The sequence below is a fragment of the Aulonocara stuartgranti genome (assembly GCF_965226115.1).
Source record: "Aulonocara stuartgranti genome assembly, chromosome: 17".
Lineage (NCBI taxonomy): Eukaryota > Metazoa > Chordata > Actinopteri > Cichliformes > Cichlidae > Aulonocara > Aulonocara stuartgranti.
In genome coordinates, this window is record NC_138953.1 from 14,701,471 (window position 1) to 14,845,649 (window position 144,179).

The following is a 144,179-nucleotide window of genomic DNA, read 5'->3' on the forward strand; positions in this document are numbered from 1 at the left end:
AGCTCCAAAACGGTGGTTCGGTGTTATGTAGTGAGAGAGGTTCAATATTGGTAATTTCACAAATTAAGAATGATCACAAAATGTGATTCCAGTTTTAACATACGCCTACTAACAAACAAGCAACAGAAATGCACAGGCTGTTCAGAAGCTTGCTTGCACGATGTGTCCTCCAGCTGTTATGATAATGGAGCCAAAGACCATGTAGAATGAAAACGGATAGCTTAGGAATCGTAGCAGTGTGTTTCAGGCTGTGATACAGTGCGTGTGTAACCCCTGGTCAGCTTCTCTTTCCAGCGCTGTGTGAATAAAACTCTCTGGACTCGAAGTGGGTAGAGCTCAGGCGTGATTTATTCCCCTGCAATAACATGGGACATGAATAACCATGGGTTTCAGCAACAGGATTCCGCCCAAACACAGCGAAAGCTTCATTGCTACTAACTATAGGCTTATGATCGTATAGTGGAACTCTTAGTTTTCCCAAATAAATAAAAACAAATATTTATTGAAAAATAAAATGGCAACAATACTTATCACGGAAAATAAAATAGAAACATTACTGCGTTGTGGTTTAGATAACAAAAGAAAAATTAATTCACTTAAATGCACATTCATGTAAATATAAATAAACCAAAGCCAAAATTCCCTTTTACGTACAATAGTAAATGGAACAATGCTGCCATCTACTGGGCAAACTTAATAAGCAATACGTCTTAAACAGAATTAGCCTGCAGCTCAACCATATACATGTTTCAAAGTACACATACCTGCAATAACATGGGACATGAATAACCATGGGTTTCAGCAACAGGATTCCGCCCAAACTATTGAGAGAAGTTTCAAAATTATTAGACACGACAGCCTCCTCTAGCTGTTAGCCGCTAGCTCCACGTGTCCATTTTTCTTACCGTCTAATCTATTAACTGCAAAACACGGTCATAAACCTGAAATCTACTCAAATACTACCGTATGGGCAGTTCATGCAGTTAGTGCACTGTCATATTAGCTTCAATGAGGATTTTCAAATATGTTTTAAACTCATGCTCTGTGAGAGCGGACGGAGAGGAACTTACCACAGCGAAAGCTTCATTGCTACTAACGATAGGCTTAGGGCAGGGGTGCCCAATCCCGGTCCTCGAGAGCTACCGTCCTGCAGCTTTTAGATGCATCCCTACTCCAACACAGCTGAATCAAATGGTTTGATTACCTCTTCAGCATGCCATCGTGTTTGGCAAAGGCCTGATAACAAGTCATTCATTTGATTCAGCTGTGTTGGAGTAGGGATGCATCTAAAAGCTGCAGGACGGTAGCTCTCGAGGACCGGGATTGGGCACCCCTGGCTTAGGGGGTAGCCCGTTTACCAGTAGCAGACTTCCGCTGCGGATTTTCAAAATAAAAGTTCCAAAATAAACCCATGGTTGCGATCCCAAGTTTAACAGGAATTTAACAACAACAAAACCATATCCATTCTTTTACATCGTTACACGTGTTATCATTGTCTTTGTGTCTTACCCAAGTTTAGTCCATTTGCAACTTGGAAATAAATTTTAAGATTTCTGATATTTCCCTTTTTGTTTCCGCCTTAAAGTGGATACATGAGTTCAACTGACACTTTTCACATGTGGAGGAAAATACATTTATAACTGATATGAAGAGAGGACACTGATAATACACAGACAGATAAAACAGAGATGAAAGCACAGACCAACCCTCCTCCAAGTATCTGCTTATTTTGTTGCTGCTGGTCAGCAGCAGCAGGAGCCACCAACCACCTACAGGCAAAGTAGCACATTTAAAGGAAAAGCTGACAATGACTCCTGGTGGTGACCAGGAGTCATGTTTTCAGTTTTTCTTCTAATGATGTTTTTTTGGATTGAATTTAGAAAATATATTTGGTTTTTATAGTTATCTTGAACAAAACAGAAATCATCACATTGTTTGGAGCAATTTTCCCAAAAAGATTTTTATGAAAACACACATGGAGAAAATAAAAACATTAAAAAGTATAATTTAACAAATAAACACTTGGGTCAGTGACTGAAAAGTAATGATAAAGTTTAAGATGTTACTATTTCAAAATAAAATCTCCACCACAATCAAACATTACAGTGAAGTGAATACATTTGAAGAAAGACTGAAGTAGCTGTAACCTGTGACACAAAGGTGTACATTTGATAGTATGCAAGAAATCAAAACCTTTGCCTGTTATACTAAAAGTACAAAATGTAATTGTGAATAAAGAAAAAATGTTCCCAGATCATTTTCACTTCACTAAAATGTTTCAGCTTAAATGAACTTCTGCATTTGCTGTGTATATGATTGAGTTACAGACCACTGGGCACAAATGTTTGATGGGTCCTAGCTCCTTACATGACTACTGCTTTCTTACACTGTCAATCCAAATACTGACGTCATTACTCTGGTCCAATCATCTTCACGCTTGCCTTCTTTGAGCCAATTAGCCTCTGCTTTGCATGGTTTAAATTGGTGCTCTCCACCATTCTTCCTTTCAGACTCCTCCCCATTGCTATCTCAGACACAGAGGAGTTCTGTCCTACCTCAATGAAAATACAAACTTCCTCGATCTAAATGACACAAAGTAAAGTTTGGGAGGGTTTAGGCTCCCAGTGAGCAGAGGGTAATTCAATATAAATCCATCTACTTACCAAGTTTACACTGGGACATGTGTCTTTTTTTATTCTGTTTTTTGTAACAGTGGTGATTTGAGTGTAAAAAAATATGAATTAATGAAATTTAGTTTAAGGTGGGACACAAAGATCATGTAGTGACTTAGCCATTCATGGAGATGCAACAATGTACAGTGTTGTGAAAAAGTACTTGTCCCCTTCTTTTCCTCATTTTTTGTGATTTTGTCACAAAAATGACACGAGTAAGTACAAAATGTAGTTTTTTATGTTGATGGTTGATGATGATTTAATTTATTAAGGGAAAAAAGCTATCCAAACCTAACTGGCCATGTGTGAAAAAGTAATTGCCAGTGCCATCCTTGGCATAAAGAACTGCAATTAAGTGTGATAACCAGTAATGAGTCTTTCACATGGCTGTGGAGGAATTTTGGCCCACTCATTGAAGAATTGTTTTAATTTAACCACAATGGAGTGTTTTTGAGCATGAATGTCCTGTTTAAGGTCATGCCAAATCCTCTCAATCAGATTCAAGTCCAGATTGTGACTAGACCACTCCAAGACCTTTGTTTTGTTGTTTTAGCTATTCAGTGGGAAGTTTGCTGTTGTGTTTTGGATCATTGACCTGCTTCCTAAGCTGTGTGTACTTGAGCTTCAGAGCACGAATTGTTGGCCACACAGTCCTTCAGGATTTTCTGGTATAGAGCAAAATTCATGGTGTGGCACTGTTTTTTACTTCAAGTCATGTTTCTCTATTTCTATTGCTTTATGCTATTATGCGTTTTAAACTAAACTACAGTGTAGTTTAACTAAACTAAACTACACTGTAGTTTAGTTTAGTTAAGGTTAAACTAAACTAAACTTTAGCCCATCCTGGAAGACGGCAACAACCAGTTTACTGCCAACACTTACTTATCACTCATGCTTTCGCTTATGTCCAGATCTGTCCTGCTTCCACGGCATCTCCACACCAGACTAGCAGCTATTTATAAACACAATATTCTCAAAACATTTTGGGAATTTTTACTTTTACACAAAGTGATCACTAAAAATCTTAGTGTTTTAATTACCAACAGTTTAACTTCAGTGTAATCAACCAAAATCAGTTACTGCAGAGTGGTGGGGCTGCTTTCAAGGGCTCCCTTAATCACACGGATTTGCCACATATTTGTTTTGGATTTTTTTTTAACATTTATTTTTATCCCAAATGCCCCACTGACACAGCCCTCAAGAGATCTGTGGTTCCTCCCGGGACTGCGTCAGGGGGCTTTTGCTTGTTAGGGAAAGGTGTGAAAGGGAGAGTGGCTAAACTGCTGGTGCAGAGTATCAGTGCATAATCTGGTTAAAATGACAGATTAAGGTTTAAAGAGATCTCTATCTATACAGTAGTATTCACAGTTGATTTTATGTACAGTAACTACATTATTGGTTACATTGTGCTGCAAAGGAAGCAACAGCATTATTATTAAAAGGTGTTTCCTTCATTCTGTTGTTGACATTTTTATCAGGCAAGTTTTTCCAGCAGGCGATGGTGGAAAGAACGAAGGCGTGCCAAGATCTCCTCCAGAGTGGAAGGAGGAGTCAAAATACACAGCCTGAGAGAGAAGAAAAAAGAAACACACCAACACAACATTAACATATACTACCTTGAAAAAGAACAGTCACATGAAAACTACTTACATTTTTAATGTGTTTAGATCACCAAGCATTTAACCTTTGGAATAGTGCCTGCATTTGCTCGATTTTACCAATTTTAAATATATACAACGAAACTAAATAGAGCCCTACATTTCATAAAGTTACAAATAAAGGATCCAGATTTTGTGCTAATTATTAGAACCTAATTATTAGTATCTGATTAACTAGTACTTATATAGCATTTCTTGCACTTGCTCTAACTGAGCACTAGAAGCACTTTATTACAAGACATGTTTCCCTATTCACACACATTCATATAATGCTTTAATCTGTACTAAAGTGTTAGCCAGTAAGCGTGGCTTCACAGAAAGATCTGTGAAACTGGTTTATTTTATTATATGTCTTTGTGTTGTTTCTGTGCTGCTAACCAACCAGGCTAGCAATAGCTGACAACTCTGTAATATGGCCACTTCTGGCTTTAAAAAACAACAACAACACAGTTAGGGACTTGAATGTTAACATTGAGGCTTCAGAAACCAAAGAGTGACAGTTCGTGGGTTAACTTAATCTTTTACATACAGTTTGCTATTTAAGATTTTTCAAAAACCTCTTTAAATAATGCGGTAGGAATGAGAATGCAATTCCAATAAAATTAAGCAATTAGCAATCAAAAAAGACCCAAGTAAAAATGTTAATGAGATAATGGTCAGCACAACAGCATCAGCAAACTGTTTATTTTGTCTACAAATCATTCTCTACATTTTTTCACAAAATCACACATTTAGGGGACTAAGGGCTAATTAAAGATCTGACTAGAAACATAAAATAAAATTTTACCTGATGTGATAGTTTTTATCTTCCTGTCCATTCTCACAACCTGCCCCCACACAAATACCCTCTTCTCTCAGCAACCTCTGACAGTAAAGCACATCCGCCTTCACTTCCAGCCTCTGAAATTAAAGACAGTAAAACATTGTATCAATTTATGATTTTCACTGTTACATAAAAATGCAAGCAATTAAATGCTGGATTTTTAATGTTAACAATTTTTTTTACTCATATATACTGCTCAAAAAATGAAGGGAACACTTGAAAAATCCTAACTTTTCCTGACTGAAATCCTTACTTTTGGTAAGATTATAAATCTCGCTCATCCAAGTTGTGGGAGACGAAAAAATGCTTCTCCCGCTAAATTGATTCTTTCATTCACCCAAGTGACAGAAGAAGTGACTTGGGTGAGATCCAAGTGAAGAGAGACCTTTTTTTCTTCAGCGTGCATTTATGTTCCCAAACTGGGAAGTCTAATGTGATGTGGGGCAGTTTATAAGTTAATATAAACTGCAGTGGGCTTTTATTTTGACATTATTTTAATCTTAAAAGCAAAGCTGTAAAAACATACTGGATTAAATTTTACCCCTGAAATTTAAAAAAGTAGGAATGTAAAGTTCCCTGAAATCGAATTAAAAAAAAAAACAGGCACACAATCAGAATAACATCCATATTTTTATCTTTGAAATCTCACCTTAGCCTCCTCTACGATGTGAGGTGGCAAGTGTACCCGGGGATAAAGAAAGAGTCCTGCCATTGATGGCTGACAGCTCATCCCTTCTACTCTATTCAGAAACTCACACGCCCGTTTAGCATTCTGGGAAAGAGTATCCTCAATATGATGAATCTCCTTTAAGAATAAAATAAATATTACTGTAGGCTGGGGAGCTCCTTGAAAAACACTCATTTACTCAACTGCAGTTTTATTCAACATATTGTATCTCATATCCTCTTGGATGCTATGGCTCACTGGGTCATGCTGACGCTGCACCAATGCTGTAAATATTCACAAGACTTTGGATTCACCTAACAGAGTATATCAGGGAAAGGAACAATCCCCCTGCCAGTTTAACAGTTCAAGTGTTATGGTAATGGTAAATGGCCTGCATTTGTATAGCGCTTTTCTAGTCCATAGGACCCCAAAGCGCTTTACACTACATTCGGTCATCCACCCATTCACACACACATTCACACACTGGCGATAGCAAGCTACATTGTAGCCACAGTTGCCCTGGGGCGCACTGACAGAGGCGAGGCTGCCGGACACTGGCGCCACCGGGCCCTCTGACCACCACCAGTAGGCAAACACGGGGTTAGTATCTTGCCCAAGGATATTTGGCATGCAGCCAGGGTGCAGCCTGGGATCGAACTACCGACCTTCTGATTAGTGGCTGACCTGCTCTGCCACCTGAGCTACAGCCACCCTCAAACACCCTTATTGGGATGTTTACATGCCTACATGCATTGAGTTGCTGCTATGTGATTGGCTGATTAGATATTTGCATTAATAGCTGAGTCGGTGTACCTTATAAAGCATCTGCTAAATGTACCATGACAACATGTAATGTGGATGCTGCGGCTTATGATGATAAACCAACAGCAAATCTAATTTCTCTGCAGTTTCCTTTAGTTTTGTGAATGTGTTTATCCTTGTTAAGCTCCTTATTGCATTTTTCCTACAGCATAACTGTTTTGTCTCCATGATTACACTTTAATACAATGCATTTACCAGAGATCCTTTTTGATTAAATAAAGACGTTACCATAGGACAGTCCCCTTACCTGTGTGTATGAGTTATAGGAAGAATCTTCAGGTCTAGGTGGATTAACACTAAGTTCCAGTGCCAGCTGTGGTAACACTGAAGCGCTGGAAATGACAGTTAAGTACTTTTTCACTGCTGGGTCAATGTTGATTACCTCCATATACCCTCCTCTCAGACCACCCCTAAACAAAGCAAATGCAGAGTTTAATAAACAGCATTGATTAACACTGATGAATGCTCTATCATTCAGGAAAGGAAATTCCAAAAGGTTAATTGTATTGATCTGGACATTGTATTTTCAGAGGCAGAGAAAACGCTTCTCGAACTCATTCCAGTGACTCCTTCAGTCACTCAAACCAGTGACTGACTAGGATGAGTGACAGAATCAACTTTGTAGGGTGTTCTTATATTCCCATCAGCAGTCGATTTGTATATTAAAAATGGACCCTATCGAGATGTCAACCACTTTTATGCTCTGAAGCTTTAAGAAAAAGTCAATTTTAGAGTTATTATATTTGAAGGCAAAAGTGATCATATTTAGACATGAGTGTTCATTTATCAACTAACAGTAGCAAGCTTGGTTAGAAAGTCCATAAACTGTACAAGTACATAGATATCTGTGAAATAGAGCTAACTAATAAGGACATTGGGATAATAGGGACAATGACTAACACATGTTGAGGTTAGACATTGATCATTGAATGACACTCACTCTCCTATGTGGGCTGTGGAAATTGAATGGAAAGACACCAGCTCCATTGTCTCAGCATACATTTTACCCATCTCAGACAGCACTTTCTTGTAGGAAATAAATTCTTTGTCCTGGCCGTACACACTATCCTGGTGCACCTAGACAGTACAAGTGAACATCAAAAGAAAAAGTGAAAAGTGAAAACCTGCACAACTCCTCCAAAGGGCAAGGGCTAAACTAAAACAATGAGGTTTTATGATATTTGAATTACTACGTGCTGACCTTGAGCTGCTTTTATAATAGCCCACTGCTTTCTGACCTTGGAACTATGATCTTGAAGGATTACATACTAAAATTGTGTATTTTATTGTCTTTACCCATATGGTTGGAGAAGAATTTGCTTATGTGTGATTTTCTGAAACATTATAGCATCATTGTGGTAATAAAAACTGTTGTATAGCTCTCTCCATGCCCTTTTTAATATGACATATTACTTAACATGGTTTCTTGAAGTCAACCTTGGATGCTAACAATGAAAGTTTGAAGACAATCAGTTCCCTCATCTGCAAATGGTTACTGGACTTCCTGACCAACCGCCCCCAACATGTCCGGCTGGATAACCACTGCTCATCTACCATCACAATGAACACCGGTGTACCACAAGGCTGTGTGATGAGCCCTTTCCTCTACTCCCTCTTCACCCACGACTGCAGACCTGCTGATGGTTCCAACACCATCATTAAGTTTGCAGATGACACCACGGTGATTGGCCTCATCAGTGACAACGATGAGGCCGCCTACAGGGAGGAGGTGGATCGTCTGGCTGAGTGGTGCGACACAAACAACCTGCTGCTTAACACCGAGAAGACCAAGGAGCTCATCGTGGACTACAGGAGGAATGCTGACCCACATCCACCCATCCACATTAAGGGGACGGCTGTGGAGCGTGTGAGCAGCTTCAAGTTCCTGGGAGTCCACATCTCCGAGGATCTCACCTGGACGACCAACTGCTCCAAGCTGGTCAAGAAGGCTCACCAGCGCCTCTTCTTCTTGAGGACTCTGAGGAAGAACCACCTGTCCTCAGACATCCTGGTGAACTTCTATCGTTGCACCATCGAGAGCATCCTGACCAACTGTATAACAGTCTGGTACGGGAACTGCTCTGCCTCGGACCGGAAGGCGTTGCAGAGGGTCGTGAAAACTGCCCAGCGCATCGCCGGAGCACCACTTCCTGCCATAAAAGACATCTACAGGAAGCGGTGTCTGAAAAGGGCTGGGAAAATCATCAGAGACCCCAGTCACCCATCACATGGACTCTTCACCCTCCTGCCCTCTGGGAGGCGCTACAGGAGCCTCCGGACTAAGACCACCAGGTACCGGAACAGCTTCTTCCCCACAGCTGTCAGACTCCTGAACTCTGCCTCCTGACATCTGACCCACGTTAACTCATGGACTGAACATACACACACACACACACACAATGGACAACTGTACCCTCAAACACACAATAATAACATGGAGTGAACCACCACTCACAACCACCAGCACTTTATATAGCCTCTGTAGGAATTATATCTCACTTATCTTAACTGCACTACTGTATAGCTCTGTGTAAACAATCATTCTGTACATACGATAATTTTTAACCCTACAACTGTTTACAACTTGCATAGTTCCCATTTCTGTATAGCTGTATATCTCAGATTCCTGTAAAGTTATTTATTTCATATTCTGTATAGTTTTTCATATTTATATCCTGTCCATATCCTGTCCATAGCTTGTACTCACTACAGCCTGTACATACTTATAGTTATAGAATATTCACAACATACTTCATACCGTGTACATTATAACATAATAGACCCATTTCTGTAATATACTTACATATCTATATTATTGCTAATATATATTGTAATATATCTATATCACTAAGCACTTCTGGATGGATGCAAACTGCATTTCGTTGCCCTGTACCTGTGCATGTGCAATGACAATAAAGTTGAATTCTATTCTATTCTATTCTATTCTAAAGAAAATTGTGGGTAATATAAGTTTGTTTTGTTTTTTTTACATATTTTTATATTTGGTTTCACTTGATTTTCACAAACATTAAGTCAGCTCGAGCTGTTACTGGTAGCTACCATCACACAAACTTTGTACATGATATTTTGAAAACTGTGGAGGTTAGACTGCTAACAAACAGGCAGGCAAAAACAGCCAGACTGATGATGTACTCTTTCTCTTTGAGGGGAGAGTAAACGTTATGCTTGTGGTCACCTCTTCAGCCAGTATGATGAGGCCATTGGTAGCAGCAAAGTGAATCACCTTCTCAATAGTTTCTCTGTCTTGCACGTAACCTACCAGGGGAAAAGTCACATTATTGAATGAGCTTCTATGAAGTAGCTGTAAACCACAAATCCACATGTGCAGTGCAAACAGCTAGAAAGAGACTCACATTTTAGTTTTTATTTAACTCTTAGGCTTTAAGACAGTTGACCTCTTAGCATGATATAGTTTTAAAAAGAGGACGAGGATTCTCTTAACGTATACACGAATATAGAATAGATCAAAAGCTGTGCAGGATGTACCAACAATGGGCTGCTCACCTGTAGGTTTTCCTGGGTTGCTGATGTATATGGCTTTGGGCTCACAGTGGACTCTTCCAGCCTCTAAAGCTCTATGCAGCTCATCCAGGTTTACAGCCCAGCCTTGTTCTTCAAAAAGACGGTATGGAACCAGTGCCAGCCCAGTCATGTCCAGCAGCATGGGCAGAGTATGTGGACAGGGCATGGGGGTCAGCACACCTGTCTGAGTTTTGCCCTCTCCGCTGGTAAGCAGGTTCAAAAACACCTATAGTGCAAAAATTATGTTGTTTTTGTCATAATAATAATAATAATAATAATAATAATAATAATAATAATAATAGATGAAAATAGTGGGTAGTTTTGTGCATGATCAAAAGATGTGGTTGCAGCAAAGTGGTGAATTCACAGTAAGGAATGGTGTGGGACTGATACACAGTGGCGGTGGTGCTCATGGTCAGTGTTCGGTTACATCAAGCATAGCAGAGATTAATTTTAATTTAAGCTGAAGAGAGTTGATTACAGCTTAGACTCATTCACTCAAGTCCTCCTTTATGCCAGTTATATACTATGATAAAGACACTGTTAGTGTAGGAAATAGAAATCAGTCTAAATAGCTGGGGGGTTTTTTGTTTTTCATTCACTGCTTGTATCCTAGATACAGATTCAAGCTAAGTACATTTGTATTCTCGTGTGCTGATATTTTTATATTAAGATACCAGCAGGTTCAGTTACCTTTGTATAAAAATAGATGGTAGAATTGTCCTTCAAGGAGCTACCTTTTACTTTCTTACTCTGAGTACATTTCAGAGTCTGCACTTGTTCGCTTCTGCAACTTCTTAAGTGAAGAAGTTGCAGAAGTACGTTAACTTTTACTGCATTTTACTTTTCCTTTTTCTTGGCTTTGCCAAGTGGTTACATTTCTGGTGGTTACAAGTTAAAGGAATGGTTGGCCTGCGTCTCACAATCAGGATTTAAAGTGTCTGTCAGAGTCCAGAGAATAAGAATGATTTGCTAAGAAACACACCACATCACTCACAGATTACATCTGGTGGAACACCTTTCCAAGAATTGGCCAATTTTTAAGCATTTCTTAAGTAACTAATTATACAAAGCAGAAAGATATAGCTTTATTTAAAAAAGAAAACAAAAAGAAACCTTCATTAAAATGTTCAGTATAAAGTGTCACACCGACAAACTCTTCTGTAATCCAGTAGTTAAGATAATGTCTTCTGGATGAGAAGGCACGCCACCATCTCGCCTTGTGATAAATTCAGAAATGCTTTTCTGGACTTGTGGTAAACCACCGGAGGTTGTGGAGTATGAACCTGTCACAGGCAAAGTGATTAGACTGGCCAGCAGAAGCATTTATACTCACTTTGTGCATTGCTTGCAGATATAATTGTTTTTTCTCACCCACACTCCCTCCAGAACACATGTCCAGAAGCTTCTGTGCCCTTTGCCTGACATCCAGAGGAAGGCTTTTTTCTTTGAGGAGCTCAGGGTACAGACACACTGCCATAACCTAAGAAAGCAATCAGAAAGTGATGTGCTCAGGTTGACAGAGAAGTGCAGGTAAAATTCACAGATGATACATAAAACACCAACCTGGCGAATAAATGAGATAGGTGGCATTCCTGCCTTGTGTGGATCACCTGAGCTGACATCAATCACACTCTTGAAGGGTTTTTTTACACTCTGGAAAAATACATCAGTGTTTATCAATATTGACCGTTTTTTAAATTGACAGCTAAATTCTATCTATGCCAATCATGTACTTATCTCTTTAACCCTTTGACATTTGGTTTTCCCTTGGCTAATTTAAACTATATAGAGATAGAGAATGAATTCAATATTAACCATATATGACATAACCATAGCTTATACTTGTGGTTAAAAATGTACACTCATCCTCATCCATTTCCTTGACGTGGAGGTCAAGGAAATGCTGGCCTTTTTTTTTTGAATAAGTAGAAGAATAAGAGAGCACAAGGGAAAAAATAGTCTGATCTGTGGCCTTAATATTTATTTGGTTTTCAGACATTTCATTTGTAGTAACTATCAAGTTACTATATATATATATATATATATATATATATATATATATATATATATATATATATATATATATACCACAGGTGGATATAATCCTTTGACAAAAGAGGATAAGCTGCAGATGTGTGGTTGACCAAATTGAATGACTACTATTTACTATTAAACTGCTAACAATGACTCATAATTTATACTGTCTCTCAACTTCTTTACAGCTGACTCACCTGTGCAATCTGCTCTGAGATGCATGCTGCTAGACCCTGCAGGTTCACTGGGGCTCGGATCCCACGCACCCTGGGATTCACGTCCTGCACAGTGCTCATCTCTCCTGATTCAACTGTCTAACTGATCAAGGTCCAGTGAGAGGCCTGGAAATACACTCAGGAGGCGGGTACTTTGTAATTAGAATACCCGCCTCCTGATGAGTCTGGTCTTTAAGAGAAGACGGTGTCAGATTATTCAGCACCTTTTAAATTCAGATTTAGAAAAGAGCAAATGAGGAGAAACTAATACGGAAGAAATATACTCTTTCCTTCAAAGTTGCTGCTGACTGGTACACTCCAGGCTAATCACAGTTTGCCAGTGGTAACGCAATAGTGTTATCTGATTATATCTGAAGTTTTTGTGCCTTAATTGTTAAACTGCCTTTAATATCTGAAATTGTCCATATGACTTTTTCAACTGTGACACTTTTTGTATAAATAAAGCTTAAAAATGAATTTTACATACTTGGATATCAGCATATGTTTGAATCGGAATCCTTTGTAGTTTTTCTGCAGTCTGTTCATTTTGTTCGCTTTTAAATGTTTACCAGAGAAGTCTACTATTCTTAGAACTTGAACTTGTTCGTTTAAGACTTTTCCTACTTTAAAAACAAAAGAAATGTTTTAACCTTGTGACAAGCAGCACAGTCTGGAGTTTAAATATAAAACTAACTGCTTGTTACTGACTGACATAATGGGCCTTAAGTTCAAAAGTATAATCATACAGCAAAATAAGATCTTTTATTATTCCTTGGTGTAATAACGTTTTAAAGAGTTAGTACAAGCAGATATTGTCATGCCTTTTTAAAAAACTGAGTATATTTTAATCTGGGAGTATTTCCTGTAATTATATCTATTGTCGCTCTATGAATTATGTTAACTTTGCAGCTTTCTTCTTGTTTGATGGCAGATACTCCCTTCACCCTGGCCAAAAAGCCTAAAATGACCAAAGAAAAGTGGGAAACAGCTAAACATGAGAGGTTTTTAGACAAAATTGGTGTTTTTTTTCCATTGATTAAGCACTTTTTCCAGCCAAGAGTGATACCATATATGCCCTATAGCTGCAGAAAAGGCTAACATTGTTATCTTTTTACAAAAAAAAACAGCTAAACATAAGAGGTTTTTGGACAAAGTGTGTGTTCTCCATTCTTTAAGCACCGGTTCGAGCACCAGTTCGAGCACCGTTTAAGCACCGGCACCATTTCAAAAGTACCGGTTTGTTACTGGTATTGAATAAAACCTAAACGATTCCCATCCCTAGTGCTCAGTGTGTCTGGTTTTGCTTCCCCTTGTCTCATTAGGTCTGATTCATCCCAGCTATCTTACCACCTGTTTCCATCCTCTCGTTGTCCTGCTTGTGTATTTAAGTCCCGTGTTCCTTCCTGTTAGCTGTTATGTTGTACCTTCACTATACTGTGTTTCTTCCCTCCGCATTCCCACTTAATTCCTAGTTGTCAGTTCCTCATTTATTTTGTAGTGTTTTAGTTTGAGTTTTTTAGTTTCAAGTTTTCTTTTTGTATTTGTAGTAAGTTATTTACAGCGAAATAAAAGCTGCTTCCTTTAGTTCATTCCTCTGTGTCCTGCGAGTCCTGCATTTGAATCCAATATCCTGCTTGCACACAAAACATGACATTAATCGTATGCTAATTGTTGCCTACCTACCGAGCTATGGTAAAGATAAGGTAAACACATTAGAAGAGCAAAGATGGAGGATGAGTGTTAGAAGGATGAGAAAATAAACTTTTTTCAGTAAAAGTTAATGTGGGAATCCCTGATAGGCAGAGACAAATGCAATCATATAGTAAAACAGACGCTGAAAATGGACCAGACTTCAGTCAAGACAACATCTGAGATCCATCCACAACACAAGGTTAATTAAGCTCCATTCTGTCCATGTAATCTTTCAGATATACCACGTGTTCATGTGTGTGTTTAAACATTCAACGATTACATTCCTTTTCAAGATAAATAAAGCACATAGAGACAACATGTTTCCATGCACCTCAATTTATTTAAGATTTCCACAACACATATGAATCAACGATAAGACCTAGACAGTTATAATTCATCTAAAAGCGTCACTCTTAGCTTTGTTCACATTAACTGGAAAACCAAAAAATCTGTTTTATTTGTTGTTGGATATCATCCACCTATGCTTTATTCAAATTTTTTATACAAGCCCAGATAAATGGTGTGGGTTGTATCATGAAGATCATAAAGAATGAAATTTCTGTACCACTTTGTTCGTGGCCCAGGTTAATAATGACTGACTCTAGTGTTGTAAGCTGACAGAGTGCTGGCTAACACTCTAACTTCTAAATAAAGTGCTCTGATTTGTAAAGCTGATATGATGGAGAAAAGGAAGGTTTTGCGTGTGAATGAGACCAGGAAAGAATGAGATGGACATCAATGATTTACTGTGGCACACAAAAAGGGAGCAGCTGAAAGAAGAAGAAGAAGAAGACGCTCACTACTGAGAATCATGAGCATCATGTCAAAACTTCAATATAGCCTATGTTGTTTTTGGCTAAATTCTTTACTGTTGGAACTGTTGCAAAGCAGATGTTACTATTGCAGAATGACACTGAAATCTTTCTAAAAAAAAATATTATTTTAGTTATACAGACAGTTATTTGAATTATCCTCTTGAGATACTTCACATAAATCTGACCAATCTCAAGTTTACACTTAGTTTAGGCCACCCTCCTCCACAGGGCACTATAAGCTGACTTCTTGCTTCTCTTTCTTTACACTTCTGTTGGGGTCACAGTGCCACCCATGAGACGGCAGTGAAAGGAGGTGAGGCGAGCTAGGACCTCTACCAGGGTGTAATGAGGAACAAGGATGCATAATCTGCGGGAGAGCACCACAAACAAGAGTCAACTTTTTGAAGCAATACAACATGCAGTACAAACCTCAAAAGGTTTTATGATTTCATATACTTTACCTCAAATGGAAGCTGTCAGTCATTTCCCCATGTTCACCTGCACCAGCTAATACACCCTCCTCTTCCAGTAATTTCTGACAGTACAGAACATCAGCTTTCAGCCCCAATAACTGAAAACAGAAGTGCATATAGGACAGTATGGCTTTCAACTTTTGTACCATCAGAATGATGTTTTTTTTTTTTTAATATTCACATTTTTTTCACAATCCCTCAATAGTCTGTTTTCAAGGTTAAGCCATGTAAGGAATAAAGATGGAATCAGGTTCAAGTAAGGATAATGGTTTGGCATTAATTTGTAATGGCTAAACTTAGTGGTTAGACTTGGTATTCCATTAACATTGATAATAGACTGATGGAGAAAGAAAGATGGAAGATTGTTGGAACATTTCCCACCTTGGCCTGCTCCTTAATCCCACATGGTAAGTGCAGGCGAGGAAAAACATAGATTCCTCCAAGCACTGGCTGACACCTTACCCCTGGCAGTTTATTTAGGAGCTCCTGAACCCATTGAGCATTATGGGACAGAGTAGCCAGGATGAAGAAGGTCTCCTTTGTGAACAGAACAACCAGTAATTAAAAGTAAGAGTGTAACAGAGGACAACTGTTGGCTTTTGCTGTTTCCTCACCTGCATGTATGTGTGATACGATGGGTCTCCAGATTGTGGCGGATTGACCATAAGATCCAAACCAAGCTGTCCTGTGACTGGAGTACTGATATCACAACACAATGTGTTATCAAAATAATAAATCACCTCTGGATCCATATTAACTACCTCCATGTATCCAGCCCTCAGACCACACCTAAGATGCAGACACAGATTATCTTAATTAATTTATCAATATAATGCATTTAAAATTTGAGAAATGTCTAAACTATTCATTTAAATGCATGTATGGTATAAGAAGGCATGAAAAGTGAAGCTTGAAAGTATATTTCAAAGTGTATTTAGCCTACATTAATTCTAATGATCAGTATGTGGTTGCATAAACAAGCTATGCTATAGAAGCCTAAAGCCCTTTTCACAAAGGATACGGCGCATACAGTGCTGCGCACAGAAACACATTCATTTCTATTGCTTGTGGTGCAGAATAATGGTTTACTGCTGCGTCAAGCAAAGTGCAGCGCAAGCATATCAGCAAAAGGTACTGACACATCCCGTGGTCAAAGTTCAAACCAGTTTAACTTTGACTGCTGCGCGTTGTTATGTAAATTTGTGCAACCAATAAAAAAGAAGCCCACAGTTGCACTAAGTTCTATGAGGTGCCGTAAGGGACATTATTACTGAAACGCTCTCACACACACTACTGAAACGCTCTCACACACACTACTGAAATTTTAGCTCTCACACACACTACTGAAACGCTCTCACACATACAACTGAAACGCTCTCACACACACTACTGAAACGCTCTCACACACACAACTGAAACGCTCTCACACACACTACTGAAACGCTCTCACACACACAACTGAAATTTTAGCTCTCACACACACTACTGAAACGCTCTCACACATACAACTGAAACGCTCTCACACACACTACTGAAACGCTCTCACACACACAACTGAAACGCTCTCACACATACAACTGAAACGCTCTCACACACACAACTGAAACGCTCTCACACATACAACTGAAACGCTCTCACACACACTACTGAAACGCTCTCACACACACAACTGAAACGCTCTCACACACACTACTGAAACGCTCTCACACACACAACTGAAACGCTCTCACACACACTACTGAAACGCTCTCACACACACTACTGAAATTTTAGCTCTCACACACACTACTGAAACGCTCTCACACACACTACTGAAACGCTCTCACACACACCACTGAAACCAGAGGCATTTCCGCTGAACAGGAAGTTGTTTCCTGACAAGGAAACTGATGGAAAAAGTGGTATATTTCAAAACACTACAAGGATGTCTACTCAGCAACCTGCTAGTACAGCAGTCCCCAACCTTTTTTGCGCCACGTAAATGATATAAAAATAAAAAAACGATAAATACCATGAAAACCATAAATAGAAATGTGTTCGAATTTTTGTGGAGGAATAAAACCCATTACATAGAAAGATCTCAGCTTGTGAAGGGATACAATAAAGGTGGTATCAAAACTCCAGAATTGGAATTTATGGTTGGCACCCTTAGAATTAAATGGTTAAAATCTTGTCTGTCACAGCCAGACTCTACTTAGCTCCACATCCCATGATTCTTGTTTAATAAAATAGTATACAGGATTAGACTTTATTTTGAAATGTGATTTTGCGGCAAATAAAATCCCCATAAAGATATCAAACTTTATAAAACAGACGTTGCATTTTTGGGAAAATGAGATTTACCCACAACTTCTCCTCATAATTCAACCTTATGGAATAATAGGGTAATAACACTTAATCAAAAATCAATTTTCAAGAGTGACTGGTTTGAACAAAAATATTATATTCATAACAGATTTGTTGGATGATAACGGTGTCATTCTAAGTTACACAGACTTTTCAGAAAAATATTGTCTAAACTGTTCTCAAAGAGAATATAACAAATTTTGTGAACTGGTCCCACTGCCTCTGCTTCATTTGATTAAAATTTTTATGATATACAATAATTTCTCATCAGTGCTCCCAAATTTATTGCTAGGGCAATGTCAGCTGTTTGATAAAAATGCAATAAGAAATTTGTTAGTAGTTTCTTCAAAGACAAAATATTTCATAGTTACAACAGAATGGTTACATGGCATGGTTCTAATTTAGTTATTTCATATACACTGGATAAAGCATACTAAAAATTTATGAAATAGCCTATTCTACCTAAAGTTAAAGAAACACTTTAAACAAAACTAATACTGTGGCAGAATTTCTAAAAAAAGAGATTTGGCTTTGAGGTGGATCAGTGTTCTTTTTGTACTGATGAAAATGAAACCCTAGAACATCTTTTTTTTTCTATGCCCTATCACACAATGTATTTGGTGCAACTTAAAAAATTGGATTTCCCTAAATATTAATGATGTGCCACTGTTTGAATTACATCATAATTTTTTTTATATGGATCATCTAGCATTGGATGTCTCAGACATTATTAACATCATCATACTTTTGAGTAAATATCATATCCATTGTGCTAAATGGAGGAACGCTAAGCCTTCTCTCCCTGGTTTTATTGATGATTTTAAGATATTTTTCTTTGCTAAAAAAGACAAAAAGCACATATGCCAAAAAAATAACCAGGATAATGCACGTCTCCCGCTATTCTAAATTTTGACTTATGCTGAGGCTAATATATTCGATTCAATTCAATTCGATTTGATTATGGGGGATTTTGACAGTCAGAAATATTATAATTCAGATCAGTACATTTACATATTTTTGTATTTAAAAAAAGGAAGCTGACACACGCAAGACTTTATCAAAGGTGTGAGCATCACAGCAGATGCCTTTGTGTCAAAGTAGCTGAAGATAAAACACATAAAAACATGAAGGTGGTTTTCCTGGCCTGGGATTTTATAAAAAAATATTCTGCAGTACATCAAAAACGAAAGAAAACCATTAATCAACATATGAACGTTACCTCTGACGTTACAGCGGTTTTATTAGAGACACGGCTAACGTTTTGCATTTTGCATAATTTTAAAAAGTTTAAATTTATTCAGTATTGAACGGCAGAAATTAGGTTTTCTTTTCGGAAGTATGTAAAATGAAAAAAAAAAAACAGCGGCCGACTGCGCTGTAAACAACAGTAGACTTGTGCCTAACAAGCAAGCGAATAATGCAGAAAACAGATTTTTAAACGGAAAACTGTTCTTGAAGTACAGAGAGAGAGAGAAAGAGAGAGAGAGGGCTGTGCATGACGTGCGATTTTATCGTGGTGGAAGCAAAACAGTGAGGGAATTCATGACGATGTTTATGTGAAGCGCAGTTTGGATCTTCTTTTGCTGCTGGTTCAGTCAATATTGTTTGGAGAGAGATCAAACTAACAGCTTTAGAATCGGCGCAAAAACGGCGTGAAAACAAAGCGCGGACCTGCCGACAGATCAGAGTCAGCGAGCTGTCGGCTTTCAGCCCCGACCGTGTCCATGCTGTCGGGTGAGAAAGGCGACATCTCACTGATTCTGATCCGCGGGTCCGCGCTGTGTGTTTACGTCTTTGTGCAGAAGCCGTGTACCTGCTCTGATTTACTGTCTTAGCTTTTTGGTGGTTGTTGAAATTTTGTGAGGTTTCACCAGAGATTCTGGCATTTCGGGCAAAATAAATTTATATTAAAAAATCGATTCAGGATTTTAATGAATCGATTTCACGTTATCCAAGCCAGAATTGATTTTAATCAATAAATCGATTATAAAAACCCACCCCTAACTAACAGGTTGCTGAGTAGACATCTGTGTAGTGGTTTGTTTGAAATCTAACACTTTTTCCTTCAGTTTCCTTGTCAAGAATTAACTTCCTGTTTAACTGAAATGCCTTCCTGTTCAACTGAAATGCCTTCCTGTTTAACTGAAATGCCTTCCTGTTCAACTGAAACGCCTTCCTGTTCAACTGAAACACCTTCCTGTTCAACTGAAATGCCTTCCTGTTCAACTGAAACACCTTCCTGTTCAACTGAAATGCCTTCCTGTTCAACTGAAATGCCTTCCTGTTCAACTGAAACACCTTCCTGTTCAACTGAAATGCCTTCCTGTTCAACTGAAATGACTTGGTTTTTCAGTTGTGTGTGTGAGAGCGTTTCAGTAGTGTGTGTGAGAGCGTTTCAGTTGTGTGTGTGAGAGCTAAAATTTCAGTAGTGTGTGTGAGAGCGTTTCAGTAGTGTGTGTGAGAGCGTTTCAGTAGTGTGTGTGAGAGCGTTTCAGTTGTGTGTGTGAGAGCGTTTCAGTAGTGTGTGTGAGAGCTAAAATTTCAGTAGTGTGTGTGAGAGCGTTTCAGTTGTGTGTGTGAGAGCGTTTCAGTAGTGTGTGTGAGAGCTAAAATTTCAGTAGTGTGTGTGAGAGCGTTTCAGTAGTGTGTGTGAGAGCGTTTCAGTAGTGTGTGTAAGAGCGTTTCAGTTGTGTGTGTGAGAGCTAAAATTTCAGTAGTGTGTGTGAGAGCGTTTCAGTAGTGTGTGTGAGAGCGTTTCAGTAGTGTGTGTGAGAGCGTTTCAGTTGTGTGTGTGAGAGCGTTTCAGTAATAATGTCCCTTACGGCACCTCATAAAGTTCAACCATAGGATGAAGAAAAAATTTTTGCGCATATTCGAGTTGGGTGAACTTTTTGACAGAAGTTAAGGTGCATAGTTTTTAAACTTCCAGAACTTCTTCTTTAAAGCTTTCTTCTTTGAGAGATACTTTTTTTTTCTTCACATTTGAACATAATACAACACAAACTCTCAAAGAGGACACAAAGTCACAGAGATACATGTTTTGAAATGACACGGAGCTGGGGCATCTAGTACATGTAGAACGGCCATAAACAAAACTGACATACAAGCAGAGCGCAGCGGCATTTTTAATAGATAAAAGGCAAATGGTTTGAACATGAATTAAGGCTGTAGATTGGGGAGAGCCTCAGGTGGGACTGGCGGAGGCTCTCAGGTAGGGCTGGGCCATATTATACCGTTCACGGTAATACCGGTATAATGTTAGGCAACGATAGGAAAATGAAATATCGCGATAGAATGGGAGTAAAACGCGCATGCGCAGTGCCTTTGTTTTCATACGCACATGGCCGATTGTTGAGTGAAACAGATGATCCAGAATTGGTTTGTAAAAATGGTGCAACTTCCGTGATGTGGAACTGGTTTGGTGTTTGTCCGTCAGATACACAACAAAGCACATTTTTTTGCAGAACATGCAAGCGGCCGTTGTTATTGTCGTATTTGTCGGACTAAGATGCTCTTAAATCTGGGAGTAATCTGGGTCCTAAACTCCGTATGCTTCAGGTCAAACAACACTGCAGCATCACTTAGAGTTAAAAACTGTCTAAATTCTTTCATCTTTAATAAAACGATCAGCATTGCTGCTTTACCAGGTGTAACTATGAAGTTTAACTTCCAGGCATCCATGAAAACAAAAGTTATTACATTTAACGGAGTTAGAAGTTAGCAGGAAGCTAGCGGAAGTTAGCTCGCTAGTTTCGCTAGTTACCTAAGCATGATATTGCATGTTCTGACTGAGAGATTTCTGAAAAAAATCAAACGTACACCTCTGCTATCACTTGCAACATAAATGAAGACAGGAAACTAAACAGCAGTGACGTTTGTAGGGTTACTGAAGTTGGGCTAGCTGGTATATAATGATGTGCTACGTGATCGCTAGCGACACAGCTATGTTAGCATAACATAAACAGTGAAGCTGGAGGACGAACACTAACACTTTTCCACTTATAAAAGTTAACGTGAAGGTTCTTCATGGTTAGAGACAAATGCAATCGCATGGCAGGATGCTGTAAACGGACCAAACTTCAGTCAGGAGAACAACTGAGATAATCCATCCACAATACGAGGTTAGTCATTAATATACTGCAACAACATGGGAATAGAGCAGCTGCCAGAGAATTCAACATTAATGAATCAATGGTACAGAAGTGGAGGAAGCAAGAAGAATGAGTTTAATAAAGTTTGATTTATCTGACTGCTTTGTTTCGCTTAATGTGCCTTATAATCCCGTGCACCTTATGGTCCGAAAAATGCGTACTGCACACTGCAGTTTAATGTTGCAAAGCACCTCTTTTTAACTTCAGTGGATATTATACATGGTTATGCTCAGGACATGTCAGCCCATTTCTAGTGGAAATGCCTTTTGGTTAAACTTTCAGCAAGCAATTTGCATTTGTACTGTTACATTTTTATAAAGCTTTAATGTACATAAAAACCAGCTTCTTGTTTAAGTGAATATAAATGGAAGGTTGTCTTTTTGCGCTAGTAATGTTGTGGAGTTGTATTTTGTCTCGCATCAATTATATCGTCGGTTATATCGTTATTGCAAATTTTCAAATATATATCGTGATAAATATTTTTGGCCATATCGCCCTGCTCTACTCTCAGGCCAGGCAGATCTCCGTGTACTAATGACAAGCTTGTATAGCAGAGTGTGTCAGATATAGATAGAGCCAAAGCAGACCCAGCAGACTTGCTGTGGTGCAAGTAGTGGTAGAATGGCCTGTTCTGGCTGGAACCAGGCTGGAACCAACTCCGGTGTTTCCTAGCATTTGCTACAATTGATTCATTTGCAACTTCAGCCAAATAGCCCAAACACTCACTAACCTAACATCTCCCAAAATTCCTTTTCAGTGGATGCCTCCACTCAAGAAGCCTTTGACACACTCTTCGGTTCAGCCTCCATCCCCATTAAGCCACATCCATCTCAGGTAAAATGCACCCATATGCCTTTTTCTCTCGCTGTCTCTTTCCCAAAAAACAATAGACAATGATGTTGGAGACATTGGCTAGAAGGAGTTGAGCACCCTTTTCTTTGCATGGACAGACCTTAGCCATGCCTTTTGCTCATCAAGCCATACAGATGCAATTTTTTCTGCACATGTCTGGAGGCCTCCACCCGAGCCGGAGGTTTCTGCACCTGCTGGTCCCATCACCTCCGCCGGTCCACAGTGGAGCATCGCTGGACTGGCAATATCTCAATTATAAAGTATAGAAAATTGACTGAGGCCTAAAATGATATTATTACAAATATCTTTTAAAAAAACTACATTTTTGCGCCTCCGGCTTCCAGTTGAGCTCCAATGCCACCACTGTCCATGCGGCCATCCACCAGAACTTTTGTCTAGGATCCTGTTGGAAATTGTTGTTGACAAACATAAGAGACAGAACTCACTCTCTAATGCAGGTACTGGATAAAGAGTGGAAGGAGATCAGCTGCACTGTTTCTGCAAGCTCTATATCCATTTCAAACAGGACTTTCTTATAGGAAATAAACTCTCTGTCCTTCCCATACACGCTGTCCTGGTACACCTGGAGTGCAGAGGAAAGAAACTGATAGATAAAGAAAACCTGACAAATGCATAATAAAAAGCCAATCTGAAAAGACAGCTCATGGTCACCTCATCAGCTAACAGTAGGACTCTCTCAGCTGCTGCGAACTGAATCACTTCCTCTATTGACTTCCTGTCCTGCACATGGCCTAGAAAGACAAAGGTAATATAAACAGTGATGAAAGAAGACTGTATCTCCATCTAATGTACAGTACAGTGCAATAGTTACACCATTTGGCACATCCTCTACAGTGAAAATAACAAATAGCAAAGTTTTACAGATTACAGTCTAAAGTAAAATGTCAGTCATATATATTTAACCTCTTTAATATTCTGGATATTTATAATTGAGCTATTAGTATATATTAGAGCTATTTCTAATATTTTGTAACTTTTTAATATATTGTATTATTGAATTTATTTCAGTCAGTTGCTGTCCAGCAACTGTAACCACATAATTTCCTTCGGGATTAATAAGGTGTGCTGATTCGGATTCTCATTTCACTTAGCTACTGTGTTTTACTTACCTGTGGGATTTCCCGGGTTGCTGATGTAAATGGCTCTGGGCTCACAGTACCCCCGAGCAGCCTTTAAAGCTTGATGCATGTTGTCCAGGTCTACAGCCCACCCTCTCTCCTCTGTCAGCTGGTACGGTACCAAGACTACCCCAGCCTCCTCCAGCACATTGTACAGCATGTGTGGGCAGGGCCCAGGTATCAGCACGCCTGTCCGAGTATTCCCCTCACCACTGGCCAGCAGTTTCACAGCAATCTTATAACAATAATCGAAAAAGCTATATGTTTTTCCTTTAGGGAGAGCAATCTTTTCTGTCACTTTTTGCTACAGGTTATTAAAAAATCAGGAATAAATGAAATAAAATAAATGTTTGAAGCAGAAAACAAAGTAAAACTGTTTCCCCTCGCAACTCCCTTTGCAACAATGAGAGATCACTCACACATTTAAGCTTTTCTTTACAACTAACTCAATAAACTATGTTTAAAGGCTAAATTAATACAATACACCTGGTTGTTTCAAAGATTCTAAAAATATGTTACATGTAGAAGTAAAAATGTTTAAGCTGTTGTTTGAGAATATTTTGGTTATTTTGGTTGAGGTTTTTACAATGTGTAAAGACTGGACATTATTATTAATACAAATCATATTATTTTTCAGTTAAGTGCAAAGATAAAATGTGAAAGCTAAACAACTACTACAGTTTGCTATAGCAGAAGATACATAAAAAAGTCATGGAAAGGATTTCCACGTCATCAAATTGCTTTATTTCAGCATTATGCAGGTCTGTTATTCCAACTTAATGTACTTGAGTTGGCTTATTAATTAATGATGAATCAACTTATTTACTGCAGTTGAGTCCAGCTTAATTTAATTGAGTTGATCCAAGCCACGCAAATTACATTAGTCCAGCAAAAGCACTTAATGCTGATAAAAAGTCATTTATGAACAATAAATAGCAATAGCATACACGTGGTGTGTGTATAATTTCCTGCCTCTTGTGACCCTAGTGATTTTCCTGTGGTTTGTAATGATTTTGTGATATTGCTAGTCCAGGCAACTAACCAGTCTTGCTAGCTTGCATTATGTCATCTCAACAAGAATAAATTTAGCAAGTGTTATGCTGATGAATTTGATGCAGATTGTATATGTTTCAACTATGTTCACTATAGAAACATCAAATTGTTTAGTTCAAATTACAACTTAGACTCTTTAAATGAAATAACTATCCAATTTTAGTTTTTTGAGCGATGGTAAACCCTAAAGATTTGTGGGTGTGTGGTCTGAGTGATAGGTGTGTTCACTCAGATAACTGCACTTTCCAGCTGTCTGTTTTTATGCTATTGTGTCCTTTCAAAGCATTTTAAAAAAGATAAAGTGGCTGATAAAGTTGGACATTGCATCTTGCTTAAAATGTGTTTTATTGTGTGGCCTCCCTTGATGTTAGACATGTTTAATTATGTAGTGCAGGGGTCCCCAACCCCCCGGGCATCGGACCGGTTCGTGAGTCGTTTGGTATAGGCTGGGACTGATCCACTGCCCTGCGACTTATAGGAATAGGTGGCTGAGATGAATGTCATATGTGCTGTTGATATTAGTTTACTTGTTTCTAGTTTTCACGGTGCTCCATGATTGTGAGAGGAATAAAAGAATTGTGGACATCAGTATGAAGCGTGGATTCTTTCGACCAGAGTAGATACATGTAGCATTTGTGTAACTAGAAATAGTACGAATAGTGTTCATAGTCATACCATTATAGCCCTTTGAGAGCCAGCAGAAATAAAGATGTTTTGGGCATATGAAGGAACTCCATCTCTTTTTGTGATGAACTCAGCGATGCTTTGCCTCACATGACGAAGACCAGAGGATGCAGTGTATGAACCTATCAAATTATAATTATTTAAGTATATTTCAATATACATGTGAGTTAAAATCCCAGACTCTCAAGTTTAAAATTCAGTTTGTACATGCAAATTTTTTAACCCTCACCCACACTTGCTCCGTCACAGGCCTCCAGGAGTTTCTGAGCTCTTATCTTGACATCCAGAGGAAAACATTTGTCTTCCAGCAGCTGAGGGTATATACACACTGCCAAGACCTGAGGAAGTAGGCCAGATTCAGAGAGGAGTTTGTAGACAAGACTTTTTGAACAAGGAAAGTGTTTTTAACACATTAAGAAGACAACATGGTTACAAATATAGGATATGTATGGTGCAAGAGTAATATAAAATGCAGGAATTAACAATAATCACTATACATTACATCCACTGCAGAAAGTAATGGACATAAATAAAGCACATGAAAATAAAATGGATAAATAAGATTACACTTAAAAAATCACAACTTATATGACAGATACACAAGTTTGACAGGAATGCTTACACAACACAAAAAGTTACACAACACAATTAATGAACACTAACCTGTCGAAGAAATGAAACATGTTGTAAATCAACTCTGTGGGGATCACCTGAGCTAACATCAATCACCTTCTTGAAGGGTTTCTGCGCCCCCTGCAGGACAACACATGTTTAGGACTCAATTCTCTAGACCCGAAACAGATTTTCTCATTTCTCGCAACATTTCTGAGGTTCTCAGCTCCCAAGTTAGCTAACAGTTTTAGAGAAACAACTCAGTTAAAACAATTAACTCATAAATGAAGAAGCAGTTTGAATGTTTATTACAGCTGAAAGTTTCTTTGATTTAATGAAAACCAGCCTGGTTAAAATATTTAGATTTTTAATCAAAATGGCAGTGGACCACAGAAGTGTGTTCCTCATCTTCAAATTTTCTTAACTCTTTAACCCTTAAGTAACCCCTGAAGTTCCTTTCTGAAGTGAGCCATTTCTGTCATATTTAACGCTTTTGGTTTAACTCTTTCACTGAGACTTCAACTTTGCTAGCTCTTCATTCCTCAAAGATTTTATCCAAGCAGCTCCGCTATGTTTGAAATTGCTGCAAACCTGTTGTGTGTGTGCTCTGTGAATATGCTTACATATATCAGGGGCAAATATGGGTTTAATATCTTGCCCAAAGACACTCAGTTAATCAGACTTGAAGAATCAGGGACTGATATTGTGTTTAATTAAAAATATTAAGTAGGTTGAACTCAATTTTTAACAATTTGTTATTAGAACTCAATTTAAGTAAGTTACCAGTACTTTTTATGCAAAAACGCTGATCAACTCAATTTATTTGAGTTGTCTTAACTTAGAAAAACTAAGTAAGCTGGAAATGTTGCTTCTCAGTGCGGAAGGCTGAAAGACGTGTTTTGAAAGTGCCACGCCACTACTGTCCCCCTCCCTAGCATGGATGTTAATGTTAGCTATGTTACAGTGGGGCAAAAAAGTATTTAGTCAGCCACCGATTGTGCAAGTTCCCCCACTTAAAATAATGACAGAGGTCAGTAATTTGCACCAGAGGTACACTTCAACTGTGAGAGACAGAACGTGAAAAAAAAAATCCATGAATTCACATGGTAGGATTTGTAAAGAATTTATTCGTAAATCAGGGTGGAAAATAAGTATTTGGTCACCTCAAACAAGGAAAATCTCTGGCTCTCACAGACCTGTAATGTCTTCTGTAAGAAGCTTTTCTGTCCCCCACTCGTTACCTGTATGAATGGCACCTGTTTGAACTCATCATCTGTATAAAAGACACCTGTCCACAGCCTCAAACAGTCAGACTCCAAACTCCGCCATGGCCAAGACCAAAGAGCTTTCGAAGGACACCAGGAAAAGTATTGTAGACCTGCACCAGACTGGGAAGAGTGAATCTACAATAGGCAAGCAGCTTGGTGTGAAAAAATCAACTGTGGGAGCAATCATCAGAAAATGGAAGACATACAAGACCACTGATAATCTCCCTCGATCTGGGGCTCCACGCAAGATCTCATCCCGTGGGGTCAAAATGATCATGAGAACGGTGAGCAAAGATCCCAGAACCACACGGGGGGACCTGGTGAATGACCTGCAGAGAGCTGGGACCAAAGTAACAAAGGTCACCATCAGTAACACACTACAACGGCAGGGAATCAAATCCCGCAGTGCCAGACGTGTTCCGCTGCTGAAGCCAGTGCATGTCCAGGCCCGTCTGAAGTTTGCCAGAGAGCACATGGATGATACAGCAGAGGATTGGGAGAATGTCATGTGGTCAGATGAAACCAAAGTATATCTTTTTGGTATAAACTCAACTCGTCGTGTTTGGAGGAAGAAGAATACTGAGTTGCATCCCAAGAACACCATACCTACTGTGAAGCATGGGGGTGGAAACATCATGCTATGGGGCTGTTTTTCTGCCAAGGGGACAGGACGACTGATCCGTGTTAAGGACAGAATGAATGGGGCCATGTATCGTGAGATTTTGAGCCAAAACCTCCTTCCATCAGTGAGAACTTTGAAGATGAAACGAGGCTGGGTCTTCCAACATGACAATGATCCAAAACACACCGCCCGGGCAACAAAGGAGTGGCTCCGTAAGAAGCATTTGAAAGTCCTGGAGTGGCCTAGCCAGTCTCCAGACCTCAACCCCATAGAAAATCTGTGGCGGGAGTTGAAAGTCCGTGTTGCTTGGCGACAGCCCCAAAACATCACTGCTCTCGAGAAGATCTGTATGGAGGACTGGGCCAAAATACCAGCTACTGTGTGTGCAAACCTGGTAAAGACCTATAGTAAACGTTTGACCTCTGTTATTGCCAACAAAGGTTATGTTACAAAGTATTGAGTTGTATTTTTGTTATTGACCAAATACTTATTTTCCACCCTGATTTACGAATAAATTCTTTACAAATCCTACCATGTGAATTCATGGATTTTTTTTTCACATTCTGTCTCTCACAGTTGAAGTGTACCTCTGGTGCAAATTACTGACCTCTGTCATCATTTTAGGTGGGGGAACTTGCACAATCGGTGGCTGACTAAATACTTTTTTGCCCCACTGTATATTGCTGCCTCTGTTCGGTGGTGTCGAGCCAAACGGACTTTAACGTGTGTTTGAACGAGCTGACGGTTCACTCGTTAAGCTGAAAGAAAGATGCTTTAATCACAGGAGTCACACATGTGTCCACTGAACCATCTGGGAACTCTTCTTGTTTCGTAATAACACAAATACTAAATCCTCCTTCTTTTGTGCTGTTTTGTAGCAGTGTATACACCTGAGACTGTCACCTGTCTGTCTGTGCTGCACTCTCTCTCTGTTTCTTTCTCTCTGTGTTGTGTAATAAAAGTATGAACATGTATTTATAAGTTACACTTGTGTTTGAATCCTGCAGCTTATCACACATTTGATTTCCATGTGTGACAACTGCAAGTGTCCAGAGTGATGACAGACTGAGGGACCCACTGCTGCACATCATCTGTGAGGCATTGCACTCACTGAAGGAATAACTGAAGGAACAACATTTGTCTCTTATATATGATACACCTATATATGCACTGTCAAAGATACTTGTCTTTGAGTGAAGATTTAAGGTGATAAGACATATAAATAACTGCAACTTGAATCTGTACTGAGGCTCAGTATTTGACACAGAGTTCATGTTCACTGCTGTAATAGCTAATAATGATTAATATAATAACTATAATAATATTGGCATATTATATTTACATTACCAAAGTGATATGACTTTAGTCTCATGAACAACATTAGCTAATTGTTATTTACTAACTAATCTTGAAATAACTGTTCAGTACAGAAATGAAGCCCAAAAATCATGTTTTACTGTCCTGTGGTCTCAGCCTCAGATACTTATCAAATCACACAAAGCTCTTGTAGAAACAAACAAACAAATGAACAAAATATGTTCTCCTTCATTTCTGTCAAGCAAAGTTGTATGACACATTTCCAGCGGTTAGTATCATGGTTGCTAGGCAACCTGGGAAGCGCGACGGAGACTAGACCGTCGCATACAGACAAACTTGCTGTTTAATTTGCAAATCGAGCTCAACACTGCCCCTAGCGTCCTGGAGCACTTCCGTTGTGTTTTGGAATTTGCATGTGTTTTTGAGTTTGCATGTGTTTTGGAGTTTGCATGTGTTTTGCATTTTGCAAGTGTTTTGGAGTTTGCAAGTGTTTTGGATTTTGCAAGTGTTTTGGAGTTTGTACGTGTTTTGGAGTTTGCAAGTGTTTTGGATTTTGCAAGTGTTTTGGAGTTTGTACGTGTTTTGGAGTTTGTGAGATTATAATATTATTTTATGCCATGTTATACCCCTAATTAAAGATTGTGAATTATTATGTAGTTTTAGTTTGCATTATTCTCCTGAATTAGAAGAAGGTGATAACTATTGCATTTGTTAAACTGATTTGCATTACATTAGATTGCTGATTTATTGTGAATGAATGATATTGTTTTATGATGCATTATACTAGAGATGGCACGATACCACTTTTTTATGTCCGATACCGATACCGATATCATAAATTTGGATATCTGCCGATACCGATATGAATCCGATAGTGTTTTTTAATCAACAAAACTGTTTTTTAAAATATCTTGCTGCATTTTGCAAGTCTGCAAGTTCATACTCAAGTTTAAAACAACAACTACACTAAAGCTATTCTGTTATACCTGTATACAAAAAAAATATTTCATAGTTCAGCAATACTGATCAATCTAATAAACTTAGACCTACACCATCCTCCCTATTCTGGTATTTTAAAGAGTACTTAGCGTAAATATTAAGCAACCTAACTAATAGGGTTCCAACTCCCAGCAACAACAAAAATAAATAAATAAAAAATAGGGAACCACCCCTCACGCTCCACCTCATGATGCTTAATCGACGTAATCAACCTTAATTTGATGCAGTGTGAAAAAAAATGCACAGAAATCAATTCTTTTTCAAGAAATATTAAATAGATTCAACATCTTTCTTCAACAAAATTGCAGACTGCACAGATGGTACCTTCCCAAAGTAAAAAGTACTATAGCTTACTAGGGTATATATATTAGACTTAATAGTCACTATATACAGTAATTGACTTCTATTCATTTTACATCAAATTAAAACTTTGGGTGTCAGATAATTATTTATTAAAAGCTAGACATTTTAAATGAGAATAAGAAAGAAAAGTATGTCTTTGTGCCCCCTTTTCCCAGTTAATGCCCTATCGGCCCCCCTGGCTAAACTTTGCTAGATCCGCCCCTGCACAGTTACCAGCCGTCAGCTACGTAGAAAAAGATCCTGGAGTAGAAAGTAAGATTAAATAAATTGTAACAACAGCTTATCAAGCTTAAACGTGCTGCTGTTGTTCAGCCGCTGGTTTCCTCTTTCTGGTGCAAAGTGGACCAAAAACAAACTAGAGACACGGACTCGCGACAGAAAAGCCGATCAGCTGATCATTTAAGCAGTTTCACGATTGAAGTAGCAGCCGGAGAGCGAGAGGCAGTCGCTCGTTAAGCTTAACGTGGGAATGCTTTACAAACATTCAGAGATGGACTTACACACCTGCTTTACTTCTCTCGGGGATAACTTTGTCGGAGATGAAATGCCAGGTTGCTAGCGAAGCTCCAAATGCTATCCAGATCACCGACAGGTCCCGCATGCCACAGCCGCTCTATCACGTGACGCATACTGCTCCGACTGCTAACGTTCTGAGGTGAGTTACGGTGTGTTGCAAGTTTTGTGAGGTGCTTTCGTGATATTTAATGGATCGGATTACATTTTTTATTTTTCTCCGATATCCGATCCAGTAATTTAGGTCAGTATCGGACCGATACCGATACGTAATATCGGATCGGTCCATCTCTACATTATACTGCTGAGTTATAAGAAATACTGTTCGCAGAAAGTCATCGCCTTATTTGTCTGATTAGAAGAGAACAGAACATACTGGAGTTTTCTGCCCCATCTCAGCAGGAGCAGATAAACAGGGAGCCAAGGTCGTAGCTTAGGCACTGTGTGAGAGAAAGCATGTGAATGTTTAGGCTTTTATGATAAGGTGGGGGCCACTAGAGGCTATAAGAGTTTGATCAATGCTCCACCATTTTGAGATCTGATGCTGTCTGCGTACGGTGTCCATCTCCCACGCGTGTGATCATTAAAATCATTGTTTGACTCAACCCGGCCGGACCAGTGTTGTTATTGTGGTTTTTCCTCTTGTGTCCATCCCCAATATTTGAATCCGTAACAAGTTTGCAAGTGTTTTGGATTTTTCATGTGTTTTGGAGTTTGCAAGTGTTTTGGAGTTTGCAAGTGTTTTGGAGTTTGTACGTGTTTTGGAGTTTGCAAGTGTTTTGGAGTTTGTACGTGTTTTGGAGTTTGCAAGTGTTTTGGAGTTTGTACGTGTTTTGGATTTTGCAAGTGTTTTGGAGTTCGCAAGTGTTTTGGAGTTTGTACATGTTTTGGATTTTGCAAGTGTTTTGGAGTTCGCAAGTGTTTTGGAGTTTGTACATGTTTTGGAGTTTGCATGTGTTTTGGAGTTCGCAAGTGTTTTGGAGTTTGTACATGTTTTGGAGTTTGCATGTGTTTTGGAGTTTGCAAGTGTTTTGGAGTTTGCAAGTGTTTTGGAGTTTGTATGTGTTTTGGAGTTTGCAAGTGTTTTGGAGTTTGTACGTGCTTTGTCTCTAGGGGCCACCGTAAGAATGTAACCAAACTGTTTATCATTGAGAAAGTGTGATGGAACATTAACATAGTGTTAGTTTTTAACCAGCTGTTGTTATTATTTAGCCAGTTTTTGTCTGTTGGAATCTTTCTCCTACAACAGAACATAGATGTGATGCTTCATATCTTGAATATGGAGGAGCAGACATGAATTAAAATGTATCCTCACAGTATGCAAATGCCTACGGGGACTCTCTTCTCTTCTACATTTGGTATTTTACATTTGGCCCACATAAAACGTGATTAGTCTGATGAAAGAAGTCCTTCCCGACCACTGCATTCAAATAGAGTGGGACAACATTGCTGCTTCCACAAACTGCAAACCCACTGATGTGTATTTTTAATAGATTAATTATATGTTTGTTGGAAGACGTAATTACACACCAACCTCCTATATATTTCGGAGTACACTATGGTTTTTGGCTATTTAATAGTGTAAAATAAATTACTGACTTCACCTTTAAAGGTGGTGTAACACTACTGCTGTGTATGTGGAGAAGATGTAGACATTTGTTCACAACCCTGTGACAACCATTAAAAAATAAACAATTAAACAGGAATCTGTAACTCTCAATTTGTAAGACCTTCTGATTAGTAGACGGCCTGCTTCAACATCTAAGGCACAGCCGCATAGTGTAGTTGCATGTTGTCACCTTACTGAGATGCTGTATGTTACTTTAACTCCTTTAATTTAGCACTCCTCAGTAGATCTAAGCGTGTGTAGATAACTGTAAATCCTGTAAGCAAGTAGAGCTGTCTTGTCACAAGTGATTTTTGTGATTGTTTGCTATGACAGATCTGTAAATACCTTTTATGTGTAAATCAAGGAGTTTGGCAAGTGTCAACTTACCTATATTTACATCTCCAGTAGGGAAATGTATGCATTCTCATTTACACATTTGGCTACATGTTCTAAAAATAAATAAATAAATAAAAAAACCACACATTGCGTTACCACTTGAAGAGAGGCTAGTCTTTCCCGATGTTTGCTACAGAGATTGCATTTACTTTATTCCACGGACACTTTTACTTAAAAGAAAGATATTTTGGATATATACGTTTGAGCTGATTGCCAGGACTTACCAGTGAAATCTCTTTTCTGATTCGTTCAGCCAGATTCTGAAGCATAGTTTGCGGAGAGTCTCTAAGCCCTCTCACTGTGGGGTTCACATGTTGAAGAGAAGTCATCATCTCCATGAAACAGTTGAACTCAAATGTTGGAGCTGTCCATTTAAAACTATTGCAGTCCGAGGAGCTTTGCCAGACAGACACTGCTTCTTCCAAATTACTTTCTAGCACAGACTTTCCCAAAATGTGGGGCCCGCCCAAAGCCATTGCGGGGGGCGGGGGCAACGCTTGGACACTGCTAGCACAGGGCGCCACACAAACGCAAAGCAGGAGATGAAGCATCGCTGAATGTTTCCAAACCAACTTCATTCTAAGCCAAAGACTAGAAAATATGGTGAAGCATATCTTCCCTTTCAGATGTTAGCTCTTTATACAGTAAAGTTACAGTGGGATACAAATAATATCAGGCTGATTCTGCCATCCTACCACGATTTGGTCCCCCTGTCTAAACAGACAAATAGTATCCCACAGCTGTTTATGTTTTTAAACCCATTTTGCACAGAGAAGCATTTTTTGAAAAATGTATTGATAGCAATGTTGAATATTATTACACAGAATAAAAACAACTACATGTAAAATAATTACACCGTGACGCCTCTGCCGTTCTAAATAGAGACAGTAACTGCGTGTTTATATGCAAGCGTGTAAAACCTGTAAATCTGAATATCTGCCATTCTGCAATTCATCTCATGTAAACAATAACGTGACGCACAGCGTGACGTGAAAAAAGGCACATACCTTTGACGTTGCATGACGAACTCTGTATTCCTCCTCCACACGTAAACGCAAAAAAGGAGTTTTAAAATCTCAGTTTTCTGTGATTCGAAACGCCGTTTACGTGTGGACGAAACCGCTGCGTTTTCAAAAATACCCGTGTAGGTGCGGACATAGCGTAAAAGAGTTAGTAGTTTATTTCCTTACTACCTGTAATTTATTGCAATTACTTGTATTTGCGTAACTGTTTACTAAATATTTGAGGTGTGAAATAAACCGCAATGGAGCAAAATATGGGTGTGTGTGGTTGGAGGATGTGATTGTGCGTGAGTGTGAGTGTGCGCGCGCGGGGGGGGAGGAAAAAAAGTTTGGGAACCACCGCTTTTCTTTGCAAGCTCCTTTGACTACGATGACCTGGATGACTGAGAACCTTCACAGACATTTTGGGAACCACTGTTCTACCACAACAAATTAAAGAATAACTAACTGGTGGACCACTTCAACAGAATGAAATGGGACTGCAGGTTTAATATGTAATTCTTTGACCAGAAAGAGACCTATGTACTGGTCTAAAAGAAAATAATGTAATGTAAAACCCAAGCAAGAATATTTATATATTAACTTGTATTTTTAAATAGATCACAATATTTTAGAAATTTGTGGTTTTAATACGCAACTGTTTTTGCAGTTATTAATGACACCATTCCTTTTATAAGGCTCTTATTTAATTTACACTGGGGCTCCAGTCACATACATATCAGCATGTTCCAAATAAATAAACAAGGGTCAATAAATATTTTTATCATATGACTACCTGTTGAACAAGCTCTTTGTAATGCTTGTAATGTAATGCTTTGACAAAATCAGAATAGAAATCTACTTCATTTGCCGATCAAGGATAAAAAGCTTGGCAACAACTATTCTTCAGAAATGCAACATAGGAATAAGGATAAACACCGTACAGAGGAAAAATAATAACTAATAAAACAACATTAAAATAAAGTGGGAAATCTTTTTACAGACAACTATGACAAAGTGCAAAAGTAGAATATTTTGGGAAGTTTGGAATGAAATGGATTGTGCTAGCCCATAACTTTGAATTTTCTTTAACTGGTAGCAGCATAGCAGCATTTAAACAGTTCATAATTTGGTTCACATAATGACTCAGTGAAAAATGTTGCTTACCAATTACTTGACACATATATAATTGTATAAGTTTAGCTTTTATACAACAGAGCAGACTTGGACTAGACCAGGGGTGCCCAATCCCGGTCCTCGAGAGCTACCGTCCTGCAGCTTTTAGATGCATCCTTGTTCCCACACACCCGAATCAAATGAATGGCTTGTTATCAGGCCTTTGCCAAACATGATGGCATGCTGAAGAGGTAATCAAACCATTTGATTCAGCTGTGTTGGAGTAGGGATGCATCTAAAAGCTGCAGGATAGTAGCTCTTGAGGACTGGGATTGGGCAGCCCTGGACTAGACGGTCCCTTTCCTGCCATGGGGTGAAATTACCTGAGACGGTTAACCAGGGCCCCACCCTGGAGCCATACCTGAGGAGGGAGCTAGGTGGAGAGCGGCTGGTTGCCGCACGTTAGGGGACAGAATTTGTTTGGATGCAATTTTTTTAATCATTAGAAGAAAAAAAAAAGAAGAAAAAAATATATATATCAATAAAAATGTGATCACTCCTTTTTCTGGATTTTTGTTTTAAAATGAAAAGACACTCTGCCGATTACATGAAAGAGCTTTATTAAATGGAAACTTGCACATGATTTGCAATGCAGAATAATAATACTGGACAGTTAGCATAGGTGCAGAGAGAAAAACACAACTTGTGTCAACCGCCTAATACACAATGGCTATAGGCCAAAACGATGACCTTTGCATAGAAGTCCCTACCCAGTGCAACTGCAGTGTAGGGAGAAAGAGAGGTTTGTGTCTACGGGGACAGTTAAAGGGAGCTCCAGGTACACAATAATAATTTCTACATAAAGTTATAGTATCTTCAATCTGAAGTCCGCTAGCATCCTTGTAGCACGTTCTTTTATCTATTAAAACAGGATCTACAGCTGTCTGATAAATAAAAGAAGTTATATACAATGAGAAATCAGACAGGGGAGGAGATGAAGTAGCTACAGGGGTGGGTGGTTAAATATAAAGTCATGCAGAGGGTCCAATCAAAGCTGCTTTTGGCAAATTCAGGACCAGTTGGGCCACATCTGTTGATTAAAGTCAGATGATGGAAACTGATCTTGATCGATGGTTTAGAAACAAGGCATGAAATCAGAGCTGGCAGGTAAAAAGAATGCTTTACTAGGTTTTTTTTGTTGTTGTTTTTTTCTTTGCTTGGTTTTTTTTTTTTTAGTGATAGCCCTTTATTTGTGGGTGTTTCCCTGTAGAGGCGAACACATCTGAGCCCCTATGCAGACACCCAGGGGAGCGTTCTCGTCTCCTCCCCCACTCACTGTTCTCACACTTCTCTGAAGGTAGTATAGATAAATTTAGAGCCCTTTGAAGAAATATTAAAAAAAAACTTCTCTACGTGGTTTGGTGAGAATTTGTGCTCTCCCCGGCAGAACAAGAAAGTCTATGACAGAAGCCCCCACCACCTGGAGGCAGAGTTCAAGTGATCAACCGAGGACTTGGTCTTGATTAGGAGGAACAGACTTGCATCTTTAGATCCCTTTAAACCCTATTTCATGGGTAGTGGTCAAAAACCAAATGAGCATGTTCCTCTAGACTGTAGATCGTTTTCCCTAAAAGGGAAATTATTCCAGTTGTAAAGAGAGCTCCTGTTCTTTCTTAAATACAAGAGTAATTACACTCCAGAACAAAGGCACATACAGGATACTTCCTTTTTGCTACAAGTGCCCTCTAACCCCTTTTTCCATCCATTACGAACAGTTTAATTTTTCATTCCCCACATTTGTGTAACCTGAGTTTTCGTCTCCCTTTTTATCCTGTTTTTCTTGGTAAAGCCTGAAACAAAGTAAGTGCAAATTTCAGGGGGAGCTTTGTAGGTAAATTATTGTTTAAATTGTACAGCATTCATCTGAAAATGTCAAATGGAAATTTATATTGTGTTTGCATTTGAAAAAGTGCTAGCTGTATTTACTGCTGATTCCCACAATGACTCTTTATAATAATGGCAAATAATAATTAAAGAATAATTTCATTATTTGTTATTGTACTGATTGTTTTTCCTTTTTAAATAACTTCCAGGTCCATCAAAATAATGAATAATGTCTGTTTTCATAAATATTTCATTTTCAAACACTTTCTTTTTCTCACCAATGGTTTAAACTTCCCCAGATTCCATTTCATTGGACACTATTGCCAAAAGTATTAGAAACACGTTGTAGTTTTGTTATGCGATCTACTTTTCATGAAATCTGTCACAGAAAAACCAGTTTGCAATTAATATGTTTCAGCCTTTAGTCCACGATTGTTTTTATAGCTTAGTTTTATGTCTTTTCAGTCCATGAGATACTTATGTTTGTGTTTACTTTTTTCATTCTGCCCTCAGCACAGAACGTTGCTATACTATATGATATTTTCTCGTCAAAGAACATGTTTTCTTCACTTCTAAATGGATTGCATGTGGCTGCTGTAGAAAGCCTGCTAGAGTCTACTCCAGGAAGCAGGTTTATCTAACAACTCTTTGTTAACCCTGAGATGAGGAAAACGCCAGGTTTTCTGTTCCAGAAAGCGAGTTAACTTAAACTCAGTCACTGGGTAAACAGAACTAAACCCACTCAATGTCCTGCTGCTGCTGAATCAGCTGACTGATACTCTGATTCAGCTCCTCATTCACTATGAAAGTGCATAGCACAGGTAATTCATTTAAGGAAATTTACATTTTTAGAAAAACACAAATCCCAGTTAGACCTCAGTTAGCTGTTTTTAGATTTGAGTGCTTTTACCCTCACTCAGATCCATCTCTTCTGTGACCCTGTGGACAGCTGTGTAACTGTCAGCCTATCAACAAGTTTAGAGCACTGTAGCAATTACTGTTTATGTTAAATTGATCTGTATGAAGCGTTAGACAGACAACACACTGGTCAATGAACTTCATTTCCCGTATTGCTATCGGTCATACTATCAGTCACAGATGTTGGAGATGAATATTTGAATGAAGATTAGGCTGAAAGGGCATTAAGAGTCTAAAAATGTATTTTAAATTGGCTTTTTAGGCAAAATGCGGTGTGTTCTGTAGATTTCATGTTGAAATGTGTTCACAGATTGATATTCAGTCATTAACTCATTAAATTAAAGTCAAACATCAGGCTGAATGGTAGAGAGTCTGAAAATCAGAATTTGAATCTGATGTTTTCGACTAAAAAAATCACCTGAATCTTTCTCATTGGATCAACTCAGACCCAGATTTGCCCACAGGTAGCCTATGATAGGCTCCACAATGGATCAAAAACTATGTTCAGGTTGGAGTCCACTTGCACAACAGAAAAGATTAAAAATGGACAAGAATCACAGATTCATACTGGATCGGGCCTGGATTGAATTCGGCTTCAGTAATTTCCCAGTTCATGCATTTTTGGTCCGTTTTGGATGCACATCTCATGTAAAGGACTGTGAACACGATAGAAAATTTTAAATTTCATATAAAAGTTTGTAAGGTCTGTAATGATAACAGACTGGTCCAAGCAAATTAAAATGAGTCCCCCCCCCCCGATAAATGTCATAGTCAGCACTGGCACATGTTCACATTCCTCCATTCATTTGATTAAAATTGAGACTCTGCACTATATTCCCCTGTTGCATTGTGGTATCTGATCTTCAGTGATGAGTGTTTCCTTTCTCTACTCATGCAAGTGAGTAGAGAAAGAAAACACTTATGAGCAGTTCTGAAACTGAAAACCTTGAGCTTCTGATATCAGAGTTAATCAACTAAGAGTTTATCAGACTAACAGTTTATTGAATATGCTTCCTGGAACCGAGCCCTGTTCTATTCAGGCTGTCACCACACAACCTATGAGGCACAGTTTGTGTTGGAGTTTAGCGCTCTCGGGTGGACGGGAGGATTAGCTGCGCTTTGCTATCACCTGTTGTCTCAGCTTCTCCCTTCTCTTCTTCTCCATCAGCCTGAAAGAGCAGCAAGAAAAACAGTGACAGATTAGTGGAAGACAGACAGATAGCAGATGTAGCAGATACAGATGTAATTTGGAGATGTTAAATTAAAGCTTGCAGGAGCCACTGCTAAGGGACTAACCTGCGGTTGCGAGCCTCCACCAGCTCACTCAGCTGGTCCTGAGCGGCTCGGAGCTCCTCCAGACTTTGCTGATAGCTCAGGTCTGCGGAGCCTGACCTCTCCAGGAGAGAAACCTGGTTGGACAGCTCGCAGGTTCGATCTCGCAACCGCTGGATGGATGTGTACAAGTTCTCATCGTCTTCCTCCTTGTAGCCACAAGGTGGATAGAGAATACAACAGCTTTATTTCAGAATGTAATACTTAACAGTGGGATTTGATAAATGTGGATTTGTAATGAATCATAAATTTTGAACATTTTTAACAATTCATGAATTTGTGACTTTTAGTGCCTAGTTGAAAAAAGAGGCTGTGTGATATTTGTTTTGTGGAAATAATGATGAAGACGTGTTCAAAAAGGTTATTTCACGCTGGAATTTTCACGTTCAGATGGTGGTGTTCAGCTTCAACTAACAGCAGTGCTGCTAACTGGAAATCCAGAAATCATCAAATATGACTGTGCTTAGTGAACTTTATTTGCTGATACCATGTTATTTGTGGCTATGTATCTCACAGCGGTGAAAGTCAGGGGTTCTGTGTGTAGATTCCACATCAACAGATCTTTGAACTACAAATGGAAACCAAAAATCTTGCCTCATGCCTGCAGAGTACTATTATTCAGATGTCCTGTTTGTTGCAGAGATAAAGTAGCCCAAACCTTAGCATTGACGATTTCTATGTGAACCAGAAGGGACGCTAGCTCGAGCTCCTCACTGTAGCTGTTCTTTAGAGGTACACTCCTGTAGCCTGGTAAAACAGAAAATTAAACCAATTCAATGTAAATTAAGATTAGGAAATATTTCCAGAAACATTGCAATCTAAAAAATACAAAAATAAATAACTCATAAGTTTGTATTCTGGAGACATTTGCGCACTCACCTGTTTTGAGCAGACGGACTGGGTAGGTTGCCTGTGCCAGGAAGTTGGGATCGCTGAACATGTCCTCCTCGTAGACAGTGAAGCGCAGAAAGGCGAAGGTGGGGTTGTGGATATCAAACACAAACTGCTTCTGCACCCACACAGGATTCAGACCATTATCAGCTAGGAGGGTGGAGAAAAGCAGAGGGTTAACACTGCAGTGAGTGCACATAAACTGCTGAAATGTTGCATTTTCATTGCTGCTATGCAGCAGCTGTCTTACCTACAACATCTGTCTTGCACTTGTAGCTGTCATAGTCGGCTCCACAGATTTCCAACTCTACAAAAGGACAGACAATGCTCCGACCATTCTTAGGCAGATGGCGAGCTCCCAGCACCTGGGAAACAGAGCAAGAATAAGCAAGACAGTGGGAAAATTGGACACTTAGAATATTAAAGTGGGCCAGGAGCACTTATAGACAAAGTAAAATCGGTCTGTATTTTTTAGAAATCAGCTGAAATTGGCTCATGATCATATTGTCAGACAACTGACTTCATATGATATTTTTTTCACTCCGCTTTGAAAAAAGGGGGGAGCAAAAATACCACCTTCTGTATGAACTGATCTGCCAAAACGGTGGCTGAGTGTGACTTTGTGGCCTTTCTAACTCTAGCTATGGTCAGTTTCTTCCATTAACTTTCATTATGGTTCAAAGAACAATAAAAGTGTAGTTTTAAGCTTGTTCTCACCTAGAAAGGGAGCATGCCTGGACAATGTGAACTGCTCCTTTGCTTTCTCTTAGGATTGACTTAGCTGTACAATCAAACTCCCTCTATCCTGCTTATTTAATCTGACCTGTAATTGGATGGTGATTGGCTCCACGTGCAATGTGTCCTTGTCGAAAGGGTCAAACATGTCATCCCTCATGATGTCAGGCTGGGGAACATAGCCACTCCCACCTCCAAGCATGAACAAAGCTTGGTTCAGCTGCATGGGTTTATCTACAAACAGACAGGTTTTAAAGAATGAGTGTAAAATTGTATTTAGCATCACTAATTGATTACTGATCCATCACAGGTTGAGTATGTGGACAGACTGCGGCCTGTTGTTCTTAGAGGCAAATAGGAGCTTTTCTGTTAAAGTAAGCCAGATGTTACACTGTATCAATGTCTCCCCCTGGTGGCCACTGCTTGAGTCAAATTTGTTAGGAATTTGTTAGCGATAACTTGCTCAGGAGCCAGGCCCGGGGAGCGTGCCTGAGGGCAAGCATCAGCCGAGTGTAAAGCAGTGGGAACAAGAGTCTGCACCTCCAAATCTGAGGCCATGGTACTCAGCTGGAAAAGGTGTGTGTCCACTCCAGGTCAGGGACGAGTTCCTACCCTGAGTCGAGGAGTTTAAGTATCCAGGGTGACAGGTCACCAGTGATGGTAGAAGGGAGCGGGAGATCCACAGACAGATTGGTGCTGTGACTGCAGTGATGTGGATGCTGTTACGGTCTGTCGTGGTGAAGAGAGATCTGAGTATAAAAGTGAAGCTCTCAATTTACCAGTTGTTTTACGTCTCCACCCTCACCTATGGTCACAAGCTGTGGGTAGTGACCAAAAGAACAAGACTGTGGATAAAAACGGTGGAAATGAGCTTCCTCCGAAGAGTGGCTGGCCTCTCTCTTAGAGATAGGGTGAGAAGTACAGCCCTCCAGGAGGGGCTCAGAGTAGAGCAACTGCTCCCCCACATCGAAAGGAGCCAGTTGAGGTGGTTCGGGCATCTGTCACGGATGCCTCCTAAGTGTCTCCCGGGTGAGGTGGGTCTGCCCGGCCTCTTGCTCCTCCTCACTCCTCCAATGGGAGGAGGCTACGGGACAGACCCAGAACACGCTGGAGAGATTATATCTCTCGGCTGGCCTCGGAACACCTTGGTGTTCTCCCACACAAGCTGGAGGAGGTAGCCAAAGAGAGGGAGGTCTGGGCTTCTCTACTTAGGCTGCTGCCCCCACAACCCAGCCCCAGATAAGTGGAAAAAGATGGATGGATAAATTTCTCTGAGAACAGACATGAATTAGTGTCTGAGATGAGGAAAATCTTACAACTTGCCATCAACCCATGCTGTCTTGGACTCACTGTGTGGATAGAAAGGCTCTCTACAGTAATGCATCCACACACTAACCTGGGGTCTGGAAATTGAGTGCAACCAGCTGTGAGCCGCAGAGCCACATAGGTAGAGGGTCATAGTTGGAGGAGTCCAGCCTCTGTCCTCTGGGATAAATCCTGGAAAGCTGACGACGGTTGTACTGCAGAAAGCGTTTCCCTCGGCCACGGGTCGCAAACTTTTCTGCCTTTGTCTCCGGGAAGGAGGACATATCCCGGTAACATGCTCGCTCCGTCCCAATCTCTGCAAATGAAACAGGAAGTGAGACATGAGATTGCATACAGCAACAGTTTATAATGGTAAAAGAAATGAAATGGTATGGTCCTTACTGTCCTCATTGAAGGGCACTGGTCTGCAGTAGACCACGAGGTCAGACAGCTCCACTGCAATCTTCTTCCTCCTCTCCATCTGTTTCTCCTCCTGCATCTGTTACCATGGAGATGAGACAACCATACAAATATGAACATTTCTTAAACATATGTCACATTTTTTTCTGCAAACGGTTTTCACACCATGAAAACAACAACATGGACAACAAGGAGCAACATTCCTGACCGCTCCGCTCAGACTATGCATGTGACAAATAAAGAATCTTGAATCTTGAACATGGCATCATCTTCTGACAACATTAACTATATTTTCTATAAACAACCGACATTATAACAGCATGTATCTGACATATGAGTATGAGGAAACTGTCAAGTTTGGAGTTTCACTATTTGACAAGGTTGTCCCGTAGAAAACTTTATACATTCACACTCTCTACTCTAGCTGAGATTACTGCTGGTGGTGTAGCAGTTTGATTCAGAAACATGCTTCAGCAGCTTCTAGGAATCCCATTTGGAATGTACCCACCTATGACCTACAACTCTTATATCAACTTAAACTGACAGCAACTTCCAACTAAGTTCCCCATGTATCATTCTGTGATGTAAACAGTGGACTAGGAAACAGATCCAAGCATCTTGAGGGGATTGCTTTCTCCACTGCCATGTTGAACCTAAATGCCCAGACCCGGTTACAGAGACAAAATCCAAGTGCATTTATTGCTATCGCTTGAGAATTTAACCACAACACCTTTGACACCGCAATAACCACCTTCACCCAGCAGGCTAGCTGCCCCACCAAAAATGACAGGACAATAGATCTGCTCCAAACCTGATCCTCCCCCCCACACGCTTAGTCGTTTGGATCACAGCCTGGTTCACATCACTCTGTGCAATGCCCCTTTAGTCAAGAGATAGCCTGTGACCACAAGGACGGTGGGGAAATAATCAGTGGATGCTTTTGTGGCTCTCCAGGGCTGTTTTGAGGTGACTAATTGCCAAGCACTCTGTGGGAGGATATCGATGGGCTCACAGAATTAACCACAGACTACATAAATTTGTACACCGACTCCACAATTGCAACAGAGAGTGTGAAGTGTTATCCAAACAACAAGCCATGGGTAACAAAGGACATCAAAGCACTGCTCAACAGGAAAAAGAGAGCTTTGAGGTCTGCTAACAGGGAGGCAGTGAGAGAAGTTCAAAATGAACTGAAGGCATAAGTCAGGGAGGCCAAGGACAAATACAGGAGGGAGCTGGAGTGGAAATCTCAGCAAAACAACATGAGGGAGGTCTGAAGACCATCACTGGTTTAAGGCCAGCCAACAGCAGTGGAGTCGAAGAAGTGGGGAGTTAGCATGCAAGAGTCAACAAAGTGATTCCCACAGTGTTTTTGTGTTTCTCACAGACTTGTGTGTTGCTGATCACAAAACACAGGAAACATATCTCCTATCCCGTCTCCCTTTCTCTTCACCCCAAACACCACAGACTTTAGGCTGGTGATGAGGAAGAATGCAGCAAAGCACAACCATCTGCAGCTTAATGAGGTAACGACCTAGGAACTGGTTGTGGGCATGAGGAGGACAACAACATCAGTGATCCCTATTTCCATTCCCAAGCTCTGTTTGGAGACAGCAGAGGGTTACAAGAACCTCAGTGTTCACACTAACAGTAAAGTGGACTTCTGCAAGACTGAGAGCGTGTTCAAGTTTTACACTACACCATAACGTAGGGGTAGGGAACTGCAGGTTTTAGATGTGTCCTTGATCCATCACAGCTGATTTAAATGGCTAAATGACCTCCTCAACATGTCTTGAAGTTCTCAAGAGACCTGTTAATGAACTAATCATTTGATTCAGATGTGTTGACCCAGGGTGAGATCTAAAACCTGCCCTCGAGGCCTGGAGTTCCCTCACCCCTGCTGTAGTGTATTAAAGAAGACATGAAAACGTGGTGCATGTAGACAATTTTAAAGTGAAATCTGAATACAACATTGTCAGGAGCAGATGATGTCCTCGGCAAGTGACTAAAGTGCTTTGACCAGGTGAAGAGAGAGCCCCCTTCATAGCACAGATATAACTCACCAACCCATTAATCTCTCAGTTTGTCACCCCCAAAATTAGATATTCAGCAAGACAAAACTGCTAAGCTCACCACAGGCTCGGACCCATAAATGCAGACTCCGCTTAGAGATGAAAACATTTCCTAATCTCTAAATTTTTTATATGTAGTTTCCTGCTTTATGATCAAAAGAGTAACCATAAGTCAGTTTGACAAACACAGCAAACATCCAGTCCAATCGAGCATAAAGATAAAACAAATCATTTTACACAAACATCTGAAAAATATTCATACTTAATTGTTCTAGAAAAGCCACATATATCATATACATAGTCATAAATATTGCTATTTACAAAATTTAGTTGTGATGCGAAGTGTAATCGAGGCTCTGTCACGTTTTCATGTAAGCAAGGAAAGTCCTTAAGTGAAGTCCTGACGACCTGCGGTCTAATTATTCAAGTAGCAAAAACTCTAACAGATGTGTTTGCACTCATCTGTGTATGTGTGCGGAGTTGCACTCACTCGTGCATCAGCATTCTGTGCAGCCTCTCTGATCTTGCTGACCCAGCCGGTGAGATCTTCCAGACTGTCAGCTGCTACGTCCAGAGTCTGGACCGGATGAGAAGAGAGGTGTTGGGAGTGGATAGTGAACACAAAGGCCCGGGAATTCTTTCCGTCTTTATGCACCACTGCAGAGATTAAAGGAGGTACAAGTGGAATGAGAAAAAAGGGAGGGAAGAAGTTAGAATTGGATAAATGTGCCTGTGTAGTTTCTCATTCATCTAGGTCATGATAGTCTTGAGAGCTGGTTTATGAAAACATTTTACTGATCATCCAAGAGGCTTCTTCAGTCCTAAAACAACTGGCTGGACTTCCTGGTTTTGAATTTTGAGCCCAGTATCATCTACATGTGCAAAGCAGTATTATGCCTAGGTAAGAGCCCAGAGCTTTACTTTCCACTAATGAATCCACGCAAATCTAAAACCCTGACTAATTTAATTTAGGCCAATCTCACCTTCAAGTTCATCATCTTTTGCATTTCTGCCTCGCTACCAGTGATGGGGTTTTTTTTAGACTGCTCTGTTTTGTGGCCTCTGTGATGCACGACAAGTCTCTTTCATTCTGTGTCAAAACACAGAAATCTTGAACTTGAAATTCATGTTGGTGACGATGATGAAGTCTTAAAGTTGAGAAAGTTGAGACATGTGGAAGTCACAGCAGGGGCAAGCCTGCAAGGAGTGAGAACAGGACTTCCACAGAGCAATCTAAAAACAGCATTAACAAAATCTGTTATGCTGTTTTTACTTTAATACTTCAATACTAATATAACTCTGTAGAGCCCAGTTGTCACCATGTAAGTGCAACCGCTTCACCCACATTTGTGACTAAAAATACACCTGCAGTAGAAATGTATCATGTGTATGAATAAAAAGTGACGCCCAATTTTTCAACAAAAACACTGATTCAGATCAACTGTTAACTTAGTCTGAAACCATGTTTCAATTTGGTAGCTTAAGGTTGACAGCAGCTATCCAGCTTTAAATAAGGGCTTGGAGTGTACAAGATGTATGTATTTCACATAAAAACCCACAATTACCTCACTCAGGAGATACAATACTGTCAGAGTCCTTTTTTGCCTCGTAATAATGTTGGAAAGCATTCCAAGAAGATAAAGGCTTATTTTTTTATATACCTTATTTAGGTTGCATGTACACCTTATCTTATTTGACACTACTTTACTTATTTCTTTTCTTTTGCATGTAAGAAATTGTTTTCTTTAAAATAATATTTTTTAATATGACATGTAAAACAATAAATTGTTCTGGTAAACACATGTATGCAGTTAAACTATTAAAAACATTGCATTGTCTAAAATACAAACCAGAGAGCAGCTCGTTTTAAAAGACCAAATCCTCGATTTCTAAAATAGTCAATGATCCTAGTTGTGGACTGATCTTTTTGATCAAGGTTAAATTTCAACATCATTTTGAGCAGGAACTAGTCCCTTCCTGCAGTAATTATTTAATATACCTGATAAAACTATAACATATAAGAACGTTTATCCACTAACCCAGGTGGCAGGTTGGTACATCTATGAAGCCTTTGAGGAAAGTTCCCAGAGGACTGTTCTCTGTGGACTGACACAAAAGAATAAATATTTGTCAGAATAATACACAGTGAAAGCTGGAAGCTCATTTGAAAGTAGTGAGTGAATCAGAGCTCACTGCTTCATCCATCTCTCTAGTGGGGGAACTAGGGACCTCCTCTACATAGTTTGCAGGGAACCACAGCTGCTTCTTTCCTCCATAGTCACCTCTCCACCTAAAGGCAGGTCGCATATCAACAGCAAGAAGGTATGCAGAAAACAGAAGAAGGTACATGTGCACCTGAGCGTCACTCACCAGCCGCCCTCCTGCTTATCCACATTCAGGATGAGCGCTTGTTTGGGGAAACATAGCTCGTCTTCTCTCTGAGCTCGATAGTCATACAGAGCTTTGACCGTACACTAAAACATGCAGGGAGAAACAGGACCAATTCACAAACTCTGATGCAATTAAGAAAACACAATTTTAGAGAAATGAGAACGCACTTTGAGACATAACTAATGCTGTGGAGGTTTGAAACGTGAATTAAAGTGATAAGAAGCATCACATGTGTTGCTTTCACTGAGTTCATTGCAGCATTTATGCCACTGTTACGGCCCTAGCTGGGCCTCCTGATACTGCCCTTGTGTGGGCGTGGTGTTTTCTTCTCCCTCTCCTCCTCCTTCGTTCTGGCCCCTCCCCTTGTCTCTCTCTGCCCCTGCCTTCTCCTTTAGGTCACACCTGCTGCTCATCTGCTCTCGTTACAACCAATTACCCTCAGGGGTGATATAAGCTGGAGAAGAGCAGTGTGGAGGAGGAGGGAGAGGTTTTGGGTGGATTTCTGCTGGATTGCTGCTGTGCTGGTCAGAGTGTGCTACTGGCTTAGGTGTGGAACAGCCTTCTGGTGTGTGGCTCTTTGTGAGTAGTGCTTAACTGAGCAGTGATTGCCCATGAGTGACGCAGCCTTCATTAGTTTGTGTGGCCTGCCTGGATATTGTTTGCTAGCAGCATTGCTGTCTCTTTCTGTTGAAGCCTTATTGTTGCTTTCTTTGTTGAAGTGGTCATTACCACTTTGGGTTGACCTCCCTGATTTCTCATTAAAGCAGCGGTGCTGTCTCCTTTTGTTGTTGCCATTTATATGATTATTGAGGTGTTTGCCTACAATAAAGATCTATTTTATATTAAATACCTCTGCCTGGCGTTCTTTTCATTCCACCTGGATCTAACTGTTACTGTCCCCCACCCTCATCGCCTAGCTTTTAAGTGGGGACGTAACAGCCACATTGTGCTTTAGATGCAGCCGCTTGATGGCGCCAAAGTTAATTACATTTTTTTTAAACTGTCTCTTAAAAACACAGCTGGTTCTTTCCTTCTGTTCTTTCTTCGTTTGTTTCTTTCAGTCACAGCTTCTCTTTTTAAATAAACAGTCTCTCTTTTTGGTTCCTTTAATTATTCTAAAAGCACAAACCCCACTCTCTTCTTTGGTGCCAGTAGTTTTACTGTTAGCCCCTCAAGAAGGACATTGGACTCCCAATACCCGACTGAAAACAAACATTTCCTGTACTTTGTACTTGTGCTGCTACTGCAGAGAGCTGCCAAAGGCTATTAGACCGTGTTTCCATAGTAGCAAAATGAGGCAATTAAAACTACTAATCATTTACTAAAGAATATGATAATATGTGATAATCAATAAACAAACCCATTAAACTTAAGGGCCATAGGCCATGTGTTTCCAGTCACACTCACCCGTGCTGTGGGCATCTTATTAGCCTCCACATAGAAATGAGGAGTGCGAACTTCATACAGCGCTCCATAGTCAAGCTCCTGGAAAAATAAATAATCAAGTTTTCAGCCACCGTTTTTGTTTTGTTACTTCTGACTGACTTTGAATTAATTCAACATACACTAACATCAATATTTGACTTTGGCAATGTTTAATAGAAGCATTCCACCATTGGAACAGTGTGCATGTTTAACAGGAAATACAAGGTCTGCCTTTTTGTTTGCTATTGTCAGACATAGACTAAACAACAACGAAATATTAAGCACATTAAATTATTATTAGATTAATGACTCCGTTGCACCCTAAAACTCTGAAAATCAGCTTTTTATATGTTCATATTGAATGGAAATTCACTTGTGTAGCATTTCTTGATGAGTAGTAGTAGTATAATGTAAGAACTGATTTTGTACAATTTTAACAAGCATGAAAGCCAATATTTAGTATCAGCACCTTTATTCTTCAACATAGCCTGAGATCTTTTAGGCAAGGTTTCTTGTCATTTCTGTAAATATTCTTCAGGAATGGTTCTCAAAGCTTCTTTAAAGTCATTCCAAAGCTCTTCTTTGGATCATGGCTGCCTTTTGTTCTGTTCTCTGTCAAACTGATCCCGCACCACTACAGCAATGTTGGGACTCAGGATCTGGGGGTGCCATGACTGACAGTGTTCCATTGGTGTGTTTTTGTATGCAGCTATGCTTTTACTGCATACGTAATGTATCAGGGATCATTCTTATGCTGAAAAATATAGCTGCTGCCATTCAGGTGCTTTCCAGATGCTATTGCATGACTGATCAAAATCTGATGGTACATTTCTACATAATTCCATCAATTCTATTAAGATCCCCATCCCCACTGGCTGAAATTCAATAGTGTATAAAAATGGTTGCCACTGATTTTCAGTCCAGCTCTTCTGTAATTTGGCATATGTCTGATTTTTCACTGTGCATTTTTTGTGATTCAACCAGTGAAATGTAAACAAATGATGTGTCTTTGTGACCGGCTGCTAGTTACAAAACGATAAAATGTAAAATTCGTTCTTTGCCAAGTTGTCTGTTATGTGTAACAACACAGGTCCGTGCCTTGAGTTAGATGCATTTTTATGTTTGAATAATTCAGTGTTGAGTGGCTCAACAAACAATCAAAACACTGAAAATGGTCCAGTACAAGGACTGGACTGAAAAGGAGTGAAAATTTCATTACATTTTGTCTCCCTGTAGAGAAAATAAAAAGAAATGAGGGGGCGCTTAAGACTACACAATACTGTACAACAAGGTTATGCTTTGAAGTGAGGTGTGTCTTGACCAACCGTGGTGCCCATCCGGTCCAGAGTGTCTTCATTGATGGGGTAGCGGAGCCTCATTTTACGATACAGAGGATGTTTCTCATAGTAGCTCACCAGATCCACCAGACTCTCAAACTCTGCCGAGCTACCCAACATGAAGAGACGGCCTTCTTGCTGGATACGGCAGTGTTTGATCTTACCCTCTGCCCTACACACAAAAAAGTTATAGACAAAAATAAATGACATTTTTATGCTGGCTTTAAGAATTAACTGAGCAGAGACCAGAACTCATATTTTTGTCCTTTACGGTGTGTCAAGTTCTACCTGAAGGAGATGGCGTAGGAGTTGTGTTCACTGCGTTTTCGAACCAGGAAAGCTCCGTCTCTGGGCACACGCATCAGCATGTGTTCAGCCTGAACACGGGACAGGTTGGAGTGGTACCACCTGAACAGCAACAAACTTCATTTTAACAGTTTGTTATTTGCACTGTCACTTGTGGAGTACATTGAGCAATGAATTCAGTTTGCTCCCTGGGCTTCAACCTTTTAAATTGCTGGCAGGACAAAAGCTGTTACTTTAATTTTATGATTGTTTTAATGAACTAATTACTAACATAATTCAAAGACGATTTGATTCAGTAATGAAAATTATGTAACCTGCAGTCTATAAAATACAATAAATATTAAAGGCATCAATAATAAAGATTCATATTTTTTCCTCTATTCTAGCATCATTTTGCTTACATTACAGGACATTTTTAATGCACGACTTGAACTTGTAATGTATTTTTACACTAAAGTATCAATACATTTACCCTCTACTTTATTATATTAAGATGTGAGTCACTCACTCTCGGCTTTCGTGTGCATTCGGCTGAGGTACAGGGTTTCCCAGCCTCATCTCAAACTCGTTGCAGCGGAGCGGCGTGTCTCTATAGTGGCAGATGAGCCGGTAGAGGCTGTCAAACACCAGGTTATCAGTCAGGTAGAAGCGGGTGGAGCCAGACTCTTGACGTGAATGTATCCTGCAGTGCTGGACCCGACCAGAGCGCCTGGAAGGCGAATAAGATTGCATTAGTACTGTGATTTAGTTCCTTCTCTCTAGTCTCTTTAGTCCTATCTTCTTCAGTCAGAGTTTTATCATATGTGGGTCCCTGAACTGTCGATGATTTATTCTTCTGTAGGCAACTTCTAAACATTTAGGTTCCTTATTTGCTAAATTTTTTTTAAGCCTAGTTACCGCTAGTCATTTTAGGAAAGCCTGGGCTTTCCTAAGCGAGTCTGTCTAGTGTGTAAAGCTGTTCTGTTAATGAACTTTCAAGATAATTAGAAACCTTTTCTGACATTCCTGGATATGGGGTTTGGAGATAATTTAAATTTGAGATGTCTGATCATGAAATGGCAATTTTTTTTTACAAATGTTGTTTTTTTTTTTCTTTCTCTGCACCAGATTGTGTTACTAATTTATCAGCTATTTTATGACAGAAAACACACGGACCAGAAGGAGAGGGTGTAGTCTCCAACAAATGTCTCACTCTCCCGGACCAGGAAGGTGCCGTCTTTGGCCCCGCCCTCGCAGTACTCCTGCAGGAGTTTCTCAGCCACCTGTCGGCCATCGCGTCCTCCACCCAGCTTCCCATGAAACCAGCGCTCTGCACAGTGCTGCTCATTGTTGTTGCACTCCTGACCAATTACAAAGACATAGGAGGTAGTAATACCAAAGTTGGTTGCGAAAGCACCAAGTTTTGCCATGTGTTGCTATGTGCCACTTTTCTACCTCCTTTCCTTCATCATCCTCCTCTTCATCAGCTGTCTGATAATGAGACGTCTCCTCAGAGTAGTAAATCTTATTACTGGTCAAGACAAAATAATGTGGCGTCCATGTCTGCAAATGGATACACACATTTTAGACACACAACGATCAGTATAGTTAGAGTTAGAGGTTAAAGTATATTTTCTTCATAATCACTTAGCCAAGCTTACACAAACTCACATGGTCAATGGGGTCTTCGAGGTAAAGGATGCCGTTCTTTAGGGAGTTACTGATGTCGTTTTCAGAGTAGCTGGCTGACGTCACCTCTTCATACAGGGTTCCTTCAACCAGCTTCTTGTGCTGTGACAGAGGAAGAAAGAAAGATGCTGAGCACCACAGGTTTACTGTCCCAGGAAAATCTCAACCAGGTGTATTTTCCATTAATGTGGAATCTGAAATGTTAATTGACAGCTCAAGGTAAACAGTGATCTCATTGTCAGACATCACCATTTAGGGAATGGAACTGTCAGTGTTTGCATTTGTACGATTTCAACACGGCCTGAAATGATGTCAAAGAACTGGCCACCATGCCATGACATACAAGCCATTTTTAAGTAAAATCAAGGGGAAGAAAAATCTACACATACAAATCAAAACAGTGTATTATTTTGCCGCACTCATTACCAAAGCAGTTTTTCTTGAGTTTCTTGTCATAATCAGAAACCTTTTTCTCTTTTTAAATTATGACAAATTGTGTGGAAAAAAATGTGGGAAAAAATATATCTTGCCTAGGTGGAGGTAAGAGTATGCAAGTGATATCAAGACAAGAAATAAATACCTGGCATTATAAATTTTATAGTGGTTTGAAAAAGTGTTTGTCCCCTTCCTGATTTCTCCCTTAGCAGCAACAACTGCAATTAAGCATTTGTGATAACTGGTAGTGAAGCACTGTGGAGGGATTCTGACCCACTCATCTTTGCAGAATTGTTATAATTCATCCACATTGGAGGGTTTTCCAGCATGAAACACCCTTTTAAGGTCATGCCACAGCATCTCAGTCAGATTCAGGTCAGGACTTCGACCAGGCCCCTCCAAAGTCTTCATTTTGTTTTTCTTAAGCTATTCAGAAGTGGACTTGCTGGTGGGCTTGGGTTCATTGTCCTGCTGCAGACCTGAGGTGTGCTTCAGCTTGAGGTCACAAACAGACGGCTGGACTTTCTCCTTCAGGATGTTTTGGCAGACAGCAGCATTCATGGTTCATTTAACACAGCAAGTCTTCCAGGTCCTGACCTGCCCCAGACCATCACACTGTTAATATGATGTTCCTGTTACTTTTACGCCAGATGTAATGAGGCACACACCTTCCACAAAGTTTAACTTCTGTCTCATCAGTCCACAGAGCCTTTATGTTGCTTTTTGCCCAGTCTCTTTCTTATGGTGAACACTGACCTTAACTGAGACAAGTGAGTCCTGCAGCTCTTTGGATGTTGTTCTGGGGTCTTTTGTGAGCTCTTGGACTAGTCGTCGCTGCGCTCTTAGGCTAATTTTGGTCAGCCGGCCACTCCTGGGAAAGTTCACCTCTATTCCATGTGTTCACCATCTGTGGATAATGGCTCTCACTATGGTTCACTGGAATCCCACAGCTTTCGCAGCAATCACATTTTCACACAGGGCGATGCAGTTCATTATTAAGGTTTGCCCCTTAATAATAAAGACCTTCATTTAGAAATGGCATGCTGTGTTTACTTGTGTATCATTGTCTAATATTTACATTTTGTTTGATGATCTGAAACATTTAAGTGTGACAAACAACAAAACAAAATAAGAAAACAGAAAGGGTGCAAAAACACTTTTCCACACCAATGTATAAATATAAAACGATTTTTCGACATTTCATTTAACACCTTTTTTGTAGGTGGCATTTCATTAACTTAAACTTCAAAGAGATTTTTGTTTTTCAAATGGCCAAAAGTAACTCTTTGTCTTAACTATAGGCAGACTAATTGTGCTTGCGTGCATTTCTAGCCTATAATCAGGAAGGATTGGCTGGTCATAGACAGGGTGGGACGCTGTGCTTTGGGGCTGATGACAGAGAGCTGAGGGCAGCATCGTAATTACTGTCAGCTACTCTATCTACCACTCTGTGGAATAGTCAAGCTTTCTGGTGAACATGTGGTGTAAATTTTCAGGATATGATGAAACTTTTGACCAGATATATACAGAGCTGAGAGCAATACAGCTTTGAATCTATTTTGAAGGCAACCTTTAAAAATAGTTTTATTTTTCCATTATCTACACCTCCTCCATTGTTCTGAATTAACTCACATCTCTGCACACATTGTTACCACCTGACAAACATCACTGTGTGATATTAACTTCAATTTAAAATGAAAAATCTCTTCAGTGTTGAGGTGTTGAGTATATACTTTGATGAGGATCTTCCTGCGGAGCTGGTAGGGCGAAGGAAGCTCCTCTGCGTTATTGTCAACCGGTTTGGTGAGCAGCAGATCTCCGAAAACTTTCTTGAAGTGCGTGGCCATGTTCCTCTGCTGGACCACACTGCAGTGGTCCTCGATGGATAAGATCACAGGATACCTGCAAAGACACAACAGTAGGTAGAAGAGCTGTAATGCTAAAGAAAAAAAATGGTGATTCAGTCGCTACTTAAAACTGCTACTTTAGCAATACGGCTCAGTAAATGAACACAATCATGTACTCACTCAGATATAACAAAGGCATGTTCTTTGATGGTATGCAGCACATCCAGGAATTTGATCTTGGAAGTTAATGTGTGGCCGTGGTAGATGATTGGCAGGTCATCAGGTCCATCCCAGCAGTCCACTTAGATTAGAAATTAAAAATCAAACATATAGTTAAGATTTTAGACCCTGAAATGAAGCCTGTATTGGTTAACCCAAAGCTTGTGGAACAGCACTATGTATGTAATAAACTGCAGGAAGGAGTAGTTCACCAGTGAGTTTAAAAAACATCTCGCATACGTTCAATGCAGCGGCAGCCCATCCTCAGACAGCGAGCGTAGGCTTCTAGAGATGATTCACTGGAAAACTGGTCACCTGTCAGGTACCTGAAAAAGCATGAATGTAGAAAACAACCTGGTTATAGCAGCGGTGGTTATAGAATAACTAATACTGTAGCAAGTAAAAATATACCGTAATGATATTTAAAAAAATAAATACTAACAACCCCCAGCACTACCCCTCGACGCAACTAGCAAGCAAAAAAAACCAAAAACAAAACAGACTCCAGTCTTTAAATTTCCACAGAAATATTGAATCGTATTGTTTTCAGCAGTTACCAGCAAATCCGAGGATTTTGAATATCTCTCTTGAAATATCTCTGTCATGAAGGACTTTTCAATTTCCAATTTTTTTAACTCAACATTTTTGATAATAAGATGTCAAAGAACAGCAATATCCCTTTCACTTCTGCGTTGGAAAAAACATTCAAAAAATGTATAAAAATCCTAAAAATATTAGCAAGCAGAATAAAAATTCCTATCTGCAAACTCAGTCTCTAATGACATGCTCTCTATAATAAAGTTGGTAGTTTATCACTGAACTTTTTAAACTGTCATCTGTGTTTAGCTTAAAAGATGTTCTTATTGAATTATGAATATTTGTGAACTTGAAAGATTTCCTGTGAGACCTACGTGTTGTGCGAAGATGAGATCCAGTACTGAGACAATGGCCTTTTCATGTCATCAGGAACTACGGGTGAAAGACGAGGGTCACACACAGAATTCTCTTTAGAGTACAGGAAGGTCAGGAACTAAAAAAAAAACAAAAACAAAAAACAGCAAAAAGATCTAATTGTCAGGAAAACACTGTGATTTGACTGTATGCTCAAGTTTATCGAGAACATCCATCAGGCCAATGGCATTTCATCTCAGGTTAGGGTTTCACTTCAGTAATGTACCATTTTCCTTTGGTCATTTGGAACACCAGCACTGACCACGTATGTGTCTATAACAAAAGCAGCCGTACAGCGAGGTTGTCAGTGACCTGGTGGATTGTTGAGAGGTTAACTTTTTGTGCTTATTTAGTGTGTCACCTCATCCAGTTGTAGCATCGGCTCAGGCTGTGGTGCCCCCCTCATGTAGCCCATAAGAAACTCCCTGACACGACCAAGATCTGACGCCCAGGACTCCTGAGACGAGCCGGATAAAGAAAAGTAAGCGCAAAGAAGTTTTGGGAAGCTTTTTCTGTGTGCTGATGGGCACTCAATCTTTTCTGTACCTTCTGGTCCATCTGTAAAAACTTTTGAAAGTCATAGAGGGAGATTTGACATAGCTCTGGTCTGTCAACATTTCTGAAAAGACAGTGATTTACAAGATATTAGATGGCAGACGTCTGAAAGTACTATTGAATGAGAAAGCAGGCATGAAACATCAAGAATTTTAGTGATAGATAATTTCATTGTGATAGCTTTCTTTATTTTATTACCACCGCCCCATCGCATACATAACTTTAAGAAAACATTTCACTTTTTTGGACATCCAAAACAATTATTAAATTTCATTAATGTGACAAATCATATAAAGATTTGAAATGCAAAACTTCCCTGATAAACTGGGAAAACTGGAGGAGTAGTGGGATAGCAGGGGATGTGAGGATGAAGGACAAGACACTGAGGACAAAAAGGTGGAGGAACTCACCGCAGAGGGAAGGAGAGCTCCAGCTGCTCAATAATCTGAAGAACAAAAGGGAAGGAACCAGGTGATGGACAGGTGGGAGGGAGCAGTAAAGGACAAAGTGAGCAAAGCGTGCATGAGAGCAGAAGAGGAAGTATCACAGCACTGGTGTGTTTACTTAGTGGAATTCTGAGCTACTGAAACTTTTAGCTAAGTGATATTTAAGTACAACAATCAAGATCAGATAAATATAATACTGTATAAACATATAAAATATTGCTGTTGTTTCTTCCTTGAGCTAGCCCCTCAGGGGTTGCCACAGTGGATCATCTCACCCTATACTTTGCAAACTCTTCTGTCACACCAATCCTCTGCATGCCCTCCTTCACTACATTCATGAATCTTCTCTGGAATCTCCTTCTTTCCTTCCTGCTGGCAGCTCAATGGTTAACATCCTTTGACCAATATATCCCCATCGCTTCTCTGCACATGTCCCAATCATAGGGTTGCCAACTTTTTAACTATCAAATAGGGACACTGGTGCACCAGAAGCACAATGCACAGTCAGCTGGGCAAAGTTTAATATGCACTTTATGTCCATATTCTTATAATAAAAATGCAGTAAAATGTTGGTAATCAGTTTCAATGCCTTTTCTAACACAATAAAGAAAAATAAAGTAAATGATGGTCATTTTTTTGAAAAATAATCAGAAAAGAAAAAAATATTCAAATAAAAATACTGTAAATACAGGCTTCAATTACCCAGTTTATTATGCTACGGAGACCAAACGTTATTTTTACGAATCACGTGTTACTCCTCACATGTGGTGTGCCTGATAGGTCATCAGTGTTGGTTGTGACTGGACACAAGCATCCAGGGACATTAATAAGGAACAAACTAATTTGCCTCATTATACGCCATGTCTAGGCTAAAACGGGACAGTTGGCAACCCTACCAAACACTCTCATCCTTACCTCTTTAATTTTGTCTACAAATGTTTTGAAAACAATTATGTTATATTGCTGTTGTAGCAGCCAGAGCTTTAGAAAATTGAAGAATATAAAAACGACTAAAATCGTGCTGCATGATTTCTTGAATAAAACATCCTGAACAGGATTTCTCTGTTTGGTCTTAGGTATCAAAACCAATGTGTGCTCGTAGCATGCTAACACAGACACTTTGCTAGCTACTTAACATAGCATAGAAGTCTAGGAAAAAAACAACTTCATGTGTTGACCATAGTAAATTGTGAGCTCAGTTACTCATTTTGGGATATACTAAATAAAAAAATGAAGCCTATTTTGTACATTTTGGTCATGCTGTGTTTCAAAATGGAGGACCCGTGAGAAACAGCAAGCTAACTGCCTAAAGAGTTGTTAGTGGCATCATTTGCTAATGAGTGTGCTTTTCAGCCAGACCTGCCTTTCATGTCAAGTTTATTGCAACCAAGATGAAGACAGCGAAAACATTCATCTTGAGGGTTCAAAAGTTACTTCAGAAACTGATGGTTGACATCATGACAGCTCCATTTCCTTCACTGTCTATGCTTGCTAAGTCAACAACAAAAAAAGGTTCTTGAAAGATTTTCATCAGTTGCCACTTTGGGTCATGCTGTATAACACCCTGTAGCTACGAAGCACTAACAACATGTAATGGCATCCTAAAAAAGGCAACTGAGTCTCAGTTTCCTCAGTAAGCTTATTCCTGATCAAAGTGAAAATTGTCGCAGGACGTAGCATGCTTAGTTTATAGCGCTAGTTGCTGATATTGAACTTAACCCAGATTTTTTCCTACAGTTCCTAATGTCAAAATGAATCCTCCAGAGGACATGAAACAATTTAGCTGGTGAACAACCTACTATATCTCATCATATAGATTTAATGAAATCCAAACTCCAATAATGAGTTCCTTATCATATCATTAGTGTAGGCTGTGCTCAAGCTCAAGCTCGCTGGCTTATTTCACATTCTGGTGTGGCAAGGTGTACCCCCCACCCTTGAAACCACTTGGACAGTAAAACTTTCCTTGCATAACATTTAGTATATGGTTTATAATAGTGACTTAAGAAAAACCTTCTTTATTGTCTTTTCCATCCTGATGATGCTACTTATTAAGTATACGATTTTAATACTTCCTCCAGTGCTCTGCAAATGTATGTAGGTTTATATCTGACACTCACACTCCTCTGTGCATCAAACATCAGTGTTCTGTAGAGCTGTGCAAAGTTGGGGTATGACAGGTCGCTCCTGGCCTCCACCTCCTATGTAAATGGGTTTGTTGTGAGTTACAGTGACACCAAACAGTGCTGTGGTCAAGTCAGAACATGCAGGAGAGCAAATTCAAAAAGGCAAAGAAGCTGCAGGCAGTAAAACATTAAAATGATCCTCAGACTTATGTTTCACTCTAACCTGTAGCTTGTCTTTGAGAAAGCGCATGTTGGGCACTCGATAGTTGACCTGAGGCAGCAGAGCTTTCACATCCTTTACTGTAATGCTGGGATGGGAACAAAAGAAAAGAAAGAAAAACCTTATTCAAGTGCAGTGAATCTAAACTCAGCACATGAAAAAATCATCTAGTTTGTTCAGAGTGAGTCACATGGTGGCAAATACCATACCGTTACATATGCAACTTCAGAAATCAATAAGAGATTACAGAAGGAAGCTGGAAAAGAATCTAGGTCAGCGCTCTTGGGATCTTTTAGGTTCAATGACCGCTATCACTACTGGTCTCAGACCTGCCACCTCCCACCTCTTTCTCTCTAGCTACTGTTACTATTTTCACAGGAGACAGGAAGTTGCCCTCTCCCGGCATCGCATCACATCACTTCCTCCTCCTTATCAGGGGGTGGCAGGCTGTTTGTCCTGGAGCTACTTCCACCCAAACAGAAGCCTGGATTTAAAATAGTCTGCGTGATATTTGCCTCGGAGCATGGAGGTGTATGGGCAGGTCCCTGGCAGAGTCTCTCTGATGAGATCTGGATATGATTTCACCGTAATTCCACCTGCTGTGGCACCCACTAATGAGCAGCCGTCATAGGCTTTACAATTGGGTGCTGAAGGCCTGCATGTCACTCACCTGCCCTCGTGGCTCCTGTCCATGACTTCAAACTGTTTCCTCAGCCACCTACAGAGGGAGAGAGGGTAAAGTAATAGGAGAGAGAAAGCATTTAAAAGCATTAAACTCTAACATACACACTTCTGGGTACTGTGCTAAAACACTGAAGTTAAAGGAAAGCACTGAATATTTTTAGACTTTGTTTTAACTGTTAACATAGAAGCAGAACATGTATTCTGACAGACTGTGCTCTGAAAAGAAGTCATTCTATTTTAGGTAAAACTAATAAATAATTTCCTGATGATAATGTGCCCAGTGCATCATTTTTGGTCATACTAACTAAAACATTAAGTCGATGTTATCGATTTTGGTTATTCTTAGTGTGAGGAAGGAACATTATCCATGGTGTGCTCATTTCCTAACAACTTGGGATTGCTGCAGATGGCTGACTCTCCCTGAGCCTGGTTCTGGTGGAGTTTTCTTCCTGTTAAAAGGGAGTTTTTCCTTCCCACAATTGCCAAGTGCTTGCACCTGATTGTTGATGTTTTCTCTATATTATTATAGGGTCTTTCCCTTACATTCTAAATTGCCTTGAGGCAACTGCTGTTGTGATTTGGTGCTATATAAATAAAATGGAATTGAAATTGCCGGTCATAGTGCCAAGTCATTCAAGTAGGATATTTTTATTGTCTTTCATTAAGAGTACCCTTCTTTTTCTTTCTTTTAAAAAGATCATCATTTATATTTGGGATGAAAAAGTTTCACTTTTAATGTCTTCAATATTAGTGCTACTTACAACATACTGTAACATTACAAAGCTAATCTAATTAGTGTTCCAGTGTTAAAACACACAAAGACACACATTACCAATGTTATACAGAGTTTCCCTTTTTGTTTAACTATTAAACTTTCAAAGACATTGAAGTTGACTTTTGTCATAATGCCTGCGTCTATTTTAAGTATTCAGCCAATGGTTCTTCTCCTTAACTTCATAAATAGATAAAATTATCCATTTCATTCCCTTCGACCACTTCCAAACATAAACTGTGCTCACTATGTAGACAACAAAACTGTCTTTCTGCCATACAACACCTCTCTGTTCCTCTGCTTTCACCACATAAGCCAAAAAACTGCCTCCGCACATTTGTCCGGAACAAATATTTTCATCCCAAAATAAATATTTGTCCTCACTGCTGACTCACAATTCCGTTTCTGTCCAGGTCACCACTCCTTTGATATACCCAGATCACAAATATAGACAGGTTTTTTTTAATTGTTTCCATTACTTCAGTTTTGTACTTTTAATTGGCACCAATTGACCTCCCGTTTTGGTGGTTGTGGGGAGCATTGTCCAGTTTAATGTTTCATATTAAAAACAACCCAATTTCCGCACGTATATACAGCGAGGACAATAAGTATTGAAGAAAGGGAGGTGCAAAAAGGCATGGGACACCAGCTGATATCTAGCATCTGCCACTTAGTGCAAATTAAAATCAGCTTTTTCAGTCCCAACTGATGGCTTATGAAATGGTGTCTCATTACCAAGTTGTCACAGAAGAAACATCTCATGATGGGTAAAACCAATGAGCTCTCTCAAGACCTTTGCAAAGTTATTGTTGCAAAATATACTGTTAGTATTAGTCACAGAAAATCTTCGGAACTACTCAAGGTTCCAGTGAGCGCTGTTGGATCCATAATCTGGAAGTGGAAAGAACATAATTTCACCGTAAACTGGTCACGACCAGATGCTCCCCACAAGATTTCAGACAGAGAACTGAAAAGAATTATCACAAGAGTTTCCCCAGAGCCAAGGACCACTTGTGCAGAGCTAGAAGAACAAATGGAAAATTTACTGAGACATTCTTGTGAGAAACCAGCTTCCATCTATCAGGATGATGAAGATAAAACAGGGATGGAAGTTTCAGCAGGACAATGATCCCAAACACACAGCCAAGAAAACTCTCAATTTATTTCAGACAAAGAAAATAAAGCAGCTAGAATGACCCAGCCAATCACCTGACCTGAATCCAATTGCAACCTCATAGAAAAACAGAAGCCTCAGGATTTGAAGACTCTTTGTGTAGACCAAAATCACATACACACATATGTGTGTCTTATTTTGCCTTCCACACATTGTATTTCTAAAAAGCCCTAAGTTATACATTGCTACTCATTAATAATGGATAGTGGCTGCTGTGCATTTGCCCCTCTCTCTTGCTGTCCACTACAACAAGAATTGAAATTGAATTGAAAATGATTGCCAGATGATGTGAATGTATAGGTAACGTGAGATGCAGAGACATTGCAGGTGAGGCACTGAAAAGCCTTTTTTTTAGTTTTGGGGAAGAGAGTGGGAGGGGGTGTATAATTTTCCTGCTCATTTTGTTTAGTTTTTGTTCAACAGTTTCCTGTTTTTTCCCAGAGAAAAGGAGAATTTCCTGTTGTTACTGCACTGATTATCTTCACCCCTATTTAAGTCAAATTCAACGTAGATCTTTTTTTCATTGTTAATAATCGATAAAAAATGTGGGCTATGGGGCTTGACCCGTTGGGCTGTTGAAGTGGGGCATGCCAGAAAAAGTTTAAGAGTTCATGTTTAGATTTTGACTAAAGAAAAGCTACTTGTTAACCTATAGCTTCTGCTGAACCCAGGTGGCCAGTCTATATAGGTTCCTGTGGGCAACTTTACAGCATTTAAAAGCATGTTTATAGCCTTCTTTAGAAAGCTTCCCTCTTCATAATAACTCTGAGTGGGGCTAACTTCTTTTTAACTAATCAATCTGAATAAATGAGTTATAGATAATCAACCAGCCAAACTCCTTTTCAGGGAAAGGAAAGAGAGCATACTTGCTCCTTTATTGACTTCGTACACATCCATCACATCGAACTGACATCATTGACATCAACTGGAGTGAAATCAGAAAGCCAGAAAAAAAACTCTTAATAGGTTGTCATGTAAATAGTACTAACACAAGAGACTACAAGTTAAGTTTCCTACACATATAATCTTATATTAACACAATAAGCAGGTTAGAACTTCTATTACTGGTTTGTCACAAAACACACTATAATCAGTTCCCAAAGAACTGATGGAACTCACATCCTTTGCTTTCCAAAGGATTGTTTTGATGAATGGTCTCAAAGGTGCAGCCATGCTTTCCCCACTATTCTCTGAACCTCCAGCTTCCTGTTTATTTAAATGTCAAAATAAAAGCTTCACAAACTTCTGACATTTAATAAAACATCCTGTACATTAATACTTAATAAGTAAGTAAGTAAAATTTTATTTATATAGCACATTTCTAGATAAAAGATCACAAAGTGCTTCACAAGGTATAAAACAAAAACAGACAAAAGTTAACAAAATGCAATTATAAAAAGATGTGTTTTTAATTGTTACTTACTTACTGTCTCTTTAACACACCGAATAAAATCAGGACACTTGACATATTTCTATGTAAAGCAAAGCTGCAGAGTGCCTATATCACCATACTGCAGCAATTGGATCACTATTTGTGGAGGAATTTCTAACTTTCAGTTTCAAATCTATGAGGTTCTAGCCAGACCCTGGATGTAAGTAGTTAATGTGAATTTGTGAGAACAGCACCCCCAAGGCTGGAGACGGAGCAATACTGGAAGAGCTTATGGGAGAAGGACGCAACCCTTAACGGCAATGCTCAGGGGCTAGTGGATCTAAGAGCAGACCACAGCAACCTCCCTTAACAGGGTCCAGTAACCATCACAGTGGCAGAAAGGGTCTCCAGTATGAAGAATTGGACAGTACCAGGCCCCGACATAGTTCACACCTACTGGTTGAAGAAGCTGACTGCACTCCACAAGCTTCTGGCAGTACTAATGAACCAGCTGCTAGACACCCGGAATGGCTAACCGAAGGCTGGACAGTCCTGATCCTCAAGATCCCCCAGACCGGACCGGTCCCTTCCGGTGGTCTATATATGTGTAAGTATATGATTATTGTTTTCTACTCTTATTATTACTCATAATACAGATTTTCATCCAGAGTTTCTTCTGATGTTTGCCACAGGTTTCTTGTGATACTTGTCATTCTGGTACAAAGCTACACTGATGTGATCAGAAGACCAACTGTAATAAATCTGAGAGTCTCTTTGTCGTTCCTCTACCTTCCCAGCACAAACTGCCCTTTAAGATGATGGACAGGAATGATTTGTGTGTTGATATAGGAGCATATCCATTTGTGTATATGAAGCCTCAGGTTTACAGCTCTCTCAAACACAAACACACAAACCTGTCAATCTGTTGTGGTGCCGGTGCCCTCTGCGTGTCCATCATTAGCCAGTTGAGTCCAGTGATCCACATGTTGACTTCCTCTTCACTGAAGGCTACAAACACAAATTCACAGAGCAAGAATGTTTTTAGGGCAACAATTGTCCTGCTAAAACTGAATTGTAGGTATTTTAAATTTTGTAGTTTTATTGTTGTCTTGAATTCCTCCAGAAATAAAAGACCATACCCAACAGTAAAATGATTCTCATAACAAATATAACTCTGTATCAAAAACTATTAAAAACACACACTAACAAATAAGAGTTCATTTTCCCCATAGTTGTTATTTTGAAGATTTACACCTTCACTTGGAAACCAGTAGTTTTAAACCCACGTAGGTTCCAGGTTTACTCATTATAACTGAGGTCTGTACGATTCATTGTAAAGTAACAGTACAATATAAAACACGGTTGTTTTATTTGTTGTTGAAAATCAAATTTTAAGATGTGATTTTAAGTTGATTACATAACTAAGCTTTGCTTATATGGTTACTTGGCAAATTATGATACTGTACACTGAACACCAGGGGCCCACCAACATATGTTTGCAGTAGAGCCTTAACATCATGATAGAGAAACCAAGCACATTGTTAGATTGTGTCAAAATGTGGCATTTTGACAGTAATTAAATAAACAGCAGTGCTAAACTGATTGTTTAAGATGAACAAAGTTGTGAAAATGAGTAACAGAAAATATGTTATGTGATGTGATGCGAGTTCTAGTTGAGCAGCAGACATGACTGTGAGAAAAACCAAACAGTAGCTGTGAAAACACTTTGGGAATCATCAGTACACATACACAGACAGTAGCTTATATACACACACACACTGACCAGCTACACTGAGGGTCCGGAGGCGAAACTCCAGGCCGTACAGCACTATAAAGCAGTGGGTGGAGTCCAGCTTACGAGCCTCCTCAGGGTAGCGCTCAAAATCACGGGAGCCCTTCCCCAACCGCAGCTCCCGGATCTCCCGTATGTCGACTGTAGGAGGGAGAGAGAGAGGAAGGAAAGATTGTGTTGCATGAATGCAAATATGCACAACCATAAATCACACTTTGGCACGTTGTTCATTTCAGTGCCAAACACACAGAAATCTGCTGCTGAAGAGCTGAACAAATACTCAGTGTTTGTGTGTGAGAGCCCAAAAACACACACTAACATTTCTGCTGACTGCAGAATGTCTGCAACACACCGATGTTTACGCTTTCCTTCCACATTATTAAAGGAAAAGATTCTCTAATGTATTTTTAATTTGAGACTCTAGTAGTTTTGCATTATTAACAGTGCGAGATTATACTTTCAGTCTCCCTTCTGATTGGCTTCTCCTTGGAAAAAGAAGTTTTGAATAACAGGTGGGTGGGGCTTCTGTACTCACAGCCAGAGCTGTGTGCCTGAGATGACCATATTAGGTCTATCTGCTCTCAATGACATCACAGAGCAAAGAAAAGAAAGAAAAATGTCTCAAATTGCGAGTTTAGAGCTAAACTTTTGGGTCATGGGAATTACTTAGAAATATTCTGAACTCACTGAAACAGAAAAATAGATTAGGCCCCTTTTTATAATCATGGCTTTAAGCCACTAAATTTACTTAATTTCGTTTATTAACTTAATTAAAATGTACTGAGGATGCTCAACGACATTTCAAGAGTCCAGGGTGTACTCTGTTTCTCCCCTTATGACAGCTGGGATAGGTCTCAGTCTTAAGCATCTGGACAAAAAAATATTCGGCCTGCTATAAAACCAATTTGTACCTTTAGTCTCTGTGCAAGCAGCCAGGCGGTGACCATGAAAACAACATAAATAGAGATAAACTTTGGTTAGAATTACAAAACGAAACATGAGAAAACTTTACTTTGGTTCTGATGGTTGGAACTTCTTCTGGAATTCTGAAGCAAATTGTGAACATGCCTGTTCAATGTCAGGGTAAGCACACAGTCCGAAACTATTCTATGACTAAGACTGCAGTGCCTACAATGTGCACTGCAGTCTTAGTCATAACATAAAGTTATTATAAATAAGTCATTTTTATTTCTCAAAATATAGCACGTCAAGCAGTTTTGTTTATTTGATGAAGATTTACATGCAATCTAACCGTTGGCTTATTTCCTGTGTCATATAAAGGCTTTCATAGATGTAATGCACACTTGTGGCTCAGTCAGTGAAAGCTCCACTGGCAGGCTTATGGAGTCGGGTGACAGACCGCCGAATATGATGTAAACTCCGGCCTCTGCTTTGACACTGGCAGCAGTCGACACACCCACAAAGAAAACCCCAGCTTACTGACATAGCAGATGTCTTGTGCAAACACACATAAACATAGGCTCAAAAATGCTCTGCCATTCACAGACCACAGAAAGACCCACTGTAGCACACACACACTTGAACTGAATGTGACTTTTATAAGCCTGGATGTGATTTTTCCACCACAGAGAAGCTTCTTCCGAATAAAAACAGGAATCAAGCAGAAGCCCAACAGCTTTTTTCCCATTGGCATAAAAAAATCCCACCAGGAAAAAGCTATCTTTCCAAAATGTACACTGCAGGGCATACACAACAGGGAACACACAGCAGGGGAAAGAACAGTGTTCCGGGTCTTTATCAAGCCAAGGCCATCCTCAGCAGGTTGTAAATAATCTGGAATCAAACAGAAATCTGGTTCCTATCTGAGCCTCCTGCATGTGGAGATGACATGGAGCACGTTTGGCATGAGATTAAGAGAAAGCCATTTTCCTCAGATGGAAATGTGAGCCAAACTAATTTTAGAAATACCTCAAAAACCTCCTATTTGTTTTCCTCTGCTCGCTCTCGTTATTATTTCCTGCCATTTCGTTTGGACTCCGGACAATAAGGCAAACAGGCGCTCGGCTCACCAAACGTCACACTTCGCTCACCATAACTATGGCAGCACACACCCAGCCTTTCCCACTCCGCAGTATGCAGAGACTGATAAATACCACACATATTACGGTCTTTAATCCGGGTCTAAGCTGTAAACATAGCTGTGATAAAGACACACAGACTCTGCAATCTAAAGTAAAGTTTAAAGAATAAGTAGGGAGACGTATCCAAAGGGCCAATTGCACATTTAGCATGTAAGAGTGTGAGGTAATGTCAGAAGCCTCACAGAAAGAAAATACAAGGTAAACCTCCATCACAAAAAGAGATATAATCAGTTGTTTTATCATGAGAGCAGCTTATGAACTTCTCTGGTTTGCTGTCAATACTCAGTGCTAGACGGACACTGGCTGTAGAAACTCTCCTAAAAGCCATTTTGTGCATAGCTGACCTAAAACCACACACCACTGATAGCTGCAGTGGACTTCCAGTGAAAGAAATTTCTTCTGGTACAGCTAGTAACAGAATTTCCTGCCCGTTGGAACAAATAGTTTATGGCAGCTCAAAGAATTTGAATTGAAGGGAGGGAGGTGTTCAGGTTAGACAAGGACTAAATAATGAACAGTTAGAAGGACTCGTCATTGAAAAGCTTGATATGACATAACTGTAACATGGTTTAATAGTATTATTGCTGCGCAAAACTTCTAAGCTTTCATTATCGAAGAACTCAGCTGACATCCAAACACAGATGTATAGCCCAGCTAGACAAGGCAAAATGAAGTTAAATTTAATGGAGATTACAAATTTGGAATTTAAATATTTAAAAAAATAATCAAAAAATCCCACTTTAATACATATTATGACTTATGGAAGCTGTCATTACCGTGCATGAGCAATGCACTCTGGGTCGACGATGTGAACCTCTTGCACTTGCTGTAGTTATATAAAAAGCATCAAAAATGCCACGTTGCCCCACTTCTGGCTCTGATTTCCATTTTCTACTGTAATTCACAGATGTTTACTGTTAATAAGAAGAGTAGAAAGGAGTGGGAAAGGCTGTGGATGAAGACAACTTCTAAAAGTTACAGCAGCTTTCTTCAGGCACTTCAAATACATGTAAACTGGTCATCAGAGGTGGACTGATACTGTGGCCTCTAATGGACAAACTATGCAACACGACTAAAGGATATTTCTCTTCTCTCTTCTTTACTTTTTAGTTTTCATTTAGTTATAAATGTAGATACTGAAAGACTGCCAAACAGCTTATAACAGACAATAATTTAGGCCCATGTATAAATAGGTAGGGCTCTTCAGACGCTTTTCTTTCCAAGCCCTTAGACCTGGATGACTGAGAACCTTCACAGACATAGGGCTCTACTGGTAATTATGTTGCATCTTCAGGAAGAGACATGCGTGGTAGCCATGCAGGGAGCGATGGAGAGCCTGAAGCCAACCAACACTGTGCTCCAGGACTGGTGAGGTGAAACACCTCTGGTGATCTGTACACAAAGGCACCTACCGCTGCTAATAGGCAGGTTCACTTGTCAAAAACCTTTACACCTTTTACTTCTTTTAGACAATCTTGTCAACCAAATAATGTAGTTGAACTAAATTTTGAGTTGGCTCTGAAGGAGGGGAGAAAGTGCATTGCTGTAAAGGAAAATGTTCATGCTAGACAAGAGAAAATGATAGTAAAAATGAATACAAAAATGCAATTTATCCAATTTTTTGTGCTGTCAGCATTAATCTCGTTAAAATGACGTTAACGCCATAACCACATTAACACGGCAAATCTCCGTTAGCGAGTTAGCATGGGTCGTCCCGTGCGTGGGACTGCACGGCGTCAACACATTAGAGCGGTTAGCTTGTTACCGCGTTAGCGCCGTACAGCCCCATGAAGATTAACGCTGATAGCACTACTTTTTTTTTCATAAATACTAAAAGACAAAATCATACCTAAAATTTATATTCGATTAACTGTTAAGCACTGAATAATGCCTGGCTCTATCCTTGTTTTTCACTCTAATGGAGACAATAAATTAGAAGGAAAACATTTACTGAGGTCACAGATCAAATAACAAAGGAGAAGTTTTTCCACATACTTACAACCTTCTTTTAGTGACCACAGGAGTTGCCCCCTGCTGGCCATTATAAAGGATGCAGACTTCATTTTTCAGATTCTGAAGCTACTTTTCTATACTCTGTATGGTCCCAGCTTAATGGAGCTAAAGAAAAAATTTAAAGATGGGAGGACAATCGACACCGCTGAGAGCAATCTCATATTTTTCAGCATAGTGATCTTACATATGCACATTTCAGATAAACTGACTCTGGCTAACCCTAATCAAGAACAAAATTGTTCTTTGTTGATTCAAAATACTCTGAGTATCTCAAACATCCAACTCCTCATTTGTGGACCATGTCTCTGCTTCCTGTAGATGACGCTGGGCCTTTTGTTTTCGGCCCTTCAATCTGAGGCAGGAAGTGAGACACTCCTTGATAACCCCATACTTCCTTTGCCTCAAGACTTAATACCTCCACTGTTTGCCAAAGTGCTCATCTCAGACAAAAAACACTGAATCCAAGCATGCAGGTGTGTACATAGCTGAGCAAACAGTAGGGAAAAAAAACAACAAAAACAAAGGAAAGAAAAGCAGGAGAGAAGGGGAAGGTCATGATGGTCTAAGCGTGAGATAAATGAGCTTGTAACTACAAAAAGAAAGTGAAAGAAAGCAGAGTGAGAAAATAATGTGGGAGGTCAGAGAAAATCTGGAAATGAGAAGGGTGTTTAGGTGAATGCGTGGGGGCAGGAAAATGAGAAAGGACAGCTGGGGGAAGAAAATGGAGAGGCGAGAAGAGGAGGGATAAACATGGGTGGCTGAGAGTAAGAGCTGTGGGAGCTAAAGTCAAAGAGAGACCTGCTGAATTCCTAGAATCTACTGATGAGTTTTTCCAGTGGGAGGATTTTTGTGTTTTTGTGTAAACGGGGTGTTTTTGTTTTTACCATTGTGGGAATGTGTAGACTTGGACAGAGTAGGTGTTCTCTGTGATTTTGTACATGCTCACACTTGAATGTTTTTCCCTTCATTAGCCAAGGTGCTGTTTTTTGCTAGGTTTACAATTAAGGTTAAATCAGCCTCTGAGCGTTCAGAGAAAGATTGGCAGAGGAGAGTTCAGAAGAGAGGAGGGGCAACTACAGATAACTAAACAGTATTAATAAATTCTTCATTATTCACCTACTGGACATCATCTGCAGAGCAAGTAACAACATGTGATTGTGAAAAATGAGATGCAGAGAAGTCCAGAAACCATCTTTTACTTACAGTCTGTGGTTCTAACAACTGCTGACTTGCCCAACCCCTTAAATGACTGCTAGCTTAAGAAATGCTTACTGATACTGAACTGTTTGTTGTTGAAACAGAGGGCCGAGATGGCACACATGAACTTTGCTACAGTTTGAATATCACAGCTCAACAATTTAAAAAAAAAAGGAAGGTCATCTAAAAACTATAGGCTAGCTTTTCTGTGTTCTCCCAGCTTCTGTGCTGTATGTTTTAGCTTTTCATTGTGAATGTGTTCATAAAATAAAAATTTCATTCTGCTGCTCACACAACAGACAATGATCGAAACCCTCACAAAGCAAATAACACAAAATATCTTATTATTAAGCCAAATTACACAATGACTTTAATAAAAATCAGTGGCAACAGATCCTGTAGTGAATCCTAATTTCAAATGTATGTCCTGGTTTAGGGCTGCTTTTCAAGGAAAATGTCTGATTGGCAGCAGCCTCATTTTTCAGCATGACAATGACCCCAAACACATCCAGTAAAAGCATACTTAGATACAAAAACACAATGAAATATTATCGGTCGTGGACTGGCCTCCCCAGAATCCAGACCTGAACTTTATTGAAGTGGTGTGGGATCATCTTGACAAATAACAGCACAAAGGGCAGCCACCATCCAAAGAAGAGCTTAAGAAGCTTGGAGTGCTACTCATGAAGAATACTTATCGAAATTACAAGGAGGCTGTTCTGAACCACTCTCTTGTTGCCTTATAGATTATATATCCATTTATGTTTGGATAGCTTTCAATAAATCGCTGCACCAATTTCCAATTTTTCACAGAAATTCAGTTGTCTCAAGACTTACAGAATACTGTATATATATATATTTGTATATATGACCTACTTGGTTTGGTTTTTAAAAAATCATGGCTTGGATCAAAATACAACACCTGACACCTATTTAAACCTCAGTTTTCTTGGTTGTCAGGGTGATGCGTCGCCTCTGAAGAGTTGCTGGAGTTAAAATAACACATGGCAGACAGAAGGAAACTCTAGCATGCCAGTTGTGAATACCATAAGTTTTCTCAGTACTAACAGAATCTGTAACAAATCCACTCCCGGGCAACAAAATCCAGGACGCAGACAATAGCGTCCACACCCCAGACAGGACGAATCAACAGCCCAACAACAGCCGCCTGCTTTAAGTTTACCACTGCCACTTGACTCCACTCCAATAGGCTGTCTCAGTCGTCTAAGCCCACAACCTGCCAGTCAGTCAGTCAGGATGTTGGGCAGCCGGCAGAAAAGCTAAAGCTGGCCAAAGATCCACGCCGCAGCAGCATGTGTGCTGAGAGTGACAGGCAGGCTGACTTGGAGGAAACAGAGGTCACAGGGTCATGATCTGTCTGTCGTCTGAGGGCCCTGTCACAGTGTCGGGACGGGAGACACTCCGACACTGTGGGGAACAGCCTGCCACAGCAAAATGTCATTTTACAGCAACGCTTAGAACGAAAACCCCAGAAACCTGTTTTTTCAAAGGATCAGTATTGATTTTGCTTCAAGCTTAAGCAGCATCCAGATCTCAGAGCTTTTTGCATCACCAGCAAAACAATGCCTTTTTCCTGAGCTTTCAACCACATCAGGTCTGGTTTTCATCCAGTGACTACAGAGGGAATCTCATAGCTCAAAACCCCCGAAAAAGGAAAGCTACTGAGCCATGAGTTCCATGAGAAATCAAACTTTAAAGCTCTAAAACACTCTTAAAATTGTTAAATACAAAACCTTTATAAGGAATCTGAATTAGAGCGTAAAACTGGACAAATTTAGTTTTAAATCAGAAGAAACTTGATTAAACAGTTGGCTAAGCCTTCAAAGTCAGCTTTTCCTACATTTACTTTGAAGTTGGTTTTATTTTAGGCTGTCAAAGTTTCTTTGCCCACAAGCGCACTGTGGAGAAAGAAAGTGCTGTACACACAAACACACACGGTGTGCATAAATATTTGTGTCATTTGGTTTGTAAAACCTCACTTTCTTTATCCATAGTGCACTTATGGACAAAGAAACTGAGACAGAAAAGCAACAAAATGTGTAATTTTTGTACATTTGCACTGTCTCAGTATAAGGCCTCACTGGGCACTTGACTGTACTTTTATCCTTTATCCTGCTGCCATAACAGATAAAAATTAACATTAAACTGCATCTTAATGGGTCACAGCTGGTATGCTGTATTTAAAAAAATGGATGGATGGATTTAAAAGATGTAACCGCTTGAAGGTGGTGTTTTCAAGAAGTGGATTTCACACTGTTTAGGACATTAAAGCAGAGTGTGGTTTAGGACAGGTCTCTATTGACAATGGCACCTGCAAAAATCCTCAGCTTGAGGCTTTAAAAAGCTTTGCAGCCCAGTGACCAACATCAAGGTGTCCATATCCATCTTTTACATACAGTCTATAGTTGGTAATCACCTCTTAAAAGCGTGAACACAGAGCTGAGGAAGCAGACTGTGGTGTCCTGTTTCTTTGCTTGTCAGCATATTTCACTGACACCTAATCGTTGGCTGATACTTCAACATCTTCTGATACACAATCTGTGCATGTGATTTGTGGAAAACAGCGCCATCATATCCTGTATGAATGTGTTATTCTCAATAGTTAAAAGATTTCTGAGCACAAATATTTAAAATCAATCAAACCTCTGCTATAGAGAAATACACCCAATTATTGTTATTTTGCATTTTTATAAAGCTTCTTCATAACTATGTAATCACTGTATGTATCTGGATATTTGTTTGTTGTATATATTCTTTTTTAATAGTAGACATAGATTCTCTTTTTTTCAATAAAGAGAATTCTCTGTATGCCTGCAACCCTTATTTACAGCAGTGTTGCCAACTATATATCTCTATATCAACTATTTTCTCTAGATTTACCCACTTTTTATAGCCCTACAGCAGCCCCACCTCCCAAAAAAGAAAAAAAAAATACACAGTACCACATCACGCAATTATGCCTTGCTTTCAGAACAAGGTATTCTCTTTGTACGGATCAGCAGTGAGCACTCAGACAGAGGCTGTACTGTGTGAGGTGTGTAAAAAATGTTAAGAAGTTCTATGGGATCTATTGTTCTCCTTCATTTAACTCATAAATATAGCGTAAACACAGCCATTCACATTCATTTGTGTGAATACAAAACTTTGTCACATCCGCAGATTTATCTTTGAGGCTTGATGAGTCTGTGAACATGGGTGTGATGGTTCAAGACAGAAGGCCTTTCTGTGCTGCTGCCTCAACTTCAGGTCATCAAACACATGATCCACTGCCCCTGCTGTTGAGCTCTCATTATTTAATAGCACGATACAGAAATCTTGCATAAGTGCAGCAAGTTAGGGAGCATATGAGCATACACATAAATACACATAATAACTCTTTAACATTTTTATACAGACTACAGTTTGTAATGGGATGATTGTAAATAAAGAAAGGAAACAGGGGTCAGGACATAATTCTGATAATGTGAATTATATATTGATGGCTAATTAGCCAAGTGCTCATGTTGCCTATGCTAGTTAGCCATGTTAAGCAGATTAACGCCTGGAGAAAACTGTATTGATCACTGCCTTTCATTTCAGCTTTTAATGTAACTGACGTGGGAAAATCTGCTGTCTAGTGTTGGCACTGCATCTATGTGAGACTGTTTCTAACCACTTTTATATGACGCATAATATCTATTTTGAAGATTTTTCAAATAAAGACTGAACTGGAACATCAGAATATTGGATTTTCTTTAATAACCTTGTCTTGATGAAGTGATAGTGGGGGTTTTTTTCCTAAAAATTCTCATTTACTGCCTTAAAAAAAAGCCAGGTATCAACCTAAACCAGACAGAAAACAGCGAGCAGAGGAGAGAATCAAGCACAATGGTACCAAAACAGCAGTAGAGACTTTCACAATGAGCTGAAAGAGTCCACATAAATAACATCATACTCAGATTTCTAATAATGCGTTACATGCATGGTCAGCAGCTCTGACCATGTGTCAAACTCCAGTCCTCGAAACTTTGAAATGTGTCCCTGCTGCACAAACCTGAATAAAATTAGGTCATTGGAAAGACTTGACTGCATGCCGAGGTGGCAACCCCTAACCCTTGTGCAAGTAAGTTTAAATAAATTTAAGTTTTAACTTCTAAAAGTACTTTTATTGCACCATATTCATGAGCTGCTGTACCATGAATCAAATGGCTGAATTGCCACCTCAGCATGCAGTCAAGTTCCATAGAGTTCTGATAATGACCTACTAATTTTCTCCATGTGTTGCAGCACAGACACATGGAAACGTTTCAGGACTGCGGCCTTCGAGGACTGGAGTTCGACACCTGTGATGTAGAGCAAACCTATACGTTTATGGGATTGGTTCTTCAGGTTGTTTTATATGGAGCGCTGCTGTCTGAATCTGTGGTCTTGTTTCAGAACAGCTCCAAGATGGAAAGGCTCAACCAGGTTGACTCTTTGGTTGACTCAAACACACTTCTGCGTGTTATAAATGTGAGACAGATGTTTCCATGGTTTAAACATGCTTGTGTTTTGCGGGCTGGTTTAAACTTGGCAGACGCAAACATTGGATTAGCCTTAAAAGCCTTAAAAGCACAATTGTTTCACTGCTGCTAGTTTAGAAGAACTGTTTGACTTTTCAACATGAATTACTGACTTTAAACATTTCACAGAAATCAATCCCCAATTTTATACTTACTCTCTCCTTCTATTTTGTCTGGGTTTCTGCTCCACACTATCTGCCTCGTGTCCTGCCTTATCTGGAACGTTCTCCTCTCAGGGCGCTGAGACTTTTTCTGATAGAAGATGGTCATCACTGTGCCCATTTCCAGGCTGTGGAGGATGCGGGCACCTGCCTCAGACCAGTCCAGCATCCTGGAGACCATGACTGAACCAGCAGCCCCTGCAACACTACTGGGGGCCTCCTCAGCACAGCCATTGAGGCAGCCACTGAATCTGGCTGCACACATCTTCACTGCATCGCTAAACGTAAACCTTGCTGGATTACTAATCTGTTGTGATTTGTCGAATAGGATGCTTATCCTTCAGTCACCAGCTGCAAGCAACCAGGACAGGGGTATTCAACATGTTCAAGCCCACTGGGGTCAGGAGGAAATCTGGTTATGAACTGTGTCAGTTGGGGCAGCCAGAGTGAATAAAACTATTCCCCAATAAAACACAAGCTAAAAGGCATCAGTCAGCAGCTGCACAGCTCAAACACCGACCCGTCTGAGATGTGAACTATCCTCTGGTACTCTGGAGGGGGGAGTGTATTCCTGTCTTATCCTTTCCAGATGCTTCTGGCAGCACACCAGTGAAATCCACTCGGGGTGAGTTCTCATCACCGCCAGACAGCGTGATGATCCGGCTTAAAATCCTGCTTGGACGCCTCGCTGCTCTCGCTGGGCCGGTAAACAAGATGTGGATCCCCTCACCGCTGACTGACGAGAATCAAGTCGGGGCTGGTGACAAAGACGCTGGGTTATGCAATAACGAGCCGGGCAAATACCCGGAGTGGCGGCGGAGAGGAGGACGGGCAGCGGCGGCCGCTATGTGGCGGCTTCACGGAGACGAAGAGACGCGCGGATGGGAAAGCACGGAGCAGCCGCGACGAGACTCGGGAGCGCTCCCATCTGCCGAAGCATTCTGCTCCCTTCTCCCTCTCTGTTCCTCCTCTCCCTGCTCACAGGATCCACTCACCCGTGGTAGAAAACCCCTTGAGACGGGTGCAAGACTGTGCGGTTAATTTCACCAGGTCCTCCCTGCTGCTCCTTCCCCAGGATGTCGCTCTCTGTCTCTGGATCTGTGCGTATCCTCAGCTTCAACGCCAGAGGTCTTGAGAGGAAATTAGTGCCAGCAGACCGGAAAAGCTTGATCCGACTTTTTTTTTTTTGCCTGCTGTACAGTATCTGAGGGAAGATGAGGGGAGTAGAGGGAGAGTCGCAGGGACAGCCAGAGAGGGAGAGAAGCCAGAGAACAGAGCGCCCCCTGCCGGCCTCTACAAGATCTGCAGGTGAAAGCGTTTTCTGCAGCGAATGCGCAGTGGACTCAGCGGGTATCTGGGCATGTCAGGAGGTTAAGTGCGGTTCAAATTACAAAGGTCACTGATGTGTCACCCAGTAACAGTAAATCAAAAGACTGGTGAGCTCGCTAGAGGTTGTTCTTTTTGTTTATTTTGTTTTGTTTTTATGTCGTAGCTGAAATTTAGATTTCCAGGACATTATACATATAATCGTTTTAAACTAATACTGTTAATAAGGGGAGCATGTTTGGGAGCATTTTGATGGATTATCTGACCAACATGTTTGTAGTGTACAACAGACCATTCAGCAAGTTTGTGCTTTAATTCTGGGGGGTGAAATTGTAGTGACTTATCAGTCCATTACCTAGCACTAATTAGCCAATATGTCTGCATCTTGCGCTTATTTTATGGATGCACTTTGCAAATTGCGTGTGCTATTTAATATGCCCCCCCTCTTTCCAAATATAGTAATTTATGTCCTTGAAATAAAAAGAATACTGGTTAGAGTCAGAATCTGAGTCTAAAACCAGTTTGTCATTTCCAGCTAGTATATACAGTATTTCTTAACCGCTTCCACTCCCTCCTCTGGGGTATCCCTAAAAAGTCATCCTGAACTCTGTTCAAAATGCTGCTCTGTGGTTTCTTAATGTACCTATTAGAACTAATTTTAGGATTGTATTGATCACTTTTTTTCCCGCGTCACTGTAGCAATCGGAATTGTCTTCTGAAGTCCAAGGAAAATGCCCAGATTGATTGTGCCAAGTGGACCTTTTGCTATTCTGGTCCACTTGATTGTCATAGTTAATTAGAATTTTGTCAGGATTTTTTTTTTATTACCTTTTAAATTTTAATATTGTTATTTTATTTTAAGTCATTACAATCAGAACAGACATAACTGGGGGATGACGAAGAGAAAGAAAAAGGACAGAGAGGTTGGGAGAGAATGAACAGAAGGATAGGGAAAATAGAGAAGAAGAAGTCCAAATATATGTGGACCTAACAGGATAATAAATTGATTCTCATCTTACTGCACAATGCAAAACTTTAGTAACTTTTATTATGTACAGTACTTTGCAGAAGTCTTGAGCCACTAGTCATTTATTTTTCTTATAATAAAAAATGCATTCTTCTAACTTTTAAAGTGGTCCCGAGCTTTTTTGTGTGTGGAGATTTTCACTCGTTTTCAGTCGCGTCTATGCACATCGCCACTTTTGTTTTTTAAGTCACTTACCACTGACCTATCAGCCAAGCATTAAAAGCAGTGTATCAGTGTGTTGTCTGCAGGAAACAGAAAACTTAGCAAAGAAACAACTTAAAATGATACCTTTAGACACTTTGTTACTAGCAGCCAGAGGCAAAAAGCACATAATTGGTTCCCATTTCTTTACACAAATACAAAAAACCAAATTGACAAATTGCTAAAGAAAAGACTGTTTGACAGGCATTGAGTTGTATCTTTGCACAAACAAGGTGGATTTGAATTGCACTTCAGCCAGTGGTGTTGGGGAACTTGTCAAAATTGATGGCATTAAGAACACAAAAATAGAAAGTTTTTTTTTTTATCATGACAATGATCCCAAAACAGTGTTTTATCCATGACACTATCAATCATGGACTGGCCTCAGCAGAGACCAGACCTCAACATTATTGAAGCAGTGTGGGATCATCTTGGCAGAGAACAGAACAAAAGGCAGCCAACATCCAAAAGAAGAGCTTGAATGTCTTGCAAGAATCCTGGAGAACTATTCCTGAAAACTACTTATAGAGTAAAGGTGGTCATGCCTTACAGACTTTCAAACTATAGAACAGCACAAACTGTTTTTGCCTTATATACTACATTTCCATATATTTGGACATTCCAATAAATCACCTATTTCCCATTTTTCCAGCAAAATATAAAGAGATTAGGGATGGCTTAAAAGTAGTGTCGTGGAATTTTGGATAGAGGATTTGTGCCTTGTGATCCCCATAACTAAAGGAATAACTCGCCCACTACTGACCATTATTTATGTAGTGAAATAGACTAAAGTTCAGTAATGTGCATTAGCAGGACTCCCTGAGGCTGTAAAAGAGTGTGGACTGATCCACCGCTGAGACAGTCAAGGATGATATCACTGCCTCTCTGTTTTTAATCAGCTCCATATGTCCACTGGGTGTATCTCCAGTTCCACTACCACTGGTCAGCAGGCAGCCAATCAGAATTCAAGGGAACTCTTCTCACATGTCCTGCAGCAGCAAGGAAAAGAGGCTTGGGGGGTGGGATGTAGAGAATTGTTGCCAACAGTTTTCAGATTGAAGCAGAGTAAAGAGGAATGGTGAGCATTCAGTTAATCGCCTAAAGGTTAAATTTTACATCTAAACTAAGAGCAGTACCATTACACTCTGTCTCCATCTTCACTCTGCTGCTTCTTTTCAAACTTAAAATGAATCCTGCAAAGAAACCATAAACTGCAAAAAGCAGAAAAACATGTTGAAATGAACTTAAAGTTGTTATCATGGCACATTTAATACTGTTTTAGTGGCATGCGTTTGGTTTGTAGGTAAATGAGAAGAACACTTGGAAACAGCTGCAGTCTTTGATTTTCAGTTTCTTTACCATCACTGGACAGAAACACAGATACTGTCAGAACAGCTGAAAGAAATAAGCTACACGTGAGTCCAAGGACTTATACACAGCTTTAGAACTTTCTTTTTCTGTGTGGATTTAACACAAGCAGCCATTTATCTTTTACCGAGTCCTTCCATTGGATTTGAGAGACTTTAGTTGTGAATAGGTTTTTATTACTAACACATATCACTACGAAACTGGGCTTGTTTATTACTAACATAAAGAATATGTTTACAACTTTTTTGTTACATTTCTATGTTTAACTTGAGCATACCTTTTCAAAACAAATGTGAATATTTGATAAAAACCTCATTGTTGTGTCATTTTATTTTCATATTAAGAGCCCAGAAAGAAACACATTAGGTAAAACTGTTCCATAAATCAAGCACTCAATGACAATCAATACACTTGTTGGTTAAAAAAGTGCTATAATTTGCAGTAATACAGCAGGAAAGTTCAGAGATGTAAATACAACTGAAGTGGTGATTTCTTGCTCACAAAAAGCAGCCTTTGTTATTGAAGATGAGATTTTATTATTAAATACAAGTTATCAGTAAGAATTTTAAAGACCCCCACACTCAAGGTGATTATATGAAGATAATTTACCTTTTTTTTGCATGGCAGGATTTCTGGAATTTTAACAACAACAACAACAACAACCTTTATTTATAGAGCACATTAAAAGCCTAGGCATACCAAAGTGCTTTACAAAAAAAACAATAAAATAATACAGTTAAGAGCATTAATATCAAATATAATAAGAACAGCAGACAATGTTCACAGTAGAAAGCCACTAATAAAATGGACTGCAGCACATAGATTATAGCAGACCCAGTGCCGCATGATAGAGAACACCAAGAATGAAGGAATAGTAAAAAGTTAATGCAATAGGTCGCAGTTAACAGTCAGCATTTAACGGGTAGAAAAGGCAAGTTCAAAAAGATAAGTTTTAAGGCGTGCTTTAAAAGAAAAAAGTAGAATCAGACTCCCGAATGCCAATCGGGAGGCTGTTCCATAACTCAGGTGCAGCAAAGGCAAACGATCGATCGCCTCTAGATTTCAACCGAGATCTGGGCTGAACTAACAATAACTGCGAGGATGACCTTAAAGCCCTGGCAGGGACATAAGGGTTTAAAAGTTCCTTAAGATAGGTTGGTGCAGTATTATTGATAATTTTAAAAGTAAGCAGCAAAATTTTAAATTGAATACGGTATTTGATAGGCAGCCAATGCAGCTCAGCAAGAACCGGAGTAATATGGTCAAACTTCTTGGTTTTAGTTAGAATACGTGCCGCAGCATTCTGAACTGTCTGTAATCTATGTAGAAGGGTAACATGGAGACCAGAATAGAGTGAGTTACAGTAATCTAGTCTTGACGTTACAAAAGCATGAATGAGCTTTTCTAAGTCATTATACGGGATATAGTGTCTGGCCCTGGAGATGAGACGAAGCTGATAAAAACTAGATCTGACAACAGCAGACACCTGTTTATCAAGTTTAAAGGATTACAATTAAATATGAAAAGTGTGTGTTTTTACATATTACATATGAATCATTTTACATTAATATCATGTAGACAAAGGAAACGTAATCTATAATCTGGTGATTTCCTCTTAATTTAAGTGAAAAGACGACAGTGTGATGAACCTAAAGTAACCTGAAATTTCGATATTCCTCAGTGCCTTCATCCTGTGTAGTCTCACCTACATAAAAATGTTGATTACTGTGATTATGGATGAAGTGTTATGGATAAGAAAGCACAAATACTTTAGGGTCAAACTTCCTTAGCTTCTATACTGTCAAACAAAATCATAATCTTTGACAGGAGCTAAAATATCAACCTGTAATTGCTTCCACTTTTTCAAAAGCATGATCAAAGGGTCTGAGGTTACATATTTATCTAAAAAATTCCACTAACCTGAGTCTTAGTCCCAAGTTTAGAATATTATTAATATGAAAAAATAATTAATGCACGGGCAGCTTTCTATTTTTTTTTCTAGTTTCCAACCACGTCTTTCTTCAGCACCTTAACATGAACTTAATGATATTAATCTGCAACAAGGCAGCAAAGTCTGGTTCAGAGAACATGATTATTTCTGCACTGTTATGTCTTCATTTCACAGTGCGGCTCCTGTTTTTAGATTTGTTGGATGTTTATTGTCGAAAGTTTCCAAATGTAGAAAACATAACTATAAGGATATGTCTGAAAGAGTGTCTAACCCTGATGATCATTGCACTAAACACCTTTATTTTAATCCTTCTTTAAAAACATTCGTTACATCTGAATAACACCGGCGACACAACAGCTGTTATTCCAGTATTTGGAGTGTCCCCACTGTAAGGGTTCATTCAGACGATGCTCTATAAATATAAGAACTTCTGTGAGGCAATTTAGGAAACACTTGATTCGCTTTAGTTGGCTAAAAGAAAGTTGGTGTTGTTGCTGCTTCCTTTTTGGATCTCTTTGACCATGTTGTGGAGTTTCTGGGAGAGGGCCACCTAGTGGAAGAGAAAGCCACAGGCATAGGTAAAGAAATCTTTCACAATCTGTGAGAGTTAATTTCTGCATCTTAGTGAAGGACTAAGTTGGTCTGTACTCTTGCATTCAGTACAGCTTGTACTGAGAGACTTACTGTGTAGGAATCCGGCTTCTGCAGTCTCTTGTGCCGAGGGTGCAGAGTCTGGAGGGAGCGCTGGACCTTTGCTCTAGTTTCTGCAGTGCTGCACAAAGGCTGTGTGACCTAGAAAATGTTGGAGACACTCATAAAGGCAAAGCTCCCACACACTATAGTGGCTTGTTTGGTACTGTTTAGTACATGAAGTGTGATTTTTTTTTAATAGTTTTTAAAGAAAGTACTTTTCTTTGCTGTTATATTACATACGTTTGGTGTTCTTTGTAAACTTATTAGTCACTGATTAAAAATCTAAATGGAAAATCTTTAAGATACAAAGCTTAAAAAAAAAGTATGTATTCAGTGTGATTATCCCACAATTCTTCATAAGCTGTCTGCTAATGTTTGAGAGAGCGGCCCATCCTCACCTGTCCTTTACTAAACACTTCCTGACGCAGACAGGTGACCCGAGCTGGAGTGACTGAGAGGGCGGTGTGGTTGCATCCCAGGGGGTAACAGCTCAGTGGGAGTCCCGCCTCTGGAGGAGACTCCACCGCCAGACATACCACGTCTAGAAATGGATGACCTGCAGAGGAGAAAGGACAGAAACCAATTATAGATTTACAGGAACATATTCATTTCTGCCTAAAGGGACGATCATACTGCCATTCACGGACCTGTCTCTGATCATTTATAACAAGTAATTTGTGGCGTTCCTGTTGTTGTGCCACACAGAGAAAGAAGCTCAGCTGCAGCAGGTAGTACTCAATTCTCACCTTCAGGATCTATTAGCCGGTAGACAGCTTTCCTCCCAGGAACAGTGCTCTTTTCTGGGTCCTCACTGACCTTCATCCTGGGTCTTCCTCTCACCTCCACCAGCTAATGAACAGAGGAACAAACAAAACCATACAGGTGTTAAACATGGCAGGAGAGGAGAGAGGCTAGTAAGTGTGAATTCTCATTAAATCACCTTATATACACAGCCAAGGGAAGGTTGTTTTGTGCAAGTCACCAGATGTGTTCCAACACCAACTACACTGATCGCGTTCTCCTAAGACAATGACACATCAAGCTGACATGGAAAGGTCTTGCAGGGAGTCACTTTTACAAGTCACAAAATTTGACTGACTCCTAATGAATTACCCTGTATGGCCACTCAATTTACCTTACTGTTGACTTCAGCCAAGCTCTCTTCTGAGATGTTATTAGTCCCAACGATGATCAGGGAATCAAAAGCAGGAATGGAGAATCTGCAGAGATGAAATGAACAATAAGAGAGGAATCAAAAAGCAGTGACACAAAATTAGACGCGAGCCACAGATCTCTGGAGGAGTCAGAACATATCTCACTGTAAGTTTAAAGACAGACGGGAGGACACCTTACTCACTGCTCGCTGCAGAGTCTGAAGACACGGTGCACATCAAGGGACTGCTTGCAAAGGTCCCCGCTGTCAAGACGAACCCCCACCGGCCTGTAGCCCAGCTCACACAGTACCAGTGCCACAGCACAGAAGTTCAAGATGCCGCTGCTGAAATTATATTTACACACAGAATAGATGAGATCATTGAACTGCTTTGTGTTTAGCTTTGTTTAATGGAAACAAAGCTAGGGAATGGAGAAAAGACAAGGCTTAAAAGAGAAGGGCCAGTCAGTGATATCAATTCCTTCGTCCTCCAGGAGCTGACTGCATACTCTCATCACATGAAACTGATACCTAATGTAAGTCAGGGTGCCACTGCCTAGCCTGTACAAGTCTGTGTCCTTCCATGGATATGCCTCCCCTGACCATCAATGACCCACCACCAATCCAGTCATGTTTAATGATTTTACATAACATTCCCCACAGCTTCTCCAGACACATCAGTCACATGTGCTCAGGGTGAACCTGCTCTTAAACTGAAAATCACAGGGCACCAGTGGTGGACCTGTCAGTTCTAATATTGTATGGAAAATGCTAATTGTGCTCCAAGGTCATCAGGCACTCTTGTGAAGTCTGTTTGTGATTGTTAGCTCAGAGACATTCACACCAGTGGCCTGTTGAAGGTCATTTCATAGGACTATGGCATCACTCATCCTGTTCCTTATTGCGCAAAAGAGCAGATACAGGTCCTGCTGGTGGGTTAAAGACCTTTTCCTGCACAGTCCAGCTCTCCTAGAGCAACCGCCTGTCTCCTGGAATCTCTTCCATGCACTTCAAACTTTGCTGGAAGACCCAGCCTACCTTGTGATAGACTGATGTGGAGTTGGATTACCTCTACAACATCAATTCGTAGGGTCCAGGTATCACCTCATGCTAAAAGTAGTGACTCTGACTGTAGCCAAATGCAAAACCAATGAATAAATCAGTCAGAAAAGATGAGGGAAAAATGTCAGTGGCCTCCACCTTTGTTTTGGGGCTTGTCTCATTATTTTAACTCTAATCCCAGAAGTTTCAGTGACTAGATGCTTTATTCTGATTAAAAAGTGTTCCTTTAGTTTTTAGAGCTTCTTAGTTTTCTGGCTTTCATTAGCCAAACTGCCAATTTGTCAGCTTTATCTCATATATGCAGTGTAAACTTTAACTTTAACTTAATGTAAGGCAGGAGTTACCAGCCAACACTGTAGCTGTCAATCACTGGGAGGAAGTTCTGAGGATACGCGATGGCATAAGACAAGAAAGCAGCCAGCTCTCCCTCATGGATCTTCCCTGGCTCTGCTCCCAGAAGATCACACACACGACTCAGCCAGCCTTTTGTTAAAGAAATGATATCGACTGGATTATGCTCCCCGTTCACCGCCGAAAGTGTCTGTAAAGAGACAAACAAGACGTTTAAGAGTTTGTTAAATGCAATAGAGCATTTCAGTTACCAAATTACAACATAAGGAGAGCCTAACGTGTGCCTCTCCTGTGAAACCAGCCCTCAGGAGACTGATACCCTCTCTACTTTTGAAATTAGGGTTCAAATGGGAGCTGAATCTTTTGAACCATCCCGTAGTTTTGGTGGTGATAACTCAGGTGGCTGGGGACTGTGGTGTTTATATGCCACTGGTGCACGTCGTTCATTTTCATTTGTCAACTCTCTCTGGTAGTTTGTGTTTTTTGGACGGACCGAATCCCGGGCCCAGGGGCCCACTGTCAGGGGGTGCCCCACCCCCTAGAAGGGGCCCGACCAAGTCCCGGGCGCCAGGCCTTGTCAAGCAGCCACTGGGAGTGAGCCAGTACATACCTGAGCGCCCAGTCCCAGACACCGGGAACCACCAACACACGAGGGCATCAGGCACCGGCAGGGAGTGTGGTAAGACGGGGGGGGGGGGGGGGGGGGGGGGGGTGTCCTCCTCACTGTCGCCGAGTGGTCTGATTCTTGCATTCTCTCTAATATTACATCACCTTTACCTTACATAAACTCCCAGACCAGCTTTTTTGGTAGACCTTGCTAGTATAGTAATGTTTTAATTCGCTTAATTGCATTGCTGCCATAATTGCATTGCTGCCATGTGATTGGCTCATAGGATATTTGCATTAATGAGTCGTGGAACATGTCACAGCTGATCTTTACAAACCCTGCCGAGTGTAAAATGGAAGTCATGTTCTGGTTTGCCAGTATAAACACATAAGATGTGTAGCTCAATTATCTGAATGGTATGGTTCCATTCAGATGACGTAAAGACAGAGTGCACATACTCACTTGCGGCCACACTTCCTCCAGGGAGGTAAAAGAAGTTACGTACGAGTGTGCCATGGTCCCTGCAACTGGGATTCCAAACAGGAAACCAGCCTGAACATTACTGGTAAGATCAAACCCTGAAAGATGGAATAAAGTCTCTGTGTGTATGCAGAACAGAAGAAAATCATTTCCACATTATTTCATGCATTATTTCAACATAAAACATGCTGGTTTTTGTTCATTTGATGTCATATAGTAATGTTCTTTGGGAATTTCAGTAAATACTGCAGACACGCTGTGTAAGACAGCATGGAAATGAAGTCCAGATCGCTACCTTCCTTCAGAGGTTACAGATGGATGCTTTTATCCTCTCATTAAGACAGGCGTCCTCTTCATGAGTTTCGTTGGATGGAATGCCAATATCAAAAAAATCACATTTCTGATTTTTGATATTGGCATTTAAAAAAAAATATATATATAGGAAAGCAGCCTTTAAGTGACAACTCCACAAATGTGCCAAGTTATCTGTCGAGATCTGGGAGGATCAAAACAAAGTAATCACACAGCAATCACCTCCGATGTGTGTGTATCGGGAGGCGGTGAGTCCTCCATCTGGACCCTGAGCCCTCCTGAGGCCCATTTCCAGCAGCTTCCTCTTAGGGCCTGCCGCCAGACGGAAACGGGCAGCATTAGTGCAGACCAGACTGACAACAGAGAAGAGAGAGGACACTGAAGCAACAGTCCATTATATAAATTTAGCTTTGCTTCAATGAAGCTACAGTATATGACATTTATATTCCATGAAAGCAACAAACAAAATATCGCAAATAAGCTTATTTACATTTTCCCAAATATGAAATAGAATTCTTCAGAAATATATTTCCTAAGGTCCTCGGGGTGAACGCAGTAGCTTTAAAGATGGCACAACATGGGAAAATAACCAGGACGTTACTTTTCCAGGAAAGACAGAAATATGACTATGTATTACCTGGCATAGTTGACAAGACACAATAGACTTGTCTCCAGTAGTTGTACCACAGCCAGTGGACCAGCCACTTCCATGAGAGGCACCTGAAGATATGATGACATGCAGCACTAGTTAGTCCCTCAGACTGTGACCTTTGAACCTCAGTTTAACCTTAAAGACTCATAGCTCACCCTGGCAAAGACCACAGTGCCTTCGGGGACGGAATGGAGCGTTACACCCGAACAGTCGAGGCATCGCAGAAACTGGAAGAAGGCAGGGTCAGTGTCTGGAGGCATGACAGAGCGCAGGAACTCCACATCTGGATCCATGAACACAAAATGTTAACACAACCCTGTAACACTCTCCTGACTCACTTCTCTGTTTGTCCTCCTGTCTCACGCACCTACACTCACAGGAACAGAAAAAAAATAAAAATAAATCACATCGTTTCCTGTAAATCAGTGGTGCGACTATAACGAAGGTTAGACTAAACATGTTTGTTGCACAAGTGTGGCACAGTGATCCTGTCTTAGCGCTGATTACTTTTCACCTGTGCAGCTGCTAAAGTTTTAAAAAGTGCATTAATTCAAGTATTGCAAAGAAATTGGTGGTTTTACTTAACTGATGATGTTATGCTACTTTAGACCATACTTTTGTGGTAGAGAAAATAGATTTCCTGTTTTTACTCAAGTACACGTTCCAACACATGTATAGAAGAAACATCATAGGTCCACCACTTTGAAGGCAGTGTGAAACAGTGCTCCTCTGCTGTGTACTACTGTGCAAACCTCATCACTTTCAAACACTGAAACAGTCCTATATCAAAGCGAGGGCAGCACATTAACATTAGTTACTGGGATAGGTAGCAACATCTAATGCAGTCATGTTATCCGATACTGATGCTGGACTGGCATATCTGTGTATCCAAAATCAACAGTGGTCCCACTCGGACTGACTGCTGTCACTCTCATACAGACAGACAGAGCACTAACACCTCGCAGTCAGTCTGAGTAGATGTGCAGTGGGCTACAGATGATTTGCTTATATTCCTACATAAAGCCAAGGTTGCAGAGCCCCTGTGTGCCTTTTGCGGTTAAATCGGTCCTGGAGTAGCAAAGCTGCTGCTGGTGGAACAAATAGTAACACGATCATACGATTAATGGTGGTATTCTTAACGGCTTTGGGGAAACTGGACTTTACGAACTTAAAGAAGCACAGTTGCTTCTTGGGCTTCTGTAAGTTTTCACAAGTCACTACTTTCTCTTTTCCAGTTCTTAAGAAATAATAAGTAGTATTGCGCAACCAGTTCTGTATGCCTACCAGAGCTCCACGGGAGAGAAACGTGACTGTCAGCGGATTAATAACGAGACTTTTATTATTTAATCTAGCGTTTATGTCCAGTTTGTAGTCAGTGACAGTAACATGTAGTTAGTTGATCTCCTCACCTTCGTCTGCGAAGCGAAAGCTGCGCAGGAACAGCAGGCAGTCGTGCACCCCGGCGAACAGCGAGAAGCCTCCGCCGAACGGATTGTCCCTGAAGAAGAGATCGAACACGGCGTGCTCGTCGTGGCGACCGGCCCGCCAGTACGCATACGCCATGGTGAACTGGTACAAGTCGGTGAGCAGCGGGGGAACCCGCTCCCGGATACACCGCTCCATAACCCCGCTGCACGTGCTGCTGCTGGACGGCGCTGCCATGTTCTCCCAGGGCGATGCCGAGACCTCTGGGACTTGCAGTTCTCCCACCGACTCCTTTACCCCCTGAGGCAGAGACGGAGCGGGGCAGCTGGGAGATACAGCCACGGCTCACGTTGTTGCATTAAAGACTTTTCAGTTAGTCTCTTTGTTGGCGTACATTTATGGTCTAGTGATTCCCATTAGTGTCAGCCCGTGTCACGAGTCATGCGCTTAACCTAACGCAATTTTGGATGATGAAAACTGGATTCACTTTCAAAATATCGCGTCCATGTGGCCACCTGCTGTGAAGGAGCGAGATCCTTCAGCTCGCAATGTAAAAACCCACCATCTATGCATATATTGCAACTACAAAATTAGTCTTTATTTATAATGAGCCATGAAAATGTTGGAATATCTTATTTGATTATTTCTAATTTCTGACTAAATTTATTCCAAAATGTCAGCAAGCATCCTCTGGTTTTAACCTTATTCAAGATTCTTTATTTGTCAGTTGCATAGTTATGAACAGGGTTGGTCAAGTTACTTGAAAAAAGTAATCAGTAACTAATTACTGATTATTACCCCCCAAAAGTAATCCTGTTACCCTACTGATTACTTATTTTTGAAAGTAATTAGTTACTTAGTTAATCTTTAAAAACATTTACACCATTTTTCTGCATAATCCATCATATAAAATGTAATCAAATGAAAAAGTCTCTTTTTAAAACTTGTTTTATTAGTTTTAATTTTTAAACTTTATGCATCAAGCAAAACTTTAATTATATGCAACATTCTCTGACTGGAAGAAATTTGTTTAACATTTAAACCTATTTTCTGCACATTCCAGCATATAAAAAATAGGCTTTTGTGTTTAAACTCACACTTTCAAACAGATGCTGTAAAAGTTTTCTTCGAACAGCAGACGCTAATGTTTTTGTCACTTACGGAATCAAACTCAAAGTAAGGTCAGTACTTCCACACTTTAAATGCTGCACGGTCATACTCTCTCTCTCGAGATATATTATAGTATCCATTATATTATCCATTGTTGATCTGCACGCAGCTGTTGCCACGAATGCCGCACTCGCTTAGGTCACTGTCGTGAGACACTCACACACAAAAAAAATCATGGTTTTAGTAATGCAGTAACGCAGCGTGCTCACGGGAAAGTAACAGTAAATGAATTACCTTCTTTGCAATAGTAATCCCTGTCTTTACTCATTACTTGAAAAAAGTAGTCGGATTACACTAACGTGTTACTTGTAACGCGTTACTGCCCATCTCTGGTTATCAACAATCTAGTAATGACTGGTCTTAGTTTGTTCTCTGCAGGCCACTATGTCAAGCTGAAATTAAATCTGGCAATGAGCTAGAGTCATGTGAAAAAGTCTTCCCGTGACTCTATGCAGTCCTATGAAAAACTAACACATCCTTAGTGCTTCCATAGGTAATTGAGAGGGCCAGTCACAGCAGGAGTTGTTTTAACACACTCCCACAGTGTTCCCAGACTTGAACATCACACAAATTTACTCCAAGGTCATACTGCTTTATGCTTAGAGAACATTAAAAAAAACAACAACCATAAAGCCACAGGCCTCTGGATTTTAAATGTTAACCATTATGACAAGAGAATGTAGATAAAAAAGAAAGAACAAGCATGTCTTGTTTGGAAGGTTGCTATGAGAAAGTCTCTTCTCTCTAAAAAGAACATGGTAGTACGACTTAGATTTGCAGAGTTGCACCTGAACAAATCTCAAGACTTTTGGAACAATGTCTTTTGGACAGATAAGAGCAAAGTGGAGAAGTTTAGTTGTAATACACAGCACAGTGGTGAAGGGTTAATGATTTGGGCTTGTGCAGCCATAGGACCTGAGCGGTTTGCAGCAGGAGCCTATCCCAGCTGCAACAGGGGAAGAGGCACCAGTCTGTCGGAAAGCTAACACAGAGGGGCAGACTATTCAAACTCACATTCACATGCATGGGCAATGTACAATCATTAGTTAACCCAGTGGTTCCCAAACTTTTTTTGCTGGCCCCCCTTTGTTTTACAAGAAAAATGTTCGCCCCCCCCCCCCCCACCGCGTGCACGCGCGCACGCACACGCACTAACACATCCTCCAACCACACACACCCATATTTTGCTCCATTGCGGTTTATTTCACACCTCAAACATTTAGTAAACAATTAAGCAAATACAAGTAATCTGCAATAAATTACAGGTAGTAAGAAAATAAACTACTAACTCTTTTACGCTACGTCCACACCTACACGGGTATTTTTGAAAACGCAGCTGTTTCTATGCGTTTTGACCTTTCGTCCACACGTAAACGGCGTTTCGAATCACCGAAAACGGAGATTTTTTTTAAAACTCCTTTTTTGCGTTTACGTGTGGACGAGGAATACAGAGTTCATCATGCAACGTCAAAGGTATGTGCCTTTTTCCACATCACCCTGTGCGCCACGTTATTGTTTACATGAGATGAATTGCAGACTGGCAGATAGAGACAAAAGTGTTAATCTGACCATCTTCAGGTTTTACAGGCTTACATTTACACACGCAGTTACTGTCCCTCCATTTACAAAGGCAGAGGCGTCACGGTGTAATTATTTTACATGTAGTTGTTTTTTTTTCTGTGTAATAATATTCAACATTGCTATCAATACATTTTTCAAAAAATGCCTCTCTGAGCAAAACAGGTTTAAAACATAAATAACGGTGGGATACTGTTTGTCCGTGATTTGAACCGGGGGAACAAATCGTGGCAGGATCAGCTTGATATCATTTGTATCCCACTGTAACTTTACTCTATAAAGTATAGTATGTATATCTCCAAAATGTCAGGAGTAGTTAGTCATTACCAGAAGTGTTTGTGAACTAAATCACGAATGTGGGATACTGTTTGTCCGTGATTTAAACAGCCCAGCGCTGCTCCCGACGAAGGGAAAACCAATTCTGCAGTGGAGACCTACCTCGGCACTTGTGCAGGTGAAACCAAAGGGAAGATATGCTTCACCATATTTTCTAGTCTTTGGCTTAGAATGAAGTTGGTTTGGAAACATATTCAGCGATGCTTCATCTACTGCTTTGCGTTTCTGTAGGCGCCCATGCTAGCAGTGTCCAAGCATTTTGTTTTTTGTGTGACAAAAATAAACTGAAAACTAAACCTTGGAATATGTTATTAGTTTAATTCCAAAATATTTCCAAAGCACACTTCAGTTCACACTGCTTGTGATTTTACAGTGTTCAAATGAATACTCTTAGACTTTGCATTCAACACAATGAATGCATTTGTATCAAGTTTCAACTTTTAAAAGTGAGGCTACATCTGAATCTTTCTTTAAAAGGAATTGCACCTAAATTTGCAAAAACTGTAACTATAATATGATATATACAACTGTTAAAAAAAACTCAGTTTTACACCACATTCTATTGTGATACAACAACTTGGATTTCTTTTCAAGTTTCCTCAGGAGAACAGCTTAATTAATAGAACAGAAGTATAAATAATATCCTTCCTAAAATACGCATATCTCAGGACTGTGGGAAAGAGCAAGAGGAGGAAACCCACGCAGGCACAGGAAGACCACAACAGAGCAAATAACCCACAGAAAAGTCCCAGCCTGGATTTGAACTGGGTACCTTCTTGCTGCAATGTAACAGTCCTAAACACTAGACAGCTGTACTCTTTTGACTGTCTGGATAATTTCATCGCTTCAGGCACATAAACCGAATTCAAATGTGACACCTTTAGTGGGCTACAGCCTCAAACACGGAGACAAAAGAAGGCATTTCTTTGTTTGCAAGCCAAAAAAATGTTGGAGCTATTATTCATTAGTGATTCTCATTTCTCACACATCCCATCCCTAAGAAGATTTTAAACTCAGTCTGGAATCATTACCAAATTATCCCACTTCTCCCTGGTGTCCATTGCCCTGCTCAGCTACAGGGAAGTATCCTGCAAGCTCATTGGTCAGTGCGTGCTTCTGTCCTGCCCATACAAAGTATGTAGGCTGTCCTGACTGGTCTCGCTCTTGTGTATACACAAAGAAGGGGCTGAGTTCAATTGCCAGAGCCGACCTGACCAGGCCGACTCCACCTGAAAGCTCTGAGCAGGGGTGGTAAACTCGCCCGCTGACAGGATGCATGTACAGCGCCTCGGGGCGGAACAGGACGGAGAGTTTCTCTGCGCCGCCACAGTATGATAGCAGCTCCTGCTCGCCCTGCGGTCCAGTGGGGCTCTGCAGCAGGTGGGTGAAGACCACAGGTCGGTCATCGCAGCGCAGGAAATTCCTCTCCCTGCCGCACAGTGACAGGAAGGGGAAGTCATCCTCGTAACGACCACTATGATTCATGCGCAGACGAGTGAAGAAGAAGACTAGGAATTCCTTATCTGGTAACAAAAAACAAATAAATAAAAAATGAGGGCATCAGTAATGGTCTCACAAGTGGTATTAATGCAATTTACTTGAAATTAAAATAATTCAACTGTATATGAACATCGCACTACATTTTGTATAAAACTTTTTTAGTATAACATAAGAATGTGATATTAAATCCATAATTAAATGTCACAGTTTATCATCTCAGTGTAACACAATTTAAATGTCTCTCAAGGATTATCACAAAGTAAATTTTTTTTTCTTTTCCCAGTTTAATGTACAACACTACAATGTATTCAAGCTGGCTGCAATTTAAGTGAATTGCGAATTGTGAAATGTCACAAGTTACCTCTCATTTCTTTAGTCTGGTTCCTTGCATCCAAGAATCCAGACATTTTTATAATTAACTGAAATACCTGGTATAAGTGGTCTCAAGCACTTATTTTCTGAAGTATTTCTACATCATGTGTTTAATGTACATAGCTAAGGACCGGCCGCATATGTAATACACCTTATAAGTTGTTTTTAATTTAAAAAGCGCAAATGGTTCAAATATAACCATTTAACATTTGTACATGAATAACAGTAAGACAGAAGGAATAAATAACAAACAGGAGAAATATATACAATCAAAAAGGAAATAAAGGCACACACTGGAGAACAAAGTGCTTGGAAGCAGTGCATTATCACGTATATCATTCTTGTAAGTGGTCTGAATGGTGAGGTTTACTCAGACCATAGCTCATATTGGTGAGGATGGTGGGCAGGGGTGGGGTGTGGGAGAACAATTTTTGTTAACAGTCTAAATGTCCCAGGGAAGAACCTGTTCATGAGTCTGGAGGTGTGGGACATCCTGGGCTCAGTAGTGGAGTACAAAACACCCAGGCAGTAGGACGGCTCGCTCTCCACTGAGGTGTGGTAGAAGACCAGCGGCAGCTTCTGGTCCAGGTTATTCTTCCTCAGGATGCTTAGAAAGTGCAGCTGCTGTTGGGCCTTCTGCTTGAAACACTTCATGGCTACAGACGTAAGGGCTATGGGTCTGTAGTCATTGAGGCGGTCTATTCCAGTCTTTTGGAGGAGGGAAATGATGGCTAAGGCAGACAGGTGGGAATGGTGGCATGAGTCGGGGAGAGGTTGAACAGCATGGTGAGGATTCCCTGACAGTTGTTTCACGCAGGCTTTAACAACATCCCATGGGATGCCGTCAGAGCCGTCAGTTCTCCTGGGGTTCACCGCAAGGTTTGATCCACTTCAGAGAAAGTTTCATCAATGCTGCCTAACAGCAGCTAACAATGGTAAAACAGCACCGCTAACCAACAGAAAAATTCAGGACATCCTCATCACCTCATCTCAATATCATGTCATCTGACAGATGTGAGCTTAAGTGATTCATTGATGTGTATCAGACTCCATTCACAAAGTTTTGCAGCATCCTCCAGAATAAACAGATGTGGACACTCAGAATTCTGATGTTTGAGGTAAATAGTGGACTGACTGCCTGCTCTTACTACAGATTAACGCTGGCCAGAGTTGTTTGTTCTACAGAAGTCACTAAAGCTACGATAATGCACCTGATTTGGGAGGCGTAAGAAAACAGAAATCAGTCAACTGCAATCTACCAGCATATAGCGGTGATATTTTACACGCTGTACCTTTAAAAAAAAAAAAAAAAGAAGAAGAAGAAGAAGAAGAAGAAGACATTCTTAAGGATGGGAAAAAGGGGTGTGACCATTACACCAGAACCGGACTGAAAAATCAATGACAACTGGTCGTATGGAGTGATGAATACAAACTTTACATTTTGGGCTCAAATTGTCGGCAGTATGTACTGAGGATACCAAACGGGACGGAAGAACAAAACACTATCTTCCCTGAGCCTGGACCTCAGAATTAATGAAGGGATGAGAACAAAAGAGTGCCAAAATCCAAGAGAGAGAGGTTCCAAGCTCGTTAGAATTATACAAACTGTTTATGCCTTAAACTGTATTTCCATGCATGTTTGGATATTTTAATAAATCGTTACATACATTGCCCATTTTCAATTATAAAGAAATGATGGGCCAGTCAAGAGTTTTGCTGTGTACTGTAACGCTGTCATTTCTTAATGTCAAAATAAATAATAAGTCTGTGCTGTATGTTTCTTGGTTACCTTTAAAGCAGGTGACAAAGTTTTTCACTTTGGTATCATCGAGGAAAAGCTGCAAGTAGAGGAATGAAAGTTAACATGATATTTACTGCTAAAGGGAGACTCCGGATGTTTACTTTTTGAAGAGCTAGTTTACTTTCTTACCTGTCCTTGATGGTCGATATAGTAGAAGTATTCTCGGATGCGTGGTGTGGGGCTCTGGCCCTGGACGTACGTAGCGGTCGCTCTGGAGGCGGTTAAGCCGGCTGGTCCGCGGCGCAGAGCGGCCAGAGCTCTGGCGCTGAAAGCCGCGGTCCGGAGGAACAACATAACCGAGTAATAGTAAATAGGCTCCGTATTAAACACGGGAACCGAAAATGTGGTGTTTCACAAACGACAGCCTGTGTGTTTCTGCTATTTGCACACCTTACACAACTCAGATTAAAGCCCCAAGTGTTTACAATCGAACAAACGTTACCCGGAAGTGTTTAAGTGGTGCAATGTGGTCATTTATTTTCTGCTGCCACCTAGTGGATGATATCATGCACACGTTTGAAATGCAGATGTAACGCGCGTATATTTCATGAGAGGCTCGACAAATTAGAAAAGAATAATAGAATTCTAATTGTAATCTTTACATATTAAATACCTGTGTTGTTATTTTACTTGGCCGTATCTAAAAATGTAGTGAAACAGACATTTTTAGACTGTAGATAAGAATCAGGTCATCCTAAAAAAAAAATCTGATGTGTTTGACTTGTCGGTTTGCGGTAGAAAAATGTGAAGTCCAACTCCAAGGTTATGATAGATGGATGAAGCCTTTATTTGTCACATTTGTTTTTTTACAATTATTATTGTTTTGTTCTTATTCTTTCAGTTTTATCAAATACTATTTGGTCTTTATTATCAGTCAATCAGACTTTATTGCTTTTTTTATGTCAGTTCTTTCAGTGCTAAATGTACAGCACCCGTTCTGCAATGTCTGATTCGGCTGGTTCATATTGAACACCATGTAAAATCTCTCACATCAGCTAAAAGTGAAGATGTTTGAGAAGATATAGCCATAGCAATTTTTTAAAAAAAAGGCCAGGTGTACAGCATAGACAAAGTGAAGGTAAGAACAAAATACAGAGTATAACACATATGTATATGGATGTTACATGTTTGACAGTGACTGGTTGCATTAGTTGGTACTAACCTCATAACCACAGAGTACATATTGTTTCTTTTACAATGTTAGCTCATTGTATATTAACTGCTAAAGAAAGAGTGATCAGGTTTATTTGAATGCACCCTCTACAGGGAGTGCAGAATTATTAGGCAAGTTGCATTTTTGAGGAATAATTTTAATATTGAACAACAACCATGTTCTCAATGAACCCAAAAAACTCATTAATATCAAAGCTGAATGTTTTTGGAAGTAGTTTTTAGTTTGTTTTTAGTTTTAGCTATTTTAGGGGGATATCTGTGTGTGCAGGTGACTATTACTGTGCATAATTATTAGGCAACTTAACAAAAAACAAATATATACCCATTTCAATTATTTATTTTTACCAGTGAAACCAATATAACATCTCCACATTCACAAATATACATTTCTGACATTCAAAAACAAAACAAAAACAAATCAGCGACCAATATAGCCACCTTTCTTTGCAAGGACACTCAAAAGCCTGCCATCCATGGATTCTGTCAGTGTTTTGATCTGTTCACCATCAACATTGCGTGCAGCAGCAACCACAGCCTCCCAGACACTGTTCAGAGAGGTGTACTGTTTTCCCTCCTTGTAAATCTCACATTTGATGATGGACCACAGGTTCTCAATGGGGTTCAGATCAGGTGAACAAGGTGGCCATGTCATTAGTTTTTCTTCTTTTATACCCTTTCTTGCCAGCCATGCTGTGGAGTACTTGGACGCGTGTGATGGAGCATTGTCCTGCATGGAAATCATGTTTTTCTTGAAGGATGCAGACTTCTTCCTGTACCACTGCTTGAAGAAGGTGTATTCCAGAAACTGGGAGTTGAGCTTGACTCCATCCTCAACCCGAAAAGGCCCCACAAGCTCATCTTTGATGATACCAGCCCAAACCAGTACTCCACCGCCACCTTGCTGGCGTCTGAGTCGGACTGGAGCTCTCTGCCCTTTACCAATCCAGCCACGGGCCCATCCATCTGGCCCATCAAGACTCACTCTCATTTCATCAGTCCATAAAACCTTAGAAAAACCAGTCTTGAGATATTTCTTGGCCCAGTCTTGACGTTTCAGCTTGTGTGTCTTGTTCAGTGGTGGTCGTCTTTCAGCCTTTCTTACCTTGGCCATGTCTCTGAGTATTGCACACCTTGTGTTTTTGGGCACTCCAGTGATGTTGCAGCTCTGAAATATGGCCAAACTGGTGGCAAGTGGCATCTTGGCAGCTGCACGCTTGACTTTTCTCAGTTCATGGGCAGTTATTTTGCGCCTTGGTTTTTCCACACGCTTCTTGCGACCCTGTTGACTATTTTGAATGAAACGCTTGATTGTTTGATGATCACGCTTCAGAAGCTTTGCAATTTTGAGACTGCTGCATCCCTCTGCAAGATATCTCACTATTTTTGACTTTTCTGAGCCTGTCAAGTCCTTCTTTTGACCCATTTTGCCAAGGGAAAGGATGTTGCCTAATAATTATGCACACCTGATATAGGGTGTTGATGTCATTAGACCACACCCCTTCTCATTCCAGAGATGCACATCACCTAATATGCTTAATTGGTAGTAGGCTTTCGAGCCTATACAGCTTGGAGTAAGACAACATGCATGAAGAGGATGATGTGGACAAAATACTCATTTGTCTAATAATTCTGCACTCCCTGTAGGAAGTTGGATTTAGATTAAGCCAGTACATTTGCAGTGCATCAGTCTCATTGTACTATTCATGTATTTATTGTTAGCTGTTCCACTTTGGAGACAGAAGAGGAACTCAGCCTGCAGCAGCAGACAGACTGGTAGAAGAGGAGCTCCGACCTGTCTGGATCAGATCCCAGATACACATCAACAACTCAAGAGTTCATTCAAGGTGTAATTTTGGTTGCTAACGGGGCCAATGGCGCGATATGGCAGCCTCACTTCTGTCAGTCTGCCCCAGGGCAGCTGTGGCTACAACTGTAGCTGCCTCCACCAGTGTGTGAATGTGAGAGTGAATGAATAGTGGAATTGTAAAGCGCTTTGAGTGCCTTGAAAAGCGCTATATAAATGCAATCCATTATTATTATAACATTGTTGCGTGTGTGTGTGTTACCCAAAAAGCCATTTTGCAGGACAGAGAAATCAAAGCAATTCTTATAATTAGTATTTAAATGCATTCAGTTTGTTTGTTGGACGACAAAGAATCACTGAACACCGCCGTTTAAATTGTTAGAGCTATAGCAGGAAGTTGCCTTTATCTTTAATAATGTACCAAACTTTTTAAACCATCTTAAAAAAAAAAAAAGATAAAATGTCAAAGAAAACAACTCCTCAAGAACTTGTTTTTAAGTTTGTAGTTGGAACCCATTGTAGCAGGAAGCAGGTATTTAGGGCACCTGGACTAAGACATTAAGGATTTCTTATGAAGTACAAGCTTCTTTTTTCCCTTTTTGCAACCCTCCTCCATTCCACCTCCATTCTTACTTTTGCATATTAAAGGTAAGAATTGTGTTTGATTTGAACCAAAAACTTCCCCACATAGAGCACCTTGTAATAAAATAAAATGCATATAAAAGTTCTTCCTGCTTAATGTTCAGGATCATTAGTTAGAGCAGTTGCACTGGTGAAACATTTTAATTTCATTACGGACACCTGCTTTTAAGTCTACCAGTTCAGTTTGATTCATCCATCCATCAGTTCTCTTATTCAGTTCACTGGGGAGCTGGAGCTTATCCCATACACACCAGGGAAATGTCGCTGGTAACCTGCTAATCTAACCCCACCAACTGCATGTATTTGGACCGTTGGAGGAAGTTCAAGTACCTGGATAGAACCCATGCAAACACAGGGAGAAAATGCAAACCGAGTTCAATTCATATAGCACCAAATCACAACAACAGCTGCCTCGAGGTGCTAAGTCAAAATATGCACAAAGGGTAAAATGATGGACAGGGGTTCAAAATCTAAATATATCATTAGGATAGTACCAAAAAACCCCAAAAAACAGAGTTGGTAACATAACAGGCTCTGAAATGGCACGTTTGCTGTGGCTGCGGGTACCATTATAGGATAGGTCTTGAAGTAATCAACTGCTCCTGTATTAAACACGGCTTCCCAGTCATAATAAAAGCTCCTGGTGAAATTTAAAAAAAAAAAATTTTTATTTGAGAGCATTTGCGTACGTGCTTGTCATTCTGTCTATAAAAATGATTGCTCAAAAGGTTTTCAATAAATTCTGAAAAAAAGTGTGTTGCATTGCATTTGGATAGTACTTGTTTTGTATTGAATTCTATTCCTTTAAAAGTGAATAATGCCCTGAGAGTCAATTGCCTTGGTGGCTGACTTGGCCTCAGGATGTCGCCAGGCAAGAATCAAGCGCACCCAAAGGGAATCAGTGATCATGTGCGCAGCAGAGGGGGAGTGAGAGACGAAAGGAGCAGCGGCAGAGCATGGCAGTTGGTGTTGTGTGATTACACGTGCGTTATTTAACCTGTAAGTGTGATTAGCTTTGACGGGTTAACTAGTATGATAATAGCTATAGTTGTCTGTGCATGTTAAAGTTATGCCTCGGTATATTGATACCATATTGGTAGGATTATTTAATTATTTAATTAATTTGTTAATGCCAGTGGCCAGAATGTCCTGCAATAATTACATCAAGCCGTTAAAGGATTTTTCTTTTGTTTATTGTTTAGTTTAACTGCTGTTAGCTTGCCACGTTCTTGCCTTACTACTAGTAACTTGTAGTGATGGGTCGTTCGCGAACGAAATGGCTCTTAGAGCCGACTCTTTGACGTGAACGACGCGAGCCGGCTCCTTATCGCGAGCCGTCACATTTTTTTTTTTTTTGTTTTTTTTCCCCCTCTTTCTCTCACCCTCTCTCTCTCGCACTTTTTTTCCGCTTCACTCTGCACGCGAGTCTTGTGCTTTATGCTGGGCAGTGCTTTATGCCCTCATTCATGAGGGGAAATTACAGTGAGAACATGTGGAGGCTGTTAGAGGGATAACATAGTGAGTTCAGTGCATTGATGTGACACTGTCCTGAAGGATTGTTATTCTTTATGGTTAAAGAAATTGCACTAATTTATTCATATTTATTATAAATAATCCTAATTATACATCTTGCTTCCATGTTTGTATCTTGTGTCACTAAAAATACATTTTATTTTAATTTTATATATTGATCAATGACCTGCAGAATCTCCTTATCATATTAAGTGATTCATAATTGTCACTTTATGCTTTCTCCATCTCTAAAGTGATGACATCCTTGCATTACATCCTTTAGGTTCATTTTCTGCAGGCAGGTTTCTGACAGAGAACAGGCAGATTTAGAATATAACATGCAGCGTTCTATAGATGGAAAAAGAAATGAAAAATTACATGTATGTGCTAACTTTCTAAACACTTTGTTACATTTATGATAAAGTAGATTAAACACATTTATGTCTGCCTTGGCTCATAGTTCTTGTCTTTAAATGAACTTTGTCTGTGTGTGTTTCAGGTCCTGCACTCTCAAAGACTGCACCTGTATGGCCAGAGTCGCAGAGACCTGCAGCCATGTCGCTGCTCTTCTGTTTAATGTAGAAGCAACAGTGTTGATCCGTGGCACAAGGACTGTTACAGATGAACCTGCATACTGGGTTTTGCTGGGTAATATGACCAAGATACAGCCAGAGGTTGGCCATAAGATAGACTTCTCCTCTTCAGCTGCCCAAAAAAGGCTCTCAATCAAAACATAAACAGACCATCTGTAGTGACAGGTAAAAGGAGGGGTCCTCAAAACAGAAAAATCCCACCTGCTACTTTGGAGGAGTTGTCACTGCTATTGGATACTTTGCTGGAACACAGTAAAGCTGTGGGTTGTGGGAATGACCCATAATGTTTTATCTAGGGGTCTAGATTTATGCCTGTAGTGCACTGCCATGTAAATAATTTGCATTTACTGAATATATACTGACTGAGTACCACTGTTCAAAAGTTGAATAAAGAAACAAACTAATTTTTGCCTCTTTTTTTTTTTATTGAAACCACCTTATAGAGCATCACATCAGTTACAATGTAGAATCCATGTCATTTATAGTTTACAAATGACAAAATGTTTACACAAAATCACGAGTGTTTACATGACATCACCCACTACTAACATTATTTACTGTATCTTTTGAAAAAATACAGCAATTTTAACAGCACAAGACTTAAGAATATTTAACAGGAGCAGGTTTCATTTTCCCCTGGTTTTATTATCACACTGTTCACCAAAACGCAGCAAACCTTCACCATCTTATCCAGGAGGGTCACCTCTTCACCCTCACATGGAAGAAGTAATCTGATTGGCATGGTGGTATGTTTGAAGCAGGTCCCTTGTGTAGCGCTGGAACCCAGTCATGATGTTTCATCCATTTCATAGGCTGGTTTGCTGCAATAATGCCAAATAATTAGCATCTCTATAGATAGAAGGTAGTTCTGCAAAATCACTCAGTAGGATGTTTGTTCTAATTTGCTATGACCTCAGAGCGCATAGAAAATAAAACTAATAGGCTATAAAGAGTGATATGAACATATTTAGAACTTACCGGAATGAAAATGTCTGGAGCACCAACAGATATTTGGAGATGGAAGAGAACTACACGTCAGCTCGTCTCACAGCTGCTATCCAGGCTGGACGCCTTCGTTTGGTAACATCAATACACGAGCTGCCTCATGTTGCTTCCGGGTTGGGAAAGAATGAAAAGATAAACCCTTTTCAAGCTTATTCTCTTGCCGGTCGTGCGATCGAACATTGCAGCCGACCACACAGCAAATACGAACCATGGCTGTTGTGTGTGACTTCGCTCCCTTTTCACTTGCGCTAGACCCCCAAAATGGCGGATCGGGCCAAAATCCTTTCCACGGCCACCCCCCGTGACATCACGCTCCAAAGCCCTATAGTGCAGGAACAGAGCAGGAGGTAGAGACAGAGAAAGAGAGCCAGGGACAACAACATCACATTAGAAAGGTATAGTAATCATACACAACTATTTTCAGTTGCAGATGATAAAGGATTCAGAAAGTTTATTCATGCGGGCCCATATGACAGAGAATATGCATGTTCTTTTTGTTTTCATATTATAATTTATATTTAATTGTGTTGTGGTTTGCAGTGTTTTGTGTTGTTTCACTTTAAATTTGTAAAAGGAAAAAGCGGAAAATTGAAATAGTTAAAAGTTGAAGTGTGAATAGTTGATTTTTGTATTATATGATTTATTTATTACCTTTTTTTGTGGAGTGAATAAATAAAAGTATATTTACGGTGGCCCCTATAGACAAAGCACGTAAAAACTCCAAAACACGTACGAACTCTGAACCACATACAAACCCTGAAGCACGTACAAACTCCAAAATACGTAAAAACACGTAAAAACTCAGAAGCACATAAAAACTCAAAACACGTACAAAAGACAACAGAAGTGCTCCAGGATGCTGGGCGCAGTGTTGAGCTTTTGTTACCTAGTGGCTACACAAGCCAGCAAGTACCAACGACCGGATTTGGTGTGTGGTAATAACAGGTAAATGACCTTTTTTTTTTTAAAATTATTTGAATATATATGAGTGCCTGTGTATAAATACACAAACAATACACACATGCTTTCAATTGTGTAATTTAAGTGATCTAGTAGCTCTGCTTTGGAAGTTCAGTTCATGCTAGAAATGTGTTTTATATTTATATATAAACATATATAAATAAAACCACTTTTTTTTTTACGTTAGTAATTCCTTTTGTGCACAATTTTATATTATTGTTAATAATAAATTAATTAAAGCAACAAAACAACCTGAAGAGCCGGTTCAGAGCCGAAAGAGCCGGCTCTTTTTAGTGAGCCGAACCGAAAGAGCCGGATCTCTAAAAAGAGCCGGAAATCCCATCACTAGTAACTTGTAAGACATGTGCTATTTAGCCAACTAATGGTGTTACAGTGACCCCTTGTGGACATTGTCAACTATTGCTGTGTCTGAGTAGATGATGTGTTATGCTTGGTTCTTAGTTATCTTTGACATAGAATTCCCTGTTTCTGTTTCCAGACAACCATGCTTATAGTCAATTATACTGCATCCGCTCTAACCATAAGTTCATGTCTGGCTGTCCCACATTTGGGTTAAACATGTCAAGCTCTGATGTAACTAATTCTTCTGTGGAGCGCAATTAAAGACAGTGAACTAAACTCCTGGACTGCTGCAGTCTTTTTGACTGAAGACTTAGGCCAGACTTGTATACCCAGCACTTTCAGTATACCGTATTTCCCGGACTACAGAGTGCACCTGAATATTAGCCGCACAAGCTAAAATCAGGGGAAAATCCTGTTTTGTACATACATTAGCCGCACCTGACTAAAAGCCGCAGGTGTTTCAATGTTGACTTATCATATGTAAGAGAATATGCACAAAGTGAATTGTCAGGAAAGAGATGGCTGTTTGGAGACATCACTTTTATTAATATTTTGAAAAACAAGTTATGGGTACATATTTGCATAACTTTTTAGGGTATATGTACAAGTACCGGTAATTACAAGTACGAAACATGTACTGTGCTTCATAAATGAGTAACAAATGTAGTACATAACAATAACCTACAGCACACCAGAAAAATAGATTCGGCCTACCTTTTGGGCTCAGGTGCAGTGACACGGCTTTAACAAGAAGAAAAGTCAGTCATTCACCACCATCTTTCTCTTCTTCCTGCGCAAAAAACCACTAAAGTCCTCTCCTCCAGTGTCGGAAACGAACAGGTTCAGGATGGCTTCGTCATCCACTCTCCGCTTCTCTCCTTCGTTGTCACTTTCAAAACCAAAGAAATCCTCGTTGTCAGTGTCGGAGTCGAACACCCTCTGAAGGGCCATGGCGGTGTCCTCCTCTCCATCATGCAGCAGTCCAGCCCTTCGAAATCCGTTCCACGCTGTCAGAATCCAATGGTGGAGTTGGGCATAACTTGCTTTTCGCAAGTTTATCGCCGCTCATCATCCACGCCTCCAGCTGAACACGTAGTGCTACTTTGAAGTTTGTTTTTCGCGCTACTTCGTACGGCACTACGTTGCCTGGCGGATGGACATGTGACCAACATACCACTCTTGAACCCCGATCCTTCCGCCAGGCAACGTAGTGCCGTACAACAGCGGAACAAACAAAACAAATCCGCTCATGGACAATCCATAGAAAAGCCGCACCTGACTAAAAGCCGCAGGGTTCAAAGCTTGTGCAAAAAGTAGCGGCTTATAGCCCGACAATTACGGTATATATGTATATCTGCAGTGGAGGTTTGTGCTTGGAGTCAGGGCCGGCCCGTGGCATAGGCCGTATAGGCAAATGCTAAGGGCGCCGTCCATCAGGGGGCGCCATGCCAGTGCCACAAATGTTGAAAAAAAAAATGAAAAAAAAGTTGGTACTATTATTTCTAAATACAAAAAATAATCCCACGTTAATTTTAAATCATGCTTTTTATTTGTTCTTGTTTCTAATGTCTCTGTAAAGCACTTTGAATCACCTTGTTGTTGAATTGTGCTATACAAATAAACTTGCCTTGCCTTGCCTTAATTAAAATGCAAAGTAAAGCTTATTTAATAGAAATATTATTTGTTAAAACATTACGCACCCCCCCCCCCCCCCCCCTCCCCGCACGGTGCGCCCCCTCCCTTCCCGTATCATGGTTCCTTTTGGACGTCACCACATCAAAAAATCAACACAAGATGTCAAAACGGCCAAAACTGTCAGGTGCCCAGGGAAGAAAAAAGAGAAAAGAAGAGGAGGAGAAACGAGAAAAAGACAGAGGTAGGTAACGTTAGCCTACATGAAATTATTTGTCTGAATGTGATAGTAACCTAAATTTTTAGCATTAAGCTAATGTTACATGATTCGCTAATTGCTAATCAATAAATAGCTAGTTAACTGTTTTAACGTCAGTTAATATTGTGGAGGGGGCTAAATTGTTATGGAAAATAATAATGTAACGTTAGGTAATTACAGTACTCCCACCTTTCCCACCATTCCTAATTTGTATTCATCTTTTAAGCAGGTGTTTTTTGTTTACATTGTTATTGCCTTCTGGTTAGCTAACGTTTACCCTGCAGGTAATAGTCACTTTTCCACCCCTGTATATATTATAGTTGTAAGCCTAGTTGTTAAAGTGCACATCATTAATGTTAATTAAGCAATATCACATGAGAGGGAATGCTGTTTTTTAATATGAGCACTGCTGTGATTCGGTCAAAGATAATCATAACATAACATTCTCATATGATATTATACTGTTACTTTGCATTCTGCTATTCAGCATTTCACTGTAATGATGACAATAAATTGAATCTAATCTAATTTGCATATCAGTTAACATCATACATATATCTCTTTGGTTTTTCATTTATATAATATCATTTCATTTTATTCCTGGAATCATATGTTTTTATTATTAGACTTTAATACTCAGTGGTGTCACATACTCCTCTCTTCAGATGCACTGTTGAAGTTTCTAAATCCCACCCCTGGGCCATCTACCACATCTACCGCTGCTGCCTCCACTTCAGCAGCACAACCCACCAGTGATGCAGCATCAGCAGCACAACCCAGCCATGATGCAGCAGGATCAAGCGGTCTTCCTGTTGCCTCCACCTCAGCAGCACAATCCACCAGTTTTGCAGCAGCATCAAGCGGTGTTATTGTATTTCATATATTCATTTTTTTATTTTTTGTATTCATTTATTTATTCATATATTTTTTTATCTTGTTAATTATTCTGATTGTGAATTTGCTTTCTTTAAGTAAAAAAAAAAGGTCAAAGACAAAGCTATTCGGTTTCTTGTGAGTACATACACTACACTGCCAATGTAGGGGGGCGCCACCTAAAATCTTGCCTAGGGCGCCAGATTGGTTAGGGCCGGGCCTGCTTGGAGTGCTTCTTGTTCCTATTTAGAGAATAGATGTCTGCTTTCTTTGTCTCCCTGAATGCACCATTTAAATTATTAGAACCACAGAAGGAAGTTACCTGCATCTTTACTTACTCATTAGACTAGCTCAAATAAAAACTGATAAAATGCCAAAACAAACAAATTCCTAAGACACCTTATCACAACATCTGTTATGTTATTATGAGGTTGGGGTTTGTGGCTGGACTCCATTGTAGTTGGCATTTTCAGCATTTAGACTGAACTTCTCATAAAGCTTTTTTCTGTTTGCACTGGTTAACTTTGTAATTACATCCTATAATGTGTTGTTTGACTTGGATGAAAAAACCGTCCTACATACCAGAGTTGTTAGTTTAGAATTTTCTAATAAGTTTTTATTTTTTATTTTATTTTGACTTTTGGATTTTGATTCAGTTTAGTTTCAGTTACTTTCCACAGTGGATTTTTTCTTGTTTCAGTTTAGGTTATATGGTTTGAAAATGTTTAGTTTTACTTCATTTATTTAGTTTCATTGTTGATTTCAGTCTTTTTCATTATTATTTTATAGCTGGCATGTATCGGGGGCACAATTTTGAAAACCAGCACAAACGTTGCTATAGAAACACAAAAGCTTTTGAAAGCAGTTAATTTAGACATTTTAGACATCCAGAGTCTCATTAAATGTCAAATCAAGCAAGTTGTAATAACATTTTGACCAAACTAACAGGAACTAAAACTAATATTTCCTCTATATTTCTCTTTTATTGTAGTAAATTCTGCAAGCACAAAATCACTTCAGTTAGTTTACTTTTATATTTTTATTTTATTTTAGTTAAGTAAAATATTTTTTTCACATCTAATTTTAGTTTTTCAGTTTAGTTTTAGTTACCTACAATGACTTTGCTACATGCAGTACATTTTATTAAAGTAAGATAGTCAGATGTTGTCCTATATATTCCTGTTTTATGTTGAGGATCATGCAGATACAACCATCAAACACTTCAGAACACCATTTTATATTTGGCATTTCTGCAGCTTTGGAACTCTAATGTATGTAAGAGAGTAAACAATGATAGCACTGTAGTTTCCGACCATGCACCAAGTTGTTTTGTGATAATACCAAGTTTGAGAAAAGAAAAAAAATATCTGATGGTAATTTAAACCCAAATGACTCAAGGATCAAGAATTTATCAGTTATGTGGGAATCCTGATAGTTCTGAATTCATGATAGCACAAACATGCTTACAAGGAGCAACTCATTCTTAGTCTTACAGCTGCGTTCTTCAAACACTATCATTTTAGGAGAGACACCTGTAGCTCTAACAGTTCATCTGCAAAGGGTCTAAGCCTTTTATATTTGCCATACCTACATGGGAATCTCCTGTGTGTGAGGCCATAATGCATGTAGGAAATTCTGAAACTGTGCTTGTTTATTGTGTAACTAAAATGCGATCAAATCTTAACATACCGGGTGGCACGGTGGTTAGCACTGTTGCCGCAGAGCAAGAAGATCCTGAATTCAATTCTCTCATGAGGCCGGGGTCTTTCTATGTGGAGTTTGCATGTTCTCCCGGTGTTTGTGTGGGTTCCTTTTGGGTACTTCAGCTTCCTCCCACTGTCCAAAGACAGTTTGTGAGGATAGGTTAATTGATTAATCCAAATTACCCATAGGTGTGAGCGTGAATGGTTGTATGTCTCTGTGTGTTAGACTGGTGACCTGTCAAGGATGCCCCCGCCTCTCGCCCTATGTCAGCTGGGATAGGCTCCAGGGCACCCTGCGACCCTGAAAAGGATAAGCGGAAGCGAATGGATGGATGGAATCTTAATCTACTTTCAGTTGGTTAGCAGTTTAAGAGCAACTTTGAGCAAGGAGGAAACTAAGATCTTTTACCTGAGTGAGGAGGTTTGGCGGACCTCTATGATTGCCCATTGACACATTCTGACACATTCTTTCAAATTACATGGAAGTTTGATTCAAATCATTGATACAGAAATAAATCTTACAAAAACCTAAAGTGGACTGTGAAACTGACAAACAGAATTTACAGTACCCTGGATATAGTGTCATTATGAATACTATAATATAATAAATATACATAAATTGGAAGCCATATCATTATAACATTTTTTAACAGACCTGGTTGTGCAACAGCACCACCAGGAAGATCATTATGTATATGAAGGATTTTGTAAGATTAACATATGAAAAACAAAGTAAGTGCATCACAGTAGTGAATGTGCTGTACTGTTTATGGGCTCAATTCATCACTGCTATGTTGTTGGACTTTTCAAATTATGAGATATTTTTGTGTTTTGATGCTGACTTTATTGAGTTGTGAGATGTGAGCAAATCTTCAGTGAGATTGTGCAGGGATCATGTTTGTGCTCTAACCTGCAGGATTTCATAACCGGCTGACAGTATAGTAGCAATGCTAAAGACAGAGAAAATAAAAAGTGAAAATAATTTGCAGCAAAGAGTGAAGGAATGCAACACCTTGTTGTATCACCTGACTCTGGACACATAAGAATCAGTCAACCATGAAATCAAAATGCAATGTATATCTGTTACAGCTTCTCAATAACATCCATCCATCCATCGTCATCCGCTTTGTCCGGGGTCGGGTCGCGGGGGCAGCAGCCTAAGCAAAGAGCAAAGAGAGTGTGTGTGTGTGTGTGTGTGTGTGTGTGTGTGTGTGTGTGTGTGTGTGTGTGTTCTCAATAACATTCTCCACAAAATATATTTGGAAGTCAGTGTTTTATGTTTTATGAGTATATAAGTGCTGTCAGTTGTGGGACTGCAAGGGCACCCTGAATGCACCAATTAAATCATTAGAACCACAGCAAGAAGCCGTCTGTACTATGTGGCAAACTTGTTAATCTGGTTTGGGCGGGAAAAAAAGTGAAGAAGTGTCTTCAAAACATCCGTCGAGTTATTATGGGTGTGGGGTTTGTGTTTGAAATTTAGTGAAGCAGGTATTTTTGCCATTTGGACAAAAGGACTAGTTTTGAACCACAAGCTTTTTGCTATTTGCACTACATACACTTCTATTTCCTCGTCGTATTTGATTTAAACCAACAAGTGTCTTTAATGAGTTTTATGTTCAGGATCATGCAACTGCTTTAGTGAAACATTTCAATACTGACACCTGTGCTTCAAATCTAACAATTTTGAAAACCTGAAAAAGTACAACAGAATTCACAAAGGGACAAACATAGAGGAGTACCTGTGGGATTTGAAATGTAAGTATAAAATTAAATAATGGAGAGGTGGTAAATGTATATAGTAAGGCAGGGGTATCCATCTCCAGAGCCACTGTCCTGCAGTTTTTAGATGCTTCCAACACAGCTGAATAAAAGGGTTGGATTACCTCCTCAGCATGCCTTCAAGTTTGGCAAAGGCCTGGTAACAGGCCATTCATCTGATTCAGGTGTGTTAGAACAAGGATGTGTCTGAAGGCTACTGGACAGTAGCTCTAAAGGACTGGAATTGGACACCCCTGTTGTAGGTCTTTGTGGTGAGGTGTGGTTGGCGGTACCGTGCGGACGCACCTGCACGGCATCCGTCCGCAGTATTTAAAACCATGGGGAAGCAGGGGTAGAGAGTTGTGGTGTAGCGTTATGTGTGGCTGGCAGCTTGTGAGTTGCAGCGGAATGAATAAAGATGGCTCTGATTAAAGATGTCTATCTAATTCACACCAGTCTTTAACATACAATATAACAAAATCAGCTTTTAGGTATTGGCTATATCTCATTGACCATTGAGTTGGTAAGCTGGTGGAGGTCAGTGAGAGTTTTCACTTAATAGAACCTTTTTGTCAGGGGTTACATAACATTAAAATGTATATTTATCATTCTTTACAGAATTGTAAAACGGCAATTGTGAAGTCAAACAGTCCCCGAATGCCATCCATTTAAATCACAGCAAGAGGTTGGCTGTACCTTCACTTATGTATCTAAGTTGTTTATTCAGCTTTAAACAAAAATTTATAAATTGCCAGAACAAACAACTTCCAAAGATACTGTTTCTAAGACACCTGTCATTTCTTCTGGGTGTGGGATTGGTGGTTGGAACCCAAAGCAACAGGTATTTTTGGCATTTTGGAACAAGGTAAACTGAGAGACTTCTCATGAAGAGCTAGCTGTTTGTAAAACCAAATATCAGCAGTTGACACACCTTATCTATTTTTCTTTGCAACTCCTCCCTTCTTACCTTTGTGTATTATGACTTCTAATGTGTCATGTCTGATTTGAAACAAAAACTGACCTACATGAAGTTCATTTTTTGTTTCATGCAGCTGTTTTTGCTAGACATTTTAATTTTAGATTGTAATTTTAAAACACCTTTGCTTCTTCTCTAATATTTTAGAACATCTGCAAAAAAGGAAAACAATGAAAGGGAGTAACTGTGGGCTTTGAAATTATATAGTGTTGTGTCCAGTTTTTCCAAAAGTCATGTCAACTTTATTTATCTGAAATATCTGCCTTTTCAAAAGATTTAATTTGCTTTGGCTGTTGAAATTACAAGTTACAGTGCTGGCCCTCTATGTGAAATCAGCTATATGTCTTCACAAAGAGGATGACCCCGGATCAGGCCGTACAGTTTTATACCCCAACAATAACACATTTTATTATTACTACCTTCTTCCGGAAGCAACGTGGCTGTCCTGCTGTCTCCCTTCGAGTCTCCTCTCTGTTCACGTCCAACCTTGTATCTGCTCCTTTTCCTGGAATGACAAAGACAGAAAAAACACCTACCTGCCAAGCCTTGATTATTAATATTATCTTATTGATTCTTTTTATTATCTAAGTTTGGGACAAATATCATCCTGACTGTTAACTAGTTATGATATCTAAGCATGCTGCAAAAAACTCTCTGCCATCTATGTCAATCACAATATTTTGATTCAGTCATGACACTGAATGAAACTTCCGACCCTCAAAAACACAGAGCGCCAACTTGTTAATGAGAATATGCAATGTGTATATAAAAGCAGCTTTATTTAATTATTTTAATCCTAAGTAACACAGTTGGTTCTGAAATGTCATTCATGCTATCACTATGGTCTGCCTGATTAAGTAATCACTTACCCCATACCTAGTAGTTGTCACGGCCAGCGGGGGCAGACCATGTGGAGAGTGTGTGTGGTGGACCCAGGTGCGAACACAGGCGAGGAGACTGGAGTGAACTTAAACTGAAAGCAAGCCTTTATTTGGGCTGATGCAGAAGGTAGTAGACAAAACATAACAGGGACAGAGACTGCAACTAACCAAAAACCTAAACTGGAAAAACACTAACCTGACTGAAAGGAATAACTATGACCACTGTGAACAGAATGCTGTGTAGATGCATGGAAACTGTGAACCAAATGGCGTGACGAAACAGACATGAACATACCTGCACGGAACCTCATCGTGCGGCTGCATGAAAAACAACATAGGCAGGTTTGATTAAAGTATAAAAGCATTTAGTGTCTAAGTATTGAACCTTACATGCTGTTCATAGACAGATATTCTCTGACAAAGTCTAATTTTGTACTTGAGTCTAACCAGCACTATGCTGTAAACCCAGATGACTTTTCATTACATTGTGAAGAAATTTTCTTAGGTAAGAGAAAAATTCTGGAATCATTTACTTAAAAAAAAAAAGATTTTAATAGACTGTTTAGACACTCCCAAAGATCATTCTAATGATGACCAACGTCATCATCGTGTTTGGGCCTCATTCCAGTGAACAGCGAACACATGAAATTGTCCAATTACTTGTGCACATTGCATATAAAAATAACAGTTACCAGGGAAACAGTAAAATAATTTTGTTGTTCTTCCAAGATTGTCATCTTCTCATGGTGGAGAAGCTGTGTGGTTCAGAGATCTCAAGAACAATCAGTGTTGGGGAGTAACGAAATAAATGTCCCGGCATTACGTATTTAAAATACAAGATATGAGTAACTGTATTCCGTTACAGTTACCATTTTAAAAGGTGGTATTCAGAAATACAGTAACTTTGTTGAAATAAAGGGATTACATGGCGGTCTTTTCCTGTTTCATGTGTTCGGCTATGCCCTGTCTATTTTTGGTAATGTCATGGAACGCTGTGTGGCAAGCAGGAGGAGGACCCAAATGCAAAACTCAGACACGGGGATGAACTCGAGAAACACAGCTTTAATGCTGGCACGGCAGAACACAGGAAATACAAAACTAAACTGGGAAAAGTAAACTAACACTCGCAGGTAGACACAGGAAGATCCACACAACATGAGGGAGAACGCGACACAGCACTGAGGGAGACGCAGACATAAATACACCAAGGGTTAACGAGCGGAGTGGGAGCACATGGGGAACACAGGTGACACTGATAATAATCACGAGACATGGCAGGAGTGAACACAACACTGGTGGGGAGACGGTCGAGGCGAAACAGGAAGTACAGAGGTTCAGACAGGAGGAGAGAGAGCACGAGTAGAACACCAACATAACGGGCAGGGGAGACACGGAATAAACATGAAAGGGGACGAGGGCTCATGAATACACAGAGGGGCACACAGGGGGTAGAGTCATAAAGGGAAAGCACTCAGGGAACAACACAACAGGGCAACTCAGGAAACAGAGCCTAAACAGGGAACTGAATACAAAGATACATGAGAGCTAAGAATACTGGGCCGTGACAGCACACCCCCCCCCCCGCAAGGGCTGGCTCCCGACAGCCCCAACCCGCGAACAAAAACAAGAAAAACAGAAAACAACCCACCCAGGGCGGGAGGCGGGGGACCAGGACGGAGGGACCAGAACAGGAAACAAAACCACCAACAGAAAACACAGGAGCACAAGACACTAGTCCATAATAAATGTCAGGAGGCCGACAGGCACAAAAGTTCACGGGTCACACGGTCGGGGGGCCGACCAGACGGGTGGCACAGGTGACGGGAGCAGGTACGGGTGCCAGGATGATAGGAGCCTCTGCCAGTCTGGGAACAGAAGCAGGGACCAGCTGGACCTCAGCTACCCTCTCCCGAAGAACTGATACGGGAGCTAGGGAAGGCTGGGCCCACGCTGCCTTGGTTACAGAAACTGAAGCGGGAGAGCTGAGCTCAGGAGCAGAAACAGACACAGGGAAAACAGAGTTAGTGGAGCTAGAAACAGTGTTAGCGAACAGAGATTCATGGCGGGCCACTCCTAGCGACTCTGTAGGCCTTAAGCTGTCCATCTTAGGAGTAGCAGTCTCTAAAACAGTCATTGCACAGGAAGATCCAGGTTTAGCAGAGTCAGAGTCTGTAATACCGGGCACAAAGGGCGTGCCGAGCCTCCTGCCTTCTCCTCTCGTTAGGGAAGGCGGAGTTTGCACGCTGCCGGTTCCGAACGGAGTTTGCTGGGTCCATTACTGGTCGCGTTCTTCTGTCATGGAACGCTGTGTGGCAAGCAGGAGGAGGACCCAAATGCAAAACTCACAGACACGGGGATGAACTCGAGAAACACAGCTTTAATGCTGGCACGGCAGAACACAGGAAATACAAAACTAAACTGGGAAAAGTAAACTAACACTCGCAGGTAGACACAGGAAGATCCACACAACATGAGGGAGAACGCGACACAGCACTGAGGGAGACGCAGACATAAATACACCAAGGGTTAACGAGCGGAGTGGGAGCACATGGGGAACACAGGTGACACTGATAATAATCACGAGACATGGCAGGAGTGAACACAACACTGGCGGGAAGACGGGCGAGGCGAAACAGGAAGTACAGAGGTTCAGACAGGAGGAGAGAGAGCACGAGTAGAACACCAACATAACGGGCAGGGGAGACACGGAATAAACACGAAAGGGGACGAGGGCTCATGAATACACAGAGGGGCACACAGGGGGTAGAGTCATAAAGGGAAAGCACTCAGGGAACAACACAACAGGGCAACTCAGGAAACAGAGCCTAAACAGGGAACTGAATACAAAGATACATGAGAACTAAGAATACTGGGCCAACATGGCCCAGGACCGTGACAGGTAATTCCACACCAATGGAAACAAAACACACATTAAGATGCTCTAATGTCTCAATCTTGCGGCCTGCATAATGACTTGACAATTTTTTAAAATTTTTATTATTGTTCAAAAAACTATTTAATATGAAGCCAGGCTGTGTTGGCCTCAGGTTTATGTAGTTAACTGCTAAGTGTGAGAAAGTGCGTTTCTGGTCATTTTACGGTGAAACATGAAAGTAATGCAATGAGTAATGTATCAAATTAGTTTCTCCTGGAATTAATTAAGCAATGTATGCTGCTAAGTGATGATGGTGACTTTCAAAGAGGAGCAAACAAGAACTCAATGAGAACTGATAAATGAATCAAAAAGGAAGCAAATCGATAGGTAACATTGATAATGGAATATGAATTGCTGAATTCTTATTCTTTTCCCCATACACAGTGCAATATATGAACCATGGGATAAGACGAAAACCAGCATCCACAATGACCTTTCACAGCTGGAGGGTACAGCATAATTTGAACAATAGGTTTAGTGTGGCCAAAGAGTGAAAAGAGAGGGAAAGGGATCTGGACTGACGGGGTGGAGTTCCTAGAAGGCTGATCAGGAGATTCAACAGTTACAAGTACCCTGGCTCCTTAAAAAGCATTATCTCTCTTCAAGCAATGGAAATGTGGAGGATTAATGAATGTCCGAGTCACAATCCGACATGAAACATGAAGCATTCATCTATTATTTCTATTCTATCTGTACATCTGTTACAGCTCCTGGATAACATTCTCCATAAAATACTTTTGGAAGTGATTGCTTCATCTTTTATACAGACCTATCTGTTGTTGGACTGCAAGTGCTCCCTGAATGCACAATTGAAATCATTAGAACCACAGCAGAAAGTAACTGAATCTTGACTTATATGTATGAAACGTGTTAAACCGGCTCTAAATAAAAAGTGTTGAAATGCTAGAACAAACAAGTTTCCAGATATCATCTTCAAAACATCCATTGTGTTATTATACGGTGGGATATGTTTTTGGAATCCAGTACAGCAGGCATGGTGAGGGACTTCTCATGAACCACAAGGTTTTTGTTTTCTGTTTGCACTTTTGATTCAGTAACAAAATATCAGCAGTCAATAGACCTTGTGTCTCACAATCTTCCTCCTTTCTTACCTTACTGTATGGCCTCTCACGTCTCAGATTTGATTTGAACCAGGAACTGCCCTATATACAGTATATGTTATTTAAATAAGAGTTGTAAAATGCAAAAGATTTCCTGTTTCATGTTCAGGATTATGAATGCAGCTGCATTAGTGAAACATTCCAATACTGATACCTGTGCCTTAAGTCTATGATTAAAGACAGAACACACAAAAAGTCAAATATAGGGGGCTAGATGTGGGATCTAAAATGTAAGTATATAGCAAAAGGAATGGAGAGGTGGTATCTTAAACGTGTATTGTAGGGTCTTTAGCATACAATATAACCAAACTTAAGGTAACTGTATCTGTTATTTAGTGCTAAATTAATAAAATTGAACTGAACTAAATACCTGGTTCTGAATTTCTACTTTTGCTGTGGTCATCAGTTTTAAATACCTAACCAACTAACAAAAATAGCAAAGCAATAATTCAGTGGAATATAATGCAAAGCTACTTGTTATTACCACCACTGAGCTGGAAAATTAGTGGAAGGTGGTTGCAGTTTTCACTTAAAAGGAACGTTCAGGTCAGGGGCTACATAAAATTAAAAAATGTATTTTGATGTGCGTGTGTGTTTTGCAAATCTGTTTCAAAATAGTGTTGTTTGGAAAGACTGAAAAGACTCTCTCAAGCATTAGTGAAACCTCAGCAAGAGTGACTGTGGAGGTTGTATGTATCTAAGTTGTTTACCCAGCCTTAAATAAAAACGAACAAAATGCCAGAACAAAGACGTTCCAAAGAAACTGTTTCTAAAACACCTGCTGTATTTTTCTGGGTGTGAGGCTGTGGTTGGAGTCTAAGCAAGTATTTGTGGCATTTGGAACAAGACAAGCTGAGGGATTTCTGAAGAAGAGCAAGCAAATGTTTGTGCTAGTGATGGAGTAAAAAAGTAAACATGCTATGACTTTTGCATACCATGACCTCTAATGTGTCATGTTTGATTTAAAGAAAAACAGTACATTTTACATTACAAAACATACTTACATCCTTACGTCCTACGTAAATTATTGTTTCATGTTCTGGATCATGAAGTTAGACATTTTAACGTTGGTATTAACCTGTATTGAGAACGCCTTCAATGGAGACAATGACAGAAGGGAGCAATTGTGGGCTTTGAAATGTAAGTATATAATTGCTATGTAGTTTTTTTTTTAAATGCATAACTTAGATTATATCATGATTGGATCTGTGTAGTGTAGAAATTTTTTTCTACAATACAATACACTTTAACCACACATCAATTTAACATGTGTAAACAGCCTCTTTGAGTAAATACATTTTCTCTGATTAAATAAAGTAATAAATGTATGATTTATCCTTAATGATGTTTCAGAGAGCAGGGAAAGATCAATTTTGAGGTTTTACAGCACTCATTTTTGGAGAAAAACATTTATTATCACAGAATATCATCTGCTGTTTTTTTTCCCTAAGAAGTAAAAATATAACAACCAGCAATATTTAAATATAAATTATTGAATGGTACAGTGTGTGTTACTAGGTCTAGAAAAGCAGTGGAGTTCACTCCAAAGCAGTGGAGTGAAGAATTAATGCGGTAAATTTAAATTCCAATCATATCTCTTACTGTAGCAGTAACACTGTAGGCCAAACTGCCTCATCAGCTCATCTGTAATCTTGATCTTTAGGTCCTTTCAGAAATCTTTTTGTTTGCTTTTCTCTTTTTTGAAGGAGGAGCTTCTAGGAAATTGATGTCTGTCTTTGTTTTTCAGTCTCTGTAGAGTATATAAATGGATCCATTTATGTTATGTGTAGTGTCACTATCTGGGAAAACAAATCTTCACATTATGATGAAGCTGATTCTTTCCCTGACTCTCTTCTGGGCACTCTGCAGCACAGGTACATCATCTTGTTCTTAAATTTAGACTTCTCCAAAAATGTAAGGACTTAAACGTTTTTACTTCTGCAGAAAACATTTTTTAAAAGGGAATATAAATGTTATCCTGACTAATTATGAACTGACTTCAAATCATGCTTCTAAGCACTATTTAAGGAGTTAGCCTATTTTTGCTCACCATTATTGCACGTTATGTATTGCAAGATCCCTTAAAGCCTTTCAACCAATAAAGCAAAACCCAGCTATCTTCATGAATGTGAATGAAAATGTGATCACAATTTCACTTTTTTTTTCACAGCGGGAGCCCTTCAGTGTTTAACCTGCAAAGATGTGACATGTTTAACGACAAACCCAGTTAAGTGCACTATAGAGAAGGCGTGTGTGACATCTTCTATTCTAGGTAGTCTCTTCTTTATTCCGTCTTTTACTTTTCAGTGAGCATACATGTACTGGGAGGTTACATCAATGTTAACAAACTCCACTTTGATTCTGCAGTGACATCGTCTGGAATTAAGGTACCACAAATCATCAGGGGTTGTGCACCAGACTTCGTGTGTCCTGTCTTAGGCTCTCAGACATATTCAGCAAACCTGGGTATTTTGAGTGCAGCTGCATCTGTTGAATGCTGCAACAAAGACAACTGCAACTTAAACATTTTGCCTGGCAAGTAAAGATAGAGTTTCTATATGACAAGAAAACACAAGCTAGATAATAATGTCGGAATCCTGCCATCTTCTTGACCTGGAATGTTAAATCTGGTCACTGTAATGTTTTCTGTTTTTGAAAAAGATTTTCATTCCTATTTCAGTCCCTGCAGATCAGACCGAGAACAATCTGAAGTGTTTTTCATGTGACCCCGGCTCCACTCAGTGTAACTCTACAGTGAAGTGTAGTGGAGTAGAGAATCGCTGCTTTCAAGCATTTGGTAATTCTCTTCAAACCTGTTTTGCTACCTTGAAATGTTTATACAAATTTGTGTTTTTGTAATATGAAAAATGAAACATCAACAAAAGGAAAAAAAAGCATTATATTACATACAACTTCAAGATATTCTGTTATTTGAGTCATATTATGAGTCACTATTACACTGACGAAATAAGGAAGCTAATTTAATGAGACTGCTACGTGAAAAAAACACCTTACAAACCCACTGGTAAAATACACCTTGCTGGTAAATGTTGTAATTACATGCTGTAGAAGGTTTTTGCTTAAAGCGTCTTTCAATACTTCTTTCTGATTTGAGCAAAATTGTTTCTATAAAGATGAAAAATCTGAAATGATGATTTTTATCTACAGTGCCATCAGGTATCAGCACTTCAGTTCCAGTCAAGGGCTGCATGTCTGAAAACATCTGTACAGCAGTGTCCAGCCTGTCAAGTCTCCCTGTCTTGAATCTTGGGAACGTCAGCTGTTGTGATAACAATTTGTGTAATACTGCTCCAACAACAACTACCACGTTCATCTATCTTATATTTGGACTCATATATATTATCTATTAGAATAAAATAAAAAGGCATGAAAAACATTTGAAGTATCAGAAATACTCAGAAAACACCTTTTTCAAGACCTGATTGGGGTTAGGAAATCCAAATTTAGTTAAAAGAGGCTGGAATCTGTCTGAAGCTGAGGTACAGTAAAAAGGCATCAATATAAGACAAATAAAAAAAAAACAGCATACATACCAATATTTACTCAATATATCATACTTTCTGCATATTTTCTTTTTTCTTTTAATTATCAAGGATATTAGGCATTTTAAGGCTTGTGTGAAATGTGGAACTGGAGCATTCCTTGTAGCAGGAAAAATAGTATCAATATCTGAAAACAATGAAGATTCAACTCAAACAATGCTAAAGACTTTACAGGCATCAACAATCTACTGCACAAGGGATTCTGCATAAATGGCTCTCAATGTAAAACCATGAACAAAATAAATAAAATCAAATACATGAAAAGCAAAAATATATAAATAAAAACAAGAAATAAAAATGTTTGAAACCGACACGAATTTTATTTATTGTTTTGTTTTTTCTCATGTCATGCTGGTGGTCATACTTAGGCCAAACAGAATACAATAAAAAAACAAACAAATAAATAAAAACAGATAAATATTTACATGGTGTCCAACCTGTGTTTGGTAATGACGGTGTGCCTTGACATATCCTCCAATCCGTACTGTAACTGGCTATTAAAGTAATGGCACAAACATTCACACACTTATGGTAAAATATATGTATATATCTATATCTATATATAGATATATAGATATAGATAGATACATTTACCATATATAGATATAGATACATATATATATATATATATATAAACACCCAGCACGCCCCTGCGGGCGGTTTATCCTTCAAGCTCGGGTCCTCTACCAGAGGCCTGGGAGCTTGAGGGTCCTGCGCAGTATCTTAGCTGTTCCCAGGACTGCGCTCTTCTGGACAGAGATCTCCGATGTTGTTCCCGGGATCTGCTGGAGCCACTCGCCTAGCTTGGGAGTCACCGCACCTAGTGCTCCGATTACCACGGGGACCACCGTTACCTTCACCCTCCACATCCTCTCGAGCTCTTCTCTGAGCCCTTGGTATTTCTCCAGCTTCTCGTGTTCCTTCTTCCTGATATTGCTGTCATTCGGAACCGCTACATCTAGCTGTGAGAGCAGTCCCTTCTTTCGAATGTTGGAACACTGAGCTACTAGTTGTTTCGCCGTCATTGTGGATGTTGGGTATCGAAGAATCCATAGGTCCCTCATCCTATTCATGTAGCCCCTTCCGCCAGGGTTACTTGCATAGTAGTGTTAAGGTTCAAAAATATTGGGGATGGACACCAGAGGAAAAAACCCACAATAACAACACTGGTCCGGTCGGGTTGAGTCAAACGATGATTTAATGATCACACACGTGGGAGATGGACACTGTATGCAGACAGTCTCAGATCTCATCTCAAAAAACACATCACCATAGTTTTATGAAATCAGGGTATTAGAACGCCCCCTCATGCGTAGTGACAGGTGTAATACAATCAATGTTGACAATTTTATTTAACACAAAGAATAACATTGTCTCCTTCCCGAGGGCAGACGCTGACTGCCCCCGTCTCCTGGAACCGTCTGTACCCTGCTAAGACACAACATGGCAGCTACAAGGACTCTTTCATTTGTTAAGACCATCAGTGTGTATTGCTCTAAATCAAGTCTATAATATTAAATGAATATTGCTGGATCAGCTACTTCTACTTAAAACATATTAAAACATGACTAAGCACAAAATCACCAAGAATAACATCTTATAAGTGCTGTGTAAGCGCGTGCGGCCTTCCAAGCTCAAAGCCTTTGCCCTCCATAGATCAGCCAGACTCGCGCTGGCTGTAGCTTTTAACCTTTAATTACCTTGAGCACAACTCTAGAAAAAGCAACAAACTGCAATGTGTATGGAACGATCAGGGTTACATCTGCAATGGAAAATCATGTTATTATTCTGGTACCTGTAAGAAAAGATCAAACTAAAGTTATCACCATCACTGTAATGCAAAGAATAATGTAAGGTCAAAAACTTCAATTTATGCTTAATGCAAAGCTGGTTATATACTTCTAATAAACTAATAATGCCATATTAAAATATTAAATGATAATGAGAAAAACATCCCCTCCTTATTTTACAGTAGCATTCCAACAACGCCCTGTTTTCGTCTCTTGCCCACCGATGCCTTCTTGTTCCAGTAGCCCACTTTTCGTCAGGGTGCCCTGGTTCCTCAACACCTGACGCGGACCTTGTTGATCCGGGCGACGTCCGAGCCGGCATGCCTTCATATTTATCTGTCTCGCTCACGCTCCCAGGACCCTGACACACAGTAGTGTTTCAGATGTTTCATCTAAGACTTGGAAACAGAAAGGAGTAAAGAAATAGTAAAGAGAAGCATATATTAAAAAATAACTCGGCTGTAGGGTGTAGGTGACATACCAGGGCATTAGCTAAAGAATTACTGCAATGGCCAAACCCTTAATTAAGTGATTCAGAAACAACCTGCGTTATTTCTGTGATAGTCCATAATAGAACAAAAAGAAGTTCTACGTAAGTCAGGTGTGTGTAACACATGATTGTACTTGATAAATAAGATGCTTTATGTTTGATTTGAATAGGCGTGCTATTATTATGTTACAAAGAGAGCGTGGCAATGACATCCGTTTAACAACAGCAGGTGTGGTAAATTCAGAGTAGCACAACACTGTGACAGAGTTACAGCGTCAGTTGTGCTTCATGATGGTTTTTGAAAACATTTGAGATGGTAGATCATGAAGTTTAGATGATTCCTTGGCTGTTTGAAGCGTGTAAGAGCAAAATGTACAAAGCATAGAAGCATAAACCAGAAAATCAATGTTTGAGCTAAAAGACATTTCAGTACAGTAGCTGAGTAAAAGTAAAGTTACTCCACTGTTCAAGTATTGATCTTGATCGGGTAAGGCAGCTGCCACACCTGCAGCAGGTTTTACACCATTGATCACAAAGCCGTCAGTTTCTCAACAAACCAGATCTACAGGAAAGAATGAAGCAGGTGTGGGGCAAGAAAATAAAAAGTGATTAACATGTTTTATATTTTATTCAGACAGTTACCTCCCAGTCATGACTGTTAGTTCTTGCATTAAGGAACATCTGATGATTTTCTTTCAACTTACACATAAAATCAAACAGATTTTACACCACACTGTTTGTACTGTGTTAGTGAGTAAAATCAAGTTTTCATATCGAAATGGTCAACAACTGGCATTCAAGTAGGAATGAAAACTGTTATGGAGTATAAGCTGATTAAATAGACATCTACAATGATCACTGTTTTTTTCAGATATATTAATTTTGAGATTAAAAACACAACATTTGTTAGCAAATTAATAGTTCTTTTTGGACTTCTTTCTTTTGTTTTATCTTGACCTCTGTAGGATCTCTAAGTTTGTGTCCCTCTCTTAGACAAACAAACATGAAGCTACATTATGACAAAAACTGTATGATTTCGCTGAATGCATTATTAGCCTCACAAATATGAAGCCTAAAATATTGCAGTCGCTCTCTAGTGGCTTACTACAGTACAGGTAATGTGAGGTACTTGATGTTATGTTTATGTTACTTCAGTTACTTTATGAGAGCATCTGGTCCTCACAGTGTGTGCTGATAAAATTCTGGTCCTTAGACAAATGTAGTTGATAACCCCTGATCTATTTAGACACCATTTATGATTAGTAGTATATGTAGAGGACAACACTTAATGTAAAGCATTTAGGCTTGATCTTCATCAGTTGTAGAAAAGTTATTCCAGGGTTGTTTCATAACATTTGGTCCTGATTTTATTCGGAAGTGTCAGCTGTTATAAATAAATTGAATTGTCTGAACAAAAAGTCAATTATGGTTTCAAAGTCAAAATTAAAGATGATGGCTTAATGACACAAGACGCAAGGTCATTCTCATTTGTTAAAAACTTAATAATGTAAAAAAGAATTCCTGTGTTTTTTGTGATGCACGAATACTTGTTATTGAATTGAAGAGGAAAGGTGTGGTAAGGTGCTGTGACATAATGATTTGACAAAAGAAGAGTTAATTGCATGAATGGTCATGCTGTAAAAATGTGAACACATGCAATTGTGAGGTCACCTGTTCAGTATATAAAGTGCAGTGCTGCTCCTCAGCTTTAGTATCACAGTCCAGGCAAACTAATCTGCAGAACTGACCTGTTCATCACAATGAAGCTGCTGTTTTCTCTGTTTCTCCTCTGGGCACTCTCCACCACAGGTAACTACACTCATTTCACCTGCAGGTAGAAGAGAGTCTAATTTAAAGCTTTAAATATTTTATTTAAATCTTACATTGTAATTTTTTCCCCCAAAGTTAGTGAGTAGAATTGACTCAACTGTAACCTGCTGTAACCCAATATGAACTTTCAGAACATCTCATATTTGCTATATATTTAAATTGTGATGATCAGTTTTGTGTTTCTCTCCTGATTGCAGCTGGAGCCCTCCAGTGCCAAACCTGCACAAATTCAGCATGTTCAAGCACAGCACTACTTACATGCTCCTCATCGGAAACAATGTGTGTTACAGCTACCATTCTAGGTAATGTTTTCTTCATAGCATATTTTATATTTTCACCAAATTACATCCACTGTGAAGCTATTTGTGTTCCATCAACATTAACAAACTGCACTTTGAATTTGTAGCTACTTCATCTGGAACTCCGGTCACACAAATCTACAAGGCATGTGCATCTTCCTCCCTGTGTCCAGCCGTAACCTCTCAGACATTTTCAGTCGACCTGGGTTTTCAAAGTGCTCTTGCTTCTGCTCAATGCTGCAACACAGATAACTGCAACTCAGCAACTCTACCAAGTAAGTTAAATACTACGTTGCTCATCGAAGACAAAAGAATAATATAAAGAAATAAAAACAATAATCTGATGTTGTAAGAGTCTCTGTTCTGAAATGAAATGTCCTCCTTTTGTGTTTCAGATCCTGCTTCTCAGTCAAATAATGGTGGAGTATGCAACTTTTGTGACCCTTCCACTGGTCAGTGCTCCTCCACATTACAGTGTCAGGGAGTGGAGAACCAATGCTTCCAATCAACCAGTGAGTCTTTATGTTGTATCAGTTGTGTCATCGGTTTTAGATCAAAGATGATTTCAAATTCTTTTGTGATACATCTGACATATAAAAGAGCGGAAACTTTTACCCTAATTTATACTAAATGTTATCCTTGGGTGTGAAAGTTACTGTGATAAGATTTTAAATTTCAAGCCTGGAAGTCAGACAAACATAAAGTTTTTAAAAAGCTGTTAAGTTGTTTTTTTTGCATGAAATATATTAAGCTTCCTGGAAAGTAGCCAATTTAAAACATATCCTGAAATTCTTCTCTTTGATCTGCAGTCAATAGCGGCACCAGCACGTTTCCAGGTTACGGCTGCGCATCTGCAAACCTGTGTGCAGCTGCTTTAAGCCTGGGTTCTCTACCTTTCATGCAGAGCGTTGGTACAGTATCAGGTGTTGCCTGTTCTGCAGCACCAACTACAACTGCTGCCCCAACTACAACCATCCCCCCAACTACAACTACAACCACTGCCACAACTACAACCACCACCCCAACTACAACCACCACCCCAACTACAACTACCGCCACAACTACAACCACCACCCCAGGTACAACTACAACCACCACCCCAACTACACTTACAACCACTGCCAAAACTACAATCACCACCCCAACTACAACCACCACCCCAACTACAACTACCGCCACAACTACAAATGTCATATTTGCTATATATTTAAATTGTGATGATCAGTTTTGTGTTTCTCTCCTGATTGCAGCTGGAGCCCTCCAGTGCCAAACCTGCACAAATTCAGCATGTTCAAGCACAGCACTACTTACATGCTCCTCATCGGAAACAATGTGTGTTACAGCTACCATTCTAGGTAATGTTTTCTTCATATCATATTTCATATTTTCACCAAATTACAACTGCTGAGAAGCTATTTGTGTTCCATCAACATTGACAAACCGCACTTTGAATTTGTAGCTACTTCATCTGGAACTCCGGTCACACAAATCTACAAGGCATGTGCATCTTCCTCCCTGTGTCCAGCCGTAACCTCTCAGACATTTTCAGTCGACCTGGGTTTTCAAAGTGCTCTGGCTTCTGCTCAATGCTGCAACACAGATAACTGCAACTCAGCAACTCTACCAAGTAAGTTAAATACTACGTTGCTCATCGAAGACAAAAGAATAATATAAAGAAATAAAAACAATAATCTGATGTTGTAAGAGTCTCTGTTCTGAAATGAAATGTCCTCCTTTTGTGTTTCAGATCCTGCTTCTCAGTCAAATAATGGTGGAGTATGCAACTTTTGTGACCCTTCCACTGGTCAGTGCTCCTCCACATTACAGTGTCAGGGAGTGGAGAACCAATGCTTCCAATCAACCAGTGAGTCTTTATGTTGTATCAGTTGTGTCATCGGTTTTAGATCAAAGATGATTTCAAATTCTTTTGTGATACATCTGACATATAAAAGAGCAGAAACTTTTACCCTAATTTATACTAAATGTTGTCCTTGGGTGTGAAAGTTACTGTAATAAGATTTTAAATTTCAAGCCTGGAAGTCAGACAAACACATAAACGTTTTAAAAAGCTGTTAAGTTGTTTTTTTGCATGAAATATATTAAGCTTCCTGGAAAGTAGCCAATTTAAAACATATCCTGAAATTCTTCTTTTTGATCTGCAGTCAAAAGCGGCACCAGCACGTATCCAGGTTACGGCTGCGCATCTGCAAACCTGTGTGCAGCTGCTTTAAGCCTGGGTTCTCTACCTTTCATGCAGAGCGTTGGTACAGTATCAGGTGTTGCCTGTTCTGCAGCACCAACTACAACTGCTGCCCCGACTACAACCATCCCCCCAACTACAACTATAACCACTGCCACAACTACAACCACCACCCCAACTACAACTACAACCACTGCCACAACTACAACCACCACCCCAACTACAACTACCGCCACAACTACAACCACCACCCCAGGTACAACTACAACCACCACCCCAACTACAACTACAACCACTGCCACAACTACAACCACCACCCCAACTACAACTACCGCCACAACTACAACCACCACCCCAGGTACAACTACAACCACCACCCCAACTACACTTACAACCACTGCCAAAACTACAATCACCACCCCAACTACAACCACCACCCCAACTACAACTACCGCCACAACTACAAATGTCATATTTGCTATATATTTAAATTGTGATGATCAGTTTTGTGTTTCTCTCCTGATTGCAGCTGGAGCCCTCCAGTGCCAAACCTGCACAAATTCAGCATGTTCAAGCACAGCACTACTTACATGCTCCTCATCGGAAACAATGTGTGTTACAGCTACCATTCTAGGTAATGTTTTCTTCAAATCATATTTCATATTTTCACCAAATTACAACTGCTGAGAAGCTATTTGTGTTCCATCAACATTGACAAACCGCACTTTGAATTTGTAGCTACTTCATCTGGAACTCCGGTCACACAAATCTACAAGGCATGTGCATCTTCCTCCCTGTGTCCAGCCGTAACCTCTCAGACATTTTCAGTCGACCTGGGTTTTCAAAGTGCTCTGGCTTCTGCTCAATGCTGCAACACAGATAACTGCAACTCAGCAACTCTACCAAGTAAGTTAAATACTACGTTGCTCATCGAAGACAAAAGAATAATATAAAGAAATAAAAACAATAATCTGATGTTGTAAGAGTCTCTGTTCTGAAATGAAATGTCCTCCTTTTGTGTTTCAGATCCTGCTTCTCAGTCAAATAATGGTGGAGTATGCAACTTTTGTGACCCTTCCACTGGTCAGTGCTCCTCCACATTACAGTGTCAGGGAGTGGAGAACCAATGCTTCCAATCAACCAGTGAGTCTTTATGTTGTATCAGTTGTGTCATCGGTTTTAGATCAAAGATGATTTCAAATTCTTTTGTGATACATCTGACATATAAAAGAGCGGAAACTTTTACCCTAATTTATACTAAATGTTATCCTTGGGTGTGAAAGTTACTGTGATAAGATTTTAAATTTCAAGCCTGGAAGTCAGACAAACATAAAGTTTTTAAAAAGCTGTTAAGTTGTTTTTTTTGCATGAAATATATTAAGCTTCCTGGAAAGTAGCCAATTTAAAACATATCCTGAAATTCTTCTCTTTGGTCTGTAGTCAAAAGCGGCACCAGCACGTTTCCAGGTTACGGCTGCGCATCTGCAAACCTGTGTGCAGCTGCTTTAAGCCTGGGTTCTCTACCTTTCATGCAGAGCGTTGGTACAGTATCAGGTGTTGCCTGTTCTGCAGCACCAACTACAACTGCTGCCCCAACTACAACCATCCCCCCAACTACAACTACAACCACTGCCACAACTACAACCACCACCCCAACTACAACCACCACCCCAACTACAACTACAACCACCGCCCCAACTACAACTACAACCACCACCCCAGCTACAACTACAACCACCACCCCAACTACAACTACCGCCACAACTACAACCACCACCCCAACTACAACTATAATCACCGCCCCAGCTACAACTACAACCACCACCCCAACTACAACAGCATCTACCACCCCAACTACAACAAAAACGACGACCCCAGCTACAACTACAACCACCACCCCAACTACAACTTCAACCACTGCCCCAACTACAAGTACCGCCACAGCTACAACCACCACCCCAACTACAACTGCAACGACCACCCCAACTACAACTAAAACCACTGCCACAACAACAACCTCCACCCCAACTACAACCACCACCCCAACTACAACTACAACCACCGCGACAACTACAACCACCACCCCAACTACAACTACAACCACCACCCCAACTACAAGTACCGCCACGACTATAACCACCACCCCAGCTACAACTACAACCACAACCCCAACTACAACTACAACCACCGCCCCAACTACATCCACAACCACCATCCCAACTACAAGTACCGCCACAACTACAACCACCACCCCAACTACAACTACAACCACCACCCCAACTACAACTACAACCACCGCCCCAACTACAACTACAACTACCGCCACAACTACAACCACCACCCCAACTACAAGTACCGCCGCAACTACAACCACCCCAACAACAAGTACCGCCACAACTACAACCACCACCCCAGCTACAACTACAACCACCACCCCAACTACAACTACAACCACCGCCCCAACTACAACTACAACCACCATCCCAACTACAACTACCGCCACAACTACAACTACAACCATCACCCCAACTTCAAGTATCGCCACAACCACCACCACCACCCCAACTACAACTACAATCACCGCCCCAGCTACAACTACAACAACCACCCCAACTACAACTACCGCCACAACTACAACCACCACCCCAACTACAACTACAACCACCACCCCAACTACAACTACAACCACCGCCCCAACTACAACTACAACCACCACCCCAACTACAACTACAACCACCACCCCAGCTACAACTACAACCACAACCCCAACTACAACTACAACCACCGCCCCAACTACATCCACAACCACCATCCCAACTACAAGTACCGCCACAACTACAACCACCACCCCAACTACAACTACAACCACCACCCCAACTACAACTACAACCACCGCCCCAACTACAACTACAACTACCGCCACAACTACAACCACCACCCCAACTACAACTACAACCACCACCCCAGCTACAACTACAACCACAACCCCAACTACAACTACAACCACCGCCCCAACTACATCCACAACCACCACCCCAACTACAAGTACCGCCGCAACTACAACCACCACCCCAACAACAAGTACCGCCACAACTACAACCACCACCCCAGCTACAACTACAACCACCACCCCAACTACAACTAAAACCACCACCCCAACTACAACTACAACCACCACCCCAGCTACAACTACAACCACCGTCCCAACTACAACTACAACCACCGCCCCAACTACATCCACAACCACCATCCCAACTACAAGTACCGCCACAACTACAACCACCACCCCAACTACAACTACAACCACCACCCCAACTACAACTACAACCACCGCCCCAACTACAACTACAACTACCGCCACAACTACAACCACCACCCCAACTACAACTACAACCACCACCCCAGCTACAACTACAACCACAACCCCAACTACAACTACAACCACCGCCCCAACTACATCCACAACCACCATCCCAACTACAAGTACCGCCACAACTACAACCACCACCCCAACTACAACTACAACCACCACCCCAACTACAACTACAACCACCGCCCCAACTACAACTACAACTACCGCCACAACTACAACCACCACCCCAACTACAAGTACCGCCGCAACTACAACCACCACCCCAACAACAAGTACCGCCACAACTACAACCACCACCCCAGCTACAACTACAACCACCACCCCAACTACAACTACAACCACCGCCCCAACTACAACTACAACCACCATCCCAACTACAACTACCGCCACAACTACAACTACAACCATCACCCCAACTTCAAGTATCGCCACAACCACCACCACCACCCCAACTACAACTACAATCACCGCCCCAGCTACAACTACAACAACCACCCCAACTACAACTACCGCCACAACTACAACCACCACCCCAACTACAACAACAACCACCAGCCCAGCTACAACTACAACCACCACCACAGCTACAACTACAACCACCATCCCATCTACAACTAAAACCACCGCTACAACTACAACCACCACCCCAACTACAACTACTGCCCCAACTACAATCACCGCCCCAGTTACAACTACAACCACTACCCCAACTACAACTACCGCCACAACTACAACCAGCACCCCAACTACAACAACAACCACCACCCCAACTACAACTACAACCACCACCCCATCTACGACTACAACCACCACCCCAACTACAACTACAACCACCGCCCCAACTACAACTACAACCACCATCCCAACTACAAGTACCGCCACAACTACAACCACCACCCCAACTACAACTACAACCACCACCCCAACTACAACTACAACCACCACCCCAGCTACAACTACAACCACAACCCCAACTACAACTACAACCACCGCCCCAACTACATCCACAACCACCATCCCAACTACAAGTACCGCCACAACTACAACCACCACCCCAACTACAACTACAACCACCACCCCAACTACAACTACAACCACCGCCCCAACTACAACTACAACTACCGCCACAACTACAACCACCACCCCAACTACAAGTACCGCCGCAACTACAACCACCACCCCAACAACAAGTACCGCCACAACTACAACCACCACCCCAGCTACAACTACAACCACCACCCCAACTACAACTACAACAACTGCCACAAGTACAACCTCCACCCCAACAACAACTACAACCATCACCCCAACTACAACTACAACCACCACCCCAACTACAACAAAAACCACCACCCCAGCTATAACTACAACTACTACCCCAACTACAACAACAACCACTACCCCAACTACAACTACAACTATCGCCACAACTACAACTACAACCACCGCCCCAACTACAACTACAACCACCATCCCAACTACAACCACCGCTACAACTACAACCACCACCCCAACTACAACTAAAACCACTACCCCAACTACAACTACAACCTCCACCCCAACTACAACTACAACCACCACCCTAACTACAAGTACCTCCACAACTACAACCACCACCCCAACTACAACTACCGCCACAACTACAACCACCACCCCAACTACAACAACCACCAGCCCAGCTACAACTACAACCACCACCACAGCTACAACTACAACCACCATCCCATCTACAACTAAAACCACCGCTACAACTACAACCACCACCCCAACTACAACTACTGCCCCAACTACAATCACCGCCCCAGTTACAGCTACAACCACTACCCCAACTACAACTACCGCCACAACTACAACCAGCACCCCAACTACAACAACAACCACCACCCCAACTACAACTACAACCACCACCCCATCTACGACTACAACCACCGCTATACCTACAACCACCACCCCAACTACAACTACAACCACCGCCCCAACTACAACTACAACCACCATCCCAACTACAAGTACCGCCACAACTACAACCACCACCCCAACTACAACTACAACCACCACCCCAACTACGACTACAACCACCGCCCCAACTACAACTACAACTACCGCCACAACTACAACCACCACCCCAACTACAAGTACCGCCACAACTACAACCACCACCCCAACTACAACTACAACCACCACCCCAACTACGACTACAACCACCGCCCCAACTACAACTACAACTACCGCCACAACTACAACCACCACCCCAACTACAAGTACCGCCGCAACTACAACCACCACCCCAACTACATCCACAACCACCATCTCAACTACAAGTACCGCCACAACTACAACCACCACCCCAACTACAACTACAACCACCACCCCAACTACAACTACAACCACCGCCCCAACTACAACTACAACCACAACCCCAACTACAAGTACCGCCGCAACTACAACCACCGCCCCAACTACATCCACAACCACCATCCCAACTACAAGTACCGCCACAACTACAACCACCACCCCAACTACAACTACAACCACCACCCCAACTACAACTACAACCACCGCCCCAACTACAACTACAACTACCGCCACAACTACAACAACCACCCCAACTACAAGTACCGCCGCAACTACAACCACCACCCCAACAACAAGTACCGCCACAACTACAACCACCACCCCAGCTACAACTACAACCACCACCCCAACTACAACTACAACAACTGCCACAAGTACAACCTCCACCCCAACAACAACTACAACCATCACCCCAACTACAACTACAACCACCACCCCAACTACAACAAAAACCACCACCCCAGCTACAACTACAACTACTACCCCAACTACAACAACAACCACTACCCCAACTACAACTACAACTACCGCCACAACTACAACTACAACCACCATCCCAACTACAACCACCACCCCAACCACAACTACAACCACCACCCCAGCTACAACTACAACCACCACCCCAACTACAACTACAACTACCGCCACAACTAAAACTACAGCCACCACCCCAACTACAACTACAACCACCGCCACAACTACAACCACCACCCCAACTACAACTACAACCACTGCCAAAACTACAACCTCCACCCCAACTACAACTACAACCACCACCCCAACTACAAGTACCGCCACAACTAAAACTACAACCACCACCCCAACAACAACTACAACCACCGCCACAACTACAACCACCACCCCATCTACAACTACAACCACCGCCCCAACTACAACTACAACCACTGCCAAAACTACAACCTCCACCCCAACTACAACTACAACCACCACCCCAACTACAAGTACCGCCACAACTACAACCACCACCCCAACTACAACTACAATCACCGCCCCAGCTACAAGTATAACCACCACCCCAACTACAACTACCGCCACAACTACAACCACCACCCCAACTACAAGTACCGCCACAACTATAAGCTCTGCAGCTACAACTGCTACATCAACTGCAACAACTGCCTCTACAACCAAAAGTGATGCTTGTTCTATCAGACTGGGAATGTTCCATCTGCTGCTTGGACTCCTTCTCTTTACCTTTCATTAAAGTCCCGAATAACAAAAAAACAAACAAAAGAACATATGATGTTTTAACAAGACTCAAAAACCTTTTGGATATTCACCTTGTGTTTACAAACCACTGTTAAAGTATAGTCAATGAAAAAAGGTGATAGAGTCTTGTTGAAGCTGACTTGGAATAAGTATGTAAGACTTCTTTGTATGTTGTCATGATGGACAATTATGTCCATTATGTCCAAAATAATATAATAATATAATAATTATTTATAATGGATGATACAACTGAATCCTTATAACAACAACAAAGCATGCTTTGGAAATAGAAGAAAGAAGGAGAATTTCTATTTCTTATTTATTCATTTATTTTGCTTTGTGCTTTTTATTTTCTGCATTTCTCTCTGTATATTACTAGTGATCAATGGTGAATCTGCAAGGGTGGCATGTGCCCACCTAAAATTAATCTCTTGCCATCCTTAGTGGAACCCAAGTTTTGCATATGACAGTGTTGTTTATTAAAATAAGCTAGCATTAACACTTTGAGCCTAGCTACAGTTAACATTGACAGAGTGAGCAATACAGTAAGTTTGCACCTCCTCTTGTCAGACCTGCAGGGTTTAAGCTTGTGGTGTTCTCCTCTGTCTTATGGCAGACAAACTATTTTTTTGCACTGGCACAAATAATTTGTGTGGCATCTTACTGTGACACCTGATTGTTGTCTAATTTTTGTTTTAGTAGTTTTAAATAGAGGTACAAAAAAACAAAAAGATGCCTGCATCTTTTGGTAAATAGTTGTATAGAACTTTATTGTTTACAAAATGTGGGTGTAGGTATTTAGAATTTAGGAAATTTCTGTAGATCTGCCCCTGCTGATGATAAAGATACAATAAAGCCCTTGTCCTATATCCTTCTGTGTTTCACTGTTAAACTGGGAACATTTCTGACATATGCTGGTATAGATTAATTTGGTGGTGTTGAGGCTGCTGCTTACAATCCTTTGTGTAGTTTTCACAACCGCTGGCAGAGTCATCTTCTTTGCCATAGAGCAGATTCCATGCCAGTGATGCAGGAGCACAGGGAACTCTCTACCACACATCTGTAAAATAGTTTTAGTACTGAATTTCCAAGTCCAGTGTTCCTTCACTTCCTGAGAAAGTAGAGTTTGCCTGTGCACCTTTTTAACCACAAAGAAAAGGTTGTTGTTCCAGATCAGGTCCTCAGAGGGATGTTCAACAAGATAATTAAAACTGAACACCTTTTCAGCTGCTCCTCAATGTGTAGGGGTGGAAGGGAGTTTCTGCCCTTCATGAAACGCTGAGACTGGTATTCAGATTCATCATTCCGCCCCATCTATCACACACTTAATATCTTAAATGTAAAAGTTAATTACAGTACAATTAGAAAAAACCCGAACAACCATGTGAAACGGATACGGTTGAACAGTCCGATTATTCCTCAAATTCCAGTATTGAATAAAAGCTGTATGCCGAGAGTGAATGAGACTAGACATCGATTCACTGATTTACACTACTAGGATAGAAATGTCATTTAGACTGTAGAAGTGTAGTAGGTGGGTAACAAAAAGAGGAAAGCTAGTCAGAACTACCAGAAGGTTTAGTATGTATGTATGTATGTATGTATGTATGTATGTATGTATGTATGTATGTATATATGTATGTATGTATGTATGTATGTATGTATGTATGTATGTGTATGTAAATTAGGACACACTAATTCAGGTCCTCTACCACAGGCCTGGGAGCTTGAGAGTCCTGACAGTGATCTCGGATGTTGTTCCTGGGATCTGCTGGAGCCACTCATCTACCTTGGGAGTCACTTTTTATCTATCTATCTATCTATCTATCTATCTATCTATCTATCTATCTATCTATCTATCTATCTATCTATCTATCTATCTATCTATCTATCTATCTATCTATCTATCTATCTATCTATCTATTTATTGTAGGAATGTTTAGCTTATTTTAGAGTTTAGAAATGTGTTAACATAGAATGTAGAACTATTGTAGAGACACTGACACTGCCCTCAATATAATAAGGGCCTCACTGTGTCGTGAACTTAGGAGTAGATTGTAGGAGACCCCTCCCCCACTTGAACTGTGAAAGTAAAACAGAGAGGAGTTAATGCTGAGTGGAAATTCCCCAGAGAATGTTTGGGTGGGGGTCTCAACATTTGTAACTGGATAACTGTGGTCTGGAAGGGAGATGGGTTTTATGACCTCTAGGGAGTCACCTAAATCCACAGTGTTTTAACTGTCACGCACACACATCCACATGCACACTCACTCATGTGCACTCACACATACACACAGGTATGCGTACACAGTCACACACGAGCACTCACATAGACATGCGGGAATGCGCTCACATAGGCATTCATGTGCTCGTGCACATAGACACAGACACAGAGTTTGCAGCACACCGTGGGGGTTTTATGATAGGGTCGCCCCTACAAAACTGTGTTTCACAGACAAAGGAGTGAAGATTTTTTGCAGAGGGACACACCGGCCTCGTCTTCCCTTCTAGAAGTGCATGCTTAAATGAAGATGAATAAAGATAAATAAAGGTTTTGTGAAATGACTACTGAGTTCCGGTGCCGTCTCTGGAAGTTTCGATGAATAAAAGAACCGGGGTAAAACTGATTTCGCAACAGTTTTGGTGCCGAAACCCGGGATTCACTCGAGGCCCAGAGAGGATGAATTGGCCACCAGGCCAGTAGGTGTCCTCCAGGCGCCCTAAGCCCGCCCCAATTCCATATCAACCACAGTAGCTAAGGCGGGACCAAACCACGACCCCCTACCCCCGCTAGGTGATGGAGCCAATCAAAGGAGCCCAGAGGGATTGATCTAATGTGGTGGCAGAGGCTATATCGAGACTAATGTGATCTATTAGAAGGTTTCTATATTGGTTAGAATTAAGGTTAGAATTTTTATTTTTCCAGTTTATGAGGACCGTTTTATTGGCGATGCATAGGGCAGTAAAAACCATGTGGACTGTATTAGTTTCTGTAGTGACCTCATCCAATTTTCCCAACAAGCATACTAAAGGGGAGGTTGGAATTTTACATTTCAGACACTTTGATAAGTCTTCACATATCTCGTGCCAAAACTTCTGCACTGGTGGACAGAACCAAAGAGCGTGAATGTAATTGTCTGGTGTATTGCCTTGACAGTGTGAGCAGTTGTTGGAAGATGTAGAGCCCATCTTGAACATCCGATGACCTGTATAGTGCACTCTATGTAGTATTTTGTATTGTATTAATTGCAGACTGGGATTTTTAATCAATTTAAAGGTTTTTAAGCATACCTGATACCAGAAGTTTTGTTCTAAGCTGACTGATAAATCTGCTTCCCACTTTGAAATAGGAAGGGATGTTGATTCATCTAATTTAGAAAGTGTTCTGTATATTTTAGATAATAATTTGGGGGATTTAAGAGTAAGGAAATGTGCCGCACTTGGTGGTGTTTGTAATTCAACTTGACTGAGGTTAAATTTCCTTTTTACTATGGATTTAATTTGTTGATATTCTAAAAATCTTTTCTTGTTGATCCCATATTGTGCAACTAGTCTGTCAAATGGAATAAATTCTGTTCCCTCTAATATATGTTCTAAGTATTTAATTCCTTTACAACTCCATTCTGGGAAATTAATCATATTATTGTTTTGTAATATGTCAGGGTTTTCCAGATAGGTGTACGTTTGCATGGGATTAATGAAGACTCAGTTATTTTTAGAAACTCCCACCATGCTGTCAGAGAAAAGCTGATGTTGATACTTTTAAAGCATTCATGTCTTTTGATGTTTGAGCTAATAAATGGTAGGTCTGAAATCTCTAGATCCTTGCATAGTGCCTGTTCAACATCTAGCCAGGGCTCATCTAAGAAGGTATGTTTTAACCATTCTGAGATGAACTGAAGCCTGTTGGCTAAGAAGTATTGGTGAAAATTAGGCAGATCTAATCATCCTCTATCAAATTCAAATTCAAATTCAAATTCAAATTTTATTTGTCACGTACACAGTCATACACAGTACGATATGTAGTGAAATGCTTGGACAACTGCTCGTGACCTAAAGAAAACAAAAAAGGAAAGGCTATGAATAAGATAGGAAATAAATATGAAAAATTAAAAAGGGTAAATTTAACTAGGAAGGAATAAAATATAAATTAAGGTTAAAAATGAAATAACTGTACAACACAAATTAGAATGAAGGGTAAATTTAACTGGGAAGAATAAGATAAAATATATAAATTAAAGTTGAAAATAAAATAACTGTACAACAAAATACACAATACACAATATAGAACTATATAAGAATGTATGAAGAAATCTAAATATAAATAAATATATACACAATAACAGCAGCTGTACAAGTATTAACTGGAAATGAAGAATATAGTGACCAGTGTTGTGCAAAAACAATGTCCAGAAAGTCCAGTGTGTGTGTAAGAACCATATGTGTGGGTCAGTACTGTGTGGTGGTGTGATTGAGAGACCGTATCGCCTGCGGGAAGAAGCTCCTCCTCAGTCTCTCTGTGTTGGTCTTCAGGGAGCGGAATCGCTTTCCTGACCTCAGCAGAGAGAACAGTCTGTTGTTGGGATGGCTGAGGTCCTTCACGATCTTCCTGGCCTTGGTCCAGCACCGCCTGCTGTAGATTGAGTGCAGGTCAGGGAGCTCGGAGCGGATGGTGCGCTCAGCTGACCGCACAACCCTCTGTAGAGCTCGTCTGTCCTGCATGGTGCTGTTCCCGAACCAGGTTAAGATGTTTCCCGCCAGGATGCTCTCTATGGTGCACGAGTAAAAGTTCCTGAGCACCTTGGAGGGCAGTTGGAAGTCTCTCAAGCGTCTGAGGTGGTAGAGACGCTGTCGGGCCTCTATCCTTGGTTCTTTGTAACGTTTTTAAGCTGATACGCGGGGGTTTATCTTTCCAAAGGAATTTGGAATTATATGAATCCAGAGATCTGAACCAGGGATCATCAAAAATAAGTAATTTATTTTTGGCAAGGTCATCATTTTTATAGAGGCGACCCTTCCCATGAGTGATATGGGTAAAGATTTCCATCTAGTCAGATCGCCTTCTACTTTCTTTAGAAGTGGGATGTGGTTTAATTTAGTTAAGTCTGAAAGCTTAGGAGAAACATTAATACCTAAATATTTAATATTTCCAGATTGTAGTGGGGCAGAGGAAGAATTATGGAAGGAGCAGTTAATGGGAAGAACTGTAGATTTTGGCCAGTTAATTGAATAATCTGAAACTCTTGAAAACCAGTTTATTAGAGTAATTACCTCATAGAGGTTTGTTTGTGTGTTTTGCAGAAAAAGCAACACATCATCCGCATAGAGACTGATTTTATGTTCTATGTTCTTACATTTTATGCCCTTAATTGTTGTAGCCTGTCTAAATGCTGCTGCTAGAGGTTCGATAAAAATTGCAAAACGTGAAGGGGAGAGTGGGCATCCCTGTCTGGTGCCCCTCAGGAGACAGAAGCTGGAGGATGTCTGGTCATTTGTTCTGATACGAGCTGTTGGGGAATTGTATAATATTCTTATCCAGTTTATGAAAGAGTTTCCAAAACCAAATTTGTGTAAAGTTGCGAATAAAAATTTCCAGTTAACTCTGTCAAATGCTTTTTCTGCATCTAGAGATAATATTATGGTTTCGATGTTTTTATTGTATGAGTAGTCTATTAAATTAAGTAATCTACGAGTGTTTGTTGAGGAGTGCCGACCTTTTATGAAACCAGTTTGGTCAGGATGAATTAAGAGGGGGGTTATTTTCTCTAATCTCTTTGAGAGAGCTTTGCAGATTATTTTAAGGTCTACATTTAAAAGAGAAATTGGACGATAGCTTGAGGGAAATAAAGGGTCTTTGCCTGGTTTTAGCAGGAGACTAATGTTGGCAGAATTCACATTTGGTGGTAGTCTGCCATTTTCCTCGATTTCCTGCAACATTCCGTGGAATACTGGTGCCAAAATTGTCCAGAATTCTTTGTAGAATTCTGCAGGGAAGCCGTCTGGACCTGGAGCCTTATTATTGGGCATACTTATCAGGGCTTCCTGGAGTTCACCTGGCGTCAGTGGCGAATCCAGTGCCATTGCTTGACTGTCTAGTAATTTTGGAAGAGTTACGTTGTCAAGAAACAAATGAATTTCATTTTTAGATGGGTTTATTTGTGGTGAATATAAAGTTTCATAGAAATCCCTAAAAATGTTGTTTATTCTTCCAGGGTCATATATTGTGTTCCCCAATAAATCTTTAGCAGCACATATAGTTGTTTTTTCTTTATTTATTTTTAACTGGTTAGCTAGAAATCGACCTGATTTGTTACTGTGTTCAAAATTCTGCAAGCGAAGTCTTTGTATAAGGAATTGTGTTTTTTTATTAATAATTTCATTTAATTCTAGTTTTGTTTTGTGTATTTTGTTCAATGTTTTCTGATCTTGGTCGCACGCATAGGGTTCTTCTAGTGATTTGATGGTTTTTTCTAATTCCTGAATATTTTTGTTTTCTTCTTTCTTTTTGTGTGATGAGAAAGAAATTATTTTACCTCTCATCACAGCTTTCCCTGCTTCCCATAGAACAGAAGCAGATATTCCGGGAGTGTCATTAAAGTCTAAATATGAAATCCATTCCTTTTTAAAATATTTAATAAAGTCTTCATCTTTAAGCAGTGATGTATTAAATCTCCAGTTTTTACTTGGCGTAGTATTATTCTTGTGCATTAGTGTTAAAGATACGTGCGTGACAGTTAAAACACTGTGGGTGTAGGTGACTCCCTAGAGGTCATAAAACCCATCTCCCTTCCAGACCCCAGTTATCCAGTTACAAATGTTGAGACCTTTCACAGTTCAACTGGGGGAGGGGTCTCCTACAATTTACTCCTAACTTCATGACAGAGTCAGGCCTTTATTACATTGAGGGCAGTGTCAGTGTCTCTACAATAATTCTACATTCTATGTTAACACATTTCTAAACTCTAAAATAAGCTAAACATTTCTACACTGGTCAGGTGTTTTTAGTTTAATGTAATACCACTTTGTACCACAAGATGGTATGCTGAGTCAATATAACCCATTAAGAACGTGTTTGTATTTACCAGGTTGGCCTGGAAAAAGTCTCTTGACGAAAAAATTTCTATAAAGATTAAAATCTGAAATGATGATTTTTATCTACAGTGCCATCAGGTATCAGCACTTCATTTCCAGTCAAGAACTGCATGTCTGAAAACATCTGTACAGCAGTGGCCAGCCTTTTAAGTCTCCCTGTCTTGAATCTTGGGAACGTCAGCTGTTGTAATAACAATTTGTGTGATGCTGCTCCAACAACAACTATCACGTTCATCTATCTTCTATCTGGACTTATCTATATTATCTATTAGAAGAAAACCAAAAGGCTTGATACACCTTGCGAAGCATCAGAAAGGCTCAGAAAACACCTTTTTCAAGACCTGATTGGGCTTACGAAATCCAAATTTAGATAAAAGAGACTGGAGTCTGTCTGAAGCCGAGGTACAATAAAAAGGTATCAATATAAAACAAATAAAAAAACCTGCATACATACCAATATTTACTCGATATATCATACTTTCTGCATATTTTCTTTTTTCTTTTAATTATCAAGGGAATTAGGAATTTTAAGGCTTGTGTGAAATGTGGAACTGGAGCATTCCTTGTAGCAGGAAAAATAGTATCAATATCTGAAAATAATGAAGATTTAACTGAAACAATGCTAAAGACTTTACAGGCATGAACAATCTACTGCATAAGGGATTCTGCATAAATGGCTCTCAATGTAAAACCATGAACAAAATAAATAAAAAGAAGGAAAAAAATCTGTTTGAAACTGATATGAATCTTATTTATTGTTTTGTTTTTGTCATGTTATGCTGGTGGTCATACTTAGGCCAAACAGAATACAATACAAAATGAAGAAATAAAAACAGAAACATTTCCATGGTGTCCAACCTGTGTTTGGTAATGACGGTGTGCGTTGACATATCCTCCAATCCGTACTGTAATTGGCTGTTAAAGTAATGGCACAAAAATCCACACACTTATGGTACAAAATGTAGCTTTAAGAGCTATGAGTAAGAGTAATGATAAGAGTTGTGAAAGCTATCTGAATCATATATTATCCTTCGGCAATGTCACTCAGAAACAGCCTATATATGATGAATTCAGCTGAGATGGCTAGATGGAAGTAACCTTCCATGAAGGTTCTTTGTGCTCCTTTTCTTTCTCCAGTTTCTGCTCCTTGAGGTATTCACTGAGGTATTCAAGCACCCGATCAGTTGTGGCCATCTCCCTGGTGTACTCATGGATTTTTTTGTGTTTCATCCTGGACAGTGGTTCTTACACTCACTAGTCCCTGGTCACCTTACTGCCGCTTAGCGTACACCTCAAGGTGCTGGACTCTGAGTGAAACCCCTCATGCATAGTAAAGCCTTTCCTTGTCTTGATGTCAGTGGCTTCTGTCTCCTCCTTTGGCCAACTTATTATCCCAGCAGGGTATCTAAAGGGTATCTAAAGGCCAATATGTGTTGGTTGGCCAGATTTTGTACTTCCCATTTAGCTGACTCCTCAGGCCTTTTTCTCTGTGGGTATTTCATTGTTGTGGCTTTCCTAGCAGCCTCGTCATGGGTCCCATTTACCTGTGGGATTCCAAGGTACTTGTAGCTTTTCTTATGTCTGCGATGTTGTCTTCTGGTAGTGCAATCCCCTCAGTTCTGACTACCTTCTCCCGTCTGAATGACATTCTCATGTCATTGCTGTAGGTCTTAGTGGTGTGGATCAATGAACTGATACCTCGTTCACTACTGGCAAACAGCATTATGACATTCATTTAGAGGAGGTGGCTAACAAGTCCTCCATTTTGTAGTCTGCATCCACAGCCAGTTTTGTTAATGTTAATGGCTGAGAGGGTTCAGTTCTACGCAGCAGTGAGAACAAAGGATATTCTTGGTAGATCCCACACTTATGGTGACTTGTGCTTGAAGTTGGCCTCTAGTGTTATTCTGCACATTCCCATCCAATTCCTGATGAAGGGGCAGAGAGTCCGAGGCTTTTTTGTAATCAATCCCGGCAGTGCACAGGTTGGTTCGTCTGCTGTAGATACAGTGTAGAGAAATGACCAAAAAGATGGAAGACAGCAAACAAATCTTTATTTAAATAGCATATAGGAAAGTACACTTTCCTATATAAATATATCCTATATAAATATACATAAAACATTACAAATCTAGCTGATGAAAAATAAGAATACAAATAGTATTCTATAGTATCATTTAAATAAAGTAGAAACAAGGGCCATTCAACAGACTTGCAAATTGGAAGTTACCAGAGATTGACCCTTGACATTCATGATAACTTCTTTGTGTACATGCTGTTCAGAGCCATCGCTTTTGTTTAGCAACACTGTCTCTAATATTACTAACAGTAAACACAAATTTTACATTTGTATGTGTAAAGTAATGTGATGTGTTTAACCCTTTAGAGCCGGTCGGAGCGGGCACGCTCTGTTTTGCATAACTATTTTTAAATCCCGGTAGCACTGCAACCATGTAAGCTAGTGCAATAATTTTTTTTGCATATGAAACCGGAGGAGTTGTACTTACATCTTATGCCATCAGCTTGTCCTAGGTCACAGTTTCCTTCCACATATAGCTTTGCAAAAACTGCATAAAAAGCGCTTGCAGGAACAAAAACATAATATTCCAGAAACACGCTTTGCCGATCCGATCAGCTGTTCATAACACTTCCTACGTTGGAATAGACGTCAGCGCGAACTTTTGCATGTCCGCCATTACCTGCCCAAAACAGGAAGTGACGTCATTTTCGCGGAAATTTAGTTTTTTTTTTTACCATCATGGCCTCAGGGCCTATACTGGTATTTTTAAAAGTTATGTTAGACTTTATGACTTTCTGTGTCGTTTCTGGGATGCTTAGGACTCATATTGCACTGCTGGAAATAGTTTATTTTGATGCATATGCTGCTCTTTTGCAAATTTGCAGTATAATATTTATTTTCATTTTTTCTGCAGTGTATAAAAATCGGTGTATTTCAAAAATAAAACTATGAAGACACAAATTAATTTCCTGTGGTGGGAAACTATTTTGTGCAACTTTTTTGTATTTACAGTTTTGCGGGATAAGCCTCTTAAATTTCTCTAACTAGAAATATATGTTAAAAAAGCAAAAACGATTTTCAATTTTTTTGTAGTTTGTTGCACTTTTTTGCAATTTATGTAATTACTATGCACTTAATGAATACATATTATTAAAATCTGGGCTATAATTGTTGTATTGATGTATAGCAACTTGAAATGCTCCCAAAAATGGCACCACACCATGTAAAAATATAATATAAGCTCTGGCGGACTTGGTTCTATGGTAGGTCTTAAAGGGTTAAAGTGTATTCTATAGATCAGGGGTCGGCAACCCTAGGCATGCGTGCCAGCGGGTTAACTGATGGCACAACTATAGCTGGACTGGCCATCGGGCATACTGGGCATTTGCTCAGTGGGCCCATGGTGAATTTTTTTTTTTCTGATGGTATAAACAATGAAAGGTGGTGGATTGGCCAGATGCTGGCTGATGTGTAAAAATAACTCAGTTGTTTGGTGGTCCGAGTGTCAGGTGAACTGAACTTCAGGTAAGAATTTATGACCTGCAGTTTATCTGGGTCAGATATAAACCAAGTTTAGGTGGAGTTTTTTTTCGTTGTGCTGACTTTTTACAGTCAGTTACAATAACGTGTACTGCGTACTAGCTAGCATGACAGAGTTTCTATACAGCTGGGTGGGTGCTATGATGTTACTGATAGCGAATCGTCCCGTATTCAGAGAAAATATTACGCGTTTCGTATTGAGCTGAAAAGAAACCCGATTTGTCCCGGACTTCAGCTAGAATAGAAAAAAAGACACAAAGCTGGAGTTATTCTGCATTATTACGCTGCAGCTGCCTCTTCTTCTCTCATCCTCTCACCCTCCCGCACCTGTTGCTACTTCAATCATGAAATGGATCAATGATCAGCTGATCGGCTTTTCTCTCATGTTTGTTTATTGCCCACTTTGCGCCAGAAAGAGGAAACCAGCGGATATTGCGCTAAACAACAGCAGCACGTTTAAGCTTGATCAGCTGTTGTTAGAATTTATTTAATATTAATTGTTGTTTGCTGGAGCCACAGCTGGAAAAGCTGCTGGTCACGATAACGGTTTGATATGTGGTGAGAGGTAAACATGAAGATGAAAACAGGAGATGTCCTTACTGAATCATCAGAGCTGAACAGGTGATGGAGAAACAGGTTTACCTTTTAGGTGACATGAATGAGTTGAAGGGAAGTTATGAACTGTTTCTGAGAGACAAATAACCCCAGGATCCTTTTCTATGTAGCTGACAGCTGGTAAGTGTGCAGGGGCGGGTCTAGCAAAGTTTTGCCATGGGGCCAGGTAGAGCATTAACAAGAAAAGGAGGGCACAAAAAATACTTTTCTTTCTTATTCTCATTTAAAATGTCTCGCTTTTAACAAATAATTATCCGAATCTTACAACCAAAGTTTTCATCTGATGTCAAATGTATAGAAATCCATTATTGTACATAGTAATTTTTTTCAGGGTCCCAACATAATTTCTTCAGAAGAAAGTACTGTACATGATGCCAGTATTTTCCCACATTTTCTAGATTCTGTATTAGTACTTTGTGTAAAATGCCATCAAAAAAATTAAGTTTTATTCTTTCTCACGTCTTTCTATCTCCTTTCACTTTTTAAAGGTTGCCATGTTAGAAAAAATATTTTGCCCTGCCATGCTGTTTAATGATGTGGTAAATAAATAGTTTATGAAAATATCATTAAATCTGTCATTTATTATTTTTAATATTCAGTAATGGTCATGTCTCGCCTCTAGTCTTCTCTGTCTTAATTTCAGGTTTCCACCATATGATGTAGATAGTTCAGGAAGTTAACTCAACCAAGCAGTCTTTGGGTTTTGGCTAAGTACTGTTTAGAATACCAGAATAGGGAGGATGGTGTAGATTTAAGTTTATTAGAATGATACATATGTACCAACAAGACAGTGTACATCACTGTCACAATGACGTTTGTTTTCATTCAAAGGCTTTATGGTTTTTCCTATAATACCTGGTGGGCCGGTCTCTAGTCAAAATGCCTGGGCCAATTTTTTTGTCCCAATCCATTCCTGGGCACGACATGCAGTGAATGAATCTGAGAAGGTGCATTAAAAAAAAAATGGCTGCGCCAGCGGTGCACATCAAAAATTAGCTCGCATAGACATAATAGTTTTGCCGCTTCTAAATGACGGTATCTTAGCTAACAACCCCAACTACCAGATTCAACTTGTAATTGGCTAAAAATAACTTAGCCTACCGGTGAGAGTCACGTTGTTAGCTTTCCACTTTCCGACACTTCAAAAGCTTCAGGAGCTGTCCGCTCAGCACAGCATCAGCACCACGGAAATACACGGATACATCTGTAGACTCGAGACAGAATTCACAATGCGTTTTTGGGACTTTCAGGTGTGTGGACCAATGTTTTCTTTTCTAATCAAACCAGAAATCTTTAATGAGCAGCTGGATTTGTCTTGCATTAACTGGCTGAGTTAATGCCAGTTAATGCAACATCGAAGCAGCTGGAATCCATAGATGTGCGTATTCATGGAGCTGCATTTTCACCTGCTGGACATCACTACCTGACAAGTTTGACTGTCTTCAGAACATTGCA

The 144,179-nt window shown here is 40.2% G+C and overlaps 6 protein-coding genes and 1 long non-coding RNA gene across 12 annotated transcripts; 1 reads left to right on the forward strand and 6 right to left on the reverse strand.

Annotated features, from left to right (window-relative positions):
• Positions 1-1,764: 1,764 nt before the first annotated feature.
• On the reverse strand, positions 1,765-12,971 carry LOC309691875 (alanine aminotransferase 2-like). Of its 3 annotated transcripts, XM_082509898.1 has the most exons (12): positions 12,925-12,971; positions 12,420-12,613; positions 11,752-11,841; positions 11,560-11,668; positions 11,335-11,471; positions 10,168-10,411; positions 9,839-9,918; positions 7,583-7,719; positions 6,890-7,052; positions 5,803-5,958; positions 5,118-5,230; positions 1,765-4,237 (listed from the first exon to the last, which is right to left on the reverse strand). In XM_082509898.1, exons 2-12 carry the CDS (start codon positions 12,516-12,518, stop codon positions 4,147-4,149), a joined length of 1,419 nt encoding a protein of 472 aa, XP_082366024.1. In that variant the 5' UTR covers positions 12,519-12,613; positions 12,925-12,971; the 3' UTR covers positions 1,765-4,146. The 3 variants fall into 3 exon arrangements, with proteins under 3 accessions (XP_082366024.1, XP_082366025.1, XP_082366023.1); XM_082509899.1 differs by having other exon boundaries at positions 9,887-9,918; positions 12,420-12,964; XM_082509897.1 differs by having other exon boundaries at positions 12,420-12,964.
• A 1,391-nt stretch (positions 12,972-14,362) lies between these two features.
• LOC309691872 (alanine aminotransferase 1-like) lies at positions 14,363-35,793 on the reverse strand. Of its 3 annotated transcripts, none has more exons than XM_082509892.1 (11): positions 33,566-35,793; positions 26,306-26,395; positions 25,872-25,980; positions 25,634-25,764; positions 23,897-24,140; positions 23,439-23,518; positions 23,213-23,349; positions 16,032-16,116; positions 15,799-15,954; positions 15,406-15,515; positions 14,363-15,311 (listed from the first exon to the last, which is right to left on the reverse strand). In XM_082509892.1, the coding sequence occupies exons 1-11, from the start codon at positions 33,917-33,919 to the stop codon at positions 15,206-15,208; spliced, it is 1,602 nt and encodes a 533-aa protein (XP_082366018.1). In that variant the 5' UTR covers positions 33,920-35,793; the 3' UTR covers positions 14,363-15,205. The 3 variants fall into 3 exon arrangements, with proteins under 3 accessions (XP_082366018.1, XP_082366017.1, XP_082366016.1); XM_082509891.1 differs by having other exon boundaries at positions 15,406-15,479; positions 16,032-16,206; XM_082509890.1 differs by having other exon boundaries at positions 14,364-15,311; positions 16,032-16,206; positions 33,566-35,792.
• An 886-nt stretch (positions 35,794-36,679) lies between these two features.
• LOC309691866 (1-phosphatidylinositol 4,5-bisphosphate phosphodiesterase gamma-1-like) lies at positions 36,680-77,167 on the reverse strand. The gene is made up of 32 exons (XM_082509879.1): positions 74,765-77,167; positions 64,727-64,876; positions 63,858-63,951; positions 59,612-59,659; positions 58,945-59,029; positions 58,716-58,796; positions 56,560-56,594; positions 56,141-56,213; positions 55,956-56,051; positions 55,555-55,673; positions 54,884-54,969; positions 54,605-54,725; positions 54,311-54,479; positions 52,125-52,244; positions 51,909-52,016; positions 51,630-51,814; positions 50,983-51,183; positions 50,457-50,576; positions 50,157-50,340; positions 48,814-48,891; positions 47,386-47,489; positions 47,209-47,305; positions 47,055-47,121; positions 45,506-45,672; positions 42,926-43,022; positions 42,615-42,839; positions 41,307-41,452; positions 40,734-40,848; positions 40,472-40,633; positions 40,251-40,339; positions 39,557-39,741; positions 36,680-39,429 (listed from the first exon to the last, which is right to left on the reverse strand). The coding sequence occupies exons 1-32, from the start codon at positions 75,033-75,035 to the stop codon at positions 39,369-39,371; spliced, it is 3,939 nt and encodes a 1,312-aa protein (XP_082366005.1). The 5' UTR covers positions 75,036-77,167; the 3' UTR covers positions 36,680-39,368.
• A 1,586-nt stretch (positions 77,168-78,753) lies between these two features.
• naprt (nicotinate phosphoribosyltransferase) lies at positions 78,754-87,917 on the reverse strand. 2 transcript variants are annotated; one of them, XM_082509889.1, is made up of 13 exons: positions 87,363-87,917; positions 86,109-86,236; positions 85,939-86,021; positions 85,524-85,654; positions 84,972-85,087; positions 83,896-84,092; positions 82,694-82,834; positions 82,472-82,556; positions 82,277-82,357; positions 82,083-82,185; positions 81,735-81,892; positions 81,328-81,435; positions 78,754-81,193 (listed from the first exon to the last, which is right to left on the reverse strand). In XM_082509889.1, the coding sequence occupies exons 1-13, from the start codon at positions 87,613-87,615 to the stop codon at positions 81,107-81,109; spliced, it is 1,671 nt and encodes a 556-aa protein (XP_082366015.1). In that variant the 5' UTR covers positions 87,616-87,917; the 3' UTR covers positions 78,754-81,106. The 2 variants fall into 2 exon arrangements, with proteins under 2 accessions (XP_082366015.1, XP_082366014.1); XM_082509888.1 differs by having other exon boundaries at positions 84,972-85,108.
• Positions 87,918-90,759: 2,842 nt separating this feature from the next.
• On the reverse strand, positions 90,760-94,628 carry cUnh8orf82 (chromosome Un C8orf82 homolog). The gene is made up of 3 exons (XM_082510178.1): positions 94,265-94,628; positions 94,124-94,172; positions 90,760-91,985 (listed from the first exon to the last, which is right to left on the reverse strand). The coding sequence occupies exons 1-3, from the start codon at positions 94,427-94,429 to the stop codon at positions 91,498-91,500; spliced, it is 702 nt and encodes a 233-aa protein (XP_082366304.1). The 5' UTR covers positions 94,430-94,628; the 3' UTR covers positions 90,760-91,497.
• A 4,832-nt stretch (positions 94,629-99,460) lies between these two features.
• On the reverse strand, positions 99,461-103,691 carry LOC309691889. Its single transcript, XR_014272142.1, has 3 exons — positions 102,902-103,691; positions 100,838-101,186; positions 99,461-100,680 (listed from the first exon to the last, which is right to left on the reverse strand). It is a non-coding gene; the product is annotated as an uncharacterized lncRNA (long non-coding RNA).
• An 18,179-nt stretch (positions 103,692-121,870) lies between these two features.
• On the forward strand, positions 121,871-126,496 carry LOC309693047 (uncharacterized protein; the record flags this gene model as incomplete). Its single annotated transcript, XM_082512027.1, has 14 exons — positions 121,871-121,980; positions 122,199-122,303; positions 122,408-122,575; positions 122,696-122,812; positions 123,110-123,379; positions 123,551-123,655; positions 123,760-123,927; positions 124,048-124,164; positions 124,463-124,968; positions 125,030-125,111; positions 125,305-125,406; positions 125,527-125,643; positions 125,941-125,992; positions 126,307-126,496. Exons 1-14 carry the CDS (start codon positions 121,932-121,934, stop codon positions 126,494-126,496), a joined length of 2,148 nt encoding a protein of 715 aa, XP_082368153.1. The 5' UTR covers positions 121,871-121,931.
• Positions 126,497-144,179: the final 17,683 nt, after the last annotated feature.

Bases quoted from the DNA above. Each gene is read 5' to 3' on its own strand.
- cUnh8orf82 (XM_082510178.1), bottom strand. From the start codon at position 94,429: ATGTTGTTCCTCCGGACCGCGGCTTTCAGCGCCAGAGCTCTGGCCGCT. The intron at 94,173-94,264 runs GTAAGAAAGTAA...CTCTACTTGCAG, and splicing joins ATATCGACCATCAAGGACAG to CTTTTCCTCGATGATACCAA. The intron at 91,986-94,123 runs GTAACCAAGAAA...TTTTGTTACCAG, and splicing joins CTTTGTCACCTGCTTTAAAG to ATAAGGAATTCCTAGTCTTC.
- naprt (XM_082509888.1), bottom strand. From the start codon at position 87,615: ATGGCAGCGCCGTCCAGCAGCAGCACGTGCAGCGGGGTTATGGAGCGG. The intron at 85,655-85,938 runs GTAATACATAGT...CTCTGTTGTCAG, and splicing joins TGTCTTGTCAACTATGCCAG to TCTGGTCTGCACTAATGCTG. The intron at 81,893-82,082 runs GTGAGAATTGAG...TCTCCTCTGCAG, and splicing joins CCGGCTAATAGATCCTGAAG to GTCATCCATTTCTAGACGTG.
- LOC309691872 (XM_082509890.1), bottom strand. From the start codon at position 33,919: ATGAAGTTGGTTTGGAAACATTCAGCGATGCTTCATCTCCTGCTTTGC. The intron at 23,350-23,438 runs GTGACCATGAGC...TCTGCACTCCAG, and splicing joins TCCTACTGTTAGCTGATGAG to GTGTACCAGGACAGCGTGTA. The intron at 15,955-16,031 runs GTGAGGAAACAG...CTGTTCACAAAG, and splicing joins CGTATCACACATACATGCAG to GAGACCTTCTTCATCCTGGC.
- LOC309691866 (XM_082509879.1), bottom strand. From the start codon at position 75,035: ATGTGTGCAGCCAGATTCAGTGGCTGCCTCAATGGCTGTGCTGAGGAG. The intron at 47,122-47,208 runs GTGAGCTCTGAT...CTTTTGTGTCAG, and splicing joins CTAGAGAGATGGATGAAGCA to TCCACAGAGAACAGTCCTCT. The intron at 39,430-39,556 runs GTTAGTCCCTTA...CTGCTCTTTCAG, and splicing joins GTGGAGGCTCGCAACCGCAG to GCTGATGGAGAAGAAGAGAA.
- LOC309691875 (XM_082509898.1), bottom strand. From the start codon at position 12,518: ATGAGCACTGTGCAGGACGTGAATCCCAGGGTGCGTGGGATCCGAGCC. The intron at 9,919-10,167 runs GTGAGCAGCCCA...TTCCCCTGGTAG, and splicing joins CAACCCAGGAAAACCTACAG to GTTACGTGCAAGACAGAGAA. The intron at 4,238-5,117 runs GTAAAATTTTAT...CTTCTCTCTCAG, and splicing joins GATAAAAACTATCACATCAG to GCTGTGTATTTTGACTCCTC.